Genomic DNA, 144,179 nt, shown 5'->3' on the forward strand with positions numbered 1-144,179 from the left:
TACATGCGGGGGAGGGGACAGGGGGGACTTCGCCCTCAAGTTGTCAAATTGAACCATTAGGCATGAACGTCCCTGTTGGCACCAAAAACAAACGGGCACCGCTCTCTGACACCACTTCTATGGCAGAACAAGAAAGCATCGCCATGCTAGTGTTTAATTGAAATGATGACAAGCAAATGATCGCAACAAAGTGAAGTGCAATTCTATTTTATTAATGCAAAATGAATAACATAAGGCACAAACATGGTGGGTTTCCACATAAGCCGAAGACACACTTAACAACGGCAAACAACAACAACAACGTGCATTTTAAGGCCATTTTCCCTGCTAGAGCGGGGGTTAGCCTTGCGGTCCCCATGACAATCTTCTCCATCTTGCCCTATTTTCTGCATCTCTCCTTGTTAACCCCCTTGCCCGCATTTCTTCTTCCACCATCTTTAGCCAAGTGTTTCTCGGTCTTCCCCGTCCTCTACTTCCTTCTACATTCATTTCCATCACTCTTCTCAACCAGTCACTTTCATCCTTCCTCAACACATGACCAAACCATCTCAACCTGTTCCTCTTCACAGCATTAATCACAGGCTCTATTCCCATCATCTTTCGCAATTCATCATTTGTCTTCCTCTCTCTCAACGATACTCCGCACATCCATCGAACCATTCGCATTTCCACCCTTTCCAACCTTCGTTGCTGCTCTACGTTCATTACCCATGTCTCGCTCCCATAAATCATAACACTTCTCACACATGCAGCATACACCTTTTCCTTCAACTTCAACGACACTCCCCTCCTCATCAGCACGCCACTCAGTTCCCGAAACTTCTTCCATGCACATCTCACTCCAGCAACCGTTGCCGAGTCTGATCCACCTTCTCCATTCAGCATGTCTCCGAGGTAGCAAAATGTTTTCACACCTTCCAGCTTCACGCCGTCTCCAAGATCCAACTCAACATTTTCTCCATCTGCAGGTCCCTCTGTGCACACCTTACATTTGAATGTAGCTGTCACACTGGTTAATGACCCTCTCAAACCACTACATTTTTGATGAACCCACTCAGCGCACATTGTACATGGAATGGAATTCACTCCGACACCCTTCCTGCACACAGCACATGGCCACTTCCCAGTTCTTTCCACCTCACCACATGCTTTACCACTTGCCATCACCTTCGTCTTTCCTATATTCACCTTCAGACCTTTTGTCTCCATACATTCCTTCCACTTGTTCATCTTTTCCTTCAGTCCATCCATACTTTCCGCAATCAACACCAGATCATCTGCATACAACAACTCCCACGGTAAACCCTCCTTTACGTTCTGAGCCAGCACCTCCATCACAGCTACAAATAGTAGTGGACTTCGTACCGACCCCTGATGCACTCCCACCTTCACCTAAAACTCACCACTGTTCCCGTCCTTCGTCCTTACAGCTGTGCGCGCTCTTTTGTACATTGCCATCACTACTCTGATCAACCATTCCTCCACTCCTAACTTCCTCATTGCCCATGTCAATACTTTGCGTGGAACCCTATCGAATGCTTTCTCCAGATCAACAAACCCAAGAAACAACTTCTTCCTCTTCTCCATGTACTTCTCCTGCAACTGCCTCACAATGAAAAGCACGTCTGTCGTTCCTCTTCCTGGCATAAATCCAAACTGCATTTCGTCGATCTTCACTTTCTTCCTTATCCTCCTCTCCAACACCCTTTCCAATACCTTCATTCCATGCTCCAATAACTTTATCGCTCGGTTCGAGCCACACTCCACAGGGTCACCTTTCCCCTTGTATAGAGGGACGAGTGTACTCAGTTCCCAAACCACTGGAATGCGGCCTTCTTTCACCACCAGATTACAGATCTCTGTCATTCTCTTCACACCCCAACTTCCTGCTGCCTTCAACATATCTCCCACAACTCCCGTCGGCCCTCCCGCTTTTCTACTCTTCATTGCTTTTATCGCTTTTATCCCGACGTGGAGATCGGTTTCTGAGATTTGGGACATGGAATGTAGGGACAATGACAGGGAGATCAGGAGAAGTGGTGGAAGTATTAGTCAGAAGAAGAGTGGACATATGTTGTGTGCAGGAGACTAGATGGAAGGGAAGTGGTGTGAGAATGGTGTAGGGCAGGCAGGGACAGAAATACAAGTTTGTGTGGCAAGGGTGCCCGGAGGGCGTGAATGGTGTTGGTGTCCTGTTTTCTGAGGAGTTTGTAGACAGTGTGGTGAGTGTGACTAGAGTGAGTGAAAGGTTGATGATGGTGAAAATGATGATTGGAAAGCTCTTGGTGAACATCATCTCGGGATATGCTCCGCAGGTTGGTCGGAGCGATGAAGAGAAGGACAAGTTCTGATGTGCAATAGAGAAGCTGATGGAAAACGTGAAAGATGAGGAAGTTGTTGTGGTAGGAGGAGACCGAAATGGACATGTGGGAAGGAGTAAGGACGGTTTTGAGGGAGTTCACGGGGGTTACGGATATGGTGTGAGAAATGAAGAAGGTGAAAGGATTTTGGAGTTTGCTGATGGAGCTGATTTGTTGATTTGTAATACTCGAGAAGAGGAAGAAGTTCAAGGAGTGGCAGAAGGCGAAGGGTATGGGGCAGAAAAAGCAGAGCATGAAAGTTATAAGGCAGCCAAGAAGGCTGCAAAGAAAGAGGTAGCAAAGGCACAAGAGGCATGTAGGAAAATGTTCGGAGAGCGCTTGGATTCAGAAGAGGGTCAGAGAGCGGTATTCAGGATTGCAAAGCAGATAGCAAAAGAGAGGTGTGATGTGATGGGGGTGAGTTGCTTGAAGGATGAACTGGGACAAATCGTTGTGGACCCAGATGGAATTAAAGGAAGATGGAAGAGATATACGGAAATACTGTTGAATGCAGAGAATGAATGGGATGGCAACATCGAGAGTAACCCAGTTTTAGGACCGGTAGAGAAGATAACCGAGAAGGAAGTTGAGGAAGCGATAAAAGCAATGAAGAGTAGAAAAGTGGGAGGGCCGACGGAAGTTGTGGGAGATATGTTGAAGGCAGCAGGAAATTGGGGTGTGAAGAGAATGACAGAGATCTGCAATCTGGTGGTGAAAGAAGGCCGCATTCCAGTGGATTGGGAACTGAGTACCCTCGTCCCTCTATACAAGGGGAAAGGTGGCCCTCTGGACTGTGGCTCGTATCGAGCGATAAAGTTATTGGAGCATGGAATGAAGGTATTGGAAAGGGTGTTGGAGAGGAGGATAAGGAAGAAAGTGAAGATTGATGAAATGCAGCTTGGATTTATGCCAGGAAGAGGAACGACAGACGCACTTTTTATTGTGAGGCAGTTGCTGGAGAAGTATATGGAGAAGAGGAAGAAGTTGTTTCTTGGGTTTGTAGATCTGGAGAAAGCATTCGATAGGGTTCCACGTGAAGTAGTGACATGGGCATTGAGGAAGTTAGGAGTGGAGGAATGGTTGATCAGAGTCGTGATGGCAATGTACAAAAGAGCACGCACAGCTGAAAGGACGAAGGACGGGAACAGTGGTGAGTTTGAGGTGAAGGTGGGAGTGCATCAAGGGTCGGTACTAAGTCCACTACTATTTGTAGCTGTGATGGAGGTGCTGGCTCAGAACGTAAAGGAGGGTTTACCGTGGGAGTTGTTGTATGCAGATGATCTGGTGTTGATTGCAGAAAGTATGGATGGACTGAAGGAGAAGAAGAACAAGTGGAAGGAATGTATGGAGACAAAAGGTCTGAAGGTGAATATCGGAAAGACGAAGGTGATGGCAAGTGGTAAAGCATGTGGTGAGGTGGAAAGAACTGGGAAGTGGCCCTGTGCTGTGTGCAGGAAGGGTGTCGTAGTGAACTCCATTCAATGTACAATGTGCGCTGAGTGGGTTCATCAAAAATGTAGTGGTTTGAGAGGGTCATTAACCAGTGTGGCAGCTACATTCAAGTGTAAGGTGTGCACAGAGGGAGCTGCAGATGGAGGAAATGTTGAGTTGGATCTTGGAGACGGCTTGAAGCTGGAAGGTGTGAAAACATTTTGTTACCTTGGAGACATGCTGAATGGAGAAGGTGGATCAGACTCGGCAACGGCTGCTCGATTGAGGTGTGCATGGAAGAAGTTTCGGGAACTGAGTGGCGTGCTGACGAGGAGGGGAGTGTCATTGAAGCTGAAGGGAAAGGTGTATGCTGCATGTGTGAGAAGTGTTATGATTTATGGGAGTGAGACATGGGTAATGAACGTAGAGCAGCAACGAAGCCTGGAAAGGGTGGAAATGCGAATGGTTCGGTGGATGTGTGGAGTATCGTTGAGAGAGAGGAAGACAAATGATGAATTGCGAAAGATGATGGGAATAGAGCCTGTGATGGATACTGTGAAGAGAAACAGGTTGAGATGGTTTGGTCATGTGTTGAGGAAGGATGAAAGTGACTGGTTGAAAAGAGTGATGGGAATGAATGTAGAAGGAAGTAGAGGACGGGGAAGACCGAGAAAGACTTGGCTAAAGATGGTCAAAGAAGAAATGCGGGCAAGGGGGTTAACAAGGGGAGATGCAGAAAATAGGGCAAAATGGAGAACATTGTCATGGGGACCGCAAGGCTAACCCCCGCTCTTGCAGGGAAAATGGCCTTAAAATGCCTGTTGTTGTTGTTGTATTGCTTTTATCGCTTCCTCAACTTCCTTCTCAGTTATCTTCTCTGCCGGTCCTAAAACTGGGTTCCTCTCTATGTTGCCATCCCATTCATTCTCTGTATTCAACAGCATTTCCATACATCTTTTCCATCTTCCTTTAATTCCATCTGGGTCGACAACGATTTGTCCCACTTCATCCTTCAAGCAACTCACCCCCATCACATCACACCTCTCTTTCGCTATCTGCTTTGCAATCCTGAATACTGCTCTCTGACCCTCTTCCGAATCCAAGCGTTCTCCGAACATTTTCCTACATGCCTCCTGCGCCTTCGCTACCTCTTTCTTTGCAGCCTTCTTGGCTGCCTTATAACTTTCATGCTCTGCTGTTTCTGCTCCCATACCCTTCGCCTTCTGCCACTCCTTGAACTTCTTCCTCTTCTCGGCAATCCTCTTTCCAACTTCATCATCCCACCACCATGTTTCCGAGTGCCTCGGTGGTTCTTTTGTCCATCCACATACCTCACCAACGGCTCCAAACAGACTAGCTTTCATTGACATCCAACCACTTTCAAGCTCAACCACATCATCCTCTACCCCACTCAGCCTCTCTTTTAATGCCTCCCTTACTGTCACCTCTTTCAACCTCCACACCTTCATTCTCGGTTGGTACTTCACCCGCCGAGCTCTCCTTGCACCTTTCACCCTTATGTCGCAGACAACCAAGTGGTGCTGTGGAACTGCCTCCTCCCCCGGGATCACCTTTGTGTCCCGGAGGTGCCCCCTATCTCGCCTACGCACCATCAGGTAGTCAACAGTTGTCGTCGACCCACCTGACGTGTATGTAACAAGCTTATTATCCTCTTTCTGGAACTGAGTATTACAAATCAACAAATCAGCTCCATCAGCAAACTCCAAAATCCTTTCACCTTCTCCATTTCTCACACCCATATCCGTAACCCCCATGAACTCCCTCAAAACCATCCATACTCCTTCCCACATGTCCATTTAGGTCTCCTCCTACCACAACAACGTCCTCATCTTTCACGTTTTCCATCAGCTTCTCTATCGCACACCAGAACTTGTCCTTCTCTTCATCGCTCCGACCAACCTGCGGAGCATATCCCGAGATGACGTTCACCAAGAGCTTTCCAATCATCATTTTCACCAGCATCAACCTATCACTCACTCTCGTCACACTCACCACACTGTCTACAAACTCCTCAGAAAACAGGACACCAACACCATTCACGCCCTCCGGGCACCCTTGCCACACAAACTTGTATTTCTGTCCCTGCCTACCCTTCACCATTCTCACACCACTTCCCTTCCATCTCGTCTCTTGCACACAACATATGTCCACTCTTCTTCTGACCAATACTTCCACCACTTCTCCTGATCTCCCTGTCATTGTCCCTACATTCCATGTACCAAACCTCAGAAACCGATCTCCACTTCGGGCTGTACCCTGCCCATACGTAGCTGCAATTGTCATGGTTCTCTTTTTGAGGCAATGTTTTTATGGCCGGATGCCCTTCCTGACGCCAACCGTCTCAGTCGTCTCTTACGAAACGCAGGGATACGGTGTTCCTATTCTAATCCAGGGTATACACTGGGAAACGTTTAAAACATGGAAATTCTGGGGGGGCGGGGGTGGTTGAAAAAAATCAGAAATTTCAGAAATTGAAGGGTTTTTTTTATTTTAAACGATTTATATAAACATCCGTTGAATCATATCACACGCAATTCATCAAATTCTAAACAGTATCTGTAGAATTTCAATAAAAGCCACATCACTGTTCATATTGGTAAATATTATTCCATCGTGTTTGGAAAAATTGGAAAAAAAATTGGAAAAACAGTACAGCCTATTTTACTCCAGGGGGTCTCAGGATTACCCACCCAAAATTTAGTTGCTATCGGTTCAGCCGTTTTTGCGGTACCTGGGAACAGACGGATGGACAGACAGACAGACATTTGGTGAATTATAGTAAGATTTGTTCACACTTAAATACACACACACACACACACACACACACACACACACACACACACACACACACACACACTGCCCTGCATAAGTATTGGAACAGTGAAGTCAAATTTGTTATTATTGGATACATACTCAAGAAATTTGAGATCAAAAGATGAATATGAGGCAAGATTAAAGGTCAGCTTTCATTTCTTGGTATTTTTATGTATATATTGTTACGGATCTGGGACGACGGCGCTCCCCTTGCCAAGGGGGGGTTAACCCCTTGTCCGTTATACTGGCCGTCGCCGATCCTGGGGGTCTGTGACATCACTGGTGGTCAGCCACGACCAGGGTAATCGGGCCAGAGACCCAAAAGAAAGACCCCCTGAATACCTGCTTACCGTGACCTCCCAACCAGCGAGGAGACAGCCCCGCCCGAGTTGCGACGGTAATGGACACGCCGAGCGAAGCGAGTCACGACCCAGGCCGTTAACAATGACTAACCCGATTATAGCGGTTTTAATCGTGCCACGTAGACCAATGGAAAGAAAAGACTAAAGCAACTGGATGAAGACGAAACCAAAGCTTGGAGAAGGAACACACATTTATTTTAACAAACACCAGAGGAAAAGAAAGATCAAAGCTGTACAAAGATAGATGGATGTAAAAAGACACAGGGCAGCCTTATCTATACAGTCTTACTAATACCCAGGACAGAACAAACAAAGACAGACTCACACGGGGATGATGACAGGAATGGCAGGAGAAGGTCCGTCCAGCTGGCAGGAGCGGCCGGTTCGGCTCGTTCAGCCGTCGAGGTTCCGCACCGACCTCGCGCCGTTGGTTTTAAGCGAACCCGACAACCGCTGGAACAAAATGTGGTTGCGTCAACGCCACGACTCTCTCTCTCTCTCTGGGGATAATACTGGGATTTCCCCTCGCAGGCAAGGCACGATCTCTTTTTGCTGCGCGCGCATCGCCTCTGCTGGTCTCAACCCTTCTCTCTTTTTGCGCGATCTTCCAAACGCATATATTAAGCGGGGTCGTGACACGCCCTCGGCCGTTTGGGTCCCGCCCCCGTGCTCGGTTTGTAGCCTTATTAGGCAATGGAGCTGAACAGCTCCGCCCTCGTGGCGAGCCACAGTCACGCCTCTTCTCGGCGACCCCGCCCTTCTTGTTCAAACAGAGCACGGAGCACATGTTCAAAATGGCGGCGAACGCCGCTTTCAAACCCAGGGCAGTTGAGAGGGCATGCACCCCACGCTTGTCGAGCTGCTTTGCAGAGAGAGAGAGAGAGAGAGAGAGAGAGTTTGCTGGGGTATGGAATCATTGAAGGGGAGCTATCCTTATTTGTTAATGCAACGTGGTGTCAATCTAATGGATACAGAGCCTTAATTAAACATAGAATAGGAAATAATTAGCAAGATGATTCTAAGATTGGCTGCGTGTTGCGATGGCCTAGGGTGCGATATTTAATAATTAATAAAAGGGGATTATATTACAAAGGGGGGTATTTACAAGTGAAGGGGGGGGGGGGGGGGTTCCCAAATCTGTAACAATATGTTTTACCATTGTGGAACAATATCACTTTTTATGTTCAGTCAACCCATTTAAGCATAAGTGTTGGAACAGATCACCTTAAAGTAAATTAAAGTAGTTTAATCGTTAGTAGTTGCATATCCCTTGCATGTAACAACTACATCGAGCCTGTGACCCACTGACATCACCAAACTCTTGGTATCTTCCTTTGAGATGCTTTGCCAAGCTTTACTGCAGCCATTTTCAGTTGTTGGTTGATTTGGGTGTTTCTGACTTTCGTCCCCTCTTCAGCAGTGAAATGCATGCTCTGCTGCATTTAAATCAGGGGATTGAGTAGGCCAGTCTAAAACCTTCCACTTTTTCTCCTGATGAACTCCATGGTTGCGTTGGCAGTGTGTTTTGGGTCATTGTCTTGCTGCATCGGCAGACAAAATCTTTTTGTACACTTCTGAATTAATTCTGCTGCTGCCATCATCGGTTTATATCAACAATAAAGATGAGTGAGCCAGCTCCAAAGGTAGCCGTGCAAGCCCAGGTCATGACACTACCTCCACCATGCTTCACAGACGAGGTAGTGTGCTTTGGATCATATGCAGTTCCTTCCTTTCTCCACACGATCGCCTTTCCATCGCTTTGGTAAAGGTTTATTTTGGTCTCATCTCACCATAAAACTTTGTTCCAGAACTCACTGGCAAACCTCTGTACTTCTTGGCAAATTCTATTCTGCCATTTATATTTTGGTGCTGATGAGACGTTTGTATCTTGTGGTTTAGCCTTTGTAATTCTGCTACCGCAGACTTCTGCAAATGGTAGATTGTGATACTTTTACGAAGTCTTCCGCGAATGCTAGATTGTGATACTTCCGCCCCTGCACGCTGGAGGTTGTTGGTGATGTTACTGACAGTTGTTTTAGGGTTTTTCCTCACAGCTCTGATGATTTTTATGCTTCCATCAACGAAGTCGCAGGAGGCATTATGTTTTCAGGTTGTCCGTCCGTCCATCCGTCCGTGATAGGTTGTCGTTAACGCAATAACTTGAGAACGGCTGAAGGGATCTTAGTCAAACCTGGTGCAGGAATGTATAATGAGGTAACAATTAAATTATTAGATTTTGGGGTCATGAGGTCAAAGGCCAAAGGTCATGTTAGGTAAAAATCCTGTTACCGCAATAACTTGTGATGGGATTCTTACCGCGATAACTTGTGATTAACAGTGATGGGATTCTGACCAAATTTGGTACAATTATGTAGAATGATGTAAAGATGAACTCATTCGATTTTGGGGTCAACAGGTCAAAGGTCAAAGTCTGTAATAGGTCGATAACTTGAGAACAGCTGTAGTGATGTAATTCAAACTTGGTAGAGGTAAGTATAATGATGTAAAGATTAACCGATTAAATTTTGGGGTCAAATTTCAAAGGTCAAAGTCTATAATAGGTCTATAACCTGAGAATGGGTGAAGTGATCTAATTCAAACTTGGTACAGGTATGTAAAATGATGTAAAGATTAACTGATTAGAATTTGGGGTCAAGAGGGCAAAGGTCAGAGGTGATGTCAGGTAAAATTGTGATAACTTGTGAACAGGTGAAGGGATTCAAATTAAAACTTGGTACAGACAATTTTGAGATTGCTCGCGAGATCACGGCGAGGTCACGTCTTTTTGAAGCTGCTCCATGCGCTCACGCTTTCGAAGCTAAGTGATATTTCTCAATCGTGTTTTTGTCGAGACTGTATCTGTCTTTCGGTGTATGTACCTATAGCGTATCTTTTGGAAAATTTTCGGTGCTAATTTTTCGTACATGTATACACAATCGTCGGTTAATGGTATCGAGTATTCTGCGGCCTAGTACTCGTAGGCTTGGACTACCGTACCGTCTCCGACCTTGTGGTTTGTTTTTCTCTCAGCGATTCGTCGAATGCGCTGAAATTATTTTCGTTCACTGTTTCGTCCCAGTCGTTCACCCCGTACCTCCTTGTTTAATATCTGTACTCACAAAAAAAAAAAAAACAAAAAAAAAAAAACAAAAAAAAAACTATTTCCTTCCCAGGTCTTATTCGTTTATTTGTTCTTTTTGTTCGTTCGTTCTTCGTTCGCGATCACGCGGTTAGAAATGTATAATCTCTCCCCTGAACAACTATTTTCTCTCATATATTATAACACCCTTTTCTTCTTTTCCTACAAAAGGATGCTTTCGTCTTGCTCACCAAATCTATTCATTCCAAAAAATATATATAATACCATCTCTTACAGTTCCTCCTTTCTACATTCCCTAAACTATCCAGAACTCCATCCCTCCTCCAGTGTCCTCAAACGTATTTTTGACTCGAAGGTCTCAAACTCATTTTGCAAAAAATGTTCGTTTCCCATGAATCGTACACTTTTCAAAATCCAATCTCACCCCTCCCCTCCAAATCCTCCCCATCACCCATCCCTTTCAAATCTCCCCCCTTGCCCCTTCCCTCCCCTCCCTCCTAAACTCCCCCCACACCCCTCCCCTCCGAGGCTCTCCCTCGCTCCTCCCCTCCTAGACTCCCCTCTCACCCCTCCTCCTCAAAGCATCCTCCCTGCTTCTTCCTCCTTCCAACTATCACCTTCATCTCCCCAAACCTTCTGCCTTGCTCTTCCCCCTCCTCAAATAACACCTCACTGTGCCTCACCCAATCTCCATCAAACCTTTTGTCCGCCCCATTCTTCCCTTTCTCCAAGCTATTCTGAAATCTCTGACACACCTTCAACAGCTCTCCCTACCTCTTCCTCCTCTTCCACATCTTACCCTACCCCTCCCCCCCCCCTGTTCTGGACCCGATGCTCCCCCTTCCTCTTCATTAACGGTATGGACCTCAAACATCCGGGGCCTTCGCTCAAACTTGACTGACCTCTCCATACAGGTTGCTTCTGACAAACCAGATGTGATCTGCTTAACAGAAACTTTCCTCCTTCATGATGTCTCTGATGCCTTGGTATCTCTCCCAGGTTACTCCCTCCTCCGGTATGATAGACCTGAGCCTCGTCCTGGAGGTGGGGTTGCTATCTTTATAAAAAACTCTCTTCCTCACTCGCCCTCCACTGCCCTCTCTCCACCTCACCCCCAGGAATACCTTTGGCTACGGCTTCCCCTTCGCTCCCACCTTTTGTTCATATGTGTGTTGTACCGTCCACCAATCAGCGATGACTCCATCTACATCTCACTGTCTGATAATATGGACCAACTTCTATCTACCCATCCCAACTCTCTCTTCCTCATATGTGGTGATTTCAATTGTCACCATGCCAGTTGGCTGGGTGTGGGTACCTCTCTCACCAGCCATGGCTCTTCAGCAAAGGACTTCTGCGACTCACTGGGACTGACACAATCTGTCAATTTCCCGACCCGGATCTCAGTCAACGGAGCATCTTCTCTTCTGGATTTGGTTATGACAAACTTCCCTGAAAATGTCTGCTGCTCTTCTTCTGCTCCAATCGGCTCATCTGATCATGTGCTTGTCAAAGTGGACATCTCTCTGACCATTCTCAGAGAGCCTCCTCAGCGTCGACGAGTCTGGCATTTCACTCAGGCCAACTGGCACGGTCTTCAAGCAGCCATCAATCATCTGGACTGGTCTCCCATCTCTACCGCCTCTGACATCAACTCATCCTGGAAATTCTTTCAAAGTAAATTGCTCTCTCTCATGCACAGATTTATACCATCTCGTCTTCAGTTGTCATACCCTTCCTCCCGTCCATGGTACACGGAATCTTGTGGTGAGGCTGTTGCCCTGAAACAACTTGCTTTCGTCTCCTGGAAAGCAAATCCAACGGAAGGAAATCTCATTTCCTTTCACAAAGCCCGAAACAAGTGTGTGTCCACCCTCAGGAGAGCCAGGAAACAATATCTCACCATTCTCAAGACCGAACTCTCTTATCTGTCTCCCTCTTCCAAATCCTGGTGGCGTCTGGCCAAATCTGTTTCTGGTGTTTGTTCCCCCTCCATCCCCTCCCTCACCTCAAACGGCTTAACGGCTGACTCCGCACGTGAAAAAGCTGAATGCCTCAACTCTGTGTTTGCCTCTAAATCTTGTGTCCCAAACCCATCCCTCTCTGTACCCACCGTACCCAGTCGTACCCAGCTGCTCCTGGACTCTGTGTCCTTTCCTCCTGACAAGGTGGAAAAGTTTCTGGCAACCCTCGACTCTGATTCTGCAACTGGTCCTGACGGCATCAGCCCACGGGTCCTAAAATCATGTTCTTCTGCACTTTCACTCCCTCTTTCTGTTCTCTTCACCCTCTCTTTTGCTCAAGGTCATCTGCCATCTGCTTGGAAATCAGCCAACATCACCGCTTTGCACAAAAAAGGTGCAAAAACAGATCCCAGCAACTACAGACCAATCAGCCTTCTCCCAATTATCAGCAAAGTCATGGAATCCATCATTGCTTCAGATATTAAATCTTTCCTCTTCTCCAATGGCTTGATCTCTGATCATCAATTTGGTTTCAGACCTGGTCACTCTACTCTGGACATGCTGCTTCTGCTTTCTCAACAATGGATGGAGGTCCTCAACGCCAAACAGGAAATTAGAGCTGTCTCCCTTGACATTTCACGTGCCTTCGATACGGTCTGGCACCCTGCTCTGCTCTCCAAACTCTCCTCCTTTGGTATCCATGGAAATCTCCACGCATGGCTGGCGGACTTCCTCTCTGGTCGTAGTCAACGTGTGGCCCTGAATGGATTTCTCTCATCTCCTCTTCCTGTTCAGGCTGGAGTTCCCCAAGGTAGTGTTCTGGGCCCTGTGCTTTTTCTGGTCTTCATCAATGATCTCTCTGACTCTCTTGAAAATCCTCTCTATCTCTTTGCTGACGACTCTACTCTCTGTCGCTCCATTCCTCATCCCTCAGATCGGCAGTCTGCAGCCTCCTCACTCTCTGCAGACCTGGACAAAATCACAGACTGGTCAAACAAGTGGAACATGTCTTTCAATCCTGACAAATCTCACACTCTTACAATGTCTCTCCGAAAGGACCGACTGGACAACCCTCCCATCTACTTTCTCAACAATCCTCTCCAAGAAGTTCTGTCGCTCAAGCTTTTGGGTCTCACTATCTGCCATGATCTTTCTTGGGAAAACCACATTTCCAAGCTGGCCTCCAAAGCCAGTCGCCGACTGGGCATCCTCCGTCGTGCGAAGTCCTTCCTTGGCACACCTGAGCTCCTCACCACATACAAGGCTTTCATCCGCAGCTCAATGGAATACTGTTCCCCCCTTTGGGCTGGTGCTCCTGCCTCACACCTTGCTCGGCTTCACGCTGTTGAGGCCAAAGCTTTCAGAATCATTGGAATCTCCTGCGATGTAGTCAACGCCAAGGGCCTTTCACTCACTCACCGCAGGCAGGTTGGTGGTCTTTCTGTCTTCTCCCGACTCCTCTCCGGCCTTGCTCCCACAGCTCTCTCTGTGCTCTGTCCCCCCAATATTCCTTCAGGTCGCACAAGATATGCCTGCAACCCTCTTCTGGTTAAACTGCCAAAGTCTAGGCTCTCTGCTCACCTTCACTCTTTCATTCCCCTTTTCTCCCGCCTCTGGAACAAACTCCCCCACTCCCTTCAATCCCACTCCTCCCTCCAGGTCTTTAAAACAGCTGTTCACCACCATCTCTTATCTTCCCCCATCGAAAACCTTGATCTTTTCTACCCCCGGTAATTCACCCCAGAGTCCTTGCAGTGTTCATATGTTTTAATCCTCTCCCACCTCCCCCCAAGTCCTCCCGATGTCCCTGCTCTCAAATGTTGTGTTTGTGTCCTTCCCCCTCTCTTTTGTGTCCTTCCCCCTCTCTCCCCATCTTGTCTACCGCTCCCCTTGTTTTTTGTGTTTTGTGTGTCGGTTTGTCTTTTTGTGTGATTAATGTTAGCTCTTTCACGAGCCTCGATCTTGTATACAAAAAAAAAAAAAAAAAAAAAAAAAAAAATACAGCCATGGCCAAAAATATTGGCGCCCCAGCACTTATTTCAAATAATGCACCATTTCTTCCAGGAAATTGTTGAAATTAAAAAATATTTTTGTATCCAAAAATATTTTTGTATCCACCGATGTATTTCTTTTGTTTCCAATGGAACGAAACAAAAAAAAAGCTGACAAAACTACTAAATCTTAGCTTATTCCACACAGAAATCCTAAAATGGCCTGGTGAATATTATTAGCACCTTTTTTTTCTTTTTTTTTGTACACAAGGTCGAGGCTCGTGAAAGAGCGAACATTAATCACACAAAAAGTCAAACCGACACATAAAACACAAAAAATAAGGGGAGTGGAACACAAGATGGGGAGGGAGGGGGAAGGACAGTTAGGATCTTTGGGACATTTGGTGTGCTTGTATTATTATCTGAAGAAGTAACTAGAACGGCACTCAGTAGCGAGCATACCTCCGCCAGGTGAACAGTTTACGTTTTGTATCCCAGAGTCGACCATAAAATCACATTTAATCAAAATCATTCGTCCCCAACTTTTTGAGATATCTTGTTCACAGACATAGGTGAAAACATAGCCTCCATCCACCTATGGTGGCGGAGGTAACTGAGCTACAACCCTTTCCAGACAGGTGTTAACAACACACACCTGTACCTCCACAGGTCATTCTTCATAAAGTGTGTCTGCATATCTTTACATGTTTCTGGCTTGGGTCGTACTTTTCACCAACTTTTTCAGGTAGTTCATACTTTCACATCGATGTGTTTATTGGCCAGATGTAACCAAGAGGTAGGAAATATAATTTGGCCAGGTAACGTCACAAAACGACACAATGGCTACTTTTCCAAAATTGTGGTAACTCTGACGTCCACAAGGGAGAGTTATAGCTGAAGGGACAATTAATCGGCTGTTCACCACCATCTTGGGTTATCCCCAGAAATTAAACTCAAAATACACAGGTTAAAGGTGAGTGTGCTACCTGCGTTCCGCAGGACGTCTATTACGAATCGTCCACTTATACCGTACACGCCAAGTCGTCAGGGGATCGAAATGCTGCGTGCTCATTGGCTGAGGCGTTGCAGCGTGATTCGCGCTCGTCCAATGAGCTCTCGGCTCTGAGTCTGAAGAGATGCGAGGGACGTCAACTGGGGGACGAGCGGCTGATACACGCAGTTTGTACTTCCATTCTGAGGTAACGAAGGTAAGAACATTGGATTTTTTATTATTGTTACAAGTCCATGTTGCTGGTATTCTGTTAAATATATTATTAACCTGTTGTGTTCCATGTTTTGTTTTCCCTAAATGTGCCATAATTGAATAATTCAGATGTTCAGCATCTCTGTGAGGAAAGAAACACTCTTTCTCCTCATGTATTAAATGTTTTCTTGTATAATCAGCATTTTATAATATTTCCGTTTCCTATCTTCTATTTCGCTCCTTTTTAGTTTTACATCTTGGTCCCCACTTCATTGGTCGTTATATGATGACGTCACGATATCGGTAACGGCCCACCTGTCCCCCATCCCTCTCTGCTCCCCTCCTCGTGACGTTCATTTTATAGTCAGCTCACCTGTATAGGTTTATCCCGGCTATCTCTACTACCTACTTTAACTGTCTTGATTTGTCCCACCTTGTGGGGTTTGTGGGGAGAAGTCCTTTAACCTTTTCACAAACAGGATGAGGATGGCCAAGCCTGACATACACTTTAACTTTAAGATGATAGGGATTGGCAATTGTCGTAGTTGATGGGGCCGATGATTACTCGTCTGCTTTTCGTGAAGGACACACTGGAGCTTCCTCCCACCTCCTCAAACCCGCGTATGGAGATAACGACCAACGGGATATTTAACGTCCTCCGTCTAATACAGGTAGACGGGACGGCCAGCTTAACGTCCGTCCGAGGGATGTACGACGCACCTTGTGATGCAACGTCCTACCTGCGACGCACCACGCCGAGTTTATCGTCAGGTCTGAAATTGAACCCAAAATACACGGCTCAAAGGTAAGTGTGCTACCTGTGCACCATTCCGTGGGACGTCTATTAGAAAAGGTCCAGTTATTATTATTATTTTTTTTTTTGTCACGTCGAGCTAACATTGATCACAAAAAAGACAAATTGACACATAAAACGTAAAACGTATGATAAAGGGAGCGGGAGAACAAGATGGAGAGCAGGGACATCGGGAGGTCTGTGGGAGGGAGAGGGCTTGGGGGGCGGAGGCATGGGAGGGGGGGGGGGGGAGAGGTAAAAAAAAACACATGGACACTGCTAGGACTTCCAGAAAAGAAGTTGGTATTTCTGAAAAGTGTATCTGGGGTGAATTATCGGGGGTAGAAGAGATCAAGGTTTTGGATGGGGGAAGATAAGAGATGGTGGTGAACAGCTGTTTTAAAGACCTGGAGGGATGAGTGGGATTGAAGGGAGTGAGGGAGTTTGTTCCAGAGGCGGGAGAAAAGAGGAATGAAGGAGTGAAGGTGAGCAGAGAGCCTAGATTTTGGCAGTTTAACCATCAGAGGGTTGCTGGCAGATCTTGTGCGACCTGCAGGAATATTTGGGGGACAGAGCACAGAGAGAGCTGGGGGGGGGGGGGGGCAAGGCCGGAGAGGAGTCGGCAGAAGACAGAAAGACCACCTACCTGTCTGCGGTGAGTGAGTGAAAGGCTCTCGGAGTTTGTTCACGGACACGTGATCATGCACCGCACAAATGCCCAATACTGACAGCTCGTCTCAAATACCTTTCTTTAAATGAAACGAAATGTTTTAATTATTATGAAGTCGATTTTCCAACACGTCCTTGAACCGACTCGCACGTGAAGATGTGGAATCTTGGTTGTATTACAATTCGTCATTATGGACTTACATTTCATCTTATTAATCCAGATATGATGAACATTTGAAATTCTTTCATGGAATGCTGTCTAAACAAAACCAGTTAATCCTTTGATCTGATATGATGGAGCTGTTTAAGATTGTGACGATGACAGACAAAACCTATACAGAGTGTTTTGGCAGAATGGACAGTGAGAGGAAAAGGGGCCTCAGCGTGACGGTAAAGAAGAAGAACATTTCGGATGGTGATAAGGCAGGGGTCTTTCACTCAAACAGTAGTAAATGCATGGAATCGTCTCCCTGGAAACGGAGTGACAGCAGTAACAGGAGGTGTAAGGTTAGTTTGTTTTGTTGGATAGGTATATATAAGCATTGGGGATAGAGTGGGGGGCAATGGCAGGACTAGTAGTTTGCTGAGTATGGTTCGGTGATTGGATACATTACCAACATCATGACTGGGATATCTGTAAGAGGGTCTTGTCAAAGGCTGAATATGCTGTCGGTGTTTGTTCATTTCTGACTCTATAGCCGTGTCGATTACCCTCCTTCCCTCCCCCACCCCTCGATCCACAAAAACAACAATCAAAACGAGATGGGTCACCTACGACAGTTTACTTTATAACTGCGGGCAGTTATGACCGGGATCCAATCTGCCCCGCTTTTAATGGACACGTGACCCATGACGTACGTCCTCTTTATAAAACTGAATTCAGAATTGGATTTTAAATATTTTTTTAATGTATGAGGGGTCCTTGGGGTCTTTTTGGGGGTTCGGAGTCCTCAGGGTATTTTGTGTCCTCGGGGTGTTTTGGGTCCTCGGGGTGTTTTGGGTCCTCGGGGTGTTTTGGGTCCTCGGGGTGTTTTGGGTCCTCGGGGTGTTTTGGGTCCTCGGGGTGTTTTGGGTCCTCGGGGTGTTTTGGGTCCTCGGGGTGTTTTGGGTCCTCGGGGTGTTTTGGGTCCTCGGGGTGTTTTGGGTCCTCGGGGTGTTTTGGGTCCTCGGGGTGTTTTGGGTCCTCGGGGTGTTTTGGGTCCTCGGGGTGTTTTGGGTCCTCGGGGTGTTTTGGGTCCTCGGGGTGTTTTGGGTCCTCGGGGTGTTTTGGGTCCTCGGGGTGTTTTGGGTCCTCGGGGTGTTTTGGGTCCTCGGGGTGTTTTGGGTCCTCGGGGTGTTTTGGGTCCTCGGGGTGTTTTGGGTCCTCGGGGTGTTTTGGGTCCTCGGGGTGTTTTGGGTCCTCGGGTGTTTTGGGTCCTCGGGTGTTTTGGGTCCTCGGGTGTTTTGGGTCCTCGGGTGTTTTGGGTCCTCGGGTGTTTTGGGTCCTCGGGTGTTTTGGGTCCTCGGGTGTTTTGGGTCCTCGGGTGTTTTGGGTCCTCGGGTGCTTTGGGTCCTCGGGTGTTTTGGGTCCTCGGGTGTTTTGGGTCCTCGGGTGTTTTGGGTCCTCGGGTGTTTTGGGTCCTCGGGTGTTTTGGGTCCTCGGGTGTTTTGGGTCCTCGGGTGTTTTGGGTCCTCGGGTGTTTTGGGTCCTCGGGTGTTTTGGGTCCTCGGGTCTTTTGGGTCCTCGGGTCTTTTGGGTCCTCGGGTCTTTTGGGTCCTCGGGTCTTTTGGGTCCTCGGGTCTTTTGGGTCCTCGGGTGTTTTGGGTCCTCGGGTGTTTTGGGTCCTCGGGTGTTTTGGGTCCTCGGGTGTTTTGGGTCCTCGGGTGTTTTGGGTCCTCGGGTGTTTTGGGTCCTCGGGTGTTTTGGGTCCTCGGGTGTTTTGGGTCCTCGGGTGTTTTGGGTCCTCGGGTGTTTTGGGTCCTCGGGTGTTTTGGGTCCTCGGGTGTTTTGGGTCCTCGGGTGTTTTGGGTCCTCGGGTGTTTTGGGTCCTCGGGTGTTTTGTGTCCTCGGGTGTTTTGTGTCCTCGGGTGTTTTGGGTCCTCGGATGTTTTGGGTCCTCGGATGTTTTGGGTCCTCGGATGTTTTGGGTCCTCGGATGTTTTGGGTCCTCGGAAGTTTTGGGTCCTTTGAAGTTTTGGGTCCTCGGAAGTTTTGGGTCCTCGGAAGTTTTGGGTCCTCGGATGTTTTGGGTCCTCGGATGTTTTGGGTCCTCGGATGTTTTGGGTCCTCTGGGTTTTTTGGGTCCACTGGGTTTTTTGGCTCCTCTGGGTTTTTTTGGGTCCACTGGGTCTTTTGAGTTCTTTGTTTTTTTGGGTCTTTTGGATCTTTTGGATCCAATGTTTTTTTTTCAGTCATTGGGGTCTTTTGTGTCCTTGGGGTCTTTTTGGTATTTTGGATCCTCAGGGGCTTTTGGGTCCTCTGGGTTGTTTAAGTATTTTGAGTCATTTGGGTTTTTTGTGGTCCTCTGTGTCCTTTGAGTGTTTTGGGGCCTTCTCAGTTTTTTGGGGTCATTGAGGTCTTTGAGGTATTGAGCAGTCTTCAAAGGTCTAAGGGGTCTCAGCAATCCAAAGTGTAAAAACTTACATTGCAATAGAACATAATTAATAGGCAGAAGTTGAAACGGTCTGTAACTATAACGGCACTCTGTAGCGAGCATACCTCCGCCAGGCTGAACTGTTTACATTTTGTATCCCACTAATGGGTCAGATCCGACATGAAGCAAAATCTAATCGGCTTGTTTTTGTCACTTACCCAACTCATCCACAACTTTTTTAAATATCATGCCACATATCGTTTTTGGCCCTTATTACTCAATGGTGAAGAATCACTTTAAAAAATTATCTGATGTAGATCCGGATTCAAATCTTCACCAAAATTGAATCAATTCTTCCTTATCACACACCCAACCTGCTGAAGTTTTGTCCGAATCCGTCCACAACTTTTTGAGATATCATGCTGTACCAGCCGAAACCCGTGGAACATCCACGGAAGGGAGGATGTGGTGTATGGATAGAGTACCATTATGGATGGCATAGGGGATTTGCTTGTCCGAGTAAGAGTTAGGAAGAAAGATGAGAATGAAGAGTGCGTATATGAACAACGATCGCCGACACCGGCACAAATGCATGCTCTGGATTGTCCACTCAGTGGATGGCTTGCTTTTGCCTTCGCCTGTCCAATCAGCGGACGGCCTGCTTCGCCTTCGCCCAGCAGACGCCAATACGATGGCGTCGTAAGATGGCGTCGTATCGGCAGTTAATCGGATGCTTTTCGGCCCCAACGTCGGCTAATTCAGATTTTTCAAGTATGTCTGTACGTGATAAACAAAGAGCGCGGTTCGTAGATCGTAAATCCATTTGTGCCGTGGGCATCGGGTCACTGGGTGCGGCGTAAAAGGGATAACAAAGTCGAGTCCTTCCGCTATTATTATATAGATATCGATTTTTGCCCTCTCTCTCAATGGTGAAGTATCATTTTAGAAAATTCTCTGTTCCGGATCCCGATCTTCACCAAAATCTAATAATTTTGTCCTTGTCACATATCGAACTTCTCCAACAAATTTTGGTCGAATCCGTCCACAACATTTTGAAATATCTTGTTCGCAGACAAACAAACAGACGGGTGAAAACATACAGTGCATTCAGAAAGTATTCAGACCCCTTCACTTTTTCCACATTTTGTTATGTTGCAGCAAATTGTTATGTTGTCATGTTGTTATGTTGTTATGACAATTACAATTGATTGTTATGACAATTACAATTGCATGTTGTTATGTTGTCAGCATTTTGTTATGTACAGTAGGATAACAATAATGGGGTCAAGCCTTTCACACATCACATCAGAACACACACACAGAAGGATAACAATAATGGGGTCAGGCCTTTCACACATTACATCGGAACACACACACAGTCGGATAACAATAATGGGGTCAGGCCTTTCACACATCACATCAGAACACACACACAGAAGGATAACAATAATGGGGTCAGGCCTTTCACACATTACATCGGAACACACACACAGTAGGATAACAATAATGGGGTCAGGCCTTTCACACATTACATCGGAACACACACACAGTAGGATAACAATAATGGGGTCAGGCCTTTCACACATTACATCGGAACACACACACAGTCGGATAACAATAATGGGGTCAGGCCTTTCACACATTACATCGGAACACACACACAGTCGGATAACAATAATGGGGTCAGGCCTTTCACACATTACATCGGAACACACACACAGTCGGATAACAATAATGGGGTCAGGCCTTTCACACATTACATCGGAACACACACACAGTCGGATAACAATAATGGGGTCAGGCCTTTCACACATTACATCGGAACACACACACAGAAGGATAACAATAATGGGGTCAGGCCTTTCACACATTACATCGGAACACACACAGTCGGATAACAATAATGGCGTCAGGCCTTTCACACATTACATCATTGCTGATGCTGAAATCGTTTAAATTCATTTTCCCTCATCAATCTACACAATAGGCCCTGGTGTTGGGCTAGCGGCTCGGGTGCCAGCTTAGGATCCAAGGATCCTGGGTTCGAATCCCGGTCGATCGCTGAATTAACGCCAGGGGGGTTGACTCAGCCTGTCATCCTTCCGAGGTCGGCAAATTGAGTACTGGTAATTCCCTGTTTATCGTAAAAAGGCGACAAACAGGGTTGGCGGCAGGAAGGGCATCCGGCCGTAAAACATTGCTTCAAAAAGGGGACCAAAAAAACAACAACAAACACGGTCCCCGAAAAGGCCAACCCTCGCTTTGCGGGGAAAAATGGCCTCTAAACGGTGGTTTTAATCGACACTCAATACCCCATAATGACAAAGAGAAAACAGGATTTTAGAAAGTTTTGCAAATTTATTAAAATGAAAAAACTAAAATATCACATTGACATAAGTATTCAGACCCTTAACTCAGTACTTAGTTGAAGCACCTTTGGCAGCGATTACAGCCTCGAGTCTTCTTGGGTATGACGCGGCAAGCTTTGCACACCTGGATTTGGGGATTTTCTGCCATTTTTCTCTGCAGATCCTCTCAAGCTATGTCAGGTTGAATGGGGACCGTCGGTGGACAGCCATTTTCAGGTCTCTCCAGAGATGTTCGATTGGGTTCAAGTCAGGGCTCTGGCTGGGCCACTCAAGGACCTTCACAGAGTTGTCCCTAAGCCACTCCTGCGTTGTCTTGGCTGTGTGCTTCGGGTCATTTTCCTGTTGGAAGGTGAAACTTCGGCCCAGTCTGAGGTCCTGAGCCCTCTGTTTCAGGTTTTCATGAAGGATATCTGTTTACTTTGCTCCATTCATTGTTCCCTCAACCCTGACCAGTCCTCCAGTCCCTGCTGCTGAAAAACACCCCCACAGCATGATGCTGCCACCACCATGCTTCATCGTTGGGATGGTATTGGGCAGGTGATGAGCGGTGCCTGGTTTCCTCCAGACATGACGCTTAGAACTGAGGCCAAACAGTTCAATCTTAGTTTCATCAGACCACAGAATCTTGTTTCTCACAGTCTGAGAGTCCTTTAGGTGCTTTTTTGCAAACTCAAAGCGGGCTTTCATGTGTCTTTCACTGAGGAGAGGCTTCCGTCTGGCCACTCTGCCATAAAGCCCAGATCGGTGGAGTGTTGCAGTGATGGTTGTCCTTCTGGAAGTTTCTCCCATCTCCACACAGGATCTCTGGAGCTCATCCAGAGTGACCATCGGGTTCTTGGTCACCTCTCTTACCAAGGCCCTTCTCTCCCGATTGCTCAGTTTGGCCGGGCGGCCAGCTCTAGGAAGAGTCCTGGTTGTTCCAAACTTCTTCCATTTAAGAATTATGGAGGCCACTGTGCTCTTGAGAACCTTAAATGCAGCAGAATTTTTTTTGTAGGCTTCCCCAGATCTGTGCCTCGACACAATCCTGTCTCTGAGCTCTGCAGGCAGTTCCTTCGACCTCATGGCTTGGTTTTTGCTCTGATATGCATTGTCAGCTGTGAGACCTTATATAGACAGGTCTGTGCCTTTCCAAATCATGTCCAATCAATTGAACTTACCACAGGTGGACTCCAATCAAGGTGTAGAAACATCTCAAAGATGATCAAGAGAAATGGGAGGCACCTGGGCTAAATTTCAAGTGTCATAGCAAAGGGTCTGAATACTTATGTCAATGTGATATTTCAGTTTTTGCTTTTTAATAAATTAGCAAAACTTTCTAAAATCCTGTTTTCTCTTTGCCATTATGGGGTATTGAGTGTAGATTGATGAGGAAAAAAAATGAATTTAAACGATTTCAGCATAAGGCTGCAATATAACAAAATGTGATAAAAGTGAAGGGGTCTGAATACTTTCTGAATGCACTGTAACCTCCATCCACCTTTGGTGGCGGAGGTAATTAATACACATAGTCATACGGTTGAAGAAGATAAAATGGTACGGTTTCTTCTGCAAGTAATTTTTAACTAGAACAATGCGACTGTGTCGCCAGTATGCCTCCGCATAATCTCACAATAATCCCACGCATAATAATAATAATAATAATTCATTTATTTTGTATAGCGCTTTTCCAGAAGCCCAAAGGCGCTTTGACAGAGTGGAAAACATAATGCATAACAATACATGAAAACAACAATTGCAAAAAGACAAGAATCAAGAAAACAAACAGCAGCGATATACGGCATATATATAAGACAAGAATCAAAAAGACAAGACAAGAATCAATAGGGAAATATTTAAAGCAAAAGGAGGGAGAAGGAGAAGAGATAGTCAGGGGTTAAATGCTGTGGGTTGAATGTTGAATGCAGCGTTGAACAGGTGGGTCTTTAGTGATGTTTTGAATGTGGTGAGTGAGGAGGAGTCTCTGATGGTGTGAGGTAGTGAGTTCCAGAGGGTGGGAGCAGCGATGGAGAAGGCCCTGTCCCCCCAGGATCTGAATTTGGTCCGGATGGAGGGGGTCAGGAGGTTGGTACCAGCAGAGCGGAGGTTGCGGGTGGGAGTGTGTCTGGAGAGGAGGTCAGCCAGGTAGGATGGGGCCAGGTTATGGAGGGCTTTGTATGTCAGGAGGAGGATTTTGTACTGGATTCTCTGGGGGATGGGGAGCCAGTGAAGCTTGTAAAGGACGGGGGTGATGTGGTCACGGGTCCGGGAATGAGTGAGTAGACGGGCAGCGGAGTTCTGAATGTATTGGAGTTTATTGGTGATTTTTGAGGGTGAACCATAGAGGAGGCTATTGCAGTAGTCCAGACGGGAGGTGATGAAGGCGTGGATGAGGGTTTCTGCAGCCGTGGAGGAGAGGGATGAGCGGAGACGGGCAATGTTTTTCAGGTGAAAGAAGGCTGACTTTGTGATCTGTTTAGTGTATTTGTCGAAGGAAAGGGTTTGGTCAAAGATGACGCCAAGATTCCGGATGTGAGGGGAGGTGGATACTGGGATACCGTCGATGTTGAGGGCAAAGTTATGGGTGGATTTTGTGAGCGTTTTTGGGCCAATGATGATTATTTCAGATTTATCACAGTTAAGCTTGAGGAAGTTGATTTGAAGCCAGGATTTTATTTCAGTGATGCAGTTTGTCAGGATAGAGTGGGTGTCGGTGGAGACGGACTTGGTGGAGATGAAAAGCTGGATGTCATCGGCGAAGCAGTGGAATTGGAGACCATGACGGCGGATTAAGTGACCGAGCGGGGACAGGTAAAGGATGAAGAGGAGGGGGCCAAGAACTGAACCTTGGGGGACACCTTGGGGGAGGGGAGCAGTGGGGGATTTGCAGTTATTGATGGAGATGAACTGGCATCTGTCAGAGAGGTATGATTTAATCCAAGAGAGGGCAGTGCCGGTGACGTTAAAGGTGGATTCAAGTCGGGTGAGGAGGATAGTGTGATCGATGGTGTCAAAGGCAGCGCTGAGGTCGAGGAGGACGAGAATGTTGAGGTTGCCAGCGTCAGAGGAGAGGAGAAGGTCGTTGGTGATTTTGAGGAGAGCAGTTTCAGTACTGTGGTTGGAGCGGAATCCGGATTGGAATGTTTCATACAAGTTATTGGCAGAGAGATGATGTTTGAGTTGAGTGGCTACAGCGCGTTCCAAAACTTTTGACAGAAAGGGTAGGTTGGAGATGGGTCTGAAGTTGTTTAGGGTGTCAGGGTTTAGACCAGGTTTTTTTAGAATGGGGGTAACAGCAGCAATTTTGAGGGAAGGTGGGACGATGCCTGTAGACAGGGAGGAGTTTATTGTTGCAATGATAAGTGGAGAGAGAGCAGGGAGGGAGGCTTTGACAAAGCTGGAGGGGATGGGGTCAAGAGTGCAGGTGGCAGTTTTCATTCCTATGAGGAATAATCCCACGTATGAGGAATAATCCCAATAATCCCACGCATAATCCCACGTATCCCATCCTGGAAGGATTGGACCCCTAATACAACATGCATTTTAAGGCCATTTTCCCTGCTAGAGCGGGGGTTAGCCTTGCGGTCCCCATGACGATCTTCTCCATTTTGCCCTATTTTCTGCATCTCTCCTTGTTAACCCCCTTGCCCGCATTTCTTCTTCCACCATCTTTAGCCAAGTCTTTCTCGGTCTTCCCCGTCCTCTACTTCCTTCTACATTCATTTCCATCACTCTTCTCAACCAGTCACTTTCATCCTTCCTCAACACATGACCAAACCATCTCAACCTGTTCCTCTTCACAGCATCAATCACAGGCTCTATTCCCATCATCTTTCACAATTCATCATTTGCCTTCCTCTCTCTCAACGATACTCCGCACATCCACCGAACCATTCGCATTTCCACCCTTTCCAGCCTTCGTTGCTGCTCTACATTCATGACCCATGTCTCGCTCCAATAAATCATAAGACTTCTCACACATGCAGCATACACCTTTCCCTTCAGCTTCAATGACACTCCCCTTCGTTGGAGTGCTTCCTGGGGTGCTTAAGCTGCTTCGCGAGGGCTCTTAATTAATTGGTCACAAGGCTGGGGACGTTTGGGTGTGTTATAACACCCTTTTTGAATTTTATTAACCACCACTTGGTAAACGCTATTCAGGCTGCGTTTGCAAGCCATGGTGTTACAGTAGGCAGAGCTCCCTTTTTTTTTACGTATCCATGTTTTTTATTGACACATTTTTGTGCGATTAAACTAACCCTCCCCCCCTCTCTCCCACCCACTCTGCATCCTCTCTCTCCTCACCGTTCCCAAGTCCGCCGCTCACCCCCCCCCCCCCCCCTTCATACTCTCCTCTCCCCCTTCTCCTTCCCTCCTCTCCTCCCTCCTCTCTTCATATTCCTGTCAGGAAGCGACTCATTGTTACCCAGCAACGCCAGGTACTTTTGCTAGTATCACCTAGTTTGCGCCGATGAAGGGTTGGCACACGAAACGTCCGCTTCTCCTTGCTTCCCACTACGGTTAGCACACCTCGATTAACGTTATGTTGATTACATTCACTGTGCTACCAGTTTGCTGACTCGCTTCGCCAATAGCTTTTACCAGCAAAACTAGTTATCGTTATATTAATGATCCGGAGTTGCTTTTACCCCGCACATGCAAAACAAAACCGGGGTTAAGCAATTGGGTCATATGTCTGTCTCTCTGTCCGTCTTATCAGTTTATGATCGAAGAACAATTTATTTGAATTTGATGTTCTATGTTGAACATCAATCGGAAGATGAATAGGAAGACAAGTCTTTCGTTTTAACCTACTTTGGCTCTGAATTCATCCCGATCGCACACGCACAGCGAGGAAGATAATATCTATACCCTCTCTGCCTATCGGCCAGTCAAACAAAATTGAAAATCACTTCAACAGCACTAAACTTTCAGATTTTTTTCAACAATCCTTAAAATCATTATTTTATTAAAATTGAAGTATGTATTGTATATACTTGAACACTACGTGGGTATCGTGTTCTATGAACTTTCTAGTTAATAAAGTAGTACTACCTTTTTTCTTGTACACTGACAGAAGTGTCATTGTTATTTTGAATTTGTAATCATGAGGTAGTGGTAGATTGTAACCACAGATTTTGTGCACTTCAGACCTGCATTTCTTCGTCAATGCATCGAGCCACTTATAATTCAGCTGGGCATCTTGGGCTGCAAAACCTTTCAAGGACAGCTTCCCTGGCGTTCTCCTTCATCGGCCCTGTGAAGTTCTACAAGTTCCTTTACGATGCTGAAGATCCTAGCAACTTGTACTTGTTAGCAAGTGGGATACGGGTTTTGCAGCACCACGATTGTGCTTTTCCGAGTGTTCATCTTCTTACGGAGGCGGTGCAGCATTACCGTGGCATTTACGGATGTGGTTGCAACTCCCTCATGGCTTTGGTAGCGGCTTGGGCTGACGCTTTCAATGACTGCTTAACCGCAGACGCTGTTCCCGTCAATGTCATTGTCAATGTGGCTCTGAAGGGATTGAGAAGTTGCAAGGACGTGATTATCTCTCGTGCAATCAAATTATCTGACATGTCTTTATTGCCATCGATGATTGAACCGCATGCAGATGTGGGATCTGAACTGGACCAAACAAGGTGCACTTTGTGGGACAGGGGTCTTTATAGGAGCGGACTAGTCATTTGCAAAGCAAATTCACAGACAATGGCACCTTCTCATGAGCGTCCATGGGCTAGTAACAAAACGTTACATTCTATTGCACGTGGTCTTGCTCATGGTGATCCCAATGGCATGGAGCTGGCAATGGAAGTGTACCGCATTCAGGCAGGACGACAACTTAGCTCTAACGAATGTCATTATCCGAACCTCAACTCATCCTGTATTGCTGTTAAGCATTCTCTGGGTCAGGGTGAAAATGAGTCCCATGTTGTCGATGGCTACATCGCCTCTGTCCCATTTGAAAATCTACCTACATGCAGGAAACTAGTTGGTTGTAATGTCAGAGCAATCATGCTATCTGGTGATTTGACTCCACAGCACAGACATTTGGGATTCAAAGAGATGCGGGGTGTCAAATATGTTGTTTTGCACAACACCTCGCCGATGCTTGAGAGTTCTCAGGAATGTGACGAGGGAATTCGAGCATCGACCACAAAACCTTCATTGAAGATGAAAGACGATCAGGAATGGAGCACGAGCACACTGTCTACATTGGTTGCACTTTCCGTAAGCGTTTTATTTGTGGAAGGTACGGTGTTCCCCAGTCTTCTGCTTGACTTCTTCCGTCATGGTATACTTTGTGTGGACAGAATGAGCATGGGTTTGCTGCGTGCCATGTCGGAAGTCTTGTCTGTAAAAGTTTTAGTTTACGTTGTTCAGGCCAAGGAAAGTGATGTTTTTGAAGTTTCACTTGGGTTTGCAGCATCAAGTAATCGGAGGTATATGAAAGTGGAGAACACGGCACAGCACAGTGAAAGTGAGAACCAAATTGATATAATCATCCGAACTGCACGACCAGCTGTGCAGACGGTCGTTCTGTGCTGCCCAGTACCTGTGAAACTTCCAGCACTGGAAGATGCTTTTTGGGCATGTGTGAACCGCCTGGCTTGGGTATTGAAGGAAGGGAAGGCGTTGCCGGGTGCGGGGATTACAGAGATAATGTGCCTTCGTCACCTAGATCAGATGTCTCAAACTCTAGGTACTGTTCAGTACTCTAACTGTCAGGTCTCATATCCTGAGCAGTTCAACTCTGGACAACATGAGTTGGCGCATAATAAAATGGTACTACATGCATTGGCTTTAGGATGGAGGAGGTATCTTGCTGCTGCTGTGGCCAACACTGGAAAGTACAATGGAGGTGCAGAAATCGAAGCCCTTATTGAGAGGAGCATTACAAGCAAGCACAATGAAGCCATTATACAATGTTTTTCTCATCTCTCAACACCTGTGTTTGATGCCTTGACACCCAAGCTGGAAGGCTGGCAGGTTGCACTTGAGCTTGTAATGCTCATGTTGCAAGCAGATGCTGAAATTGTGACCAGAGTCAATGCAAGCAGATGAATGACTAACTAACTAAGATGGTAATGTGCTCTCATATTGTGATGTCTGTTTCAACGTTCGCTCCCGGATGTACTTTGACTAAAATGCTGCTGTGAGGTCATGCTCATGTCCTTACTACCCTCTGAAGTATATTTCACAGATGTTATGTTGTATCTTCATGCAGATATTGTGAGACATTGGAGTGAACATTGTACCATTTGCAATCATGTAGATGTAAAATATCCAAGGGTAGGCCTTTGGGGCATGTCCACATTATCATTTGATTAATTGGTATGTATGTGGTTTAAGTTTTAATGTAGGAGGATGGTTCAAGTTACAGTTTTGTTTTTACCTCTGGATGTTTGTAACACATGTCCCAAACATGATGCTACTTGGTAACTGGATGGCTGTCACAGACAACTGCCTCGAGTTTGACTGTGTTTGGTGACATGGGCAATTCCACATCGTACTTTTGATAAAACAATGTCATGCTCAGAATAAATAAAAAGAATGCAAGTGTTCCTGATTTTGATTGAAACATTACCAACATGAACGGGTATTTTAAATTATTTTTTTAATATATAGTTAGGGTTGGTGGAAGAGCTAGTACTAGTACACTGAACAGATCAGGGTCTAACAAGAGAAAATAAACAGCAGAAAAGGGGGTGGGGGGACACCAACAGCAGAGCCGAAGGCCAAGACAGTGGGGGGAGGAATAGGGGGCTGGAGAGGATGCATGGGGTGGACAAGATTGATACAGAAGGAAACTCTCAGGAGGGAAATTTGGAAGGAGGACGGACAGGGTGAGGGGAGGGGGGGGGGGGGGGTTAACGAGGAGAGAAAAAAATCATGGTTTTGCATCATCATCCGAGATTATGGTGAACATCTGTCTTGAAGACCTGGAGGGAAGAATGAGATTGAATCAGATGTGGAAGATGATTCCACATGCAGGAAAAAAAAGAAGAACAAATGAGTGAAGGTGAGTAGTGATCCTGTGATTAGGGAGTTTGGTGCGGGACACGTTCAACCCCTTGGGTGAGTTTGAATTAAATTGTATTGCAAAATAAAGCCCAGTACAAGGAGTGCTGAGTTTGTGGCCCAAAATGGAAACCACTGTACGGGGCGCCTTGAAAATCTCTTTACCCGTCCCCAGTATATCATTGGTTCTTAAACTCTTTTAATATACAGGTTTTATTGTGCAGTACTTCCAATAATTAATCAGTCATTGTATCTGTGTGTGCTCCATCATTCTCCTGAGTCAGTGTTGCTGCATACTACAGAGGTGAAGGGAGGGTGGAGGTGAAGGGATGGTGGATGGAGGGAGATTTGAGACGTTAAGCATGGGAAAAGCAACTTTCAGGCCACCCTGTGCAATCGCTTTTATTTCACTTTGATGATTATGATGTCGGGTCTCCTCAGGCAATGATGGCGTGTTTGCCATCATATTGCCTTTCTATGCCTGGTACACACGGGTAAGTGTGTGGTATAGATGGGGGTGTTGCCACTCCTCTACGTCCATCTGCTGGCTGTTGGGGAATTCACCCTCTTCCGCCCGTGCTGTTGAAGTGGACTGGACTCTCATCCACCAGATGTGCAGAGCCATCTGCCATTTAAACCGCATGGCTGTGGACCGTTACCCTGGTATGGGGGGGCTGACAGGTACTACACCTTGCCCACAGGTGACCTGGGGTTATGCAAGGCAGGGGCGTCCATCTCACTGAGGTATCAGAAGACACCCATATACCCAAATTTCACTTTATATCTCACTCCATTTCTGCCAATGAATGCACTTCATCGTCAGGAAGGGCACCCGGCCATAAAAACATTGCCTCAAAAAGGGAACCATGACAATTACAACTACATATGGGCAGGGTACAGCCCGAAGTGGAGATCGGTTTCTGAGGTTTGGGACATGGAATGTAGGGACAATGACAGGGAGATCAGGAGAAGTGGTGGAAGTATTGGTCAGAAGAAGAGTGGACATATGTTGTGTGCAGGAGACGAGATGGAAGGGAAGTGGTGTGAGAATGGTGAAGGGTAGGCAGGGACAGAAATACAAGTTTGTGTGGCAAGGGTGCCTGGAGGGCATGAATGGTGTTGGTGTCCTGTTTTCTGAGGAGTTTGTAGACAGTGTGGTGAGTGTGACGAGAGTGAGTGATAGGTTGATGATGGTGAAAATGATGATTGGAAAGCTCTTGGTGAACGTCATCTCGGGATATGCTCCGCAGGTTGGTCGGAGCGATGAAGAGAAGGACAAGTTCTGGTGTGCGATAGAGAAGCTGATGGAAAACGTGAAAGATGAGGAAGTTGTTGTGGTAGGAGGAGACCTAAATGGACATGTGGGAAGGAGTATGGATGGTTTTGAGGGAGTTCATGGGGGTTGCGGATATGGTGTGAGAAATGGAGAAGGTGAAAGGATTTTGGAGTTTGCTGATGGAGCTGATTTGTTGATTTGTAATACTCAGTTCCAGAAAGAGGATAATAAGCTTGTTACAATGTTACATACACCTCAGGTGGGTCGACGACAACCGTTGACTACCTGATGGTGCGTAGGCGAGATAGGGGGCACCTCCGGGACACAAAGGTGATCCCGGGGGAGGAGGCTGTTTCACAGCACCACTTGGTTGTCTGCGGCATAAGGGTGAAAGGTGCGAGGAGAGCTCAGCGGGTGAAGTACCAACCGAGAATGAAGGTGTGGAGGTTGAAAGAGGTGACAGTAAGGGAGGCATTAAAAGAGAGGCTGAGTAGGGTAGAGGATGATGTGGTTGAGCTTGAAAGTGGTTGGATGTCAATGAAAGCTAGTCTGTTGGGAGCCGTTGGTGAGGTATGTGGATGGACAAAAGGACGACCGAGGCACTCGGAAACATGGTGGTGGGATGATGAAGTTGGAAAGAGGATTGACGAGAAGAGGAAGAAGTTCAAGGAGTGGCAGAAGGTGAAGGGTACGGGAGCAGAAACAGCAGATCATGAAAGTTATAAGGCAGCCAAGAAGGCTGCAAAGAAAGAGGTAGCACAGGCGCAGGGGGCATGTAGGAAAATGTTCGGAGAACGCTTGGATTCGGAAGAGGGTCAGAGAGCAGTATTCAGGATTGCAAAGCAGATAGCGAAAGAGAGGTGTGATGCGATGGGGGTGAGTTGCTTGAAGGATGAAGTGGGACAAATCGTTGTGGACTTAGATGGAATTAAAGGAAGATGGAAATGCTGTTGAATACAGAGAATGAATGGGATGGCAACGTAGAGAGTAACCCAGTTTTAGGACCGGCAGAGAAGATAACTGAGAAGGAAGTTGAGGAAGCGATAAAAGCAATGAAGGGTAGAAAAGCGGGAGGGCCGACAGGAGTTGTGGGCGATATGTTGAAGGCAGCAGGAAGTTGGGGAGTGAAGAGAATGACAGAGATCTGTAATCTGGTGGTGAAAGAAGGCCGCATTCCAGTGGATTGGGAACTGAGTACCCTCGTCCCTCTATACAAGGGGAAGGGTGACCCTCTGGAGTGTGGCTCGAACCGAGCGATAAAGTTATTGGAGCATGGAATGAAGGTATTGGAAAGGGTGTTGAGAGGAGGATAAGGAAGAAAGTGAAGATCGACGAAATGCAGTTTGGATTTATGCCAGGAAGAGGAACGACAAACGCGCTTTTTATTGTGAGGCAGTTGCAGGAGAAGTACATGGAGAAGAGGAAGAAGTTGTTTCTTGGGTTTGTTGATCTGGAGAAAGCATTCGATAGGGTTCCACGCAAAGTATTGACATGGGCATTGAGGAAGTTGGGAGTGGAGGAATGGTTGATCAGAGTAGTGATGGCAATGTACAAAAGAGCACGCACAGTTGTAAGGACGAAGGACGGGAACAGTGGTGAGTTTGAGGTGAAGGTGGGAGTGCATCAGGGGTCGGTACTAAGTCCACTACTATTTGTAGCTGTGATGGAGGTGCTGGCTCAGAACGTAAAGGAGGGTTTACCGTGGGAGTTGTTGTTTGCAGATGATCTGGTGTTGATTGCGGAAAGTATGGATGGACTGAAGGAAAAGATGAACAAGTGGAAGGAATGTATGGAGACAAAAGGTCTGATGGTGAATATCGGAAAGACGAAGGTGATGGCAAGTGGTAAAGCATGTGGTGAGGTGGAAAGAACTGGGAAGTGGCCCTGTGCTGTGTGCAGGAAGGGTGTCGGAGTGAACTCCATTCAATGTACAATGTTCGGTGAGTGGGTTCATCAAAAATGTAGTGGTCTGAGAGGGTCATTATCCAGTGTGGCAGCTACATTCAAATGTAAGGTGTGCACAGAGGGAGCTGCAGATGGAGGAAATGTTAAGTTGGATCTTGGAGACGGCGTGAAGCTGGAAGGTGTGAAAACATTTTGCTACCTCGGAGACATGCTGAATGGAGAAGGTGGATCAGACTCGGCAATGGTTGCTGGAGTGAGATGTGCATGGAAGAAGTTTCGGGAACTGAGTGGCGTGCTGATGAGGAGGGGAGTGTCGTTGAAGCTGAAGGGAAAGGTGTATGCTGCATGTGTGAAAAGTGTTATGATTTATGGGAACGAGACATGGGTAATGAACGTTGAGCAGCAACGAAGGTTGGAAAGGGTGGAAATGTGAATGGTTCGATGGATGTGTGGAGTATCGTTGAGAGAGAGGAAGACAAATGATGAATTGCGAAAGATGATGGGAATAGAGCCTGTGATTGATGCTGTGAAGAGGAACAGGTTGAGATGGTTTGGTCATGTGTTGAGGAAGGATGAAAGTAACTGGTTGAAAAGAGTGATGGAAATGAATGTAGAACGAAGTATAGGACGGGGAAGACCGAGAAAGACTTGGCTAAAGATGGTGGAAGAAGAAATGCGGGCAAGGGGTTTAACGAGGAGAGATGCAGAAAATAGGGCAGGATGGAGAAGATTGTCATGGGGACCGCAAGGGTAACCCCCGCTCTAGCAGGGAAAATGGCCTTTAAAATGCATGTTGTTGTTGTTTGTTGAATGCACTTCATCCATCAGCCCTCTAGCTTGGCGATGATCATTCTGTGGAACTTCTTGTCGTGCCCCTCTAGGTAGTCACTTCACTCGACAGCTGCCATCGCAGCATTGTCCTTCTCATATTTCTTCCTCCAGAGATCTTATTTCAGGTGAGGGAACAAATATACACCACATGGCCAAAAGTATGTGGACAACCGAACATCACACCCGTATGTGCTCGTCGAACATCTCATTCCAAAATCATGGGCATTAATATGGAGATGGTTCCCCCCCCAACCCCCTTTGCTGCAATAACAGCCTTCACTCTTCTGGAAAGGCTTTCCGCTAGATGTTGGAACATTGCTGTAGGGATTTGCTTCCATTCAGTCACAAGAGCATTCGTGAGGTCGGGCACTGATGTTGGGCGATTAGGCCTGGCTCGCAGTCGGTGCTCCAATTCATCCCAAATGTGTTCGATGGGGTTGAGGTCAGGGCTCTGTGCAGGCCAGTCAAGTTCTTCCACACCGATCTCGACAAACCATTTCTGTATGGGCTTCGCTTTGTGCACGGGGGCATTGTCATGCTGAAACAGGAAAGGGCCTCCCCAAACTGTTGCCGCAAAGTTGAAAGCATACAATCGTCTAAAATGTCATTGTATGCTGTAGCGTTAAGATTTCCCTTCATTGGAACTAAGGGGCCTAGCCCGAACCATGAAAAAGCCCCAGACCATCATTCCTCCTCCACCAAACTTTACAGTTGGCACTCTGCATTTGGGCAGGTAGTGTTCTCCTGGCATCTGCCAAACCCAGACTCATCCATCAGACTGCCAGATAGTGAAGCGTGATTCATCACTCCAGAGAACGCGTTTCCACTGCTCCAGAGTCCAATTGCGGCGAGCGTTACACCACTCCAGCCGACGCTTGGCATTGTGCATGGTGATTTTAGGCTTGTGTGCAGCTGCTCGGCCATGGAAACCCATTTCATGAAGCTCCCGATGAACAGTTGTTGTGCTGACTTTGCTTCCAGAGGCAGTTTGGAACTCGGGAGTGAGTGTTGCGACCAAGGACAGACGATTTTTACGTGCTTCAGCACTCGGTGGTCCCGTTCTGTGAGCTTGTGTGGCCGAGCATTTTGCGGCTGAGCTGTTGTTGCTCCTAGACGTTTCCACTTCACAATAGCAGCACTTACAGTTGACCGGGGCAGCTCGAGCATGGCAGAAATTTGACGAACTGACTTGTTGGAAAGATTGTATCCTATGACGGTGCCATGTTGAAAGTCACTGAGCTCTTCAGTACGGCCCATTCTACTGCCAATGTGTGTCAATGGAGATTGCATGTCTGTGTGCTTGATTATATATACCTGTCGGCAATGGGTGTGGCTGAAACTGCCGAATCCACTAATTATAAGGGGTGTCCACATACTTTTGGCCATGTAGTGTAAGTTAGATGGAGCTAGATCTGGGGGGTAGGTATGGCCGTAGTTCATACCCACAGTTAGCAGTAGTCGTCATCGGGAGTTGGAAGGTGTGTGGAGCGGTGTCGCCCCCGGAGAAGCAGAACACCTTGGGTCAGTTTCCAATGTGGCATCACACAGCCTGTGCAGTTCATCAGAATAATAATACTCCTTGTTAACAATTTTTCCTTTTTCTAAGAAGTCTACCATTATCACACCATCACAATCCTGAAACACATTGGCCATGACCTTTCTAGCTGATGATGTCCTCTTGAACTTTCAAGCAGCTGGGGACCCTGTGTGTTCCCACTGCATACTCTGTTGCTTTGTCTCAGGATCAGTGGTGAACCCATGTATCGTAAAAAAACAAAAAGGGTGTGACAATCCGCTGGAGGAAGTCGTTTGATTGTCATGAAAACAATCCAATAGCTCATGGAAAATGTCCAGATGACCTCTTTTCTGGTGTGCTGTCAGCATTCAGGGAGCCCACCGTGCTGACACCTTTCCCATACCCAATTTGTGAGGATTCATTGTACCAAACCAAAACTGACACCCAATGTCTTGGCTGCATACCTGATGGTTGCTCATCTATCTTTCATCACTACTTCATGCACCTGGTCCACCATTTCTGGCCTTGCCACCTCAACAGGACAACCAGATTTGTTTATCTTCAGTGCTTGGTCTGCGACGCTTGAACTCGGTTGCCCAGTTCTTTACTGTGGAATATGACGGAGCATCATCCCCTAAGGTCACTACCATATCCACATGTATTTGCTTGGGAGGCAAGTCTTTCTTGTGGAGATACTTTATCACACCCCGATCAATTATCACACGTTATCACACCCCTCACAAAAGTGAGGGAAATTTGAGGGAAATCCTGATGTGAAGTTCCGTACGGTTGGGTGAATACAATTGAATGAATGAATGAATGAATGATCGTTTTAAGGCCATTTTCCCCGCGAGAGCAGGGGTTAGCCTTGCGGGCCCCATGACAATCATGGTTCCCTGTTTGAGGCAATGTTTTTATGGCCGGATGCCCTTCCTGACGCCAACCCTTGGTCACGCTCTTACGATGCGCAGGGATACGGTGTCTTTCCGTCTTCTACCGACTCCTCTCTGGCCTTGCCCCCCCAGCTCTCTCTGGGCTCTGTCCCCCCCAAATATTCCTACAAGTCGCACAAGATCTGCCTGCAACCCTCTTATAGTTAAACTGCCAAAATCAAGACCTTCTGCTCACCTTCACTCCTTCATTCCTCTTTTCTCCCACCTCTGGAACAAACTCCCTCACTCTCTTCAATCCCACTCCACCCTCCAGGTCTTTAAAACAGCTGTTCTCCACCATCTCTTATCTTCCCCCATCCAAAACCTTGACCTTTTCTACCCCCGCTAATTTCGGTCCCCTTGTGTTTTATACCTCTCCCCCCCCGCCCTCCCCCTCCCACGCCTCCTGCCCCCAAGTCCTCTCCCTCCCACACTTCTCCCTGCTCTCAAATGTTGTGGTTGTGTGCTTCCCCTTCTCTCCCCATCTTGTCTTCTGCTCCCTCTTTTTATATATTTTGTTTGTCTGGTTGATTTGTTTGTGAAATAAATGTTAGCTCTTTCACGAGCCTCGATTCAGTATACAAAAAAAAAAAAAAAAAATCACAACCCTGATCTTTGATTTCTCCATTTTGACTGAATTTAGGGGGATTCTCTACTTTGAGTCTCTGAAAGGCCTCTGAAACTTTACTTTGAGGCCTCTGAAAAATCTATAATCAGAAATATGGAGTTTGCAAGACATATAATAGCAAGGATAGATATTTATACTGACACCAAATAGATATTTAACTTTCATCTTACTACTATGTCTACAAATGTGTAGGTCAACAAAAAAAAATAATCACCACTCAACAAAAAAAACGATGTACACTACCGGTCAAAAGTTTTTGAACACCTCAATTTTCCAGTTTTTATTGAAATTTAAGCAATTCAAGTCCAGTGAATAACCTGAAATGGTACAAAGGTAAGCAGTAAACTGCTCAACAAACAAACAACAGGTATTTTAAAGGCCATTTTCCCTGCAAGAGCGGGGGTTAGCCTTGCTGCTTGAGGTAAAAAAAAAAAGAAGAAGTTTAGGTTAGCAAAAACGGGAAAATAATGTAAATTGCACAGTTATATTGTAAAAAAAAAAAAGGCCTTCTTCATGGAACAAGTAATGAGTTAACAACTTACAGCTGTTGTGCAGCAATGTAAGTAAATTAAGCCTTGAAAGTTGATGCAAACAATTCCTGCAGGTGTCCCAACCTCTACTGATTACTTGATTATAAACCCCCTGTCTGTATAAAAGCAGTATTGGAACAGACTGTTATTGCACCCTCTAAAGCATTATTTGGACAATATTACACTGCAGGAAGTAGTATATTGCTATCATAATGGCGAGAAAAAGGCAATTAACAAAGGAAGACAGACAGATCATTATAACCCTTAAAAGTGTAGGTCTTTCCTTTAGAGAAATTGCAAAGAAGTACAGTTTCCGACACCATCAAAAGGCACTTGGAGACTGGAGGAAACTCTGACAGGAAGAGGTCTGGCAGACCCAAAAAAGAAGACTTCGAGCTGCAGGTTTGACAGGTCGAGTGGCAGTAAGAAAGCCATTGCTAATATGGCAAAATAAGAAAAAGAGGCTTGCCTGGGCCATGAAGCACCGCCAGTGGACTACTGAAGACTGGAAGAAGGTCTTATGGACGGATGAATCAAAATTTGAAATCTTTGGTTCATCACGCAGGGTTTTTGTACGCCGTCGAGTAGGCGAAAGGATGGTTCCTCGGTGTGTGACACCAACTGTCAAACATGGAGGAGGAAGCGTGATGATCTGGGGCTCTTTTGCTGGATCCAGAGTCGGCGACTTGCACAGAGTGACTGGCACCCTGAACGAAAAGGGCTACCACAGCATTTTGCAGCGCCATGCAATTTTGCAGCCCCTCTGGTATACGCCCAGTTGCTCAGGGGTTCATCCCACGGCAAGATAATGATGCTAAACACACCTCCAGGCGATGTCAAAACTACCTTTGAGGAAAAGAACAAGATGGTAGGCTTCAAATCATGGAATGGCCAGCACAGTCTCCAGACTTAAACCCCATCGAGCTGGTTTGGGATGAACTGGACAGAAGGGTGAAAGCAAAGCAACCTACAAGTGCAACACATTTGTGGGAACTGCTGCAACAGTGTTGGGAAGAACTTCCCGAACAATATTTGATTTCCATTGCCGAAAGAATGCCACGAGTGTGTTCGGCGGTTATACTTGTAAAAGGTGGCTACTTTGCTGAGTCAAAAAGTTAAATTAAATTTTGTTAAACAAAATGATTCTATGATTTCTTTTTTTTATCTCCAATTGTTTATTTGTTCTATGCTTAATTTCAGAGTACATTGAGACATTAAACTGCGTAAATTTCAATAAGAACTGGAAAAATTGGGATGTTGTAAAACTTTTGACCGGTCGTGTATATGTAAACAAGGTGGACAAAATAGTGAAAAAATATATCGAGAAACTAAAATATTACCATTATTTATTGACAGGATAGTGCAGAGGGATCACGTCTGCCTTTGAGCTGTCTAACCTGGGTTTGAAACTTGGCCTGACTGTAATTTGGTCGGATTGGTGTTTTTCAGGCACGATGTTGCATTCCTCAGATGGACATTAAACTGGGTGCCCTGTCTGCCAGCATGAGTTGGTGGATGCCCACGGTGTCCTTTGCGAGCAGTGGGCAAGTTATCACTGACACCTTGAACAAATTACAAATACAGTACCTGAAAGTCCTGCATCGGAGTGGCGATTCATTCAGGATTGTGACCTGAGTCAAGAAACCACTTTCAATGCAGAACCCGACACTGTATTGGGCATGGCACACAGACAGACAGACTTGAATAGCTGTGTGCTTTGGAATTCCCCCATATTTGAGTTTATTCTGATTTATCCTATGATAAGCAAGATGGCGACTGATGAAAGCCAAGATAGGAAAATGTCCAAGAAGAACACCAAAATACAAAAATGCAGGTTTTGATCAAAGAGGGGTTAATTTCTCAATAATTCATCACAGACTTGCAACATAATTTTGTGCAAAGCCCTTTATACACCTGGTGAGTGGTTTAAATCAGGTTCTGATGTTGTGTAGACATCCAGGTGGTCACGCCTGAAAAGATCAACAGAGGGAGCACCTGTCTCATTATGGACTTGCATGAGTGTGAGAGATCTGCTTTAAGTGCTGGTCCTACTTATACTACTTCGATTACAAAAATGAGTGCGCTATCTCTGCACCATCCTGTCGGACCTTTTGTCGAAGATCTCGACATGAGTATTGGATCATGGAATGTAGTTCAACGTCTCGGTTTCTGTAAAACAACGTAATTGTCTTTAGAACAGCCCTTGTACGTTCGCAACATGGATATAATGAGTTAACGTGAGTTGACCATCTTGATAGACATAAAAGTGCCACTTGTGCATGTAAAGAATAAAAAAAATAAAACGAATCCGGGCACTCGGTAGAGCGCATACCTTCGCCGCAGCTACTGTTCTGTACTTGGCATGGGAGTGTATGCGATGTGAAACTTTATGTGAAATGCGATCGATTTTTAAAAATCAGAATTTGAGCAAATCTGTTTCATTCGTCTGTTAATATGCCTCCCCGATTGACAAATCTGCAATTTGAATTTCATTTGAGGTTGAAATGATTGCGGGAGATCGCGTTATAGTGATGACGTCTTGGATGGACATCCTCTTCTTCAGTCGCTCATAACTTTGAGTGAAATACGATCGAGTTAAAAAGTCAGAATTTGAGCAAATCTGTTTCATTCGTTTGTTAATATGCCTCATCTCTTGACAAATCTGCAATTATAATTTTTTTTGAGGTTGAAATGATCGCGGGAGATCGTGTTATAGTGATGACGTCCTGGATGGACATCTTCTTCTTCAGTCGCTCATAACTTTGAGTGAAATACGATCGAGTTAAAAATAGTCAGAATTTGAGCAAATCTGTTTCCCAAAATCTAATCAAATGTGTCCCGTATAATAACCAATCATCCCACCAAATTTCATGCAATTCGGTTGAATACTTTTTGAGTTATGTGATTAACATACACACACACAGACATACAAATAAATACACAGCGATCAAAACATAACCTTCCGCTTTTGCGAAGGTAACAAATTCCCCTTTGAATACCACCTACCAACGGCGGCTCAAGATCTGTGTACTCTTTACGATTGTGATTTTACACTGAACTCACTAGAACTGTAAAACTGCCTTTGAGTCTGATCAGCACAATGACCCGTTACAGTGGAACCCATATTTTATCATTTGAATCTCACTTGGTTTTTGTTTTATACCTGATCGAGGCTCTTGCTTCAGGCCACTTTCTTCCTCGGAGCCCCTCTAGTTATTGATAATCTAATAACACATGGTAATTCTCTTGACAATTGCTCCATTTCAAGAAACTTAGAATCCAAATCCTTTGAACTGTTACCTTAAGTGTATTTGAAATACAGATTTCCTGGGAGAATTCTAGACTCATGGAGGAGCTAAACGACAGGGGGCAGCAAGTCCACAGACAGAATAGAGGAACAGACTGACAAAAGAAACACATGGGACACTGTATGTGAGTAGGAGAACGGCAGGAAAATGAAGGGGAGGAATGGGGTAAGGAGGAGATGAGGGGATAAACTCGAATAAAATAGATCGGCGGTGGGTATGGGAGAGAGGAGGTGACGACGGGCAGTATTCCACAAAAGCATGAGGGAGGAGCATGATTTGAAAAGCCTCGGACTTGACTACTTCCAGAGGAGCATGATTTGAGGCTGCATCAGCCCAGAGTGGGAAGCCATAGCCAATGATATTTCAGATGAAGATCTTTGCCACCGTAATGACCTGTTCTTGGTTCTGCAGAGAACACCAAGGCACCGGCCAGACTTGTAATCCAGTTTGGAGATATGGTCCGGCCAATCCAGATGATGGCAGATAGTGAGACCAAAGAGCTCCAGGGTCTGCGCTTCTGCCAGGGCTTGGCCAGATAGGTAAATGGGAGTTCAACAGCCAATCTTTAGATGTCCTTCAGGTGGATTTGAACCTCCAACCTCTGGGATGCCAGTCTCGTTTTCTCACCGTAACAGCACTGTGCTCACGATACCGTCATTTTGAAAACACTACATACTGTATACAAAAAAACGTTTATAGCTTTGTTTCATGAAACGATCCGTCATTAACTTCTTTTTTACTCAAGCTGAGCATTAATTTGTGTGTCAGAAGAATGTTTCATGCTGACGGTTTTTGGATTTATTCCCAAATTATCCAAACTAGGGCATTGCCCGTACGTGGGTGCCCGTTCCGTGGCCAAAAAAAAAAAAAAACGCTACCCGTACGCTCTACCCCGCCCGTACGCCCGTAAACAAAAAAAGCAACGCTCTTCGCTTCCGCCCTTCGCTCTGACTGAATTGGGAGAAATAATGCGCATAAGAAATCGAATTACGTACCGTAATGGCGGTCAGCTCGTAACGCGCTCAGCTCCGCTCGTCTCACATCGGCCACGCCTACGCAACAGAGCGTTCTGTGATTGGCTGCCGGAAGATAAGTCGTCACTGTCCGGAAGTTCGCAAATCGCAGTTAGGATGAATCGTTTTAATTTAATCGCAGTTTGAATTCGTTTTAAAACATAGTTTAACGGCAACATAGTTGAAATGCCTTGCCTTGCTGCAAACAGCTGCTGCAAACAACAACAACATGGAAGGCTGCACTGTCCGGAAGTTGGCATATCGCAGTTACGATTATTTTAGTGTTAATGGCCAATTATTCAATTAGCGCCAACGTATTTTGGCTGTTTGCAATTTAATCGCAAGGAAAAGTAGAAAGAGAAGAGGGAAAAAAAGAAAAGCCTTGCATTAACGCATTAACGCTTGCATTGCATTAACGGTTCGGCACACGTGATAGCTCGCTGCTCTCTGATTGGTTGAAGCGTTTTTTGGACATAGCTCGGTAGGTACTTGTCCGATTAATTACAAACCTTGAAAAGGCACATCCTCGGGTCCCCAGCAATATACCTGGCAAGTTTCAAGTATATCGGACCCGTGGTTGTCGAGAAACAGCGGTCACAGACACACAGACACACAGACAGACACACAGAGATTGCTGGAATTATAGATAGATGTCATAATCGGCTAACAGGACTGTGTACCACGTGATGAATTGTAAAAGCGGTTTATTGCACTCGTACCCTGCAAGATACAATATAGGTGATTCTGTTTTTCCTTGTTCACCAGATGAAGGGACCGTGCGTCGTGATTGGTGGATCAGGCTTCCTGGGTCGGCATCTGGTGGAGGGCCTTTTGCAGCGCGACTACGTAGTCCGCGTGTTCGACTTGCGACAAAGTTTCCACGACGAGCGGGTCACTTTCTTCCTCGGAGACCTTTGCGAAAAGCAGGTGCTGGGTCAGGCCCGTAACACGGCGGTGCTGAATGTTGCCTGGCATTTGCCATGACTTTGTCAAAGCAGAGACAGAACTTCATGAAAAAAAATGTGCGGGCATCTTCTGTGTTGTTGGAGGATTGGGGGCAGCAGTCACGAAACACACACTTGTGCTCACATGGACATCGTTTCACGTCTTTCCTTTCTAAACGTGCTTTGCCTTTCTCTCGTATGTGCAGTGCAATTATAGCCAGGTGTTGGCTTCACGGTTAAGGTGGCTGGCTTGAGATCTTAGGGTCCTGAGTTGGAGCCCCTGTCATGCCGTTGAATTAACACAAGATGGGTTGACTCAGCCGGTCATCCTTCCGATGTTGCAAAATGGGTACCAGGAGACTAGTAATGAGGGGAATCGCATCAAGCGGCACAGCTGCACCCCCAGAAAATGTCTTTCGGAAAATAACCGTGATGAAAATTCCTTGTGCTCTATTCCAAGGGTGTTATGACACCTCAATGTGGAAGAGAGCAGGTTACATTTATGGAGCAGCTCGTGCCATGTTTGGCAAGGCCAAACCCAATGAAATCCGTCATTCCGGTATTGTACCGGTAAGGGGTGTTGCATTGCAGAGTACACATCTTTATCACAGGACTTAAATCTGGCTGTGTCTGTCATCATGACGAGGATTACAAGACGAGAAATTCGGGGCTAGTACCGTCTCACATAGACCGTGCCAATTGCTTCGATTGGGGGGGGTTATGATTTATATCACTTGACACCTTTTTGACATTGTCACTTATATTATTACCTGTCACTGTCAATGTCACTTATATTACCTGAGTTTCATGTTGCAAAAGACCTCGGTGGTTTTGCAAACCTGGAATGAAAGTGCAGCCTCTGTTGCAGGATCTGATTGCTGCACTCACGGGGGCCACGTTGGTGTTCCACTGCGCGTCACCACCCCCATCCAGCAACGACCGGAAGCTGTTTTACCGAGTGAACCTCTTGGGTACGAGAACGGTGCTGCAAGCATGCCGGGAATGCGGGGTGCAGGTAAATATCTTCGCAAGTATCTCCCACCTGTGTGCACCAAGACCTTTATTGTAGTGAAACGAGCCTCCATCCAACTCGATAATTCATTGAATTCGTGTTCGTCGGGTAAGACTAATGGGAATGTAAAATTACAATGACATGTAAAGTGCATTGTCAGGAGTTGAAGCAAATGATAGGGACTACCTGTAGATTGCATACACAACTAGAAGGGCACTCGGTAGAGAGCACACCTCCGCCAGGCTGAAGTTTACCTTTTGTATCCACTGATACGTCAGATCTGGATTCGGACCTGAACCAAATTCGAATCGGCTCGTTCTCGTCACCTAACCAACTCGTTCACCCAGATTTGCCATAATCCGTCCATTACTTTTTGAAACATCATGCGAGATATCGCTTTGGGCGGCCCAACCAATCAATGGTGAAGAATCATTTAATAATTTAAAACTTCTCGGATCCGGATTCGGTTCTTCACTCAAATCGAATCAATTCGGCCTCGTCACACGCCCAACATGTCCACCAAATTTGGTCCGAATCCGTCCATAGCTTTTTGTGATATCCTGTTCACAGATAAACAGACAGTTGTGAAAACATAACCTCTGCCCACCTCGTTGGAATTTATTTGGTACACGATCTACTTTAATACCTCAAAATATGGTGGAAATGTATTTTTGTTTATTCAATACCAACTACCAATCACACACATGTCAGAGGTACATGGATAAAGATCTCCAAAATAAAGGCAGTAAATGGTTGGAATAATGGAAATATAAACACGAGCCAAGCCACAAAGCACATTACGGTACGAGAAATGTTTATTCTCGTAAAAAAATTTTTTTTTAACCCCAGAAATGAACAAGCCATTCCACGACTGAACTTCATTCACAGGAGGAGGCCGATGTCATCAAATGGACAGAAATAATATCTACAATATCTATAGTATTCATTTTATAAGAGAGTCGGCAGAAGAGCAGAGGATGACATACAGGTAGCACACTTTACCTACAAGATGTCTGATCTGGATTTGATTCCCGACTCGACTATAAACTGTCACAGTGGAACTTTCTAGGAAAGGCGGAAATGCTCCGTCCCTTGAATGGACGTTAAACGGGCCGGCCCATCTGTCCGCATTAGTTGGTGGAAATGTATTCAATACCAACTTCTGTCCTGGAAGTCCTTGGTGTCCTTGTGTTTTATATTTCTCCCACCCCCCCCCCCCTTCCCACGCCTCCTCCCCCCCAATCCCTCTCCCTCCCATACTTTCCCGATGTCCCTTCTCTCAAATGTTGTTTTTGTGTGCTTCCCCTTCTCTCCCCATCTTGTCTTCCGCTCCCTCTTTTTATATATTTTGTTTGTCTGTTTGATTTGTTTGTGAAATAAATGTTAGCTTTCACGAGCCTCGATTCAGTATGCAAAAAAAAAAAAAATACCTGGCCACCTCCTCCCCTCCACCTCTCAGTGCCCTCTCTCACCCATTGATTTTCCATATACATGTTTACCCTTTCCCTGACTTCCCTCTCTCCTCCCACACTTGATGCCACTCTCTCCCCACTTATCCTACCAGATGAAGGATATGATGCCATCTCTCATTTGTATTTATTTTCAACGTTCTTAATGTTCTCATTTTTTCCTCCCTCCCCCTTCCTACTACTACTATAATGGCCCCAACTCATCCCACCTTTTTGTGGGATCGGCTGGGGAAAGTTTTTGGCCCCAGTCTTTCAGGAACGTGCTGACCAGGACTGCCATTCGACTGAAGGTGACAGGAATTTGTCATTTACTCATGGTGCCGATGATGACTCATCTACGCTACGCGAAGGACACCAAGGGATCTTTAACGTCCACCAACTAATGCGGACAGATGGGCCGGCCAGTTTAACGTCCATTCAAGGGACGGAGCACTTCCGCCTTTCCTAGAAAGTTCCACTGTGACAGTTTATAGTCGAGTCGGGAATCAAATCCAGATCAGACATCTTGTAGGTAAAGTGTGCTTACCTGTATGTCATCCTCTGCTCTTCTGCCGACTCTCTTATAAAATGAATACTCTAGATATTGTAGATATTGTTTCTGTCCATTTGATGACATCGGCCTCCTCCTGTGAATGAAGTTCAGTCGTGGAATGGCTTGTTCATTTCTGGGGTTAAAAATTTTTTTTTTTTACGAGAACAAGTGAATCCTCTTGGATTGCGCTGAGGCCGTAGACGTAGTTAGCGCAGGCCGGCAGAAGCACATGTTGACCAACTTCATGGCGAGCAGGAACAGAACTTTGGGCCGAATCTCGCGCTTCACCAGTGCGCGTGCGCGAATTTACGTCACGTCGGCAGCGAGAAGGGGTTCCCCAACACGAACCAATCAGGAACTGCCACGTCACACTTATATGATCTCAGAATTCCTGTGACAGGAATTCGCGTTACACTGGCTGGAAGTCATTCGCTAGAGGCGCTTCCTCAGCGCTAATAAACATTTCTCGTATCGTAATGTGGTTTGTGGCTTGGCTCGTGTTTATATTTCCATTATTCCTACCATTTACTGCCTTTATTTTGGAGATCTTTATCCATGTACCTCTGACATGTGTGTGACTGCATGTATGAGTACGAGTATCATGTGCTTGGTATGAATTACTGGATGTTGCAATTGCTCTCAGTAAAGGGTACAGGTGATTAGGATGGCATTTTCACCTTTCTACCTCAGTTCATGTTTCCACTCAGGTGCTTGGTATGAATTACTGGATGTTGCAATTGCTCTCAGTAAAGGGTACAGGTGATTAGGATGGCATTTTCACCTTTCTACCTCAGTTCATGTTTCCACTCAGGTGCTTGGTATGAATTACTGGATTTTGCAATTGCTCTCAGTAAAGGGTACAGGTGATTAGGATGGCATTTTCACCTTTCTACCTCAGTTCATGTTTCCACTCATGTGCTTGGTATGAATTACTGGATGTTGCAATTGCTCTCAGTAAAGGGTACAGGTGATTAGGATGGCATTTTCACCTTTCTACCTCAGTTCATGTTTCCACTCAGGTGCTTGGTATGAATTACTGGATGTTGCAATTGCTCTCAGTAAAGGGTACAGGTGATTAGGATGGCATTTTCACCTTTCTACCTCAGTTCATGTTTCCACTCAGGTGCTTGGTATGAATTACTGGATGTTGCAATTGCTCTCAGTAAAGGGTACAGGTGATTAGGATGGCATTTTCACCTTTCTACCTCAGTTCATGTTTCCACTCAGGTGGCTTGATCTGCCATGTTCTTGGCAGATACTACATTTGCTTCTTTTAATTTATTCAGCTTTCAACTACCATTTGAATTGCACAAATGTGCTTTAATACCACAATGTATTACACAGGTTGCCATTGATGGGTTTCAGTAATAATGTGCTCAGAAAAACCTTGTACGTCAAAGAAAATGTTTTCTTAAACAGGAAACGTTATTCCGATTTATTAATGTGAAATTCACGTTCTTGCCATCAGCACCTGGTGCTGACGAGCAGTGCCAGTGTGATTTATGAAGGAAAGGATATCAGAAATGCCTCCGAGGACGCGCCATATGCTAGAAGACCCATGGACTACTACACAGAGACAAAGATTCTACAGGAGAAGGTGTGAATTGGCACATTACCACGTTGCTGTAAGGTTTCAGTAACAATCACACATGATACTTTCTGCCTTTTGAGTGCTGTGTGCAACGGTTAGAAGTATTCACATTAGCAGTGACTAATTTGAATTTTTCGCCTTGTGGTTTTATGCTTGCATGCAGGAAGTGCTTGGCGCAGGCAGATCGAAGGATGGTCCCCTGACGGTAGCGATCCGACCGCACGGAATCTTTGGCCCACGAGACCCGCAGTTGGTACCTGTGCTTGTGCGGGCCGCACAAAAAGGCCAGATGAAGTTCATCATCGGGTCTGTTGCACCGATGTTCACTTCCACCATTATCTTGGGCGAGGAGGTTAGCTTTGAGAGTAGTGCACTTGTGTTTGAACTGTCTGGTGTGGGTTTGATTCCAGGTCTTACCTTAAACTGTCATCCTGGTGTTTTACAGACAGGCCTTGTTTTTATCCTCGCCGAGTTCTACATTCCTTCCTGATTAAGGGGTGTTTCGGGAGCACCCTGCGATGGAGTAGCAGTCTGTCCAAGGTTAACTCTCAGATATGAAACTATCCAATTCTACCGGTGGCCTTTCTTTACACCTTCCAGCTCGAGACGTGTATGATGCTGTTGCACCTGGGTGTTTAAGGCTTGAAATGATAGATGCAAAAATGCAGGAAGCTGATATTTAAGAAAACAAATTAGAAATCGAGGATTGTGATACGTGTTCCAACAAATCGTTGCTTCAAATACAAAGTACATGGCCCACATGGCCTTACATTTGGCTCGAATGAGGAATGCTTTCAGGATTACACTGAACAGGCTCTGATTTGACCAATCAAACGGCATCCAGAGTAGCCACAAAAGAGTACATTCCATAGGAGATGGTCATCGTGGTGTACATTTGTTGGGAAAATCCTGCTGTTGTGAAGATCGCCTACATAGAACCATTTACCGATTTATCCAAGCACAAATTATATCGTGTGTGTGTGTGTGTGTGTGTGTGTGTGTGTGTGTGTGTGTGTGTCTCTCTCTGTTGAGAATACTCGACTTTGTCAAGGCTGGTGTCTATCTGTGTCAATGGACAGTTCAGACGATAGGTTTGATCAAAAGCCTCGATCATGGATTTTTTCCTTTTTTTTTTTGTATACAGAATCGAGGCTCGTGAAAGAGCTAACATTTATCACACAAACAAATCAAACAGACAAGCAAACAAAGTATATAAAAAGGGGAGCGGTAGACAAGATGGGGAGAGAAGGGGAAGCACACAAAAACAACATTTGACAGAAGGGACATCGGGAAAGTATGGGAGGGAGAGGGATTGGGGGGGAGGAGGCGTGGGAAGGGGAGGGGAGGTGGGAGAAATATAAAACACAAGGACACCAAGGACTTCCAGGAAAGAAGTTGGTATTTCAAAAAAGTGGATTTGGGGTGAAATTAGCGGGGGTAGAAAAGATCAAGGTTTTGGATGGGGGCTCGAATACAAGGAGGATACAAGATAAGAGATGGTGGTGAACAGCTGTTTTAAAGACCTGGAGGGAGGAGTGGGATTGAAGGGAGTGGGGGAGTTTGTTTCCGAGGCGGGAGGAAAGAGGAATGAAGGAGTGAAGGTGAGCAGAGAGTCTTGATTTTGGCAGTTTAACCATAAGAGGGTTGCAGGCAGATCTTGTGCGACCTGTAGGAATATTTGCGGGACAGAGCCCAGATAGAGCTGGGGGGGCAAGGCCAGAGAGGAGTCGGAAGAAGACGGAAAGACCACCAACCTGCCTGCGGTGAGTGAGTGAAAGGCCCTCGGAGGTAGCTTCATCGCGGGACATACACATGCAAATACAAGGAGGATACAAGAACATACAAAAAAACTGGAGTTTCATGAAGGTAGGCTAACTGCTGTGGGAAGCAAAGATAAAGCTCAATTTTCTGCCATTAGCCCTTCGTCGGAGGTTACCCCTTTATCTTGCTCAACGAAGGCCTCATGCCAGAAATGTCGGATTTACCTTTGCTTCCCACAAGGTTAGTGCATAAGTAACTGCATAATGCTAACTCCCTGGTTAGTGCCTTTATGAACCTCTAGTTTGTAAAGCCTATTATGTAAGTATCATGTAAGTATTATGTAAGTATCATGTAAGTATGATTTGTGTTCAGTCCCTGTGTTGGGTAAAACCTCCAAGCTTGAAGCGCGTTGTGAAGTAATCAAAGCGTGTGATACATCATGTTTTTAAACAGCACACAGGCATGCTGACTTGGAACACTGTTAACAATGTTTCTTTACATACTGTATCTGATTGCAAAAGTACTTTGCAGTGTTTTATTATGAAGTTGCTAAACCTTAAAATGCTGTGCAATTTGTACAAACCCCATTTTCAGATAAAAAATTTATTTTACAATTTTGTATAAACTGCATATTTATCTTTCAAACTTGTCTCCCTCCTCTAAAACCTGGTGGTGCCTTGTTAAGTCTGCCATGGTGTATGCACTCCTTCCATCCCTTCCCACACTTACAATGACACCACAGCTGCCTCCGCTCGTGAGAAGGCCGAATGCCTTAATTTTGCTTCAAAATCTTGCTTCCCTATCCCGTCTCTCTGTACCCACCTTTCCCAGTCATACCCAACCGTTCCTGGATTCTGTGTCTTTTGCAGCTGAGAAGGTGGAAAGTTTCTGGGAACCCTTGGCTCTGACTCTGCAAATGGACCGGATGGTATCAGCTCATGTGTTCCAAAAACTTGCTCTTTTGCCCTTGCACTTCCTCTCTCTGCCCTTTTCACCCTGTCATTTACCATAGGTCATCTTCCATCTGCTTGCAAATCAGCCAATATCACAGCATTACATAAAAAGGTGCAAAAACGGATCCTCTCAACTGCAGATCAATTAGCTTAATGAGAGCCAGGAAGCACTATCTCTCCACTCTCAAGAATGAACTCTCAAACCTGTCTCCTTCCTCCAAATCCTGGTGGCGTCTGGTCAAATCCGTTTCTGGTGTTTGTTCCCCCTCCATCCCCTCCGTCACCTCAAATGGCTACACAGGTGGCACTGAACGTGACAAAGCCGAATGCCTCAACTTTGTGTTTGCCTCAAAATCTTGTGTCCCAAACCCATCTCTCTCTGTTCCCACCTTTCCCAGTGGAACCCAACTGCTCCTGGACTCTGTGTCCTTCTCTCCTGACAAGATGGAGAAGTTTTTGTCAAACCTCGACTGATTCTGCAACTGGACCAGACGGCATCAGCCCACCGGTCCTAAAATCCGGCTCTGCCACTCTATCTCGCCCTCTTTCTGTTCTCTTTACCCTCTCTTTTGCTCAAGGTCATCTGCCAGCATCTTGGAAATCACCAACATCACCGCTTTACACAAAAAGGTGCAAAAACAGATCCTTGCAACTACAGACCAATCAGCCTGCTCCCGATAATCAGCAAAGTCATGGAATCCATCATTGCTTCGGATATCAAATCCTTCCTCTTCTCCAACAGCCTCATCTTAGATCATCAATTCAGATTCCTACCTTTGTTACTCTACCTTGGACATGCTGCTTCTAATCTCCCAACAATCGATGGAGGCCCTCAATACCAGACATGAGATCAGAGCCATCTCTCGACATATCTCGAGCTTTCGATACACTCTGTCATCCTGCCTTACTTTCCTGCCTATGGAATGCTAGGCCAACTCCACTCGTGGATTACTGACTTCCTCTACTCTCATAGCCAGCGTGTGACTCTCAACGGAACCTTTTCTTCTCCTCTCCCTGTCAAGGCTAGAGTAGATGGTTATGTTTAGCAGTGTTCTCAGGCCCCATCTTCTTCCTAATCTTCATCAATGATCTCTCTGACTCTCTGGAAAATCAGACTCTATATTTTTGCTGATGACTCCTCTATCTGCCATGTCATCCCTCATCCTTCTGACAGACAAGCAGCAGCCTCTTTCCTCTCTTTAGACCTTGATAAAATCACAATTTGGTCAACCACTTGGAATATGCCTTTAAATTCTGAGAAATCCCACACACTCGCACTCTCTCTCTCTCCGATAGAACCGTACGGTAAATCCTCCCATCTACTTTCTCAACAACACTCTCGAAGAGGATCAGTCACTCTCTCGCTTTGGTCTCACACTCAGCCATGATCTCTCTTGAGCAAGCCACATTTAAATGTTGGCCTCCAAATGTAGACGTCGACTGGGAATCCGCTGTCGTGCAAAATCCTTCCTTGGTACACCTGGGCTCCTATCCACCTACAAGGCTTTGACCCGTAACTTGATGGAGTACTGCTCTCCCCTCTGGGCTTGCTCCTTTGCCTCACATCTTGCTTGGTTTGACACTGTGGAAGCGAAGGCTTTCAAGATCATTGGAATCCCTCGTGCTGAAGCTGAATTTATGAGCCTATCACTACGCCATCGACAGGTCCGTGGTTTCGCTGTCTTCTTGCACCTCATTTCTGGTCTTGAACCCTCTGCCCTCTCCGTGTTCTGTCCCCCCATGTATCTGCAGGACGCCGGTCCACCAGCAACCCCCTCCAAGTGAAACTGCCTAAATCCATAATCACTGCTCACCTCCGCTCATTTATTCCTCTTTCCCCGCATGTGGAATCACCTTCTTACCCCTCCCATAACTTTGCTGATGTATCGATCTTGTTCATCCCTTGTTTTCTCCCCATCGTTATCTGCATCACCTGGTTGTCTATCTCCATCGACTTTCTTCCTCTGTCCTGCTGTTAGCGTTTCCTCTTTCGCCAACTGTTCCCTTTCTTATGTTGTGTCCTGATGTACAGTGCATTCAGAAAGTATTCAGACCCCTTCACTTTTTTCACATTTTGTTATGCTGCAGCCTTATGCTGAAATCGTTTAAATTCATTTTTTCCCTCATCAATCTACACTCAATACCTCATAATGACAAAGAGGAAACAGGATTTTAGAAAGTTTTGCAAATTTATTAAAAAGAAAAACTGAAATATCACATTTACATAAGTATTCAGACCCTTTGCTATGACACTTGAAATTTACCTCAGGTGCCTCCCATTTCTCTTGATCATCTTTGAGATGTTTCTACACCTTGATTGTAGTCCACCTGTGGTAAATTCAATTGATTGGACATGATTTGGAAAGGCACACACCTGTCTATATAAGTTCTCACAGCTGACAATGCATATCAGATCAAAACCCAAGCTATGAGGTCGAAGGAACTGCCTGCAGAGCTCAGAGACAGGATTGTGTCGAGGCACAGATCTGGGGAAGCCTACAAAAAAAATCTCTGCTGCATTGAAGGTTCCCAAGATACCAAAAAAATGGAATTACGGGCACATTGTAAACATTTTAATGAAATTTTCATATGCTTTTAACATTCATTTTTTATGAAACTACTTGGCTGCGCCTAGATGGGTTTGATTGTTGTGAAGTAGCGGCTGAAACCTGAATCCTATCCAGGTTCCTCCTGATGACTCCATCTTTGCTCTTTACTTCTTCGGGTTTTTTTCTGAAGACTCCAATGTAGTACTTGGTTTTCCATTTGAATGCAATCAACATTGGAGGATGCATGAAATATGTAACAATTTTTTGGGGATTTTACCCCTAGTTCATGCCCCAGGTGGTGGGGACTTGTGGTCTCAATGGTCAAAACGGAAACTTTTTTAAAACTCAAAATGTGATATTCGGTCATTCCTGGTGGAACGTTTTTGCCATCTTTCAACTTTTCTTTGTTGGAAGCGTGGGAATTTGCGATGGCGCGACATCAACTTGATTCTAGTTACTACTACTTTAATGGCCCAAATATCCCCACCTTCTGGTGGAGTCAGCTAGAGAACGATTTTTCCCCAAAGTCTTTCACGAACTGGCTGGCCAGGTGTGAACGCTTGACTGAAGATGACAGGGATTTGCAATTTGCTCAGGGTGCCGGCAATAGCTCACCTACTCTTCGTGATTGGCACTGTGGGATCTTTAACAACTACCAACTAATGCCAGTAGATTGGATGCCCAGTTTAACGTCAATCTAAGGGATTAGATTGACGTTAAACAGAGCTCGAAGGACTAACACATCAGAGTTCTAAGGACACACATTGATGAATCACCCTGCCTGAGAAACACCCAGGATGACAGTTTATAGCTGTGTTGGGATTCAAACCCAGGCTAGACACCTCAGAGGAGAGTGTGCATACCTCTACATTATCCTGTTCCTGACTGCCAGACTCCTTAATATAATTCAACGCTCATTGTTTACTTGGCAGTTGTTGTCATGGAAACGTTTCCACATCTGTTGATTGTGATTGTCATTTTCTGTAGTGACGGTAAAAACACGGTGGATTTCACATACGTGGATAACGTTGTTCTCGGACATATTCTGGCAGCTGAAACCTTAAAGGAAGGCTCCCCCATTTGTGGCAAGGTAAGCTCATCATGAGAGAAGTCCTACACAAATGAGAGCTTTAGTTCTATTTCTGTTATTCGTGAAATGTATTTCATATGTCATCCCTGATTTTGTACTGGATTCTCTGGGAGATGGGGAGCCAGTGAAGCTTGTAAAGGATGGGGGTGATGTCATGGTCTCCAATTCCACTGCTTCGCCGATGACATCCAGCTTTTCATCTCCACCAAGTCCATCTCCACCGCCACCCACTCTATCCTGACAAACTGCATCACTGAAATAAAATCCTGGCTTCAAATCAACTTCCTCAAACTTAACTATGATAAATCTGAAATAATCATCATTGGCCCAAAAACGCTCACCAAGTCCACCCATAACTTTGCCCTCAACATCGACGGTTTCCCAGTATCCACCTCCCCTCACATCCGGAATCTTGGCATCATCTTTGACCAAACCCTCTCCTTCGACAAATACACTAAACAGATCACAAAGACAGCCTTCTTTCACCTGAAAAACATCGCCCGTCTCCGTCCATCCCTCTCCTCCGTGGCTGCAGAAACCCTCATCCACGCCTTCATCACTTCCCGTCTGGACTACTGCAATAGCCTCCTTTATGGTTCACCCTCAACAATCACCAATAAACTCCAATACATTCAGAACTCCGCTGCCCGTCTACTCACCCATTCCCGGACCCGTGACCACATCACCCCCGTCCTTTACAAGCTTCACTGGCTCCCCATCTCCCAGAGAATCCAGTACAAAATCCTCCTCTTGACCTACAAAGCCCTCCATAACCTGGCCCCATCCTACCTGGCTGACCTCCTCTCCAGACACACTCCCACCCGCAACCTCCGCTCTGCTGGTACCAACCTCCTGACCCCCCCCATCCGGACCAAATTTAGATCCTGGGGGGACAGGGCCTTCTCCATCGCTGCTCCCACCCTCTGGAACTCGCTACCTCACACCATCAGAGACTCCTCCTCACTCACCACATTCAAAACATCACTCAAGACCCACCTGTTCAACACTGCATTCAACATTTAACCCACAGCATTTAGCCCTGACTATCTCCTCTCCTTCTCCCTCCTTTGTGCTTTGAATATTTCCCTATTGATTCTTCTTTTTTTGCAATTGTTTTTATGTTTTACTATGCATTATGTTTTGTACTCTGTCAAAGCGTCTTTGGGCTTCCTGAAAAGCGCTATATAAAATAAATGCATTATTATTATTATTATTATTATTATCCCTTTTACTGTTGAAAAGATCAATTGTACTTCAAGAGTGGATACGGTTTAAGAAAATTTCTACAGTGCCTTCAGGAAGTATTCACATCCCTTTACTTTTTTCACATTTTGTTGTGTTACAGCCTGAATTTAAAATGGATTTAATCCAGATTTATTTGTCACTGATCTACATATAATACCCCATAATGTCAAAGTGGAAATATTTTTTTAGAGATTTTTACAAAATAATTTAAAATGAAACAGAAATATCTAATTTACATAAGTATTCAACCCCCTGAGTCAATACTTCTGAGAAGTGCCTTTGGCAGCGATTACAGCCAGTCCCAAAAAACAAGTCAACTGACTTACAAGTTCATTCCCCCCCCCCCCCCTTTTCCTTTTGGCCCCGTGACAGCCCAACAGCCCTTTCCGCCGTTACCCCACCGGTGAGGGTCTCCACACACCAGGCGTGGGCCATGTTGGCCTCCTGATTCAGCGCAGCTACACGGGTCGCCGGGAGTCTCCCTTACCCTACGGCGCCCAAACAGACCCTCCACCGACGAGCTCCAATTTCCAGATACCACTGACTGCCAGGGGTAATTGCCGCAGAGGGGGGGGGGGGGGGGGGGGGGCGCAGGCATTGTTCCTCAGAGCTTGATCTGCACCTGTGGACACACACACCTTCCCCACCCACAAGATCCCAAAAACACATTTTCTCCCCCGCTGCCAGAACATTTTCCAAACACAATTCCAGAGATAGTACAAAAAGATTTGCCATTGCCTGCCATTGTGAAATCCCCGTTCACAGTTGAATCACATATTTCCAGAAGCACATTTCAAAACTCTCAATAATTACCACTCACTCATCTTTCCAACCTCACGACCACATAAAAACACATAACCTCTACACATGCACAAACACCACCCACAAGACTCTGTGGCACACATTCCATCCCCCCTCACCGACCATGTCATCACTCTCACCCGCCCCCAACTCCAAATTACATGTCCCCAAATTTCCATAAGCAAGTCCTGAAGCCTGGGACAGTAAACATCAAGGCCTTACCTCTACCTTGATGTGCAGGTAATTACCGGTTGGTCATGTCCAAAAGTGCCATCCACCCTTCAAAATCCCAAAATTTATCATTGGGCCTACCAAATTCTTTCAAATTTTACTTTTCTCCCCACTATACTGGCAGGTATGTGGATCCGCATCCAACGGTGAACTGTTCTAAACAACTACCTGTGGCTACGACAGCTCCGCACCTCTACCGTGCAAGGGTCATCGGGACAAGGAGAGCAGTCAAAACGCCAACATGGCCCATGAGTGTCCATAAGGGTGCGACCCACCATCCATCCTTCGACCCCCTGCGAGGAACACAGCTGCACCAGCCCCAGCTGGCCAATGTGGTGAGCACCTGCTGCCAACAAACACTACCATACCCACAACCTCGGCCCTGGGGGAGACGGTCGCTGTGCGTGGCATTCCCCTCACGTCACCAACGCCGCCCTTGTCCCCCAGTCCACACAACTGCAGCCCCTAGTGCTCACCCACACTTGACCACACCAAGGTCCAGTCGACAGCCATGCTCCACCAGGAGACTCACCCAGAAGACATGGTCCACACACCTCGGACACGCACAGCACCACGTTGACCCTCAGACTACCCAACTACATCCCCATGATCCCGCGTCCCAAATATTGGCACAGTCACCCCCGCAACCAGTTGAGAGCTGTGTCCTGCTAACCTGGCAATTTTAATCACAGCCAACAACACTTTGGTCTACACACCTGGTTCAATAATGGTGACACTGCTGTCAGTATCCACCATGACATTTCAAGATTCACCCTTAAATTTGCATCTAACCCTCAGATTACCCATGCCAAACATTTTTCACATTTTACTAAACTCACCAAAGAAGGGTGCTTTGCCATACACATGCCAGCCGAGCATGGCCCATATGCTCGGCACGTTACCAATTCCCATTCTCATCGCCATGGCTCTCTTCCCAAACCGAGAGTCCATAAATCATAACGGAACATCTGTGGAAGGTCACTCTCACACCATCACGTTTCACAGATGCCCCCAATGGTTGTCCGGCAGGCTATAACATTCCCTGTCCATGCGGTTTGACCCGCGTCCATAGACCAGCACAGCATGGCAGGTCACCACATGCTGGCTGTCCCAGAGTCTCAGGGTGAGGGTGCCAGGCCGCATTCCTGGGCGGTCACCACATCAGGCCCAAGTTGGCCGTCCGTGATGCCACCACCAAAGCGCGACCCACAACACCTCCCCCTCGTGGTCCTCAATAAACGCCATCACAGGCTTGAGAATCCACTTGGAGGTCTTAACCACCACCAGGGTCCGGTGACCCTGCCGGCCCGATGGACAAGGGACGCCACACTCCACCAAACCCCCCGTGAGGCCCAGGTCGTAACACGATACCCATGGCTGGACCCCACGTCCAAATCTCGCCAGCACAGCCCCCCAGCTGGCTGGAATTCCCAAATTTAAAAAGGGGCAACTTTTGCCCGAGGCCATCACCAATGACCTCTCCTGGTCCAAATTTCACAGCCTGGGGACCAACTCCCTCTATGGCTGCTCCACATCACATTCCCATTTTAATTTTATTTTAGATTTCCTTTTAAAAAATTTTGGCCCCAGGTGTTCAATCACCGCAGCTGCAGGTAACAACCCCTACCACAGGTTGTTCTGCCCCTCCATGCAGCTGATCCAAATTCCCTACGGGGACCAAATTTTCCGAGGCTCTATCTCCCGATCCTCCAATGTCCAAATCCAGTCTGGAGCCAACACACTCCCCCAACTGGTTGTCCAATTTCGGAGCCTCCGCCACCAAACTGCAGTGCATGGTGAGGGTCCCCTCGGTCACTTCAACCACCTCCTCGGACAGACTCATCTCCTCCCCCAAACTCCTTTGGAACTGGTCAACCTTGTCCTCCATGGGACTGTCGCAGGTCCCCAGCCGCTGGATCACATCATTTACTTTATCACAAATCATTTCTGGCCCCATCAGGCCGTCCCCAATAAATACATGGTCCGGCTCCATTACTCGGACCCCCCCTATTGTTATCCCCTCTTGCTCTGAATCACCGCCCTGGCACAGCAAGGATCCAAATCCATCCCCCTGTTGAGGTGTTGTGGCATCCACCCGGCCCCGATAAACCTCCAGGCCAGCATGTATCAAACATTCCCCATTCTCTTCAATTGCCATTCCCGGTTCCTGAGCCCCGTGCACATCTGCATGGGCCGTACTCTCCACCATTCCCAATTTGAATTCCCCCCGTTCAGATTGAATTTCTGCCACCCTTGGCTCCTCATGGGCCCCGTGTGAATCATTCTTTTGTTCTTTCTTTATTTCATTCGTTTGTTCACATGGGGTTTTCGTTTCTTTAATCTGCACATCCAATCTTTCACCACATCCCCTTATTATATCCGCCTCATTTCCCGCATTTCGTCCTTCATTTCCCTCATGTTGTTATTCATTTTCTCACTGCTATCGTTTATCAATTTCCTCATGAATTTAATTAAGGCCTGGCAGTCTATGGGGGCCGTCCCTACGGCGGGGGGGAGCTCCATTCCTATGCTCAAACCCCCCAACTACTTCCGACTCACTCCCAATGCTCCCCGCATCTTCCAACCTTTCTTCCATATTCCTCACCTCTTCCATCCGTAAAGAAGAGGTCGCTTCCCCGCGCGTATTTTACAACAGGAACCGATTTAATTTTAACTGACGCGCTGTTCACGTCCCGCGCACCGATCGACGATGCAAATGTATCGCCTCCGACGACGAAAATTTTGCGTCCAAATTCTCCACACTCTTGACACCAATTTATAACAGGGTTCAATCCCACTCCTGGATACCAGTTGTCGTGCGAATACCCTCCGGTTAATACCAGGGCTCGCGAATGACCAAACGGCTTTAATTGAGGCGACGACCAAATCGGATTTGGCTATAAACCGAGGGAGGAAGAAGTGAAGAGGAAGAGGCGGAAGCGCTTACCTATAGCGATCCAACTGCAGCTCCGATCCTGCAGGGGAATTAACTCAACAAACACAAGATTTTGAATGGAAAGGGAAAATAATACAAGGGTTTATTTTACAAGAGATAGCGGGACAGAAAAATATGCACCGGTAATAAAATGTCCTAAATCGGGATCCCGCACCCCTCACCTCAGAAACAAGACAAAGGAAAATGAATTGCAAAAATAACTGTCCGCCGTGTAATGGTTCGTGGGTGCGAGCTTATCTGTCCGAAATGTGTCCTTCGTCCAACGCGCCTCCTTCAGTCCTCCTCGCCCACGAGCTCCGCCAGGCCCGAGCGACCCGCCCCACTCCAGGCTCCTCGTCGACCGCCCACGAGGTCCGTTCGCTCCACGGCACGCTTCGCTCCAGCACCAAAAGCAACTGGGCTAGCGATCTCCCCGCGAAGCCGATCTCCATCACGAGGCCGATTTCCACCACGAGGCACAACGAGAGCCAGGAATGGAGAGCGAAGAGCGAAAGACCGGCACGACTCAATACCCAGAGCGAAACGTAGCGTCCAGAATCCCGCCAGCGAGTCCTTTTGTAACTTGGCATGTGATGTCAGTTTTGGCGTGCCACCAACCAGAGCCTCGTAGCTTCCCGCCGTCTGCCGAACCTCCTCGCGCCTTCCGCGCTGATTCGCTCAAGGTTAGCGCCTTCCGCGCCAACCAATGACAGTCCTCCTCGGCGTGGTTCCCAGCCTGCCTGGTGTCTGATGCCCACGCCGATGTTGTACGCGGCCGTTGCCTGTTTGTCTTCCACAGTCTTTGTAAGCGAAGGGAATTTAATTACTGTTGCGCACTAAGGACCTATCTAAGTGTCTATATGAGAATGCGTTGCCATAAAGGACACAGGTTTGACGACAGAGAGGACGACGAACAAAGGAATCTTATCCATAATCCCTGTACTACTTAGCACGCCCCGTCCCTCGTGGCGGGGACATCAATGCAGCTTATACCGATAAACCGGGCGAAACACAGAACTTATTACAGGTAGAATCCATATCACGACAGTCGGATACTGACCAATACAGATCTACCTGGCTCTAGATATTCCTCTACCCAAATTCATAACAATATATATATATATATATATATATATATATATATATATATATATATATATATATATATATATATATATATATATATATATATATATATATATATACACACACACATATATATATACACAGTCATGTGAAAAAGTAAGTACACCCCATGTAAAGTTTTGACTTTTTCAACATATGTCAACATACAGCTATTTGATCTTCATTTCAACAATATTGACAGATAAAGGTGATATAGTACAACAAATATCATGAAACATTTACATTTTGTAGTACATTGTATAATTTAAATAAACATAAATGCAAATTTCGCATGTGGAAAAGGTAAGTACACCCCGACATTTATCACTACTTCAAATACCTAAAATTGGAATCAGGTGCACCATCTCAGGTGCAAATGATTAGAACATCGTCAGAGAGGATCTTGGAGGAACCTGTCTTATTTAAACCTCAGACATTTCGTTTGGTTTGCTCTTTGTTGTTGAAGTGTGTGGCGTCACCATGCCAAGATCAAAAGAGCTCTCTGAGGCCTTCAGAAAGAAGGTTATAGATGCCTACGAGTCTGGGAGGGGATTTAAAAAGATCTCCAAACAATATGAAATCAATCATTCGACTGTCCGCAAGATCATCTACAAGTGGAGAAGATTCCAAACAACTGCCAACTTGTTCAGGCCAGGCCGCCCCAGCAAGTTCAGCCCGAGAGCAGACCGCAAGATGCTGAAAAAGTCTCTAAGAACCCCAGAATGTCATCACGGGACCTACAGGTAGCTCTTCCCACTGTTGATGTCAAAGTGCACGAGTCTACCATTAGAAAGAGGCTGCACAAATTTGATCTACATGGGAGGTGTGCCAGGAGGAAACCTTTGCTGTCCAGAAAGAACATCAGGGCAAGCCTAAAGTTTGCCAATGAACACAGAGGCAAAGACCAGCACTTCTGGAACAATGTGCTCTGGACAGATGAGTCAAACGAAGAGCTATTTGGCCACAGTACCAGAAGACATGTTTGGCGAAAACCAAAGACAGCATTTGACCACAAGAACCTGATATCAACTGGAAAGCATGGTGGTGGAAATATTATGGTTTGGGGCAGCTTTGCTTCATCAGGGCCTGGGCAGCTCACCATCATAGAATCCACGATGAATTCTTCATTGTACCAGAGGGTGCTTGAGGATAATGTGAGGCCATCTGTCAGAAAGTTGAAGCTCAACTGAAGGTGGACCTTGCACCATGACAATGACCCTAAACATACCAGTAAATCCATCAAGGAATGGCTGAAAAGAAAGAAATGGAGGGACTTTCTATTTCACGTGAATAAGTAAGTACGCCGTGTGTAAAGTTTTGACTTTCTCAACATATTTCAACATACAGCTATTTGATCTTCATTTCAACAATATTGATAGATAAAGGTGATATAATATAACAAATATCATGAAACATTTACATTTTGTAGTCCATTGTATAATTTAAATAAACATAAATGCAAATTTACATAAATGCATACATACATACATACATACATACATAGTCATACATACATATATATATATATATATATATATATATATATATATATATATATATATATATATATATATTGTTATGGATTTGAGAATTGTGTTTTTTTTTGTTGTTGTTGTAAAAATATCACCCTCCTTCCTCCATTCAGTGTATAAAGGTCAAAGGTCGTGCCGTAGTTATTCCATATACAATCACGTAGCCAATTATAGATTTCCCTTGTTCAGTAGTTATCTCCTTATTATGTGTATTAGGTTAAGGCTGTGTCGTCCATTAATTAATACTGCATTGCACCGAAGTGGAATAAGGTAGATTCCCTGCACATCCCCCCTTTCGTCAATTGCCAACTGCACTGGGCGGTTTGCTGCATTCCACTGCTGCTGGGGAGTTGTGGTGTTTTCGCTGCAAGACTCCATTAGTCACGAGGTCATCTCGGAGCAGAAGGTGGGAGGAGTCGGCCCAGCGCCGGGGACAAGGCGTGGCCTCGCCAATGCCTCCTCTAAGGGCGGGGTCGGTGAGCCCTCGCGACCAATCAGGGCCGAGGCGAGCTCACCGATGGGCGTGTCCTAGCGGCCGGCGGCTTGATCGCCGTAGGCGTTATAAAAAGCGCGCGTGGAAGCCTTTCACAAGAGAGAGCCGGGAGAGTCAGGGAGTCAGGGAGCCAGGAGAGTCAGAGAGTCCTGCGAGTTGAGAGTCAGAGTCCTGCGAGTTGCGAGGCAGAGAGAGAGAGAACCCGTCACGCCAGACTCCCCCCACCAGCAGCTTTGGCTCCACCAGGCAGCTTCGACCCGTTACCCCGTGGGAACCAGGATCGGTGGCATCGGTGGCCGTCGAGGTCCAGCCCGACGTCCCGTGCGGGATCAAGCTCCAGCCAGCTCCGTGCCTTCCTCTCCCTCCAGCCATCCACCTCCTGCATTCGTTCCTACCATCATTCCCCGTGTAAGTGTGCTCGTTGTCTGTCTTTGTCTTGACCATGGGGTATAGGTTAAGCCTGTTTAGTTAAGCTAGAGTTTCACTGTGTCCTTCTGGTCCGTCCCTCTTTCTGTCTTTATTTTCTTATTCTTCCTTCTCCTTTGGTTTCTTTTAATTGTGTAAATAGTAGTAATAAATAATATTCGTATTTCCACCCTTTTGTCTTCTTCTTCTTCTTCACATCCTTCGTCTTTGTCTTTTCCAAATTGAATACCTGTGGCACGATTTGGCCAACGTTCAGGAATCGGGTCTAGTCATTGTTAATAGTTTGTGCCGCGGTTGCTAAAACCGCTCGGCAATTAACATCTGTCCGCGGTACGAACGGGGCTGTGCCACCGGCTTTTCCGGAGGTCGCTGGGCAGCGTCAGGGACCACGTTGGTCAGTTATAGAAGAGGGGATTAATCCCCCCTCCAAGGGGACCAGAGGCCGACGTTGGGTTCCGTAACATTTGGTGTCGGGAGCGAGATTCGGACCTGAAGCGCTTCGCGTGCTCAAATTACGAGTGGCCCAAAAATTGTATTTTATAACATCCTAAATTTAAAATCGTGCCATGGATGGTCAAGGCGACGGGATGCCGGTGGGGGAAGTAGAGGGTGTCGAGTCGACCCAGGACCTCGGGGAAAAGTATGTGGGAGAAATGGAAGAGGAGAGCAATGAGGATGTGGTTGTGTGGGTATCAGGTGCGCAAGATGGCGCCCTCACGCACGAGGTTTCAGGCGCACAAAATGACTCCTCGCACGAGCGCGCGGTAGCCGCGCCCGCTGCGCCAATGGGGGCGGTCCAGATGCAGGCCCTCATGGAGCAATTTATGGCACAAATGCAGGCGTCTCTCAACCTGCAGGGGGACAAATCAAGGGTGGAAATCAGAGACGGTTTAAGTAATATGGGAAATAAAATCGAGGGTTTAGGCAACAAATTTGAGGGTTTAGACAACAAATTTGAGGGTTTAGACAATAAATTTGAGGGGTTAGACAACGGGATGAAAGAGGTGAAGAATGGGTTAACGGGGTTAGAAAACACTATGGAAGGCAAATTGAGGGAGATAGGGGAGCAATCCGCCAGGGAAATTAAGCAGATGGGAGATCAGATAGAGGAGGTGAAAATCGGGTTGGAAACTAGATTGGATGCTCAGAGGAATGAATTGGAACAGATGAGGGCGGTATCTACTAAAGAAATGGAGGAGATAAGACGAGGTGTGGGCGAGGATGTCTCGGGGGTACGCGAGGAGGTAAAGCGAGGTGAGAAGCGTATGGAGAAAGAGGTGAGAAGTAGTACGGCTAGGTTACAGGGGGTCATAGAAGATCTAACACGGGGAGTAGAGCAGCTGACGGTGGGACAAAAGGAACTAGTGGAGCAAGTGGAAAAGAACACTGCGGTACTAGGAGGGTTGAAAGCGACACAAAAAGAAATCAAAAATGAATTAATAGCGACGAAGAGGGAATGTCGGATGGTACATGAGGGATTGACAAAGCGTTTGGACGAGGTGACAGAGGCAATGGAGACAAAGGACCGGGAGGTGAGGACGCATATAGAAACGGTCAAGGTGGCCTTAGAGGACGAAATTGAGGAGACGCACCGGGAAATAAAAGAGGTGAAGCAAAAGTTAGAGGATGTGGAAGAGGGGGTAAGTGAAATTAAGAAGAGACGGAGGGAAACTAAAAAAGAGATAAGGGAGGAGGTGATGGAATATGTACAAGGTCGGTGCTCAAATCGTGATGGTGTGCTTGCTAACCAAATAAAGAGGTTGCAGGTGGCGGAGGAGGTGCGGAGACGAGGTGCCAAGGTGAGTGGCGATATACGCGGAAATGTATATGGTGTGAGGGGAGATTCAGTTGGCTTGGGGGTTGGTTTGGACCCGGGTGTTCATGAGAGGCCGCTGGTAAAGTGTGCGGCAGGTACGGAGTGTGAAGGAGGAGGTGTGCGAGGATGTCCGACTATGGGGTGTGTAAGGAAAAAGCAAGCGCCGAGGAGGGAGTGTGCTGTTGAGAGTGAGTTGGTCGTAGCGCGTGTGCGGGGGGGCACATGGAAGCGCGGGATGGGGAGTGTTTCAGGGGATGTAACAAAGGAGTGCACACCTGTGGTGAGTGTTACGGAGGGTGTGACGGAAGAGTGTGCGCAAGAGGATGCGCGAAAAAGGTGTGTGACAGGGGAGTGCATGATAACAGAGTGCGCTGACAAGAGTAATGGTGAATGCGCGACCGAGTGTGGTGGTGAGAGTAGTGAGAGTGACACGGGGCGCGAGTTGGTTGTAGCAGGTGAGAGAGGATGTACACCTGGAATGGAAGGATGCGCACCTGGAATGGTCGAGCGCGCGCGGGAATGCACATTTGAGTTAGTAGTAAAGCACGTGATTGGGTGTGCAAGTGAGTGCGCACCTGTGGTTGTCACCGGGGATGTGACCGAGGAGTGGGCGCGAAGAGGTGTGCTGGTGAGGTGTGCGAACGACGAGTGTGTGCGGTGGTCAGGTGTGTGACGAAGTCTGTGAGCGCAAGAAGAAGTGCAATAACGAAGTACGCGGGGTGTACGGGCGGCGTTGGAGCACCGAGCTCGGTGAGGATGAAAGGGGTCACGTATGCATGTGAGCCTGCAGGTGAAGCATCGACGGTAACCGGGTTAGCGGTTAGATCGACCTGTAGCCGAAGCGAGCCCTCGGTGCGTGCCGGGCTTCGTGTGCAGCGGGAACCAGCGAGGATCGTAACCACGGCGGTTTCAAAGGAACCGCCGTACGCGATCCACGCCGGGCCGCGCTCTGAACGGCCGCGTCCGTGCTCCACTAAGCGGAGCGGGCGGCCCGGCTCAAGGACACCGAGGAAGGGTCGTCACGGCAACCCTTTGTGGTTGAGGCGTTCCGGCAGGGCGAGATCGGGCCATCGGACGGCTCCGTGCCGAGATGGTGCGTGGGATCTCGGCCTGAGCGAACCCCCTTCTCTGCACCGAATGCCGGACGGATCCAACCGCCGGCAACGAACCACCCGAATTCATGGCTCGACTTGGCGAAGCCAGGTTCTGAGCATGAATTGGTGCACCGAGAGGCTCAAGTGAGTAGACGTGTGATGATGATAGTGTTTTGGACCCGAAATTGAAAAGCAAAATTTGATGATTGGCAGATTGATGATTGGTAGAATGATTGGCAGATGATTGGCAAATTTTTGATTGGCTGAAATTGGATGGGCCAAATTGGTAGTGAGAGATACCCGATGTGGTGGGATGGCAACTTTGCCATCTCTCACAACGGGGGCAAAGGAGCAATAGCTATGGGGTTTATGGCAGTGTAAGCAAGCGTTACGCCTAGGTCCCCCGTCGGGGAAGTGATGTGAGTTGACAAAGTGGAACACGCAGAAAACATGCTATGATATGATATTTCGCTCACAAGGTTCAGACATACATGGAGGCAGCCATCCTGGATTTTGACGTGGCGACCCAATTTTCAATAGCGTTTTTCCTTATGCCTAGATACACCCACACACCAGAAGGTACTTCGCTTATTTTTCAAGATATTTCGCTCACAAGGTTCAGACATATATATGGTGGCGGCCATCTTGGATTTTGACGTGGCGACCCAATTTTCAATAGCGTTCTTCCTTATGGCGAGATACACCCACACACAAAATTAGAACTTGGTACTTCACTTATTTTTCAAGATATTCATCTCACAAGGTTCGGACATACATGGCGGCGGCCATCTTGGATTTTGACATGGCGACCCAATTTTCAATAGCGTTCTTCCTTATGCCTAGATACACCCACACACCAGATTAGAAGTTGGTCCTTCGCTTATTTTTCAAGATATTTCGCTCACAAGGTTAGACATATATATGGTGGCGGCCATCTTGGATTTTGACGTGACGACCCAATTTTCAATAGCGTTCATCCTTATGCCGAGATACACCCACACACCAAATTAGAAGTTGGTACTTCGCTTATTTTTCAAGATATTCATCTCACAAGGTTCAGACATATATGGCGGCGGCCATCTTGGATTTTGACGTGGCGACCCAATTTTCAATAGCGTTCTTCCTTATGCCTAGATACACCCACACACCAGATTAGAAGTTGGTACTTCACTTATTTTTCAAGATATGCAGGTTACAAGGTTCAGACATACATGGCATCAGACATACATGGCGGCGGCCATCTTGGATTTTGACGTGGCGACCCAATTTTAAACAGCGTTCTTGCTTGTGCCTAGATACACCCACACACCAGATTAGAAGTTGGTACTTCGCTTATTTTTCCAAGATATTTCGCTCACAAGGTTCAGACATATATATGGTGGCGGCCATCTTGGCTTTTGACGTTGCGACCCAATTTTAAACAGCGTTCTTCCTTGTGCCTAGATACACCCACACACCAGATTAGACGTTGGTACTTCGCTTCTTTTTCGAGATATTTCACTCACAAGTTTCAGACATATATATGGTGGCGGCCATCTTGGATTTTGACGTGGCGACCCAATTTTAAACAGCGTTCTTGCTTGTGCCTAGATACACCCACACACCAGATTAGAAGTTGGTACTTCGCTTATTTTTCCAAGATATTTCGCTCACAAGGTTCAGACATATATATGGTGGCGGCCATCTTGGCTTTTGACGTTGCGACCCAATTTTAAACAGCGTTCTTCCTTGTGCCTAGATACACCCACACACCAGATTAGACGTTGGTACTTCGCTTCTTTTTCGAGATATTTCACTCACAAGTTTCAGACATATATATGGTGGCGGCCATCTTGGATTTTGACGTGGTGACCCAATTTTCAATAGCGTTCGTCCTTATGCCGAGATACACCCACACACCAAATTAGAAGTTGGTACTTCGCTTATTTTTCAAGATATTCATCTCACAAGGTTCAGACATACATGGCGGTGGCCATCTTGGATTTTGACGTGGCGACCCAATTTTCAATAGCGTTCTTCCTTATGCCTAGATACACCCACACACCACATTAGAAGTTGGTACTTCGCTTATTTTTCAAGATATGCAGGTTACAAGGTTCAGACATACATGGCATCAGACATACATGGCGGTGGCCATCTTGGATTTTGATGTGGGTTGCACCCACACACCAAATTCGAATGCGGTCCTGCGCTTACGCACGCACGCCCGCACACACGCACGCCCGCACACACGGACGGACGGACGGACGGATGGACACACGGACGGAGGGGAAAGCCATAGTCCCCCTTTCGCTCCGCTGTGCGACGGGGGACAACTAGCCCGGGAGGGTTAGGATAAAATGGTAGGGACCTAGAGATGACCATAGGTAACGGTAAGGTTAGGTAGCAACATTGGACAGGTAGTGGGGACATAGAGAGGGTATTTGAATGATAATGACGAGGGAGCGCAATAGTTTAAAGGGGCGACGGGGAAGCGCGAGTTTTAGCAGGGCACCAGGTAGATTAGGTGATGCCGTGTGAGTGAGTATTGATATCGGTGAAATGAGGAATTGCGGGGCAATGCTCGGGAGAGATGTGTGTGTGAGCGTGGGAAAATGTGGGTGCCTGAGGCAATGGTTTTGAGCGTGGAAGTGCATGGAGCAGTGCACGAGGAACGATTGTGGTTGTGCATTGTATTGAATGATTGAAAGAGCTTTGGAGGAAGGAGGGTGCAGGTGGCACCAGGTGAGATTGCACAGGTGTGCAACTGAACAGGTGTATGGAGCAGTGTATGAGTGAGTGATGGTGATGTGTGTTGTGTTGACCAAATGGTCCAGGGAGGAAGGAGGGTGCAGGAAGCACCAGTAGGAGAGATTGCACAGGTGTGCAACTACAGGTGTGCAAATTATATGGAGAATGGTTGTATGGAGTATATGGAGTATGGAATGGATGGTCGTGGAGTGAGTATGGTGGAAACGGTGGAGTGGAGTGGATGGTGCGAAGGTGTGTATGGGGAGGATGGACCCCATCACGAATACCCGGGGAGGGTAGTTTAAGTTAGGTAGAGGGTACAGGTAAATTGTGGTTGGATATTGGCATCTGTGGTGCGTGGTGGAAGAATGGTGTTTGGATGGGTGCATTAGTGTTGTGGAAATGGCTGGGCGTGTGGCCTGTTAGTGTGTGTAGTTGGTTGAGCACTCCACCACTGCGAGGATGTCGGCCAGGTGAGGCCGCAGGTGGGCTCTGGGAGCCGTTAGAGTTGTGGATGGGGCCCGAGGATCCGGAGGACGGACCCGGGTAGCCCAGTGCCAGAGAGGGCACCGAGTGGGGTAAGCGCCAAGGAGGGCCTTCCCCAGTTAGATAGGTTAGGTTAAGGAGCAGGTAAGCTTGGAGGCAACTGCAATGGTGGAGGTGCGCAGGTGGGTAGACCTGCTGGGAGAGCTACACGACTCAGCCCGGAAATTGTGCAAGGGCACAGGGAGTTGAACCGGGGGAGTGAGACCCCAAATTGATAAGCACCACAGCTTGGTCAATGGGAATTGGTTTTTAGAACCCATAGAGTAAGATTGCCAATGGTTTGGCAGGGAAAGGCCCCGGGTAGTGTAAAGTGTATTAAAGTCATTTAGAGGATAGTTAGGATTGAAATCTCCTCGCACCATCTACATCCACTCACCTGAGGTGACAAAGCTCCACACCATGCCATGGTTTGTTTTTGTTATTTTCTGTGCAAATGTTTGGATTGTGAGACGCATCATGACGTGGGTGTGACATTGTGCTGTTGTTCCATCTCTCCCTCCTTATGAGGATTGATGATGAGTTGGTGATGGCAAATTTTGGTTAGAGGGATTGTGGGGACGAATTTGGTATTAGGGGAAATATGGGGAAGACGTGACGGTAGCGACGAATTTGTAAATGTGTCGATTTTTTTGTACATATGGGGTAAGGGCAAGGGTAGAGTAGGTAACAGGGGGGGGTGACGTACGGTAGGGACGAGCTTTCTCACTTCGCTCTCCGTACGCACCTCGTCTTGCATTGCCTTGTTGATGTGTACCCTTGTGACCTTACCCCTCGCTCACCTGTCTTCTCCCCCCACCTCCCCCCCTCCGTTGTCTCCCACCCGAGGACTGTGCGCCACTGGGCGCCGAGGGGAGCGTGCGGGAGTCCGCCATTGTGTGCCCGAAACTCCCGCAACCAGCTGTCTGCATCGATGCACCACCTTATGGACCACATGTCTGTGGCTGAGCACCACTCATGGACGCTACGGGTTGGGGCATGGCCCCTCTGCTGGAACCGGCCATGATGGCCCGAGATCTTGCTGGCGGACCTTGGTCACAGGGCACTTATGCCACACAGGTGAACCACACATAGTCGGCCCTGTGGGCCAAAAATAAAAAGAACAATGGACACGGTTGTGCACTTTTATTATGTCCAAATAGGCCGCCAGCAAAGAAGAAAGACAACAACTGGAAGAATAACAATGGCCAGCAGAGGGAGCCGAAGAGGAAGACCAGCACCAGGGGTTTGTGTGGTTATTTTTTTATCATAAACTGTTGTGACTGTGCACCGATTGGTGCTTGATGGTGCTTTGGTGCTTTCTGGTGCGTCGATGCAGCACAGGCTGTCTCCCCCCCCAAAAGAACAATCACAGGTCCTGGGTTGCGTTTTGTAAATACAAGTAGCGTCACTGTAAATAATGCTCCCCCATCGTTCATGTTGTAGTTTGAAGACAATTCCGCAATTTGGTTAACTGTGAACGTGAGTCTGTTAGGCAGGGTGCAATGCAGCAGCGGGACATACTTATTTGTGTTTTAAAAGTGTCGCACTCAGGGTCAGGTTAAATGTAGAGGGAACTACACCTACGTGCCACACTAAAGGTAAAAGTTAATAGGCCCGGGACGTGCCTAAGAGGTGGAGGGTGCAGTGTTATGGATTTGAGAATTGTGTTTTTTTGTTGTTGTAAAAATATCACCCTCCTTCCTCCATTCAGTGTATAAAGGTCAAAGGTCGTGCCCGTAGTTATTCCATATACAATCACGTAGCCAATAATAGATTTCCCTTGTTCAGTAGTTATCTCCTTATTATGTGTATTAGGTTAAGGCTGTGTCGTCCATTAATTAATACTGCATTGCACCGAAGTGGAATAAGGTAGATTCCCTGCACATCCCCCCTTTCGTCAATTGCCAACTGCACTGGGCGGTTTGCTGCATTCCACTGCTGCTGGGGGGTTGTGGTGTTTTCGCTGCAAGACTCCATTAGCCACGAGGTCATCTCGGAGCAGAAGGTGGGAGGAGTCGGCCCAGCGCCGGGGACAAGGCGTGGCCTCGCCAACGCCTCCTCTAAGGCTGGGGTCGGTGACCCCTCGCGACCAATCAGGGCCGAGGCGAGCTCACCGATGGGCGTGTCCTAGCGGCCGGCGGCTTGATCGCCGGAGGCGTTATAAAAAGCGCGCGCGGAAGCCTTTCACAAGAGAGAGCCAGAGAGTCCTGCGAGTTGAGAGTTAGAGAGTCCTGTGACTTGCGAGGCAGAGAGAGAGAACCCGTCACGCCAGACTCCCCCCACCAGCAGCTTTGGCTCCACCAGGCAGCTTCGACCCGTTACCCTGCGGGAACCAGGATCGGTGGCATCGGTGGCCATCGAGGTCCAGCCCGACGTCCCGTGCGGGATCAAGCTCCAGCCAGCTCTGTGCCTTCCTCTCCCTCCAGCCATCCACCTCCTGCATTCGTTCCTGCCATCATTCCCCGTGTAAGTGTGCTCGTTGTCTGTCTTTGTCTTGACCATGGGGTATAAGTTAAGCCTGTTTAGTTAAGCTAGAGTTTCACTGTGTCCTTCTGGTCCGTCCCTCTTTCTGTCTTTATTTTCTTATTCTTCCTTCTCCTTTGGTTTCTTTTAATTGTGTAAATAGTAGTAATAAATAATATTCGTATTTCCACCCTTTTGGCTTCTTCTTCTTCTTCTTCTTCACATCCTTCGTCTTTGTCTTTTCCAAATTGAATACCTGTGGCACGATTTGGCCAACGTTCAGGAATCGGGTCTAGTCATTGTTAATAGTTCGTGCCGCGGTTGCTAAAATCGCTCGGCAATTAACATCTGTCCGCGGTTCGAACGGGGCTGTGCCACCGGCCTTTCCGGAGGTCGCTGGGCAGCGTCAGGGACCACGTCGGTCAGTTATAGAAGAGGGGATTAATCCCCCCTCCAAGGGGACCAGAGGCCGACGTTGGGTTGCGTAACAATATATATGTATATATATATATATATATATATATATATATATATATATATATATATATATATATATATATATATATATATATATATATGTTTGTATATTACAAATGTCTGTCTCCCTGCGGGTCTGTTTGTTATGTTTGGCACATCTTTAAGTCTATGAACTCCATACTCTGGGTACAGATACAACTCTGTGCGGGAAGTAACATGCATGAATTATGTGGCCTTGGCTTCATCATCCCTTTTGAGGCCAAAGTTACCAATGTAGCCATTTTTGGCAAATAGGATGACCAATTGGCTGGATATTTTTTGGTAATGTGTGATTTTGAGGGCTAATATTTACGTGACTTCTCCTAATCATTCTGTCCATAATCCAAGATCCTTCAGAGCAGAATGTTTAATTTTTGTTTAAAATGAATGAAAATTGTTGGATCAATACAAACACAGAACAAATTAAGTTCTCTTATTCTTCAGGATATTGTATTTACGATGATCAATGCAGGTTGATATGGCAGACAGCTTGACTTCCTTAAGGAATGTTGTGCCCCGAGATGAGCGTTAATGTAATGTTAATAACAGCTATCATTGTGATTTTCATCATGAAAACTTGTGTTGAACTCATTATAACATGACTGACTTCAAAACTCCAGGGGAAAAACAACATTGCAATTTGTAGCCATCCACAATACAAAAGGTACACACACCGGATATCCCGCTAAGGTACAAAACACGAAAGGATAAACAGATGAAGTTGTGTGGTTGGTTTTGGCACGTAGGCCTCTCCTGTTTATTCTGAATAATCTGCACTAGAGGAAGAGTGGTCCTGCGAAGGAGCTTTGATGCAGGTTGAACTGAGGCCAAGTGTGCAATTAGCCTCCTTTCACTAGCCTCGGCCTGGCTGGCCTTCATGGCAATGATCCAGCAGTGGTATGCAGGCATCACTCTAAACGTTCCACACCAGAGCAAGATATGGAAGGCATGCTTTATATTGACCTTGCAGTGGGATGTGGGGAGGGGGTTATGTAAAGTGTCATGGAAAAGACCTTATGACTGAATACAAGGGCATGGTTGGTTCTCGGAAACAAAATACAAATGTCATGAAAAATTCAGCGGAAAGTGATATGGTGAGTGGGACCTCAGCTCCGATGTTTCCTGGGCGTTCCTTGATGGCACAAACTGTGGGCAACGAGATTGGTGCAAACAATTGTTCTGTTTGTTGCCTTGCACGTCGGGTAAACCCAGGGTTTGTTTGGCCTCGTTGCACTTTCAGATTGGCTCTCATGGTTGTTCACTCAGACCCATGCCACTCTTTTAACACCGAGTTGTACCGCTTGTTCTTATACATGTTAACCCTCCTCTATTGCCTTGTCCACCTTTTTTTTACAGGCATACCATGTGACAAACGATGAACCAATCTGCTTTTGGAAATTCATGGGCCAGATGCTTCAAGGCCTAGGTTACGAGCCTCCTCGGAGACACATCCCCTATCTGTTAGTGTACTCATTTGCTCTGATAATATACTGGCTCTGCGTGTTCCTGAGCCCATTAATCCATCTCTCACCCGGTACCTTCACACCAATGCGCGTGGCTCTCGCAAGTACACACCACTACTACAGCTGTGAAAACGCCAAGCGAGACTTGGGATATAAGCCAATTGTTCCTTTGGATGAAGCTATCACAAAGACCATCAAGAGCTACCCAGAGCTACACCATCGCTCACACTAAACTGCAAAGAAAGAAAGCATATGGGAATGAGTCCGTCCCATTGACCGATCATTCAAATTAGGCAAAATCACTATATATATATACAGTCACGTGAAAAAGTAAGTACACCCCATGTAAAGTTTTGACTTTTTCAACATATTTCAACATACAGCTATTTGATCTTCATTTCAACAATATTGATAGATAAAGGTGATATAATATAACAAATATCATGAAACATTTACATTTTGTAGTCCATTGTATAATTTAAATAAACATAAATGCAAATTTCGCATGTGGAAAAAGTAAGTACACCCCTACATTTATCACTACTTTCAAATACCTAAAATTAGAATCAGGTGCACCAGCTCAGGTGCAAATGATTAGAACATCGTTAGAGAGGATCTTGGAGGAACCTGTCTTATTTAAACCTCAGACATTTAGTTTGGTTTGCTCTTTGTTGTTGAAGTGTGCGGCGTCACCATGCCTAGATCAAAAGAGCTCTCTGATGCCTTCAGAAAGAAGGTTAGAGATGCCTACGAGTCTGGGAAGGGATTTGAAAAGATCTCCAAACAATTTGAAATCAATCATTCGACTGTCCGGAAGATCATCTACAAGTGGAGAAGATTCCAAACAACTGCCAACTTGTTCAGGCCAGGCCGCCCCAGCAAGTTCAGCCCGAGAGCAGACCACAAGATGCTGAAAGAAGTCTCTAAGAACCCCAGAATGTCATCACGGAACCTACAGGTAGCTCTTGCCACTGTTGATGTCAAAGTGCACAAGTCTACCATTAGAAAGAGGCTGCACAAATTTGATCTACATGGGAGGTGTGCCAGGAGGAAACCTTTGCTGTCCAGAAAGAACATCAGGGCAAGACTAAAGTTTGCCAATGAACACCTCGGCAAAGACCAGCACTTCTGGAACAATGTGCTCTGGACAGATGAGTCAAACGAAGAGCTATTTGGCCACAGTACCAGAAGACATGTTTGGCGAAAACCAAAGACAGCATTTGACCACAAGAACCTGATACCAACTGTAAAGCATGGTGGTGGAAATATTATGGTTTGGGGCAGCTTTGCTGCATCAGGGCCTGGGCAGCTCACCGTCATATAATCCACTATGAATTCTTCATTGTACCAGAGGGTGCTTGAGGATAATGTGAGGCCATCTGTCGGAAAAGTTGACGCTCAACTGAAGGTGTACCTTGCAACATGACAATGACCCTGAACATCTATCTATAATTCCAGTAATCTCTGTGTGTATGTTTGTTTGTTTGTTTGTTTGTATGTCTGTGACCGCTGTTTCTCGACAACTACCGGTCCGATATACTTGAAACTTGCCAGGTATATTGCTGGGGACCCGAGGATGTGCCTTTTCAAGGTTTTAAATTAATCGCAGAAGTAGTTACCGAGCTATGTCCAAAAAACGATTCAACCAATCAGAGAGCAGCGAGCTATCACGTGTGCCGAACGTGGCGAACACACTCTGCCTCGGATGGCACATTTGAGAGCGTATTCATTTATTTCCCGTCGGCAAACTATGTTGCCGTTAAACGATGTTTTAAAACTAATTATAAAACTAATTAAAACTAATTTGCGATTCTTTCGCTTTCCTGCGATATGCGACCTTCCGGAGCTCCTGTGAGAGCGTGCGCCATTACGGATAGTACGGGTACGTGCATGCCATATGTTGGCGTTAAACTATGTTTTAAAACTAATTAAAACCATTTCATGTAAATAGAGGGGGGGGGGGGGGGATTGTCACTGTACTCGCAAGCCGTTCGCCGTTCGCTTTGGCGTTGCGAATGGACCAAAACATTTCATGGACCAAACCATTTCATGTAAAGCGTTCGCCGTTCGCTTTGGCGTTGCGAATGGACCAAAACATTTCATGGACCAAACCATTTCATGTAAATAGAGGGGGGGGATATAATTTTAGATATATATATAGTACGGGCATGCCCTAGTACCAGTAAATCCACCAAGGAATGGCTGAAAAGAAAGAAATGGAGGGTTCTGGAATGGCCAAGTCAAAGCCCGGATCTAGATCCCATCGAGATGTTGTGGGGGGATTTGAAACGAGCTGTGCATGCAATAAACCCCTCAAACATCGCACAGCTGAAAGAATTCTGCATGAAGGAGTGGGCAATAATTTCTCCCAGTCGATGTCAGAGACTGGTAGACAGTTATAAGAAACGCCTATTTGAGGTTGTTTCTGCCAATGGGGGCAATACCACCTATTAGAGCCAAGGGTGTACTTACTTTTTCCACATGCGAAATTTGCATTTATGTTTATTTAAATTATACAATGGACTACAAAATGTAAATTAATGTTTCATGATATTTGTTATATTATATCACCTTTATCTATCAATATTGTTGAAATGAAGATCAAATAGCTGTATGTTGAAATATGTTGAAAAAGTCAAAACTTTACATGGGGTGTACTTACTTTTTCACGTGACTGTATATACTAGCTTGGATCGCCTCGCTACGCTCGCCTCACCAAGCGTCGTTACTGATGAATGGGCTTATTTTAGCTGAGGATAATGACTGTACCTGAGTTGCTGTGTTGTCATGATTTTCACCAATCATAATACAAACAATTATTTTGCACAAATGTATTTGTTGTGTTTGTGATATTACATTTTTATAGGCAATTTAGGTTGAATGTTTTTTTTCAAGAAAGAACCCCTCAGCACATACATAGGGGAGGGGTAGGTGCAGACTGGAAATTTGGGACAATTACACCTCACCACCACGTAATTCAAAACACCTCACCACCAAGTAATTCAAAACACTTCATCACCACGTAATTCAAAACACCTCACCACCAAGTAATTCAAAACACCTCACCACCAAGTAATTCAAAACACCTCAACACCAAGTAATTTAAAACACCTCACCACCAAGTAATTCAAAACACCTCACCACCAAGTAATTCAAAACACCTCACCACCAAGTAATTCAAAACACCTCACCACACATAATTTAAAACACCTCACCACCAAGTAATTTAAAACACCTCACCACCACGGAATTGAAAACACCTCACAGCCATAAAACACATAATAAAAACACCTCACCACCACAAAATTAAAAACACCTCACAGCCATAAAACACATAATAAAAACACCTCACAGCCACAAAATTAAAAGCACCTCACCACCACGTCATTTAAAAACACCTCACCACCAAGTAATTCAAAACACCTCAGCACCACGTAATTCCAAACACCACATCACCAACTAATTCAAAACACCTCACCACCACATAATTAAAAACAACTCACCACCACGTAATTATAAATACCTCATGACCACATAATTCAAAACACCTCACCACCACGTAATTCAAAACACCTCACCACCACGTAATTCAAAACACCTCACCACCACGTGATTAAAAACACCTCACCACCAAGTAATTCAAAACACCTCACCACCACGAAATTAAAAATACCTCACCACCACAAAATTGAAAACACCTCACAGCCATAAAACACGTAATAAAAACACCTCGCCACCACGTGATTCAAAATACCTCACCACCACGTGATTCAAAACCACCACAACGTTATTAAAAACACTTCACAACCACGGAAACAAAAGTTTGAGGGAGTCGTTAAGTGACAACACAGACACTGCCCAGATGTGTAGATCTATAGATAAATGACTACTCGAGTTGCCGTTTTGTCATGGTTTAAACCAATCATAATTCAAACAATTATTTTGCACAAATGTATTTGTAATATACGTGATATCACATTTTATTAACAATTTAGGTTGAAAAAAAATTTTTCCCCCAAAAAATTCCAAAAAATAATAATAATAATAATTGGAAAATTTTTCAAAAAAAATACCGTTAGGACATACCGACGGGAGAGATATGTGCATACCAGAAGTTTGGTACGATTTCACAAAAGTTTGAGAAAGTAGTTCAGTCACAACACAACACAACACAGGACAGGACAGACGCTGCACAGATATATATATATATACACACACAAATATATACAAACACACACGTACACGTATATGTATACATGCATTTATTGATGTACAGGTACTTCCAAGTATTTGCTTTAGAGATTTTTGCTTTAGGAAAACATTGTTTAAATCAAACTTCAAAATCCCATTGACTATTAAAGGGGAATGCGTTCCTGACAGAAAAAGAAATTGAGTGAGAATTTTTCGAAGTTGCTTTACTCACCCTAGTCCATTACTTTACTCACCCCAACCCTCTTGTTTTGTTAATCGTTCGTTCCTTTCATTCGATCTTCAATTTAATTGATGTCTTCCTAACTCCGGAGATTCCCCACAGAAAACCCAGCCGTGGCCTTTGCAGTGACCCAGGTGGTTAATTATTATCATTGCATTCAATGAAACCAGTTCAATGAAGCTAGTTCATTTTGGCACATTCCTTAATCCTTTTTTAACTCAATATAATTATCTGAACAGTAAAAAAGTTAAGTTCAATGCTTTGGCAATTTCACATTTTCTTGTGTAAATATGGAGAAGGGATCAGAGCCTTGCTTGCTTAAAGTAAATAGGTATATATGCTTAGTTAACTTCGTTAACTTCTTCAGGTTGTCAGATTTCACTCCAGATTTCGACACTTAATTAGTTAACATGCTCCGATCCTCAAATCCGAAATAATTTATTTTTATTATTAACTTTAATTTTTCCATGAGAGGAGATCGTGTTTCCAAGGCAAGGCATGGCAATTCTTTTTGTTTCACTCAATGAAACCAGCTCAGTGAAGCTGTTTAACCTCTGCTTCCGGTTCCTCCGGTGAAAAAGCATCCTTCAAGCTCTTCACGTCATCAAAGTTTAAATATTTCCCCATTTGTGTCTGTCAAATCTCCACTGGTTATTTTATTGTGCATGTGTTACTGTGTTTCTAGTTAGTCTTGGTTTGTAGTTCGTGCAAACTTGTTGTTAGGGTTGATAGGGTACCCTGTCGGTATTTTGTAAATTTAAGTTCTTTCCTTTGCTGTATTGCTTTTTTCTTTGATTTTCTTTTCTCCCCTGACCTTCCCTCACAGCTGTCTAACGTTTCAAATACCAAAAAAAAAAAAATACTTTTTTATTTCCTTCTCTCCTCACGGTCTCCACTCACGACCACCTGCTTGTTGTCTCAACCCGCCCCCTTTATCTCCTTTTTCTTCGACCTCTCCAGCCGATACTCACTTTTCCAACTCCAGTTTCCACCATACTCAATCAACCCTTTCTCCTTCTTTCTCAGATCCACGCCCTCGCTTCAGGGACTTTTCCCAGATTGTTTTTCACTGTTTTGTTGAAATATTATTTAAATATGTTTAAACTTTCCCCTGCAGTGTTTTATTCAGTGGTTAATTACAACACGCTGTTTTTCTTACTATTTAAAAGGCTTTTTTCAATTTCCTCATCAAATCTTTCCACGTCAAAAAAAATCAATCTCTCACAGTTCTTCCTTTCTACATTCTCTAAACTCACCTTCATTCCATCCCTCCTCTGTCGTTTTCAAATGGATCTCTGACTTGAAAATCACAATAAACCCAGTTTGTAATGAATGTTCGTTTGTCATTAATCGTCCAATTTCTAAACCTCTCCTCACCCCTCCCCTCCGAAACTCCCTCGTCACCCCCTCCTGCTAAACTCCCCCCTCACCCCGCCCCTCCTAAACTCCCCCCTCACCCCTCCCCTCCAAAACTCCCCCCTCACCACTATCTTTCAATTCTCCCCCCTCGCCTCTCCCCTCATAAACTCCCCCCTCTTCCCTCTCCCCCTAAACTCCCCTCCCCCGCCCCTTCCCTCCAAATCTCCCCCATTCCCTTTCCCTTCAAAGCTCCCTCCTCCCCTTCAAAACTTCCACCACCTCTCCCCTTCAAAATTCGCCCCTCACCTCTCCACTCCAAAACCCGCCTCACCCCACCCTTTCAATTCTCCCCCTCGCCCCTCCCCTACTATACTCTCCCCTCGCCCCTCCCCTCAGAAACTCCCCCCTGGCCCCTCCCCTTCAAAACGTTCCCCAACCCTCCCCTTCAAATCTCCCCCCCCCCCTACCATCTTTCTCCAATTTTCCACCCTCCCCCTCCTCAAAGCTGCCTCCTCCCCACTTCCTCTCTCTTCCATCTCATACCTCCACCTCCTCCAACCTTCTACTTTGCTCTGCTCCTCCTCAAACAACCCCTCACTGTGCCTCATCCCATCACCATAAAACCTTTTGTCCTCCTCATCCTTCCCTTTCTCCGAGCTCTTCTGCAATCTCCGACACACTATCAACAGCTCTCCCTACCTCCCCCTCTCACCCCTCATCTTACCATACCCCTCCCCTCCCCTGTCCTGTACCCGATGCTCCCCCTTCCCTCTTCCTTAACGGTATGGACCTCAAACATCCGGGGCCTTCGCTCAAACCTGATTGGTCTCTGCATACAGGTTGCTTCTGACAAACCAGACTTAATCTGCTTAACAGAAACTTTCCTCCTTCAAGATGTCTCTAATTCCTTAATATCTCTTCCTGGTTACTCCGTCCTCCGGTATGATAGACCTGAGCCTCGTCCTGGTGGTGGGGTTGCTATCTTTATCAAAAATTATCTTCCTCACTCTCCTTGCACTGCCCTATCTCCACCCCACCACCAGGAGTACCTCTGGCTACGGCTTCCTCTTCGCTCCCACCTTTTGTTCATATGTGTTCTGTACCGTCCTCCAAACAGTGATGACTCCATTTACATATCACTGTCTAACAACATGGACCAACTTTTATCCACTCATTCCAACTCTCTCTTCCTCATATGTGACGACTTCAGCTGTCATCATGCCAGCTGGCTGGGTGTGTGTTCCTCTCTCACCAGCCATGGCATCTCAGCAAAGGACTTCTGCGACTCATTGGGACTGACACAATCTGTCAATTTCCCGACCTGGATCTCAGTCAACGGAGCTTCTTCTCTTCGAGACCTGGTTATGACAACTTCCTTGAAAATGTATGCTGCTCTTTTTCTGCTACAATCGGTTCTTCTGATCATTTGCTTGGTAAAGTGGACATCTCTCTGGCCATTCTCAGAGAGCCTCCTCAGCGTCGACGAGTCTGGTATTTCACTCAGGCCGACTGGCATGATCTTCAAGCAGCCATCAATCATCTGGACTGATCTCCCATCTCCACTGCCTCTGACATCAACTCTTCCTGGGAATTATTCTTCCAAAGAGATTTGCTTTCTCTCATGCACAGATTTATCCCATCTTGTCTTCAGTTGTCATGCCCTTCATCCCGTCCATGGTACACTGAATCTTGTGGTGAGACAGTTGCCCTGAAACAACTTTCCTTTGCCTCCGGAAGGCAAATCCAACTGAAGGCAATCTCAGTTCCTTCCACCAAGCTCGGGACAAGTGTGTGTCTACCCTCAGGAGAGCCAGGAAGCACTATCTCTCTACTTTCAAGACTGAACTCTCAAACCTGTCTCCTTCCTCCAAATCCTGGTGGCATCTGGTCAAATCCGTTTTTGGTGTTTGTTCCCCCTCCATCCCCTCCCTTACCTCAAATGGCTACACAGCTGACTCTGCACGTGACAAAGCCGAATGCCTCAACTCTGTGTTTGCCTCAAAATCTTGTGTCCCAAACCCATTCCTCTCTGTACCCACCTTACCCAGTCGAACCCAACTGCTCCTGGACTCTGTGTCCTTTTCTCCTGACAAGGTGGAGAAGTCTTTGTCAAACCTCGACTGATTCTGCAACTGGACCAGACGGCATCAGCCCACAGGTCCTAAAATCCTGCTCTGCCGCTCTATCTCACCCTCTCTCTGTTTTCTAAACCCTCTCTTTTGCTCAAGGTCATCTGCCATCAGCTTGGAAATCAGCCAACATTAACGCTTTTCAAAAGAAAGGTGCAAAACAGATCCATGCAACTACAGACCAATCAGTCTGCTCCCAATAATCAGCAAGGTCATGGAATCAATCATCGCTTCTGACATCAAATCCTTCCTCTTCTCCAATGGCTTGATCTCGGATCATCAATTTGGATTCAGACCAGGTCACTCTACTCTGGACATTATGCTTCTGCTGTATCAACAATGGATGGAGGCTCTCAATGCCAAACAGGAAATCAGAGCTGTCTCCCTTGACATATCTCGTGCCTTCGATACGGTCTGGCACCCAGTTCTGCTCACCAAACTCTCCTCCTATGGTATCCATGGAAACCTCCACGCATGGCTTGCGGACTTCCTCTCTGGTCGTAGTCAACGTGTGGCCCTAAATGGAATTCTCCCATCTCTTATTCTCTCATCTTCCTGTTCAGCCTGGAGTTCCCCAAGGCAGTGTTCTGGGCCCTGTGCTTTTTCTGGTTTTCATTAATGATCTCTCCGACCTTCTGGAAAATCCTCTCCATCTCTTTGCTGATGACTCCACTCTCGGCCGCTCCTTATCTCAACCCTCAGATTGGCAGGCAGCAGCCTATTCACTCTCTGCAGACCTGGACAATATCACAAACTGGTTAAACAAGCGGAACATGTCTTTCAATCCTGACAAATCTCACACTCTCACTTTGTCTCTCTGAAAAGACTGCCTGGATAACCCTCCCATCTACTTTCTGAACAATCCTTTTGAAGAAGTTCGGTCACTCAAGCTTTTGGGTCTCACTATCTGCCATGATCTTTCCTGGGAAAACCACATTTCCAAGCTGGCCCCCGAAGCCAGTCACCGACTGGGCATTCTCCATCGTACGAAGTCCTTTCTGGGCACCTCTGAGCTCCTCACCACATACAAAGCTTTCATCCACAGCTCAATGGAGTACTGCTCTCCCCTTTGGGCTGGTGCTCCTGCCTCACACCTAGCTCGGCTTCACGCTGTTGAAGCCAAAGCTTTCAGAATCATTGCAATCTCCCGTGATGAAGCTGATTCTGAGGGCCTTTTTCTCTCTCACCGCAGGCTTTCTGTCTTCTACCGACTCCTCTCTGGCCTAGCTCCCCCAACTCTCTCTGTGCTCTGTCCCCCAAATATTCCTGCGTGCACAAGATCTGCCAGCAACCCTTTTCTCGTGAAACTGCCTAAATCAAGACTCTCTGTTCACCTTCACTCTTTCATTCCTCTTTTTTCCCGCCTCTGGAACAAACTCCCCACACTCTCTTCAATCCCACTCCTCCCTCCGGGTCTTTAAAACAGCTGTTCACCACCATCTCTTATCTTCCCCCATCCAAGCCTTGATCTTTTCTACCCCCGTTAAAATACCCCAAATCCACCTCTTTCAATCCCCAACTTCTTTCCTGAAATTCCTAGAAGTGCTCATTTGCTTTATACCGTGTACCTCTCCCTCCTCCCTAGCCCTCCCCCTTCCACAGATCTACCGACATCCCTGTTCACTACTGTTGTTGTGCTTATGTGCTTCCCTCTCTCTCCCCCTCTTGTCTCCCGCTCCCTTCATTGTATGTTTTTATGTGTCTGTGCATGTTTTCATGTTCAATGTGTTTACTCTTACACGAGCCTTGATTCTGTTTTCAAAAAATATATTTATAATATAATATATTAAATAAAAACACCTAATTAGTCCATATGCTCCAATTATCAAATGTAAAATAATATTTTGATTATATATTGCAATTAGTCTGTGTGAGTCTATTGTGTTTTCAAGGCAAGGCACGTTCGCATAGGCCGAAACAAAATGGCGGCTTAAGAACCCAGCGATGTGCCAAGGGGCTGACCAAGATGGCGCACCGCTATTTTTGTAAGGCTTATTTTGTTTTGTTTTTGTGATGAGCACGAACCTAAATTGGCTTCAGAAGGGGGTTTAAACACACCCTAACACCCAGCTGTCATTCATGCACTCTGTGAGAGTTTGAGAAGTATGCATGCAAAGTTTGGGGCCATTAGGTTCCATGGTTTTGGAGTTATGGAGGACACACACACACTAACTGACTGACTGACGGACACACCCTGGTGTTGTTCTCCTCTTCTTCCCTGTATTGGCTGTATCAGGGGTGATGTTTCAGATTTCGTTTTCAGATTTCTGTTTAAGCTCAGATTTCACCACACGTGCAAAAAACCCTGAAGCAGAAGTCCAGAGAGGAGGCCGTAGAAGGCAGAGACCATGTCGGTGATGGCGAAGTGATAGGCCCATAGACCGTTTCATTGTGAGAGATTCCAATGATTTTAAAGGCCTTGGAGTCAGAGATCCTTATTGAAGATTAGGAATCTGAGATGAGGTTGTTGGAGAAAAGGAATGATTTTATATCACCTGCAACGATGGATTCCACGACCTTGCTGCTGATTGGAAGTAAGCTGATAGGTGCTGAGTTGAGGGTTAATGTTTTCATTTTAATTGGTGATTATATATTAGTCAAATTCAAATTCATGGAACATTATTTTCAAGTGGAACACATAAGATTAGATCTGATAATACTTCATTACCGGCCTCAATTATTCCCACATTATGGCATCGGCTGGTGGACCTTTTCCTCCCAAGTCTTTCACGAACTGCCTGGCCAGGCCTGCCGTTCGGCTGAAGGTGACAGGTATTTGTAATTAGTTAATGGTGACTGCGATAACCCACCTACTCCGTGGCACATTTAATGTCTGCCAGATAATGATGGCAGATGGGACACCTGGCTTAATGTTCATCCGAGGGACGACACACCTTGCGATGCGTAACACGCAGCCTGCGAAGCTGTAATCAGACAGGTTAAAGTCGGTTCGGGAATGGAACCCAGACCAGGTATCTCGCAAAGGTAAGAGCACTATTTGCTCAGCATCCTATCATAATCATCGTATTGAAAGCAGGTTGTGTTCTCGACCGTTACATTCCACAGAAGGCGGTGCACGAACAGCTCGTCCAAACATAAAAAGGGCGAGTTCGCTTGTGGGGGGATAAAGGGGTGAGGGCTGTCCTCTCCTCTCTCTCAGCCCCCGTCGTGCCTCACCGAGCTCGGACGCGAAGCAGAGCCAGAGAGCGGCCTCACTCTGGGCCCGCTCGGACCGGCCATTTGTTGGACCGCCGGGCGCCATGGACGTTGGCAGCATCACCACACTGCCGCCCTCTGGGGGTTTCCCACTGTCCGGGAACTACAAGGACCCCAAGAGGCTCTATTGCCGCAGCGGAGGGCACCTCCTGCAGCTGTTCCCCGACGGCTCGGTGCGCGGCACGCAGGACCGTGGAGACCCTCATGGTGCGCACCGCAAGCTCTCCCGCTCCGGCGGCCAGATCGCTCTGGTTTTCATGTGGTATGGCGGGCGAGTTCCCGCTCGTGTGACCCTGACATCACCCTCTTACTAACCCACCTGACCCTGACGCTTTCCCCGGTACTGGTGTGTGCGGACTCACCTCCAAGTCATCCCTTGTCAAACTGTTTGTATCTGTCTAACCGCAAGCATGACTGTTGTATTTGTGATTACAGTACAAGCACGTCTGACCTACAAAGTGATCTTATAATGACGTACCGTACCTTACCTGTAAACTATAATCCCGTATGACGAGCTGAAAGCTGAAACAACCTGAAAACCAGATCCAGGGCTTGAAATCTCAATTTAAATTTCACTCCAAGCACCGGAGGTACCGGAAGCACCAGAGGCACCGGAAGGAGGTAACGGTACCTCCCACGTGTTCACTTTCACAGTACAGTCGTGCTTTCACTGTGACGTAAGTGTGCATGTGCTTTCTCCGCAGTATCGGCGCGTCACGCTCTGTGGTGTGAACGCTCGAACCAACCATGTTTAAAGAGTGAGCTGGATAAAAAGTGAGCCAGTGAGCTGGATAAAAAAGTGAACCAGTGAGCTGGATAAAAAAGTGAACCAATGAGCTGGATAGAAAGTGAGACAGTGGGCTGGATAAAAAAGTGAACCAGTGAGCTGGATAGAAAGTGAGACAGTGGGCTGGATAAAAAAGTGAACCAGTGAGCTGGATAGAAAGTGAACCAATGAGCTGGATAAAAAAAGTGAACCAGTGAGCCTGATAAAAAGTGAGCCAGTGAGCCCGATAAAAAGTGAGCCAGTGAGCTGGATAAAAAAGTGAACCAGTGAGCTGGATAGAAAGTGAACCAATGAGCTGGATAAAAAAAGTGAACCAGTGAGCCTGATAAAAAGTGAGCCAGTGAGCCCGATAAAAAGTGAACCAGTGAGCTGGATAAAAAAGTGAACCAGTGAGCTGGATAAAAAGTGAGCCAGTGAGCCCGATAAAAAGTGAACCAGTGAGCTGGATAAAAAAGTGAACCAGTGAGCTGGATAAAAAAGTGAACCAGTGAGCTGGATAAAAAGTAAGCCAGTGAGCTGGATAAAAAAGTGAACCAGCGAGCTGGATAGAAAGTGACGGTGAGCTGGATAAAAAAGTGAGCCAGTGAGCTGGATAAAATTGAGCCAGTGAGCTGGATACAGAGAGCCAGTGAGCTGGATAAAAAGTGTGCCAGTGAGCTGGATAAAAAGTGAGCCAGTGAGCTGGATCAAAAAGTGAACCAGTGAGCTGGATAAAAAGTGAGCCAGTGAGCTGGATAAAAAGTGAGCCAGTGAGCTGGATAAAAAGTGTCAGTGAGCTGGATAAAAAGTGCGCCAGTGAGCTGGATAAAAAAGTGAACCAGTGAGCTGGATAAAAAAGTGAGCCAGTGAGCTGGATAAAAAGTAAGCCAGTGAGCTGGATAAAAAAAGTACGACAGTGAGCTGGATAAAAAAGTGAACCAGTGAGCTGGATAGAAAGTGAGACAGTGGGCTGGATAAAAAAAGTGAACCAGTGAGCTGGATAAAAAAGTGAACCAGTGAGCTGGATAAAAAGTAAGCCAGTGAGCTAGATAAAAAAGTGAACCCGTGAGCTGGATAGAAAGTGAGACAGTGGGCTGGATAAAAAAGTGAGCCAGTGAGCTGGATAAAAAGGTGAGCCAGTGAGCTGGATAAAAAGTGAGCCAGTGAGCTGGATAAAACGTGAGCAAGTGAGCTGGATAAAAAGTGCGCCAGTGAGCTGGATAAAAAGTGAGCCAGTGAGCTGGATAAAAAAGTGAACCAGTGAGCTGGATAAAAAGTGAGCCAGTGAGCTGGATAAAAAGTGAGCTAGTGAGCTGGATAAAAAGTGAGCTGGATAAAAAGTGAGTCCGTGAGCTGGATAAAAAGTGCGCCAGTGAGCTGGATAAAAAAGTGAACCAGTGAGCTGGATAAAAAAGTGAGCAAGTGAGCTGGATAAAAAGTAAGCCAGTGAGCTGGATAAAAAAGTAAGACAGTCAGCTGGATAAAAAAGTGAACCAGTGAACTGGATAGAAAGTGAGCCAGTGGGCTGGATACAAAAGTGAGCCAGTGAGCTGGATAAAAAGAGCCAGTGAGCTGGATAAAAAGTGAGCTGGATAAAAAAAGTGAACCAGTGGGCTGGATAATAAAGTGAGCCAGTGAGCTGGATAAAAAAGTGCACCAGTGAGCTGGATAAAAAGTGAGCCAGTGAGCTGGATAAAAAGTGAACCAGTGAGCTGGATAAAAAGTGAACCAGTGAGCTGGATGAAAAGTGAGCCAGTGAGCTGGATAAAAAAGTGAGCCAGTGAGCTGGATAAAAAAGTGAACCAGCGAGCTGGATAAAAAGTGAGCCAGTAAGCTGGGTAAAAAACTGAGCCAGTGAGCTGGATAAAAAAGTGAACCAGTGAGGTTGATAAAAAGTGAGCCAGTGAGCTGGATACAAAAGTGAACCAGTGAGCCGGATAAAAAGTGAGCTGGGCAAAAAGTGAGCCAGTGGGCTGGATAAAAAGTGAACCAGTGAGCTGGATAAAAAGTGAACCAGTGAGCTGGATAAAAAGTGAGCCAGCGAGCTGGATAAAAAGTGAACAAGTGACCTGGATAAAAAGTGAACCAGTGAGCTGGATAAAAAGTGAATGAGTGAGCTGGATAAAAAGTGAGCCAGTGAGCCGGATAAAAAGTGAGCCAGTGAGCCAGATAAAAAGTGAACAAGTGAGCTGGATAAAAAGTGAACCAGTGAGCTGGATAAAAAGTGAACGAGGGAGCTGGATAAAAAGTGAACCACTGAGCTGGATAAAAAGTGAATCAGTGAACTGGATAAAAAGTGAGCCAGTGAGCTGGAAGGACAACACTACCAAATGGGCCCCATCTTCTGTTTCTTCAAGGGTCTATTTACACAGGGGAAATGAGGGGTAGGATGAAGGGGGTTGTGACTTGTGGGGTAAATTTGAGAAGAGATATGCAAGGTGGTTGTGAGGTTAGTGAAGTGTAGTTTGATAATGTATAGCGTATATAATAAAAGGTAGTTTGGAGGTTATTGAAGTCTAGTTTGATAATGTATAGCGTATATAATTAAAGGTAGTTTGGAGGTTATTGAAGTCTAGTTTGATAATGTATAGCGTATATAATTAAAGGTAGTTTGGAGGTTATTGAAGTCTAGTTTGATAATGTATAGCGTATATAATTAAAGGTAGTTTGGAGGTTATTGAAGTCCAGTTTGATAATGTATAGCGTATATAATTAAAGGTAGTTTGGAGGTTATTGAAGTCTAGTTTGATAATGTATAGCGTATATAATTAAAGGTAGTTTGGAGGTTATTGAAGTCTAGTTTGATAATGTATAGCGTATATAATTAAAGGTAGTTTGGAGGTTATTGAAGTCTAGTTTGATAATGTATAGCGTATATAATTAAAGGTAGTTTGGAGGTTATTGAAGTCTAGTTTGATAATGTATAGCGTATATGATTAAAGGTAGTTTGGAGGTTATTGAAGTCTAGTTTGATAATGTATAGCGTATATAATTAAAGGTAGTTTGGAGGTTATTGAAGTCCAGTTTGATAATGTATAGCGTATATAATTAAAGGTAGTTTGGAGGTTATTGAAGTCTAGTTTGATAATGTAAAGAGTATATAATTAAAGGTAGTTTGGAGGTTATTGAAGTCTAGTTTGATAATGTATAGCGTATATAATTAAAGGTAGTTTGGAGGTTATTGAAGTCTAGTTTGATAATGTATAGCGTATATAATTAAAGGTAGTTTGGAGGTTATTGAAGTCTAGTTTGATAATGTATAGCGTATATAATTAAAGGTAGTTTGGAGGTTATTGAAGTCTAGTTTGATAATGTATAGCGTATATAATTAAAGGTAGTTTGGAGGTTATTGAAGTCTAGTTTGATAATTATGTATAGCGTATATAATTAAAGGTAGTTTGGAGGTTATTGAAGTCTAGTTTGATAATGTATAGCGTATATAATTAAAGGTAGTTTGGAGGTTATTGAAGTCTAGTTTGATAATGTATAGCGTATATAATTAAAGGTAGTTTGGAGGTTATTGAAGTCTAGTTTGATAATGTATAGCGTATATGATTAAAGGTAGTTTGGAGGTTATTGAAGTCTAGTTTGATAATGTATAGCGTATATAATTAAAGGTAGTTTGGAGGTTATTGAAGTCTAGTTTGATAATGTAAAGCGTATATAATTAAAGGTCGTTTGGAGGTTATTGAAGTGTAGTTTGATAATGTAAAGAGTATATAAACTGTAGTTTGCCCTTCCGTAGCCCTACTGAAACTGCAAGCTGTGCGTCCAGGTGTCGTGTTCATTCGAGGAGTCAGCACAGGCTTGTACCTGGCCATGAACGAATCTGGGAAGCTGCATGGCGTGGTGAGCACAACATCGGCAAGATTTCTTATGTCTTCGAGTTGTGTTGTATTCACAAACCTCCTTCTTGTTTTATATGCTGGGAATGTATGACTCATGGATAATGAACCAGATAGTTATTTGATGTCAACAAGCCTGACCATTCTTGGATAATGGCGTTCAGTGCACATGAGACTGCATGTTTTGGGATGCAGACAAACGCCCTGGGTTGTTTATCGTCTTATAAACAAAGACCTTTCTGCTAACGGCCTCTTCAATGTCCATCAACGATTGAGTTCCGATATAACTATATCCCCGAAGGTCGATCGAGGATTTTGGAAAGGAAAGGTTGGTTGGGGATTCCAAATCCCTCCAGAACCCTTTTTGGAATGAGGACGAAGGTACACGATCTGGGGTAGGAGGGAGAAGGTAAGGATTCCTTACACACAATCTGGGGGAGTAGGGAGAAGGTAAAGATTCCTTACACACAATCTGGGGTAGGAGGGAGAAGGTAAGGATTCCTCATACAGAATCTGGCGTAGGGACGAGAACGTAAAGATTCCTTACACACAATCTGAGGTAGGAGGGAGAAGGTAAAGATTCCTTACACACAATCTGGGTAGGAGCGAGAAGGTAAAGATTCCTTATACACTATCTGGGGTAGGAGGGAGAAGGCAAAGATTATTTACACACAATCTGGGGTAGGAGCGAGAAGGTAAAGATTCCTTACACACAATCTGGGTAGGAGCGAGAAGGTAAAGATTCCTTATACACTACCTGGGGTAGGAGGTAGAAGGTAAAGATTCCTTATACACAATCTGGGGGAGTAGGGAGAAGGTAAAGAATCCTTTTACACAATCTGGGGTAGGAGGGAGAAGGTAAGGATTCCTCATACAGAATCTGGCGTAGGGACGAGAACGTAAAGATTCCTTACACACAATCTGGGTAGGAGCGAGAAGGTAAAGATTCCTTATACACTATCTGGGGTAGGAGGGAGAAGGCAAAGATTCCTTACACACAATCTGAGGTAGGAGGGAGAAGGTAAAGATTCCTTACACACAATCTGGGGTAGGAGCGAGAAGGTATAGATTCCTTATACACTACCTGGGGTAGGAGGGAGAAGGTAAAGATTCCTTATACACAATCTGGGGGAGTAGGGAGAAGGTAAAGAATCCTTTTACACAATCTGGGGTAGGAGGGAGAAGGTAAAGATTCCTTATACACTATCTGGGGTAGGAGGGAGAAGGCAAAGATTCCTTACACACAATCTGAGGTAGGAGGGAGAAGGTAAAGATTCCTTACACACAATCTGGGGTAGGAGCGAGAAGGTATAGATTCCTTATACACTACCTGGGGTAGGAGGGAGAAGGTAAAGATTCCTTATACACAATCTGGGGGAGTAGGGAGAAGGTAAAGAATCCTTTTACACAATCTGGGGTAGGAGGGAGAAGGCAAAGATTATTTACACACAATCTGGGGTAGGAGCGAGAAGGTATAGATTCCTTATACACTACCTGGGGTAGGAGGGAGAAGGTAAATATTCCTTATACACAATCTGGGGGAGTAGGGAGAAGGTAAAGATTCCTTATACACAATCTGGGGTAGGAGGGAGAAGGTAAAGATTCCTTACACACAATCTGGGGTAGGAGCGAGAAGGTAAAGATTCCTTATACACTACCTGGGGTAGGAGGGAGAAGGTAAAGATTCCTTATACACAATCTGGGGGAGTAGGGAGAAGGTAAAGATTCCTTACACACAATCTGGGGTAGGAGCGAGAAGGTATACATTCCTCACACACAATCTGGGGTAGGAGCGAGAAGGTAAAGATTCCTTACACACATTCTGGGTCGGAGTGAGAAGGTAAAGCTTCCTCATACACCATCTGGAGTGTGAGTGAGAAGGTAAAGATTCCTTATACACTATCTGGGGTAGTAGGAAGAAGGTAAAGATTCCTTACACATAATCTGGGGTAGTAGGGAGAAGGTAAAGATTCCTTACACACAATCTGGGGTAGTAGGGACAAAGTAAAGATTCCTTACACACAATCTGGGTAGGGGTGAGAAGGCATGGATTCCTAACACACAATCTGGCATAGTAGGGACAACGTAAAGATTCCTTACTCACAATCTGGGTAGGAGGGAGAAGGTAAAGATTCCTTACTCACAATCTGGGTAGGAGGGAGAAGGTAAAGATTCCTTGCACACAATCTGGGGTAGTAGGGAGAAGGTAAAGAGTCTTTATACACTATCTGGGGAAGTAGGGAGAAGGTAAAGATTCCTTACACACAATCTGGGGTCGGAGGGAGAAGGTAAAGATTCCTTACACACAATCTGGGGGAGTAGGGAGAAGGTAAAGATTCCTTATACACAATCTGGGGAAGTAGGGAGAAGGTAAAGATTCCTTATACACTATCTGGGGTAGGAGGGAGAAGGTAAAGATTCCTTTCACACAATCTGGGGTCGGAGGGAGAAGGTAAAGATTCCTTACATACAATCTGGGGGAGTAGGGAGAAGGTAAAGATTCCTTACACACAATCTGGGGTAGGAGGGAGAAGGTAAGGATTCCTCATACAGAATCTGGCGTAGGGACGAGAACGTAAAGATTCCTTACACACAATCTGAGGTAGGAGGGAGAAGGTAAAGATTCCTTACACACAATCTGGGTAGGAGCGAGAAGGTAAAGATTCCTTATACACTATCTGGGGTAGGAGGGAGAAGGCAAAGATTATTTACACACAATCTGGGGTAGGAGCGAGAAGGTAAAGATTCCTTACACACAATCTGGGTAGGAGCGAGAAGGTAAAGATTCCTTATACACTACCTGGGGTAGGAGGTAGAAGGTAAAGATTCCTTATACACAATCTGGGGGAGTAGGGAGAAGGTAAAGAATCCTTTTACACAATCTGGGGTAGGAGGGAGAAGGTAAGGATTCCTCATACAGAATCTGGCGTAGGGACGAGAACGTAAAGATTCCTTACACACAATCTGGGTAGGAGCGAGAAGGTAAAGATTCCTTATACACTATCTGGGGTAGGAGGGAGAAGGCAAAGATTCCTTACACACAATCTGAGGTAGGAGGGAGAAGGTAAAGATTCCTTACACACAATCTGGGGTAGGAGCGAGAAGGTATAGATTCCTTATACACTACCTGGGGTAGGAGGGAGAAGGTAAAGATTCCTTATACACAATCTGGGGGAGTAGGGAGAAGGTAAAGAATCCTTTTACACAATCTGGGGTAGGAGGGAGAAGGTAAAGATTCCTTATACACTATCTGGGGTAGGAGGGAGAAGGCAAAGATTCCTTACACACAATCTGAGGTAGGAGGGAGAAGGTAAAGATTCCTTACACACAATCTGGGGTAGGAGCGAGAAGGTATAGATTCCTTATACACTACCTGGGGTAGGAGGGAGAAGGTAAAGATTCCTTATACACAATCTGGGGGAGTAGGGAGAAGGTAAAGAATCCTTTTACACAATCTGGGGTAGGAGGGAGAAGGCAAAGATTATTTACACACAATCTGGGGTAGGAGCGAGAAGGTATAGATTCCTTATACACTACCTGGGGTAGGAGGGAGAAGGTAAATATTCCTTATACACAATCTGGGGGAGTAGGGAGAAGGTAAAGATTCCTTATACACAATCTGGGGTAGGAGGGAGAAGGTAAAGATTCCTTACACACAATCTGGGGTAGGAGCGAGAAGGTAAAGATTCCTTATACACTACCTGGGGTAGGAGGGAGAAGGTAAAGATTCCTTATACACAATCTGGGGGAGTAGGGAGAAGGTAAAGATTCCTTACACACAATCTGGGGTAGGAGCGAGAAGGTATACATTCCTCACACACAATCTGGGGTAGGAGCGAGAAGGTAAAGATTCCTTACACACATTCTGGGTCGGAGTGAGAAGGTAAAGCTTCCTCATACACCATCTGGAGTGTGAGTGAGAAGGTAAAGATTCCTTATACACTATCTGGGGTAGTAGGAAGAAGGTAAAGATTCCTTACACATAATCTGGGGTAGTAGGGAGAAGGTAAAGATTCCTTACACACAATCTGGGGTAGTAGGGACAAAGTAAAGATTCCTTACACACAATCTGGGTAGGGGTGAGAAGGCATGGATTCCTAACACACAATCTGGCATAGTAGGGACAACGTAAAGATTCCTTACTCACAATCTGGGTAGGAGGGAGAAGGTAAAGATTCCTTACTCACAATCTGGGTAGGAGGGAGAAGGTAAAGATTCCTTGCACACAATCTGGGGTAGTAGGGAGAAGGTAAAGAGTCTTTATACACTATCTGGGGAAGTAGGGAGAAGGTAAAGATTCCTTACACACAATCTGGGGTCGGAGGGAGAAGGTAAAGATTCCTTACACACAATCTGGGGGAGTAGGGAGAAGGTAAAGATTCCTTATACACAATCTGGGGAAGTAGGGAGAAGGTAAAGATTCCTTATACACTATCTGGGGTAGGAGGGAGAAGGTAAAGATTCCTTTCACACAATCTGGGGTCGGAGGGAGAAGGTAAAGATTCCTTACACACAATCTGGGGGAGTAGGGAGAAGGTAAAGATTCCTTATACACAATCTGGGGAAGTAGGGAGAAGGTAAAGATTCCTTATACACTATCTGGGGTAGGAGGGAGAAGGTAAAGATTCCTTTCACACAATCTGGGGTCGGAGGGAGAAGGTAAAGATTCCTTACACACAATCTGGGGGAGTAGGGAGAAGGTAAAGATTCCTTATACACAATCTGGGGAAGTAGGGAGAAGGTAAAGATTCCTTATACACAATCTGGGGGAGTAGGGAGAAGGTAAAGATTCCTTATACACAATCTGGGGTAGTGGGGAGAAGGTAAACATTCCTTACACACAATCTGGGGTAGGAGGGAGAAGGTAAAGATTCATTCCACACAATTTAGGGCAGTAGGGAGAAGGTAAAGATTCCTTATACACAATCTGGGGGAGTAGGGAGAAGGTAAAGATTCCTTATACACTATCTGGGGTCGGAGGGAAAAGGTAAAGATTCCTTATACACAATCTGGGGGAGTAGGGAGAAGGTAAAGATTCCTTATACACAATCTGGGGGAGTAGGGAGAAGGTAAAGATTCCTTATACACAATCTGGGGAAGTAGGGAGAAGGTAAAGATTCCTTATACACTATCTGGGGTAGGAGGGAGAAGGTAAAGATTCCTTTCACACAATCTGGGGTCGGAGGGAGAAGGTAAAGATTCCTTACACACAATCTGGGGGAGTAGGGAGAAGGTAAAGATTCCTTATACACAATCTGGGGAAGTAGGGAGAAGGTAAAGATTCCTTATACACAATCTGGGGGAGTAGGGAGAAGGTAAAGATTCCTTATACACAATCTGGGGTAGTGGGGAGAAGGTAAACATTCCTTACACACAATCTGGGGTAGGAGGGAGAAGGTAAAGATTCATTCCACACAATTTAGGGCAGTAGGGAGAAGGTAAAGATTCCTTATACACAATCTGGGGGAGTAGGGAGAAGGTAAAGATTCCTTATACACAATCTGGGGTAGAAGGGAAAAGGTAAAGATTCTTTATACACAATCTGGGTAGGAGGGAGAAGGTAAAGATTCCTTATACACAATCTGGGGGAGTAGGGAGAAGGTAAAGATTCCTTATACACAATCTGGGGGAGTAGGGAGAAGGTAAAGATTCCTTATACACAATCTGGGGTAGAAGGGAAAAGGTAAAGATCCTTTATACACAATCTGGGTAGGAGGGAGAAGGTAAAGATTCCTTATACACAATCTGGGTAGGAGGGAGAAGGTAAAGATTCCTTATACACAATCTGGGGTAGTAGGGAGAAGGTGAAGATTCCTCACACACATTCTGGGGTAGTGGGGAGAAGGTAAACATTCCTTACACACAATCTGGGGTAGGAGGGAGAAGGTAAAGATTCATTCCACACAATTTAGGGCAGTAGGGAGAAGGTAAAGATTCCTTACACACAATCTGGGGTCGTAGGTAGAAGGTAAAGATTCCTTACACACCATCTGGGGCAGTAGGGAGAAGGTAAAGATTCCTTACACACCATCTGGGGTAGGAGGGAGAAGGTAAAGATTCCTTACACACAATCTGGGGTCGGAGGGAGAAGGTAAAGATTCCTTACACACCATCTGGGGCAGTAGGGAGAAGGTAAAGATTCCTTACACACAATCTGGGGTCGTAGGGAGAAGGTAAAGATTCCTTACACACCATCTGGGGCAGTCGGGAGAAGGTAATGATTCCTTACACACCATCTGGGGCAGTAGGGAGAAGGTAAAGATTCCTTACACACCATCTGGGGTAGGAGGGAGAAGGTAAAGATTCCTTACACACCATCTGGGGTTGGAGGGAGAAGGTAAAGATTCATTACACACCATCTGGGGTTGGAGGGAGAAGGTAAAGATTCCTTACACACCATCTGGGGTTGGAGGGAGAAGGTACACACACTGTCTGCACCCAGAGGGTATAATTTGTATTTTATTTAAATATATTCCCGATCAAAGGAGTTAGATATGCTCAGTTTGTTTTGGTGAACAAAGTCATAACACGTGGAAGAGCAAGAACCCCAGAACACAGAAGGGATTCGGGCTGAACAGAACAAACTGCACAGCAGAAAGAGAGGAGGGAAACGCCAAGAGCGGGGCCGAGTGACATGAGACAGACAAAGAAGGGATGCTGGTAAAATGAGGGGTGAGGGAACACGGAATACGCACGGGATGGATCACATGGATACAGAAGGAACTCTCAGGAAGGAAAAGTTGGAAATTTGGCAGTGGGGTTTGGGTAGAGGGTGATTTAACAGTGGGAGAAAAGATCATGATTTTACATGGGGGATGATCCGAGATGGTGATGAACAGATCTGGGTGGACGAATGAGATTGAAGAGAAGGTGGAGGTTCGTTCCACAGACGTGAAAAAAAGATTTTAGGGAGTTGCACCAGCAGGGGATTTGCAGGTGGACCACATGTGGCCTCCAGAAACCTGGGTGGGAGAGGACGGCAACAGAGAGGGCAGAGGTTGCAAGACCAGAAAGAAGGTGGGGAGGGGGGAGAGAGAGAGAGAGAGAGAGAGAGAGAGAGAGAGAGAGAAAGAGAGAGAGAGAGAGAGAGAGAGAGAGAGAGAGAGAGAGAGAGAGAGAGAGAGAGAGAGAGAGAGAGAGAGAGAACGAGAGAAAGAAGAGAGAAGAGAGAAGAGAGAAGACACCAACGATAGAGTTGAAGGCCAAGGTAGAGGCAAGCTTGGTAACTCTGTCCCCTCCTCATCCTCTCCCCTCAATCTCGAACGAACCAATCTGTCCTTGATGAGGAAGTGATAGGCCCAAATACTCGGCTTAATCGTGGGAGATTACAATCATGAAGGCCTTGGTTTGCATGACGTCAAGGTGAGCAAGGTGTGAGGCAGGGGATCCAGCCCATAGCGGACAGCAGTCGTCCATCAAGCTGCGGATGAAGGTCTTCCTTGTAAGTGGGTAACAGTTCAGGTGTGCCAATCCTGGTGTCTTGTTTCTAATCTCTGATAGGAAAGTCAGTTTTATTTATCATGGACATCTTGTCAAACAAAAAACAAGCAAACTGAAAGTATTTGTAATTTTGCCTCTGGTTCCACAATATGACCCGGTACCACTACAGCCCCAATTATTCCCACCTACGCTGGTCCAAGTCTTTCACGAACCAGCTGGCTTGGCCTACTGTTCGACTAAAGGTAGGTTGAATTAGTGATATGTTCAGAGAGCCGGTGATAACTCACCTACTCTTTGTGAAAGACACAGAGGGATATGTCATGTCCACCAACGATGAGAGCTGGTAGTGAGACATCCGGGTTGGCATCCATCCGAGTGACGTCACACACATTATTGCCTCGCCCTGTGCACGAAACACCAGGATTACAGTTTATAGCTCGGTCGGGATGCAAACTCAGCCTATAGACAGGTCACAGGTGAGTGTGTGTACCTCTAGAGTCTCGGCCATCCTGTCGCTATTCCCACCATATGGCAAAACCTTTGTCGAAACATCAAACAGGTGAACACAATTAAAATATCGTTAAACAGTCATTAAAGCAGCTGAAGCGAAGCATCGAAACAAACTAGAACAGCACACTAGAGCGCACACCTCCACCTGGCTGAACAGTTTATGTTTTGTATCCACTGAAAGGCCACATCTGGATTCGGACCTGAACCAAAAGCTTATCGGCTTCTTCTTATCACACACCAAATCTGTCACCAGGTTTCATCCGAATCCGTCCACAACCTTTCTGAGATATTGTAATATATATATATATATATATATATATATATATATATATATCTGTGTTTTAGCCCGATCACTCAATGGTGAAGAATCACTTTGTGTGAGAATCACTCCGGTACCTTTAACCTATTGCAGCGTTTTGAGATTTGTGGACTATCTGCTGAAGGCTGTTCTTCCTGGTCCAGTGCTGTTCTTCTTTCTCTTCGACATTTTTCATTTGCCTTTGAATTTTTTTGGGGAATTAATTAATTAAACCGGAAGCTGTATGTGTGTGTGTGTATGTGTGTGTTTGTGTGTGTATACAAGTTGTTTTTCCCTTCTATCCCCACACGTGGGTGGGCCTCAGGAGATGGAGCGTAGGCCTACCAGGTCTCAAAGAATCCACCTCTGTTTGTTTGTGTGTGTGTGTGTGTGTGTGTGTGTGTGTGTGTGTGTGTGTGTGTTTGCGCATGTATGGATATGTCCACGTGTATGTATGTATGTATGTATGTATGTATGTATGTATGTGTGTGTGACTGTGTGTTTGTGTGTCAATATGTCATGCACAAGACATGTGCACACTACACAGCACTGCACAACATATCACACACATGTCTGTACACAATTCAACATATGCACAATATGTATATATGTATATAACACATAAAAATAATGTGTGCAAAGCAAAAACAAAACCAAAGTCAAACATGTATCTATCTATATCTATATCTATCTATCTATCTATATAATTATAAAATTGAAATCTTGCGTGTTTGTATGTAACATTCGATCGGTCCGGGGGCGTGGCTTACCCCTTTGAGAGAGTAGTAATATCCACCATTTTATTAACTCGCATAGCTTTGAGGCCTGTTTTGTAGGCCCGTGGTGTCTTGCTCTCTCTCTCAGTTTTATTTAAAATCAAATTCGATATATCATTTCATTTTTCACAGTCGCTAACATAGTTTTAGACTCGGTTGAAAAAAAACGGGAAGAAAATCCGATGAAAGTTTCCGTTTATAGAACGAAATGAATTCTGAAAGGCTTGTATCTTCAAGGCCATCGAGTCTGTCTCACGCCTTTATCTTCAATCTAAGTCGCCATCTGATTTCATTTTTATCGATGGTTTTAGACTCGGTAAAAGAAATAATTGAGAACATTCACGCACACACGGGAAATTGCAGAGATATATTTTAAAAATCGCGCCACGTTGATATACGAAAATACACCGCCTAAAATAACAGGCATACAGTATATATCTTCGTCATTTCATTCAACATTATTACCCGGAAGTAAAATATGTTTCAGGAAATTACCGAGAGATATTTCTTCGATTTTTTTTATTATTTATATGCGCATACACTTTAAATAGGTTTATTTGAAATCTTTAATTTTCACAATGTAATTTATTTGTCATTTGATGATCGGCAAAACGAGAGCACAAACACAATACTATTTGCAGGAAGAATGTCGTATCAACCCTCCGACGGCGCTACGGACGCGGACAACGAATCACACCTCACGTCTATGGACGTGAATAGCAACATCCGCACGAATCAGTCATCAATGATTTTCATTGACGCGCCTGGAGGCACAGGGAAGACGTTTCTTATGAACCTGATTCTCTCTAAAGTGAGAGCGAGTGGAGAAGTTGCCCCCTGCGGTGGCCTCATCTGGCATAGCTGCTACCCTCATGCCTGGTGGAAGAACAGCGCACTCAAGGTTCCAAATCCCTCTGACACCGAGGGAAGATGGCGTATGCAACATCGATAAAAATTCCACTATCGCAGACCTCTTTCGAAGTACAAAACTCATCGTGTGGGATGAGTGTCCTATGATCAGGAGAGAGAGTTTCGAGGCTGTGGATCGCACGTTGCGTGATGTATGTGACAAAGACGAGCCTTTTGGAGGGATCTTGACGATATGCTGTGGTGATTTCCGTCAACGTGATCGGAGATAAGGGCCGAAATCACGTGTCACAGGTATGTGATTTAGAACGCTGGTGAGGTGAGCCTTATGGCTTGCTGGCCCAAATAATCTCCCTGATGATGTCCAGCGTTCGCTTTAGTTCTATTCTCATATCTATTCAAACTGACATTGACCCAACGGGTCATGGGTCGTCTAGGGGTAGCATCATCATCATCATTGGCTGAGGGGTAGCATCATTGGCTGAGGCGTAGCATCATTGGCTGAGGGGTAGCATCATTGGCTGAGGGGTAGCATCATTGGCTGAGGGGTAGCATCATTGGCTGAGGGGTAGCATCATTGGCTGAGGGGTAGCATCATTGGCTGAGGTGTAGCATCATTGGCTGAGGGGCGACATCATTGGCTGAGGGGTAGCATCATTGGCTGAGGGGTAGCATCATTGGCTGAGGGGTAGCATCATTGGCTGAGGGGTAGCATCATTGGCTGAGGTGTAGCATCATTGGCTGAGGGGTCACATCATTGGCTGAGGGGTAGCATCATTGGCTGAGGGGTGGCATCATTGCCTGAGGGGTAGCATCATTGGCTGAGGGGTAGCATCATTGGCTGAGGGGTAGCATCATTGGCTGAGGGGTAGCATCATTGGCTGAGGGGTAGCATCATTGGCTGAGGTGTAGCATCATTGGCTGAGGGGTGACATCATTGGCTGAGGGGCGACATCATTGGCTGAGGGGCGACATCATTGGCTGAGGGGCAGCATCATTGGCTGAGGGGCGACATCATTGGCTGAGGGGTAGCATCATTGGCTGAGGGGTAGCATCATTGGCTGAGGGGTAGCATCATTGGCTGAGGAGTAGCATCATTGGCTGAGGGGTAGCATCATTGGCTGAGGTGTAGCATCATTGGCTGAGGGGTCACATCATTGGCTGAGGGGTAGCATCATTGGCTGAGGGGTGGCATCATTGGCTGAGGGGTAGCATCATTGGCTGAGGGGTAGCATCATTGGCTGAGGGGTAGCATCATTGGCTGAGGGGTAGCATCATTGGCTGAGGGGTAGCATCATTGGCTGAGGGGTAGCATCATTGGCTGATGTGTAGCATCATTGGCTGAGGGGTGACATCATTGGCTGAGGGGTGACATCATTGGCTGAGGGGCGACATCATTGGCTGAGGGGCGGCATCATTGGCTGAGGGGCGGCATCATTGGCTGAGGGGCGACATCATTGGCTGAGGGGCGACATCATTGGCTGAGGGGCGACATCATTGGCTGAGGGGCGACATCATTGGCTGAGGGGCGACATCATTGGCTGAGGGGAGGCATCATTGGCTGAGGGGCGACATCATTGGCTGAGGGGCGACATCATTGGCTGAGGGGCGACATCATTGGCTGAGGGGCGACATCATTGGCTGAGGGGCGACATCATTGGCTGAGGGGCGACATCATTGGCTGAGGGGCGACATCATTGGCTGAGGGGTGGCATCATTGGCTGAGATCCGACATCATTGGCTGAGGGGCGGCATCATTGGCTGAGGGGCGACATCATTGGCTGAGGGCGGCATCATTGGCTGAGGGGCGGCATCATTGGCTGAGGGGCGGCATCATTGGCTGAGGGGCGGCATCATTGGCTGAGGGGCGGCATCATTGGCTGAGGGGCGGCATCATTGGCTGAGGGGCGGCATCATTGGCTGAGGGGCGACATCATTGGCTGAGGGGCGGCATCATTGGCTGAGGGGCGGCATCATTGGCTGAGGGGCGGCATCATTGGCTGAGGGGCGGCATCATTGGCTGAGGGGCGGCATCATTGGCTGAGGGGCGGCATCATTGGCTGAGGTGCGGCATAATTGGCTGAGGGGCGGCATCATTGGCTGAGGGGCGGCATCATTGGCTGAGGGGCGGCATCATTGGCTGAGGGGCGACATCATTGGCTGAGGGGCGACATCATTGGCTGAGGGGCGACATCATTGGCTGAGGGGCGACATCATTGGCTGAGGGGCGACATCATTGGCTGAGGGGCGACATCATTGGCTGAGGGGCGACATCATTGGCTGAGGGGCGACATCATTGGCTGAGGGTCGACATCATTGGCTGAGGGTCGACATCATTGGCTGAGGGGTGACATCATTGGCTGAGGGGCGACATCATTGGCTGAGGGGCGACATCATTGGCTGAGGGGCGACATCATTGGCTGAGGGGCGACATCATTGGCTGAGGGGCGACATCATTGGCTGAGGGGCGACATCATTGGCTGAGGGGCGACATCATTGGCTGAGGGTCGACATCATTGGCTGAGGGTCGACATCATTGGCTGAGGGGTGACATCATTGGCTGAGGGGTGACATCATTGGCTGAAGGGTGGCATCATTGGCTGAGGGGTGGCATCATTGGATGCGGGGTGGCATCATTGGATGCGGGGTGGCATCATTGGATGCGGGGTGGCATCATTGGATGCGGGGTGGCATCATTGGCTGAGGGGCGACATCATTGGCTGAGGGGTAGCATCATTGGCTGAGGGGTGGCATCATTGGCTGCGGTGTAGCATCATTGGCTGAGTGGTAGCATCATTGGCTGCGGGGTGGCATCATTGGCTGAGGGGTCTTCTCCTCACTGCTCATTACTAAAAACTGCTCTTCTATGTGAGGATTGATAAATAAAAGCAATTAGAACCAGTAAATTTAGTTATATATGGCATTTTGCCTCTCTATTAGAAAGTGTGAGAAAATGATATATCTTCGCCATAGGTTGACCTTTGACCCCCACTGTAACCATGGTAACCCCTTAATTATATATAATAACATTGACCCAACGGGTCATGGGTCGTCTAGTAATCCATAATCGTGCATGTGTACATGCAAATCACAATCCCTGCACGTGTGTGTGTGCGTGTGAGCATGCATGCATGCATCATGCCATCGGTCTTCATTTTTCTCAGGCCCTCCTTCCACTTGGGTCCGCCAAATCTCAGGTCCCCCTTCCAATCAGGTTCTCCAAATCTCAGGTCCCCCTTTCACTCCAGTCTGCCAAATCTCAGGCCCCCCTTCCGCTCGGGTCCTCCAAATCTTAGGTCCCCCTTCCACTACAGTCTGCTAAATCTCAGGCCCCCCTTCCACGAGGGTCCGCCAAATCTCAGGTCCCCCTTCCAATCGGGTCCTCCAAATCTCAGGTCCGCCTTCCGCTCGGGTCCGCCAAATCTCAGGTCCCCCTTCCACTACAGTCTGCCAAATCTCAGGCACCCCTTCCGCTCGGGTCCTCCAAATCTTAGGTCCGCCTTCCACTCCGGTCCGCCAAATCTCAGGTCCCCCTTTCACTCGGGTCCACCAAATCTCAGGCCCAACCTCCACTCAGGTCCGCCAAATCTCAGGTCCTATTTCCACTCGGTTCCACCAAATCTTAGGCCCCCCTTCCACTCCAGTCTGCCAAATCTTAGGCCCCGCTTCCGCTCGGGTCCTCCAAATCTCAGGCCCTCCTTCCACTCGGGTCTGCCAAATCTCAGGTACCCCTTCCAATCGGGTCTTCCAAATCTCAGGTCCGCCTTCCACTCGGGTCAGCCAAATCTCAGGTCCCCCTTCGATTTGGGTCTACCAAATCTCAGGCCCCCTTCCCTTGCGTGTGCATGTAGTCCTCAATGGGCCAGAGATGGCTAAACCTATCAAGCCACGGGCGCCTTCCCTCCCCCACCAAAACCGCTCACGAAGCTGTTGTATTCGGCATATTACTGGGTCTCACAGGAGCTTGGTTGCCTGCAGGCATGACATGGCATATAGGGAGTCGCCAAATCCCGCACGCTCACTCCCAGCATGACAAAGTCGGAGAAACCCAGCAAGCCGCCAGGCCAGGTCGTGTCCAAGATGATCCACGCGACTCTGAAGTCGCTGCACACGGCACGAATCCTCGATCTCACCTTTTTCTTTCTCTCTCCTCTCCTCTCTCCTCTCCTCTCTCCTCTCTCCTCTCTCTCCTCTCTCTCCTCTCTCTCCTCTCTCTCCTCTCTCCCCTCTCTCTCTCCTCTCTCTCCTCTCTCTCTCCTCTCTCCCCTCTCTCTCTCCTCTCTCCCCTCTCTCTCTCCTCTCTCCCCTCTCTCTCTCCTCTCTCTTTCCTCTCTCTCCTCTCTCTCTCCTCTCTCTCCTCTCTCTCCTCTCTCTCCTCGCTCTCCTCTCTCCTCTCTCCTCTCCTCTCTCCTCTCTCTCCTCTCTCTCCTCTCTCTCTCCTCTCTCTCCTCTCTCTCTCCTCTCTCTCCTCTCTCTCCTCTCTCTCCTCCCTCTCCTCCCTCTCCTCTCTCTCCTCTCTCTCTCTCCTCTCTCTCCTCTCCTCTCTCTCCTCTCTCTCTCTCTCCTCTCTCCCCTCTCTCTCTCCTCTCTCTCTCCTCTCTCTCCTCTCTCTCTCCTCTCTCTCCTCTCTCTCCTCTCTCTCCTCTCTCTCCTCCCTCTCCTCTCTCCTCTCTCCTCTCCTCTCTCCTCTCTCCTCTCTCTCTCCTCTCTCTCCTCTCTCTCTCCTCTCTCTCCTCTCTCTCCTCTCTCTCCTCCCTCTCCTCTCTCTCTCTCCTCTCTCTCCTCTCTCTCCTCTCCTCTCTCTCCTCTCTCTCTCTCTCCTCTCTCTCTCTCTCTCTCTCTCTCCTCTCTCTCTCTTCTCTCTCTCTCTCTCTCTCTCTCTCTCTCTCTCTCTCCTCTCTCCACCAAAGCCCGGGCCTTTCCACCCGGCAGCACATTTCCTCTCACGTCACGTGTCACGTTTCGTCAGCATGGGCTCAAAAGACCCACCAAGCTCCAGAGCCAGGCCACCCAAACGCACGCCGAACGGAACCACACCGACCATCATTCCGCCCCACCAAAACCGCCGTTCTCAGGATTTGTGTGTTTATTTGTTCTCCATCTCTCCTTTTTTTCCTTCTTGTTTTTAGCCGCGTCGCAGACGCTGCTCATAGAGTGCCCTCTGCTGTTGTTGTTGTTGTTCTTCTTGTTCTTGTTCTTGCAGAGAAGACAAAACCTCAAAGCTCCACCCATTCTGGGAACCATAGCTACACCCATTCTGGGAGAGCCTTCATATAAACAAATATCCACCATTTTATTAACTCGCATAGCTTTGAGGCCTGTTTTGTAGGCCCGTGGTGTCTTCCTCTCTCACACAGTTTTATTTCAAATCAAATTCGATATATCATTTCATTTTTCACAGTCGCTAACATAGTTTTAGACTCGGTTGAAAAAAAAACGGGAAGAAAATCCGATGAAAGTTGCCCTTTATAGAACGAAATGAATTCTCAAAGGCCTGTAACTTCAAGTCCATTGAGATATATATTTTTTAAATCGCGGCATGGTCAGTCATACACCGCCCGAAATAAGAGACGGGAAAATGCCGAGATATATATATTTTGTTTAAATCGCGGCATGGTCAGTCATACACCGCCCGAAATAACAGACGGGAAAATGCCGAGATATATTAAAAATTCGTCCATTTGATGACAATCGTCACGATGAAATATTTAATTTATACGTCGTCACAATAATGTGGAGAGAGGAGCATAGCTTCGTTCACGTGTCGCTACACACGAGAAATGGCCGAGATATATATACAGTATTTTTAAATGGTCAGTCATACACCGCCACCTTGGATACACCGCCTTGGATATCTTGGATACACCGCCGCATGGTCAGTCATACACCGCCTGAAATAACAGACGGGAAAATGCCGAGATATATTAAAAATTCGTCCATTTGATGACAATCGTCACGATGAAATATTTAATTTATATGTCATCACAATAATGTGGAGAGAGGAGCATAGCTTCGTTCACGTGTCGCCACACACGGGGAATTGCCGAGATATATATTTTTTAAATCGCGGCATGGTCAGTCATACACCGCCTGAAATAACAGACGGGAAAATGCCGAGATATATTAAAAATTCGTCGCCACACACGGGAAATTGCCGAGATATATTTTCACTTTGCACAAAAATAACATCAAGTAATCGAATCAATAGGAATGTCCTGTGCCTATAACATCGACGTTATAGGCACAGCTGCATCTAGGCATTGTGTAACATCGACGCGGCTTTTGTTTTAATTAAAACTTTTTGTACTTGTTTGTCTATGGAGGGGTGAATCTTGCAAATAGTTTTTGTCGGGTTCACCTGACTGTGCCTGGAAGGGATTGGGGGTAGTTTTTCACAGTTTTTTTTTTATTCTGCCCCCGAAGGTGGCCGGAGGCGTTATGTTTTTTCGGTTTGTCCGTCCATAGTCCGTAAGTCCATCCGTCCGTCTGTACAGGCTAAACCTCGTTTTTCTCAGTAACCATATGTCCAATTGAGACGAAACCTTCATGGTAGGAGTGACACCCATGCAGAATGTTTTTATGATAATTGTGATGTCATAGGTGACGTGGTATGGCAGCCATCTTGGATTAAATGAAAAAAATATTTCTCGGAAACCCACTGAATGGAAAAATTTGAAACTTGGCACATTGTCAAGTACTTCCAATAGGGAACAAAAGCATGATGATGACATCATAGGTGAAGTGGTATACCAGCCATATTGGATTTAACCTAAAACCCTAAAAAAAAATCCCCTCCCAAACCACCAAATCGATTGACTCGAAACTTTGTGTCATTGACTTGGTATGGCGATTAAAAGATGATCACAAAAACATAATTGGTCAAATGGTGTGGCAGCCATATTGGATGGAAGGAAAATATTAAATAATTATATCTGAAACCACGTATCCTAGCGATGGGAAATTTTACAAATATCGTCTAACACCATTGTTGCATATAGTTTGAAAATGATGTCATTGTAGGTCACGTGGTTTGGCAGCCATCTTGGATAGCAAGAAGAACCTTATCCGATCAACATGAAACTTCACAAACGTGATCCCCTACCCATACATATGCAGAGCGTACATTTTAAAGGTCATATGTCACATGGAATGGCAGCCATATTTGCTTGAAAGCCGATATTTAAAAAAATCCCATCTCTAAAACAGCTTCACCGATCGATGTGAAACCTGTCATGTCTGGTGCGAATGTGATACTTGAAAACAGCTGAAGGGATTAAAATCAAACTTGTTTATTTTTAGTACAGTGAACGAGGGCATCTACTTGTTGTGGGACTTTGCGGAAGCATATTGGCGACACAGTCACATTGCTCTCGTTACATCTAGCTTTTGTTATCTCATCTATTTATTTGTATATCTATCTTTTGATACCTTCCTTTTTATGGGGATATTGGGATATAATTTTTTCCTCCTCTTTATGATGTCAAGCTTTTAATTAATATCATGTCTTTAGATGTCTAGCTTTTGTTGCCTCGGTTTTGATATTTCACTTTTGACATGATCCATTTTTTCTTTCATTTCCTCTCTTTTTTATACATGACTTTAGATATATTTAGATATATAACTTCTGATATTTAGCTTTGTCATTAAAAAAAAAAGAAGATATTTAGCTTTTTTGATTTGAACTTTGAATTTGAACTTTGAACTTTTGCTTTTGCCTTGTCCATGAATTCTGTGCATCTACCCAGATCATAATACTCTTTCCTTGTCCCTTTTGTCCTCTTTGTAGGAACATGTTTCCGATGAATGTTATTTTCAGGAGACTCTTGAGGAAAATCATTACAGCTCGTATCGATCAGAAAAGTTCACAGAGCGTGGCTGGTATGTCGGACTCAAACGTAATGGCAAAGTCAAGCCTGGCCCAAAGACCGCCTGGGGACAGAAGGCGGTCCTGTTCCTGCCTCTTCACATGTCCTGAGCAACGCATGAAATGATGAACCTTCCCGAATGCAGGCTGCAGACACCTGTTTGGATTAGGTTACCTCATCACCTGCAGAGACCAAAAAGATTATTCTCCTCGACAGAACGGCAGTTTGCAAGAATGACACTTTCACTCTTGTAGGAACAAGTATATGTGCTCGTTACATTTCATTCGGCCTGTCATTATTGGTTTTCAATGGAATAACTCCTTACAGTATACTATACTTACACATACATCGATGTATTATTGTGAACCAAGTCCGACTGCGGTTGAACAGATATTCTTACCTGTAGAAAACTGTGTGCTGTGCAGTTTTTTCAAACTAACAATTACATTTTTCAGATTGTATGACAAATTCATCATAGTTTGTTTTTCTTTGTGTGCAATTGAGATTGTGGAGTCGTGGTCATGCAGGCACACCAGGTAATTGATATCACATTGTCCTCCAGGTGATTTTATCAACTGGAAGTTGACAAAGGTATGCTAACCATCATGGGAAGCATACCTTTGTCAACCTTCAGTTGATACAACCTATCATTTGAACTACCTGCCACCATAGACCGACATGAGCCTTCATGAGGTCTGATATTCCTCACTCCCCTTCGTAGTTGAGGAGGTATTATTGTTCAAGATGAAATCTTGCATCTCGGCTAGCAAAGCTAGCTCACTGTTTAGTTTTCCGTTCTGTTTGCCTCTTATTCACAAACACAGCTCAGCCTCCATGTTTTTTTTTCATTCCATTTGAATCTCCTCTTTGCTCTGTGAGTGAATATAGCAAGCTCTCTTAGCATTCATGAAATCTCCTATTTCTGCTTTCCTGCACGGAAACCCGCCTTACTAATGCATGCACAGACTCTGCCTGTTTACCTTTCAGCAGCCAAAGCTCACTTATGTAAGATATTTTCTCTTTCCACTGAACCGATGGAAACATGGCGTGTAAGACAAGAGCGCAAACTCAACTGATCTGTAACATTTATCCACATCATCATTTGCCTTAATCCTTTTACTTATTCAACTTATGGGATATTTAAATGGATTTTTGAATTATGCCATGTGTTCTGTCCACTTTTTGTTTTCTGAGCATATAAATTAAAAGTTCCGCGTTTAACCACCGAACACCGACTCCTTATGAAATGCCATGAACCTTTATATTTGGTGGTGTGCCAGAGTGTTCTGTAACCCTGCCATGGATCCTGTGAGGCGCCTTTGCTGCTGTTTATGGTTTAATCTGTGCAGTTTGGGGGGCAAAAAGGGGGCGGGGTTTAAAAAAATCAAAATCTTATTTGAAGGCAAGCCCTTCACATCTGTGGTGGTTTACCTGGAGCGCAAATGTATTGCTGTACTGCACGCAATGAAGACAGGAAATTGAAGTTTATATAATTGTGTTCATCTAATGGATGTCAAATGTCAAGCCACCAAGCTTAAAACCGCACATGTGTTGACAATTGTACAAATTTGAGCACATATGAACAGGTGTTAGTACTTTTACCTTCTGTGGATATTTTGAACAGGGTAAGACCTTTGGCTCTGCTGCTCCAGGTGATGTTCAAATACGCCGTTCTTTCCTGACCTTCAGAAAAATACACTGTCAAATATCTCCAGATGATGTTCAAATACATCATGGAGATATATACTAGTAAAAGGCATCCACAACCATCCTTGACCATGTTGTGGAACGTCGGGCGAGGTCCTCACTTTTTCATCTTTATTAGCCCGTTCCCTACCAAACGGGAGACAGGGGTTTGCAATGACGTGTGTGTGTGTGTGTGTGTGTGTAATATATTAAATATAAATTTTCCTTATTGGATGTAAGTAGGGGTGTGCCATAACTTTTTTTTACCGTTTAAGTTTTGTCATCCAATTTTCAACAAAGCTTTATTATGAGGACTAGCGTAACTCGGCGCGCTCCACGCACCTCACCACACTTCGTTGTGGAGGGATAGGCATTTTGACCATTTCGGTGTCTTTTGGGTCTTCATGGTGTTTTGGGTCTTCAGGGACTTTTGGATCCTCTGGGCCTTTAAGGGTATTTTAGGTCTTTGGGGTGTTTTGGATCTTCGGTGTCTTCGGGGGCTTTTTGGTCTTAAGGGTCTTTTCTTTCCTCTGAGTCTTTAAGAGTCTTTGGGGTGTTTTGGTTCTTTGGGGGTATTTAAAAGTATTTTGGACCTAAAAGGTCTTTAAGGGTCTTCAGGATGTTTTGGGTCTTCAGGGTGGTCTGGGTCTTTGGGGTCTTTTGGGTGTTTGGGGTCTTTTGGGTCTTCCAGGTCTTTTGGTACTTCGGGGTCTTCGGTGTCTTTTGGGTCTCAGGGTCTTTGGGATATTTTGGGTCTTTGGGATGTTTTGGGTCTTTGGGGTATTTTGGGTCTTCGGGGCGTTTTGGGTCTTTTGGGTCTTCGGTTCCTTTTGGATCTTCAGGGTCTTTTGGATCATCTGTGCCTTTTAGGGTATTTTGGGTCTTTGGGTTCTTTAGGGTATTTGGGTCTTCGGGGTCTTTGGGGTCTTCAGGGTGTTTTGGGTCTTTTGGATCTTCAGTGTCTTCAGGGGTTTTTTGGTCTTAAAGGTCTTTTGTTTCCTCTGAGTCTTCAAATGTCTTTGGGATATTTGGGGTATTTGGGGTATTTTGGCTCTTTTGGGTCTTCAGGGTGTTTTGGGTCTTCAGTGCCATTTGGATATTCAGGGTCTTTGGATCATCTGTGCTTTTAAGGGTATTTTGGGTATTTGTGGTCTTCAGGGTGTTTGGGTCTTCAGGCTGTTTTGGGTCTTTTGGGTTTTCGGGGTGTTTTGGGTCTTTGGGGTGTTTTGGGTCTTTGGGGTGTTTTGGGTCTTCGGGGTGTTTTGGGTCTTCAGGGTGTTTTGGGTCTTCAGGGTGTTTTGGGTCTTTGGGGTGGCTTGGGTCTTCATGGTGTTTTGGGTCTTTGGGGTGTTATGGGTCTTTGGGGTGTCTTGGGTCTTCCGGGTGTTTTGGGTCTTTTGGGTATTTTTGGGTTTTCGGGGTGTTTTGGGTCTTTGCGGTGTTTTAGGTCTTCGGGATGTTTTGGGTCTTCGGGGCATTTTGGGTCTTCAGGGTGCTTTGGGTCTTCGGGGTCTTTGGGGTGTTTTGGGTGTTTTGGGTCTTCGGGGTATTTGGGGTGTTTTGGGTCTTCGTGGTGTTTTGGGTCTCCAGGGTCTTTAAGGGTATTTGTGGTCTTCGGTTATTTTAGGTGTTCAGGATCTTGTGGGTATTTTAGGTCTTCGGGGTGTTTTGGGTCTTGGGGTGTCTTGGGCCTTCGGGTGTTTTGGGTCTTCGTGGTGTTTTGGGTATTTCAGGGTCTTTGTGGTATTCAGGGTGTTTTGGGTCTTCAGGGTATTTTGGGTCTTCCGGGTCTTTTGGGTCGTCGGGGTGTTTTGGGTCTTTGGGGTCTTTTGGATCTTCGGGGTCTTTGGGGCATTTTGGGTCTTCAGGGTGTTTGGGTCTTTGGGATGTTTTGGGTCTTTGGGGTGTTTTGGGTCTTCAGTGTGTTTTGGGTCTTTGGGGTGTTTTGGGTCTTCCGGGTTTTGTGGGTCTTCGGGGTCTTGTGGGTATTTTGGGTCTTCAGGGTGTTTTGGGTCTTCGGGGTGTTTTGGGTCCCCGGGGTGTTTTGGGTCCCCGGGGTGTTTTGGGTCTTCAGGGTATTTTGGGTCTTCGGGGGTGTTTTGGGTATCTGGGGTGTTTTTGGTCTTTAGTGTGTTTTGGGTCTTCGGGGTATTTTGTATATTTTTGAGTCTTCGGGGTCTTTTGGGTCTTCGGTGTGTTTTGTGTCTTTGGGGTGTTTTGGGTCTTCAGGGTTTTGTGGGTCTTCGGGTCTTTTGGATCATCGGGGCCATTTGGGTCTTCAGGGTCTTTTGGAGCCTCAGGGTATTTTGGGTCTTTGGGGTGTTTTGGGTCTTCAGGGTTTTGTGGGTCGTCAGTGTCTTGTGGGTATTTTGGGTCTTCGGGGTGTTTTGGGTCTTCGGGGTGTTTTGGGTCTTCGGGGTGTTTTGGGTCTTTGGGGTGTTTTGGGTCTTCAGGGTGTTTTGGGTCTTCGGGGTCTTTTGGATATTTTTGGGTCTTTGGGGTGTTTTGGGTCTTCAGGGTCTTTTGGATATTTTTGGGTGTTTGGGGTGCTTTGGGTCTTCGGGGTGGTTTGGGTCTTTGGGGTGTTTTGGATCTTTGGGGTGTTTTGGGTCTTCAGGGTGCTTGGGGTCTTTGGGGTGTTTTGGGTCTTTGGGGTGTTTTGGGTCTTTGGGGTGTTTTGGGTCTTCAGAGTGTTTTGGGTCTTCGTGGTGTTTTGGGTCTTCAGGGTCTTTGTGGTCTTCAGGGTATTTTGGGTCTTCAGGGTCTTGTGGGTATTTTCGGTCTTCGGGGTGTTTTGGGTCTTGGGGTGTTTTTGGTCTTGGGGTGTTTTGGGTATTTAAGGGTCTTTGTGGTATTCAGGGTATTTTGGGTCTTCGGGGTGTTTTGGGTCTTCGGGGTGTTTTGGGTCTTCGGGGTGTTTTGGATCTTCGGGGTGTTTTGGGTATTCGGGGTGTTTTGGGTCTTCGGGGTGTTTTGGGTCTTCGGGGCGTTTTGAGTCTTTGGGGTGTTTTGGGTCTTAGGGGTGTTTTGGGTCTTTGGGTCTTCGGGGTGTTTTGGGTCTTCAGGGTCTTTTGGATCTTCGGGTCTTTTGGATCTTCAGGGCCATTTGGGTCTTCAGGGTATTTTGGCGCCTCAGGGCCTTCAAGGGTATTTTGGGGCTTTGGGGTGTTTTGGGTCTTCAGTGTCGTTAGGGGTAATTTGGGTCTTCAGGGTTCTTGGTGGTTTTAAAGGTCTAGGGGGAATTTAAAGGGTCGTCAAAGGTCTGAGGGGTCTCTGCAGTCTGAACGTAATTAAGAGGGTGTTAATTTTTAATTGAAGAAGAAGAAGCCGTTTTCGTCGCATGTAAACATAACGACATAACCAAATACGTTTGCTCTTTTATAATAAGATTCTAATAAGATATGGAGAAGACAAATGAATAATTTGGTCAAAATCACATAAAATCATCAGTTTTCATGTAAATGACTTGAAATTTCAATTTACCATTTGAGGTTTGTCATTAAATTTTCAACAAAGCTTTATTATTAGTATCCCTAACTTAAGGTTCATCTGTGAAAAAATTTAAAAGAAGCTAATTTCAACTGATTTGGGTAGGTATGGGTATGGACAACTACCAAAAAAAAGTAAGGAGGGATAGGGGTTGGGGAAACCTTTTTATTAGAGGTCAAAGGTCATTGACCTCTGCCTAAATCATATAAAATTGTATTTCAGCAACAAAATATGGTATATAGATGATCTTGGTGTCAAAATGCACAGGATTACGAAAGAAGATGACATAGAATAATGACTGACCCATGGAACCAATTACTGACCTCCGAAAATGAGGTCAAAGGTCAAAAAAGCTGTTTTATCACTAAAATGTCATATTTATAACAGGAAAATTACCATATTATATAAAAATTGTCTGGTCAGAAAATTGTCCAGAAAATTGCTCATCGCTGTAGCGTGTTGTGTGATTCCCCTCCATGAAAGCTTCATACACCTGCAAGTGAAAAGAACATCCTTAAAATTTATTTCACCTCTAGGGAGTAGTATGGAAACATAAGAAGACTAAAATATGTAGATATGTGCAATGAGAGATGATGCCAGCTCAAACATGGAAAGAGGGCAAGAGGACAGCCACCTCACTAAATACTACTTCGAACTCAAAAGAGAATATACAGGATTAAGTTGGCCAGATTTACGACAAATTAAAGGTGGACAGACAGATTTGAAATGCTTTTGCTGAAGTCCGACATTCATGAAAACACGTCATGCTTCCAGATAATAAATGTATTTACAATAAGATCGCATTGAGTTTACATATACTAACCTGAGGATAATCTTCTGGAAGTCTAAGCATCTCTTGCAAGTACATGCGTCCAAATTTGGCGTACTGCCCATGTCCAGCTGTGGCAAATATACCAATCATGCTAGAAACGGCATTCAGATGTCCATGCCAATCATGGAGTCTTTCTGCCAATATGAAATCTTGTGCTGTTCTTACAAGTTGGTGGTACAGAACCCACAGCTTTGCAGTTCTTGACATTTCCTGCAAGTCCTCGAGTCTCTCATCCAGACTTTGGCCGTGACTTTCACCCATCATGTGTTTCACCAGCGCGGCATCTGTTAAGAAGTGTGATCTCTGAGCCTTTGAGTATGCTGCACCTTTCAGGATGTACTGGACTGTATTAGGTCCATAGATGACTTGCATGGCTTCTGCCAAACCACTGCCTTCCATGATGTAGCCAATGCAGCCGAGGTAACTCTTCAGGAAGTGAAATCCTCCAAGTCTTACAACAACTTCTAACTTCTGATCCTTAACAATTTGAGATGCCTTGATGAACAGAGGCAAATCAAAGGTTATTATTGCTGGGGATTTGTATGTTCCTTTGATAGCTCTCATGATGGTGGTGTATATTGTCTGCATGTCATTAGGATTCGCATTGATGATTCGCAGAAACTCAATAGAAGATTTCAATGCTAGTCCGTTGTATTTCTGATGCATGAACCCCATGAAGTTGGGATGAACGGTTCTTCCTTCTACCCATCCATGGTACCAGTCTATGACAGATGCATCTGTACGAATGGATCTTTCTGGTATTTTGTGCTGAAGCTCTTCATACTTGATGAGTTTTGTGTCCAGTAGGGCATTCGTTCGTTGAGGCACGTAGTTTTGCAGACCTTCCATATTTGACAGAGTATCACTCTTCACGATTGGCTTTCTCTGCAACTTCCTATTCTCATCAACTTCAATTTGATTGGCATTTTCTGGAGTGGTAACTTTGATCTGCCCCATGGCATGAAAACCTGACTTTCCATCTAATGTAATCAAATCATGATCCATGTTGTCACCAATGTGTTGCTCAAGCTGATTCTCAAGGACTGCCATTGATGCTGCATTTGTGTTATTAGTCGAGTCAATGTACGTGTACTTGTAGTTCACGGTCTCTTTTTGACTTTCACATACGCCCAGCCTGTGCATGACATCAATCAGCTTATCTGAACCAAACTTGTGATCAAGATATAAGCTCATACCAAGCTGGAAAGGCATCTTAGATGATCTTGGGCGTCGTGAAGATATGATATTCTGCCCTGCAACATTTCGTCGAACGGATGAATGAGGCATTAAGCATGTTAACATCAGTTCAAGAGAATCTGGCAGCTCATACATTGACGTCATTTCTTTGAGTGAAGGAAAGTCATCTTTGCTGAAATTAAGGCACTTGACGTCATTGATTAATGAATGAACCCGCTGTTTTGATGATGGCTCTTTTCTTTGCGTCTTCATCATCAGTTTTCATCTCATGGTAGTCTCGGATGATGCTTGCTGTACAGCTTCTAAAGCAGACAACATCCTTCCTACGTTCTTGATTAGTAATGAACATACTATCACCATAGTACCTTTCAAGTGCTTCTTTGAAGTATCTCTCATGATAAACTGGAATGTCATCACCTACTATTGTCTTCATCTGTTCATGCAGTTGACCTACTGTATACACACCACTCTCCATTTCACTGTCAAGCCATCCGCAAAGCTGGTGGAAGGCATTTTCCTTGCAACTATGTACAGGCCTGCCTGGTTTCTGAAGAAAAATAGAAACATTCATTGTCATGATAGATTGAAAAGAAACAAAGTACGTCATTTTATTAAATAATTATAAAGAAATAGTGCGATGGAGAAGGAAAAAGATATTAACAGTATGAAGAAACTGCAAGGACGAACGTACAAAAAACTAGCTTGTTTCATCAAACAAATTTTCTTCAAAATGACTTGTTTAAATGTGTGTAGGACTGCGTTTATTTCAAAATGACCCGCTTATAAGCCTCGACCAACTGTTTATTTCAAAATGACCCGCTTATAGGCCTCGACCAATGTGTGTAGGACTGCGTTTATTTCAAAATGACCCGCTTATAAGCCTCGACCAACTGTTTATTTCAAAATGACCTGCTTATAGGCCTCGACCAATGTGTGTAGGACTGCGTTTATTTCAAAATGACCCGGTTATAAGCCTTGACCAACTGTTTATTTCAAAATGACCCGCTTATAGGCCTCGACCAACTGTTTATTTCAAAATTACCCGCTTATAGGCCTCGACCAACTGTTTATTTCAAAATGACCCGCTTATAGGCCTCGACCAACTGTTTATTTCAAAATGACCCGCTTATAAGCCTTGACCAACTGTTTATTTCAAAATGACCCGCTTATAGGCCTCGACCAACTGTTTATTTCAAAATGACCCGGTTATAAGCCTCGACCAACTGTTTATTTCAAAATGACCCGCTTATAGGCCTCGACCAATGTGTGTAGGACTGCGTTTATTTCAAAATGACCCGGTTATAAGCCTTGACCAACTGTTTATTTCAAAATGACCCGCTTATAGGCCTCGACCAACTGTTTATTTCAAAATGACCCGCTTATAGGCCTCGACCAACTGTTTATTTCAAAATGACCCGCTTATAAGCCTCGACCAACTTTTTATTTCAAAATGACCCGGGTATAGGCCTCGACCAACTGTTTATTTCAAAATGACCCGGTTATAGGCCTCGACCAACTGTTTATTTCAAAATGACCCGCTTATAGGCCTCGACCAACTGTTTATTTCAAAATGACCCGCTTATAAGCCTCGACCAACTGTTTATTTCAAAATGACCCGGTTATAGGCCTTGACCAACTGTTTATTTCAAAATGACCCGCTTATAGGCCTCGACCAACTGTTTATTTCAAAATGACCCGGTTATAAGCCTTGACCAACTGTTTATTTCAAAATGACCCGCTTATAGGCCTCGACCAACTGTTTATTTCAAAATTACCCGCTTATAGGCCTCGACCAACTGTTTATTTCAAAATGACCCGCTTATAGGCCTCGACCAACTGTTTATTTCAAAATGACCCGCTTATAAGCCTTGACCAACTGTTTATTTCAAAATGACCCGCTTATAGGCCTCGACCAACTGTTTATTTCAAAATGACCCGGTTATAAGCCTCGACCAACTGTTTATTTCAAAATGACCCGCTTATAGGCCTCGACCAATGTGTGTAGGACTGCGTTTATTTCAAAATGACCCGGTTATAAGCCTTGACCAACTGTTTATTTCAAAATGACCCGCTTATAGGCCTCGACCAACTGTTTATTTCAAAATGACCCGCTTATAGGCCTCGACCAACTGTTTATTTCAAAATGACCCGCTTATAAGCCTCGACCAACTTTTTATTTCAAAATGACCCGGGTATAGGCCTCGACCAACTGTTTATTTCAAAATGACCCGGTTATAGGCCTCGACCAACTGTTTATTTCAAAATGACCCGCTTATAGGCCTCGACCAACTGTTTATTTCAAAATGACCCGCTTATAAGCCTCGACCAACTGTTTATTTCAAAATGACCCGGTTATAGGCCTTGACCAACTGTTTATTTCAAAATGACCCGCTTATAGGCCTCGACCAACTGTTTATTTCAAAATGACCCGGTTATAAGCCTTGACCAACTGTTTATTTCAAAATGACCCGCTTATAGGCCTCGACCAACTGTTTATTTCAAAATGACCCGCTTATAGGCCTCGACCAACTGTTTATTTCAAAATGACCCGCTTATAAGCCTCGACCAACTGTTTATTTCAAAATGACCCGCTTATAGGCCTCGACCAACTGTTTATTTCAAAATGACCCGCTTATAGGCCTCGACCAACTGTTTATTTCAAAATGACCCGCTTATAGGCCTCGACCAACTGTTTATTTCAAAATGACCCGCTTATAGGCCTCGACCAACTGTTTATTTCAAAATGACCCGGTTATAAGCCTTGACCAACTGTTTATTTCAAAATGACCCGCTTATAGGCCTCGACCAACTGTTTATTTCAAAATGACCCGCTTATAGGCCTCGACCAACTGTTTATTTCAAAATGACCCGCTTATAGGCCTCGACCAACTGTTTATTTCAAAATGACCCGCTTATAGGCCTCGACCAACTGTTTATTTCAAAATGACCCGCTTATAGGCCTCGACCAACTGTTTATTTCAAAATGACCCGCTTATAGGCCTCGACCAACTGTTTATTTCAAAATGACCCGCTTATAGGCCTCGACCAACTGTTTATTTCAAAATGACCCGCTTATAGGCCTCGACCAACTGTTTATTTCAAAATGACCCGCTTATAAGCCTCGACCAACTGTTGAATTCCTCTTTTGAAATGTGAATATTTGAATGTATTTCACATTGTGACATACTTTACTATTCCGCAGTACCCCATATTACAAGGAACTTAACAAATTATGTACATGTATGTATATTGTATTAATATACTTACATTGCATTGTCCTGGAACATTGTACATGGAACAGTAGCATTTATTATGATAGACAGCCTCTTCCGCTACAAGATCTGCCATTCCTTCCAAGCGTCCTTTCACAGCTATCTTTTCTTTCACTTGCGATTCTCAGAAGTGATTTCTTTAGCGTCATAGTTGATGCTCGATGTATGGTCTGCTGTCTATCAGGATGTCTTTCATCAAAATGGATGTCCTCATTGCATATGAAACATCTTTCACTGTACGAAAATCGAGTAGAACCCTGGCCTGAAAACATTACATGAAAACATGGACAAAGTTAGTTGCCATCCCATGTAAATCACCATACTAACTTCAAACATTCAAAATTCAAACAAAATAACATAAAACAGGTATGGGCTTGGAATCTTAATGAAATTTAAATGAATCAAGTAAAGAATTACTTTATCTTACCATCAACTTTGTCATCATTTACTGCTTGAGACACCTTTTATCGCTTTGGTCTTGGCGCATGCTCTTGCTCCTCAACATCTGGCTCCTTTTGCATGAAAAGGGTTCGGCATCTACGATGGACTGTCATAGGAGTGTTGCTACTCCATTTTTGTTCCAATCGCTCCAATAATGAAGAGTTGTTGATAAGTCTACACTGCTCTATTAGATTCTCATATCCCTTTCTGTACAACCTCTGTAGCTTTCCTGCTTCTGAAAAGTCCTCACTACATATTTCACATATATCCATCCTGGTAATTTTGTTATTTTACAGTATTGTTCCAAAGGCCTCAGGGAACTTTTGGGACATCTCACTGCACTGGGGTAGTCAAGGTACATGTAGGCTAGCTAGGTTTTCTCAGTAATCACTCCTGAAACAAAGACAAAACAAAGACTTCATTCATGCAATATATAGTGTTTTAGTCTAGGGTCAATGACATTTGATCCCAAGAAAGGTAATTTCCCCCTCCCCCTCTGCTCTTGGAATAAATAATAACCCCCATATCCACCATGTAAGTTGAAATTAACCTCTTCGGTTTTTTTTTTGCTCATTTTTATATAATATGGTAATTTTCCTGTTATAAATATGACATTTTAGTGATAAAACAGCTTTTTTGACCTTTGACCTCATTTTCAGAGGTCAGGATTTGGTCCCAAGGGTCAATAATTATCTTATGTCATCTTCTTTCGTAATCCTGTGCATTTTTACACCAAGATCATCTATAAACCATATTTTGTTGCTGAAATACAATTTTATATGATTTAGGCAGAGGTCAATGACCTTTGACCTCTAATAAAAAGGTTTCCCCAACCCCTATCCCTCCTTACTTTTTTTTGGAAGTTGTCCATACCCATACCCACTAAAATCAGTTGAAACTAGCTTCTTTTAAATTTTTTCACAGATTGGCTAATATATGGCTAATTTAGGGTTACTACATGAGAATATGGAGAAAACAAATTAATAACAAGAAAAAGAGCAACCAGAGATTGCAAACCCTCGCCAGGATGTATTTTCAGTGGTTTTTAAGGCTTTTGTGTTAAAACAAATATGGCCGAAACGAACCACGTGACAGATGACGTCATCATAAAAAAAAAAAATTCTCCACCAGTTTATTGCGACATGACGCTCAATAAATTTCATCTTCATCGGATGAAGTTTTGTACTTATCGAATTATGACGTCATAATGGAGGCACCTATGATATCATCAAACAGACAAACAAACAAACAGACAAATGAAAAATCGATCAGAGGCCGAGGACTTGCCGGAATGTACTTTTTTTTATCGACCATTTTGGATCAAAATGGTGGGAAATCTACACGGTGTGTGCGGCCTTGTAGCCTCAGGCTTCCCCGGTCCCCCGTCGAAGTTTGTTCACTTAAGTTTCGTCCTTCGCTGTTTTTGTTTGGTTCTTAGATTTTTCCCTAATCCCCCGAAATTCCCCGAACATCTACTCTTTGTCTAACGTTTTAACTCCCCCCCCCCCCCCAAAAAAAAACCAAAAAAAAAACATTTACTTCCCTTTCTCCACGTGTCTCATCGTGTGCTTCTCATCGTGTGTGCTTTTGTCTCATTGTGTGCTTCTGTCTACGTGCGCTGTCTCGCCCCGCCCCCATTATCTCCTTGCCTTCCACCTTTTGCCCTGTTCACACGACTCATAGTTGTCCTTCTAGGCTCCCTCTCCCCGTTGGTATTTTTGTGAATATAAGATTGTTCTTCGCGGTTCTGTTTAAATATGCTTAACCTTTCCCCTGCAGTGTTTTATTCAGTGGTTTATTACAACACGCTGTTTTTCTTCCTATTTAAAAGGCTCTTTTCAATTTCCTCTTCAACTCATTCCACTTCTAAAAAAAATTCAATATCTTATAATTCTTTCTCACGACATGCTCTAAATTCTCATTCATTCCACCCCTCCTCCATCGTTCTCAAACAGATCGCTAACTTGAAAATCACAATAAACCCAATTTGTTATAAATGTTCGTCTTTCATTAATCATCCACTTTCTAAACTCCCCCTTGCTCCTCCCCTCCAAATCTCCCCCCTTGCCCCTCCCCTCCTAAACTCCCCCCTTGCCCCTCCCCTCCTAAACTCCCCCCAACCCCCCCCATTCAAATCTCCCCCCATACCATTCCTCTCCAATTCTCCCTCCTCCCCCTTCCTCCTCTCAAAGCTGCCTCCCCCCCACTTCGTCTCCCTTCTATCTCATACCTCCAAACATTCTACTTTCCTCTGCCCCCCCCTGAAACAACCCCTCACTGTGCCTCATCCCCATCACCATCAAACCTTTCGTCCTCCTCATTCTTCCCTTTCTTGTAACTCTTCTGTAATCTCTGACACACTATCAACTGCTCTCCCTACCTCCCCCTCTCATACTTCATCTGACCCTACCCCTCCCCTCCCCTGTCCTACACCCGATGCTCCTCCTCTCTCATTAACCGTATGGACGTCAAACATCCGGGGCCTTCACGCAACCCTGATTGATCTCTCCATTCAGGTTGCTTCTGACAATCCAGACTTGATCTGCTTAACAGAAACGTTCCTCCTTCAAGATGTCTCTGATTCCTTAATATCTCTTCCTGGTTACTCCCTCCTCCAATATGATAGACCTGAGCCTCGTCCTGGTGGTGGGGTTGCAATCTTTATCAAAAACTCTCTTCCTCACTCTCCTTGCACTGCCCTCTCTCCACCCCACCCCCAGGAGTACCTCTGGATACGGCTTCCTCTCCGCTCCCACCTTTTGTTCATATGTGTTCTGTTCCGCCCTCCAAACAGTGATGACTCCATTTACATTTCGCTGTCTGACAACATGGACCAACTTCTATCTACTCATCCCAACTCTCTCTTCCTCATATGTGGCGACTTCAATTGTCATCATGCCAGCTGGCTGGGTGTGGGTGCCTCTCTCACCAGCCATGGCACCTCAGCAAAGGGCTTTTGCGACTCATTGGGACTGACACAATCTGTCAATTTCCCGACCCGGATCTCATTCAATGGAGTACCTTCTCTTCTAGACTTGGTTTTGACAAACTTCCCTGCAAATGTCTGCTGCTCTTCTTTTGCTCCAATCGGTTCTTCTGATCATGTGCTTGTTAAAGTGGACATCTCTCTGGCCATTCTCAGAGAGCCTCCTCAGCGCCGACGAGTCTGGCATTTCACTCAGGCCGACTGGCACGGTCTGCAAGCAGCCATCAATCATCTGGACTGGTCTCCCATCTCTACTGCCTCTGACGTCAATTCTTCCTGGGAATTCTTCCAAAGCAAACTGCTCTCTCTCTTGCACAGATTTATCCCATCTCGTCTTCAGTTGTCTTACCCTTCCTCCCGTCCATGGTACACTGAGTCTTGTGGTGAGGCAGTTGCCCTGAAACAACTTGCCTTCGCCTCTTGGAAGGCACATCCAACTGAAGGCAATCTCAGTTCCTTCCACCAAGATTAGAACAAGTGTGTGTCTACCCTCAGGAGTGCCAGGAAGCAATATCTCTCCACCCTCAAGAATGAACTCTCAAACCTGTCTCCTTCCTCCAAATCCTGGTGGCGTCTGGTCAAATCCGTTTCTGGTGTTTGTTCCCCCTCCATCCCATACCTTACCTCAAATGGCAACACAGTTGACACCGCACGTGACAAAGCTGAATGCCTCAACTCTGTGTTTGCCTCAAAATCTTGTCTCCCAAACCCATCTCTCTCTGTTCCCACCTTACCCAGTCGAACCAAATTGCTCCTGGACTCTGTGTCCTGACAAGGTGGAGAAGTTTTTGTCAAACCTCGACTCTGATTCTGCAACTAGACCAGACGGCATCAGCCCATGGGTCCTAAAATCCTGCTCTGCCGCTCTATCTCATCCTCTCTCTGTTCTTCTCACCCTCTCTTTTGCTCAACGTCATCTGCCAGCATCTTGGAAATCAGCAAACATTACCACTTTACACAAAAAATGTGCAAAAACAGATCCTTGCAACTACAGACCAATCAGCCTGCTCCCAATTATCAGCAAAGTCATAGAATCCATCATTGCTTCGGATATCAAATCCTTCCTCTTCTCCAATGGCTTGATCTCCGATCATCAATTTGGATTCAGACCAGGTCATTCTACTCTGGACGTGTTGCTTCTGCTGTCTCAACAATGGATGGAGGTCCTCAATGCCAAACAGGAAATCAGAACTGTCTCCCTTGACATATCACGTGCCTTCGATACGGTCTGGCTCCCCGCTCTGCTCACCAAACTCTCCTCCTATGGTATCCATGGAAATCTCCACTCATGGCTTGCGGACTTCCTCTCTGGTCGAAGGCAACGTGTGGCCCTGAATGGATTTCTCTCATCTCCCCTTTCTGTTCTGGCTGGAGTTCCCCAAGGTAGTGTTCTGGGCCCTGTGCTATTGCTGGTCTTCATCAATGATCTCTCCGACTCTATGGAAAATCCTCTCTATCTCTTTGCTGATGACTCCACTCTCTGCCGCTCCATTCCTCATCCCTCAGATCGGCAGTCTGCAGCCTCATCACTCTCTGCAGACCTGGACAAAATCACAGACTGGTCAAACAAGTGGAACATGTCTTTCAATCCTGCCAAATCTCACACTCTTACTATGTCTCTCCGAAAAGACCGACTGGAAAACCCCCCCATACACTTTCTCAACAATCCTCTCCAACAAGTTCTGTCGCTCAAGCTTTTGGGTCTCACTATCTGCCATGATCTTTCTTCGGAAAACCACATTTCCAAGCTGGCCTCCAAAGCCAGTCGCCGTCTGGGCATCCTCCGTCGTGCGAAGTCCTTCCTAGGCACACCTGAGCTCCTCACCACATACAAGGCTTTCATCCGCAGCTCAATGGAATACTGTTCTCCCCTCTGAGCCGGTGCTCCTGCCTCACACCTAGCTCGGCTTCACGCTGTTGAAACCAAAGCTTTCAGAATCTTTGGAATCTCCTGCGATGAAGCTAACTCCGAGGGCCTTTCACTCACTCACCGCAGGCAGGTTGGTGGCCTTTCTGTCTTCTACCGACTCCTCTCTGGCCTTGCTCCCCCAGCTCTCTCTGTGCTCTGTCCCCCAAATATTCCTACAGGTCGCACAAGATCTGCCAGCAACCCTCTTATGGTTAAACTGCCATAATCAAGGCTCTCTGCTCACCTTCACTCTTTCATTCCCCTTTTCTACTGCTTCTGGAACAAACTCCCCCACTCCCTTCATTCCCACCCCTCCCTCCAGGTCTTTAAAACAACTGTTCACCACCATCTCTTATCTTCCCCCATCCAAAACCTCGATCTTTTCTACCTCTGCTAATTTTCACCCCAGATACACTTTTTTGAAATTCAAACTTCTTTCCTGGAAGTCCTTGCAGTGTCCATATGTTTTATACCTCTACCACCTCCCCCCAAGCCCTCTCCCTCACACAGATCTCTCGATGTCCCTGCTTTCAAATGTTGTGTTTGTGTCCTACCCCCTCTCTCCCCATCTTGTCTACCGCTCTCCTTATTTTGTGTTTTGTGTGTCGGTTTGACTTTTTGTGTGATTAATGTTAGCTCTTTCACGAGCCTCGATGTTGTATTAAGAAAAAAATATTTTTTGCCCCCTGACCTTTGACCCCAAAAATTTCATTAAAACTAAGCATTTTTGACCATTTTATGCCACGCGTTATTTTTCGGGAATTGAATAATGAACATTTTGGTGTTGGTTCGAAGCAAATCGGGTAATTTTTTTACAGAGTTATTAGTAAAAAAAACAATTTTTGACCTTGAAATTAATTTTTTGGGGAATTTTTTTTGACCTTGAAAGATTTTTGACCTTTCAGGGTCACTCAAGGTCAAAGGTCATGGTGCCAAATGAAATGTCATATGTGACTTTGTAGCGGCTGCCGCTGGGGTTTCACAATCGCCTTGCACCTATCAAGGACGCGGAGCGATCACCATGCCGGGCTCGTCCAGGACGCCCGGGCAGGCTCGCCCTCAACTTGCCAGGCCGCAGCCAGGACGCTGGGCCACGCCCCCTGGCGCCGGGCCTGGGCAAACCCCCTGGGTTAATAGATATATATTGCTGACCGATAAACGGGTTTTCAGAGTGCCTGAGTGTTTGATTTCAATAAAGCAACTCAGATGAATTCCAGCTTTTTGTCGCGTCCATTCTTCTGATCGACGTGGGAGCCCCAGCTCCTTCATTGGTGACCTATCGACATGGACACGGCAGTCGCCCTTAAACTGCCTACCTTCTGGGAGGCTCACGCGGCGGTTTGGTTCGCACAGGCGGAGTCCCTGTTCGCCCTGCGAGGCATCACGGCCGACGACACCCGCTTCCACCATGTGGTAGCTGCGCTCGGGTCGGCTACAGCGGCCCGCGCCCTGAGCCTCCTCGAAAGCCCGCCAGCCGCTGACAAATACGGCGCGATTAAAAAGCTTCTCCTCGATGCTTTCGCCCTCCCATCGGCGGAACGCGCACGGCGCCTGCTCGACCTGCCCGAGCTCGGCGACACGCGCCCTTCCGAGCGCATGGACTACATGCTTTCACTGCTCGGCGAGCACTCTCCGGCATTCCTGTTCCGGGAGCTGTTCCTCCGTCAGCTGCCTAACCCGGTACGCCTCGCCCTGGCAAGCACGACGATCACAGATCCCCGGGCCCTTGCCAGAGAAGCCGACAAGATCTCCGCTGCAGGACGGCGCATCGCAGCGGCGACATGGGACCCACCGCCGTCCGACGCAACAACCATGGCGCCCGAGCACCCGGCACGGTCGACGGCCGAACTGCCGACGCAATTGGCGGCCGCTCTACCGTGCCGACCACCTCCACCCGACCAAGCGTGGTGTTACTATCATGCCAGGTTCGGACAAAAGGCCCGGACATGCCGACCCCCGTGCACCTTCGGCAGGCCGGGAAACGGCCGGGCCGGCGTTCATTACCAGCCATGAGCGCCGGCCATACGGGCAACTTACTGTTCATCACGGATAAAGCGTCCGGACGGCGCTTCCTGTGCGACACCGGCGCCCAACTGAGCGTCATACCCGCCTCTGACCAGGACAGGCAATCCGCGGTTTGCGGCCCCTCCTTAGTTGCGGCCAACGGATCGACTATCCGCACCTTCGGCCCGCGCAACGTCACCCTCTGCTTCGGCGGCCAACGCTTTGCTTGGACGTTTGTAACCGCCAACGTGCCCGTGGCTCTGCTAGGCGCCGACTTCCTCTGCGCACACGGACTGCTGGTGGACGTCCAACGGCGTCGTTTAATCAACGCTGAAACCTTCAGCTCCCTGGTATGCACATTGAGCAGCTCCGCGCCGACCGAGCTGGCATGCACCGTCCCGTCGGCGAATGAGTTTGCTCGCCTGCTCACGGAGTTCCCGGCCCTCACGCGGCCGACGTTTTCGGCCGTCGCAGTACGGCATGGGATCGAGCACCACATACCAACCACGGGCCCGCCGGTCTACGCCAGGGCCCGCCGCCTCGACCCAGCCAAGCTCGCCGTAGCGAAGGCCGAATTCGACGCGTTGGAGCACCTCGGCATCGTGCGGCGCTCCGATAGCGCGTGGGCCTCGCCACTGCACATCGTGCCAAAGCCGGGGGGTGGATGGCGCCCGTGTGGCGACTACCGCCGTCTGAATGACGCTACCACCCCCGACAGGTACCCGATCCCGCATATCCAAGACTTCTCCGCCCGTCTGGCGGGACGGGTCATTTTTTCGAAAATTGATCTCATACGGGGATATCACCAGGTACCTGTCAGGGCGGCCGACGTCCCTAAAACGGCAGTCATCACGCCGTTCGGCTTATTCGAATTCTTGCGGATGCCGTTTGGTCTCAAGAACGCGGCTCAGGCGTTCCAGCGCTTGATGGACGGCGTGCTGCGTGACCTGCCGTTCCTTTTCGTTTACCTGGACGACATCCTCGTCGCCAGCACGTCCCGGGCCGAGCACCTCCTCCACCTCCGAACACTGTTCGAGCGCCTCAGCGAGCACGGCCTCATCGTCAACCCGGCCAAATGCCACTTCGGCACGACGGCCGTTGATTTTTTGGGCCACCACATCACCAAGAACGGGGCCGTGCCGCTGCCAACCAAGGTCGAGGCCATCACCACGTTCCCGCGTCCCCGCACCATAAAGGCCCTGCAGGAATTCCTGGGAATGGTGAATTTTTATCACCGCTTCGTGCCCCGCGCTGCTCACCTCATGCGGCCCCTCTACGACGCCCTCCGGGGCAAGCCGGCCAAGCACGACATCGCCTGGTCCGCAGCAATGGATGCGGCCTTCCAACGCTCAAAGCGGGCCCTCGCCGACGCAACACTGCTCGCTCACCCGGTGCTCAACGCTCCCATCGCCCTCACCACGGATGCCTCCGACTACGCGGTGGGCGCCGTACATGAGCAATGGGTGAACGGGGTTTGGCAGCCACTCGCTTTTTTCAGCCGGCAGCTCCGGCCGAACGAGCTCAAATACAGCACGTTTGACCGGGAGCTCCTCGGTCTACACCTGGCCGTCCGCCATTTCCGCCACCTCCTGGAGGGCCGACCTTTCACGGCGTTCGTCGACCACAAGCCGTTGATTTACGCCATGGCCAAGGTCACGGAGCCATGGTCGGCCCGCCAACAGCGCCACCTCTCCGCCGTGTCGGAGTTTACCACGGACATCCGGCACGTCGCCGGCAAAAACAACGCCGTGGCCGACTGTCTTTCCCGGGCCAGCGCGAACGCGGTCCACCTGGGCGTGGATTTTGCGCTTATGGCGGCGGACCAAACCACCGACTCCACGGTGCAAGCCCTCCGGGCGGCGGACACGGGCCTCCGCCTGGCCGACATCCCCTGCGCGGACACTGTCCTGCTCTGCGACGTCTCCCAAGGCCAGCCTCGCCCCATCGTGCCCGTCACCTGGCAACGCCGCATCTTCGCCTCCCTCCACGGCCTTTCCCACCCGGGCCGGAAAGCTTCCCAGAAGCTGGTGTCGGCGCGTTTCGTCTGGCACGGCCTTCGTCGGGACGTCCGCGATTGGACCAGCGCCTGTACGGCCTGCCAATGGGCCAAGGTCCACCGACACACCCAGGCCCCGCTGGCACCTTTCACCGTGCCCGAACGACGTTTCGACCACGTCAACGTGGATCTGGTGGGCCCCCTCCCCCCGTCACGGGGGTTCACACACCTGCTCACCATGGTGGACAGGACCACCAGGTGGCCGGAGGCCGTTCCCCTCGTCTCCACCACCACCGCCGACGTGGCGCAGGCTTTCATCGCCACCTGGGTCGCCCGCTTCGGCGCACCGGCGGACATCTCGTCAGACCGCGGACCACAGTTCACCTCCGAGCTGTGGGGCGCGGTCGCCCGCAACCTGGGGGTCAAGCTCCACCGTACTACGGCCTACCACCCCCAAGCAAACGGGTTGTGCGAGCGATTCCACCGCTCCATGAAGGCCGCGCTCATGGCCGGCCTTCAAGACGGCGGTTGGGCCGACCGGCTGCCGTGGGTCCTTTTGGGCCTTCGCACGGCCCCCAAGGAGGACCTCCAGGCATCCACCGCCGAGCTGGTCTATGGCCAGGTGCTACGCGTCCCGGGCGAATTCGTGCCCGACGCTACCAGTCCCTGGTCCGCAGCTCACCAGCGCTTGGACCTCCAGGAGGCCGCCCGACGGTTTGCCCCCGTGCCGACATCCCACCACGGTGACTCCCAGTCCTACGTCCCCCCAGCACTCCGCACAGCGGAGTATGTTTTTGTGCGTCACGACGCACATCGGTGGCCACTCCAGCCGCCGTACGACGGGCCCTTCCGGGTGCTACGACGGGACGACAAGTCGTTCGTCATCGACATCGGCGGCAGGTCGGACCGGATTACAGTGGACCGCCTCAAGCCGGCGCACGTGGACGTCGACCACCCACCACGGGTGGCCCTTCCGCCGCGGCGAGGCCGCCCCCCGTCCACGGGGCCCCCCACTCGACCGCCCACCACCTCACCGGACCCCCTCCCACGACCCGCCAGGGGTCGCTTCAGCCGGGTCATCAGGACCCCCCTCAAGTTGACCCTGCCGGTGCAAGTCGATTCTGGGGGGACGTGTGTAGCGGCTGCCGCTGGGGTTTCACAATCGCCTTGCACCTATCAAGGACGCGGAGCGATCACCATGCCGGGCTCGTCCAGGACGCCCGGGCAGGCCCGCGCTCAACTTGCCAGGCCTCGGTCGGGACGCCCGGGCATGCCCGGGCATGCCCGGGCAGGCTCGCCCTCAACTTGCCAGGCCGCAGCCAGGACGCTGGGCCACGCCCCCTGGCGCCGGGCCTGGGCAAACCCCCTGGGTTAATAGATATATATTGCTGACCGATAAACGGGTTTTCAGAGTGCCTGAGTGTTTGATTTCAATAAAGCAACTCAGATGAGTTCCAGCTTTTTGTCGCGTCCATTCTTCTGATCGACGTGGGAGCCCCAGCTCCTTCAACTTCATATATGTCAGTAACAGTAAGTGTATGCATATCTCTTGTAATTTTAGAGTTAAAGTGGTTTGAAATATCTTTTAAATGAAAACTCGACCCCCCCCCCCCCCCCCTGATTTCACGTTTGGGTGACCTTGACAATAAGGATAACAAGAAAAAGAGCAATCAGAGATTGCAAACCCTCGCCAGGATGTATTATCAGTGGTTTTTAAGGCATTTGTGTTCAAACAAATATGGCGGCCGAACCACGTGACCGATGACGTCATCATTATTTGTTTTCTAAACAAATTTATTCCTAGATAATGCTCAAGAGATTTTCTCTTGATCGGATGAAGTTTTGTACTTGTCGAATTATGATGTCATAATGGAGGCACCTTTGACATCATCATTAACATATTTTATTCCTCATGGAGAATTCTTTACAATGACCCATGTCTCAATTTTTTCTGTTCAGCACTTTCGGAGATATAGAGGTGCAAAGTTTTTCGGTTTTTCCAAGATGGCGGCCGAACCATGTGACCGATGACGTCATCATTTTTTTTTAATCCACCAGTTTATGCCGACATGGTGCTCAAGAAATTGCATCTTGATTGGATGAAGTTTTGATCTTGTCGAATTATCGAATTATGACGTCATAATGGAAGCCTTGGGCCGAGAGAACTAAAAATTGGGCACAGTCTATTCCAGGGCAAGACAAATATGTGTGCAAAGTATGGCGATGCTATGTGCAACGGTGTAGACGTAGTGCTGCGCACAAACAAACACAGACAGACAGACGAACCAACCAACATACTTGCCGGAATCTTTTCCGGCAAGTAACAAACGGACTCAAATGCAATACCCTCTCCTCAGGTGAGAGTAATTAGGTCAAAAGGTCAAAATCACGTAAAACCATAATATTTCATGCACTTGACCAGAAATTTTAAGAACTTGCATATTGTTATGCATAATTGGTTGACTAATCAAAAGCTAGAAACCGATTGTTTTTTGTAGATCATAAGATGAAAGTTCAAAGGTCAAGGTTGCATATAATTGCCAATTTTCATCCAAATGACCAGAAATTTTAAGAATTTGCCTATTGTGACGCATAATTGGTTGACTAATCAAAAGCTAGAAACCGATTGTTTTTTTTAGATCAAAAGATAAAAGGTCAAACGTCAAGGTTGCATTAAATTGCCAATTTTCATCCAATTGACCAGAAATTTTAAGAACTTGCATATTGTGACGCATAATTGGTTGACTAATCAAAAGCTGGAAGCCAATTGTTTTTGTTTAGATCAAAAGATGAAAGGTCAAGGTTGCATTAAATTGCCGATTTTCATCCAAATGACCAGAAATTTTAAGAATTTGCATATTGTGGTGCATAATTGGTTGACTAATCAAAAGCTATAAGCCAATTGTTTTTTTTTTAGTTCAAAAGATGAAAGGTCAAAGGTCATGGTTGCATTAAATTGCCAATTTTCATCCAATTGACCAGAAATTTTAAGAACTTGCATATTGTGATGCATAATTGGTTGACTAATCAAAAGCTATAAGCCAATTGTTTTTGTTTAGATCAAAAGATGCAAGGTCAAACGTCAAGGTTGCATTAAATTGCCAATTTTCATCCAATTGACCAGAAATTTTAAGAACTTGCATATTGTGACGCATAATTGGTTGACTAATCAAAAGCTAGAAACCGATTGTTTTTTTTAGATCAAAAGATAAAAGGTCTAACGTCAAGGTTGCATTAAATTGCCAATTTTCATCCAATTGACCAGAAATTTTAAGAACTTGCATATTGTGACGCATAATTGGTTGACTAATCAAAAGCTGGAAGCCAATTGTTTTTGTTTAGATCAAAAGATGAAAGGTCAAAGGTCAAGGTTGCATTAAATTGCCGATTTTCATCCAAATGACCAGAAATTTTAAGAATTTGCATATTGGGGTGCATAATTGGTTGACTAATCAAAAGCTATAAGCCAATTGTTTTTTTTTTAGTTCAAAAGATGAAAGGTCAAAGGTCATGGTTGCATTAAATTGCCAATTTTCATCCAATTGACCAGAAATTTTAAGAATTTGCATATTGGGATGCATAATTGGTTGACTAATCAAAAGCCAGAAGCCAATTGTTTTTTTTTAGTTTAAAAGATGAAAGGTCAAGGTTGCATAGAAACGTCAATTTCCATCTTGTATATTTTAACTGTTTTCGTCATGTTTAGCATATAGAAGAAGAAGAAGAAGACATGTGAATACATTTTCATTTTCAGATGCTTTCTAATTCGCTTTTAAATTTGTTTTCTCCGCAACCGCTACAGCGATTGACACAAAACTTTCACATGGGAGTGCAATAGTGCATACCAATGGAGTGTTGCTTTGCCTTTATTCTCGACGTTTTTTTTTTACCTGGAGATAGCTTTGCGAAGTTAGAGTTAGAATCGATTTGTTTTATGTATATTTAAACCTAACGGACCCTGCTCCCAATCCACAGTATCATACACATCACCAAACTTGTCCAAAACTTGCCATTGTTTTGGCTTTTGTTCCAGGTTTTTCCATTTCACCATCGTCGCCCCATCATTAGCATCTCTTCTACCACAGTTGATGCCACATTGTAGACCAGTCATATAGAACGCCATTTTCAGGTTTGCTACATTTTGGTTTGATTTCATCTGATTCAGAGGCATTCTCATGCTCACCAACAGAACGTGACATTTTGCGTTCCGACCTAGCAAGCTTGAACACAGCGAGTATCTCTGACATCATAAATACATGCAAAAAATTGTCTGTTGGGTCTGTACGCTATTTAGCAACCCGAATGTTCATGTAACTGTGGCATACAGACCAGACGTTCATTTGCACAACGACGGAGTTTCCGGGAATGTGAGCGCCACTTGAAGATGATGCCAGAACATCAACCTGAGAAGCAGAGAACATGCATTTCATTGAATACCTGTTTGCATAAATGTTTATTACGAGACATGAATCATTATGCTTTGGCCTTTCAACCATATTGGAAGGGCTCATCACGCCGCTTCATTTGGTTCATAAACAACGTATAATACTGATATATATATATTTTTTGCAATTTCCTACATCTTACCAACTTCCAATTACTCACCTTGGAGTTTATGCTACTCCAAGATATACTGCAGTGGACTCCTCAACAGTTGCAGCATATAGATGGAGACAAACAAATCTGGAAGCAAATTAATTTTATTTAAATCTTATTTAGCATTTTTTGGGCAGCTCTTATGCATTTTCACCTTTATTTATAACCTTGAAACATAAAAATGAGTCTTCCATTGAATTTCGCGTCCTCAAATCATGACAAAATGACCCATCAAACGTGTTTCTATGTCTATTGGTTCAAAATTTGGACCATATTCAACTTTTTACTGATGTGGGCAGTGCCCATCTTGGATGTGGCCCTCTAGCAGAGTTTCGCCACATTTTTGCAAGAGACATGAGGCTTATTTTTTCTGAGTACTCCAAGGAATCAAAATCCACCATCAAACTTTCCTGTGTCCTGAGTGGTCACGGGAAGTCAATACATCGCCCTACTATTACTCTACCGAGCCACATCAAGTTATTAAGCCTCACACTTTAACATAGCGGAAGGCTTATTGCTGTTGTAGGGTTTGTTTATTTACAATTGATGCCTCCAATTTTTTATGGTACCACATAATTTCTTAGATCCTTAGGAGTACTAAACCACCATGTAGAATATATATATATATATTAATTCTTCTTCTTCCTGCACTCTCAACATTCCCAATTTCCCAAACTGTATCAATTTCCGAGCTGTATCTCGTAGCCAGTTGGGACCTTTGGAATTAAATTTTGCATCAATAATGTGAATACGGAGTATGTGGGGTTGAGCTAATTTTTTTGACCTTGACCTAATTTTAAGGTCATGACCCAATTAAAGACATTTTAACATTTATCACCAAAATTTGACTAAAGGATTTGTTATCAAGAACAAAATTGCTTTCTCTAGATAGCCTAGGGCATGGCACATTTATGCTTCATTTACATCATACCCCTCTAGGTTAATAGTCAAGGTCAAATGGCGGTCTGAAAAAAAAAACACGTTTCTTGTCATCGCTCAATTTTGCCAATGCAGAATTTCAAAGACCGCTTGGCCTTCCAAGATGTTCTTGCATCATAACAGTGGACCTGCACTGAAGTTGTGTACTTGATATTTGTTTTGTGTCCTTGACCTACTTTTTTCAGATTGTGACTGACGTATACTGGAATGTTCAGGGATTGACATACCAGGGGGTGGAGCATGTGCATGTGCAATACACCACCTTGGTTATGGTTTCCCTCAAGTCTGGATTGTGGCTATATTTCCTCGGCCTGGAATACTTGGTATATTGGACTGGAATACTTGGTATATTGGCCTCTCCACGATACAACAAATTGGTGATGAGGATGGGATGTGATGTGATGGGAAAAGACCAACAAGTTACTGGTGTTGGTGGGAGCGGAGACGTTTAAAATGGTGAAGAACTTATGCTGTCCAGATGCTCCATGAACAAAGTCTTATGAAAAGTTTAAGGGTCTGTTCACAGAACACCACTCCTAAACCCATCGTGATTACCGAGCGACACAAATTGTAGATGGCTATTCAAGATGAGTACAAGTCCATGGCTGACTTCGTAATACATGTGAAACGGCTGACGTCAACGTGTTCATTTAGAGGATTTCTACATGAAGTTCTCAGCAACAGACTTGTGTCCAGACTTCACCCAAAAATGGGCAGAACGAAAACAAATTTGTTATCGAAGGCAAAATGTTTGTTGGATGAATTAGCTGGAAAAATTAACAAGGAGCACATGGGCAGCAAAGCAGCAAGAACTGAGGACGGAGTGACGGACTGACTTCAGCAGGGGAGGAGATCCATGCCAGCCGGGCAAGCGGCGAGAGCGCCATTTTGTGCACTGGTTGGGAGGATGGCGGGAGTGCTATTTTATGGACCGTTGGGACATACATCTACATGAAGTAGCTGTGGATCATTGGGACATCTGTGCAAGAGCTGTGGATTGTTGGAATGTCAGTTCAAGTGCTATGGATCATCGGGAAGTCCGTGCAAGAGCTGTGGATCACCGGGAAGTCCGTGCAAGAGCTGTGGATTATTGGGACATCCGTTCAAGTGCTGTGGATCATCGGGAAGTCTGTGCAAGAGCTGTGGATCATTGGCACGTCGGTTCAAAAGCTGTGGATCGTTGGGACGTCCATGTAAGAGCTGTGGATTGTTGGGACCTCCATGCAAGAGCTCTGTATCGTTGGAATGTCAGTTCAAGTGCTGTCGATCGTCAGGACGTCCATGCAAGGCCTGTGGATCATTGGGACCTCCATTCAAGAGCTGTGGATCGTTGGGGGCATCCGTACAAGAGCTGTGGGTCATTGTGACGTCAGTTCAAGAGCTGTGGATTGCCAGGACGCCCATGCAAGAGCTTTGGATCGTTGAGACGTCAATTTAAGAGCTGTGGATCATTGGTACATCTGTTTAAGAGCTGTGATACATTGGGACGTTAGTTCAAGAGCTGTGGATCGTTGGGGCGTCAGTTCAAGAGCTGTGGATCGTTGGGGCGTCAGTTCAAAAGCTGTTGATTGTTGTGGCGTCAGTTCAAGAGCTGTTGATTGTTGGGACGTTTGTTCAAGAGCTGTTGATTGTTGAGATGTCGGTTCAAGAGCTGTGGATTGTTGGGACGTCGGTTCAAGAGCTGTGGATCATTGGGACGTTGGTTCAAGAGGTGTGGATCGTTGGGATGTCAGTTCAAGAGCTGTGGGTCGTTGGGATGTCAGTTCAAGAGCTGTGGATCATTGGGACGTTGGATCAAGAGCTGTGGATCGTTGGGATGTCAGTTCAAGAGCTGTGGATCGTTGGGACATCGGTTCAAGAGCTGTGGATCATTGGGACGTTGGATCAAGAGCTGTGGATCGTTGGGGCGTCGGTTCAAGAGCTGTGGATCGTTGGGACCTCTGTTCAAGTGATGTGGATGAAATCATTGCCCTGAGAAGTGTCGGATTCGAGATGTGACCTGTTACAGGTGCCATAAAATGGGACATGTGTGAAAATTGTGCCCCATGAACAGTTCGACTAAATCTATGGATTCGTTGGTGAACAACAACACCGATTTGGATAGTGGTCAGGGAAACGATCATGAAGCATCTGGTTTGGACTGAACAGTACAACAACCAGTAAGGTGAAGCTATTAAGGCTCAATGTGATGGTAGGTCACACAGACATTGTAAGGCACAATGTGATGGTAGGTCACACGGATATTGTAAGGCTCAATGTGAGGGTAGGTCACACAGACATTGTAAGGCTCAATGTGATGGTAGGTCACACAGACATTGTAAGGCTCAATGTGATGGTAGGTCACACAGACATTGTACGGCTCAATGTGATGGTATGTCACACAGACATTGTAAGGCTCAATGTGAGGGTAGGTCACACAGACATTGTAAGGCTCAATGTAATGGTAGGTCACACAGACATTGTAAGCCTCAATGTGATGGTAGGTCACACAGACATTGTAAGGGTCAATGTGATGGTAGGTCACACAGACATTGTAAGGCTCAATGTGACAGTAGGTCACAGACATTGTAAGGCTCAATGTGAGGGTAGGTCAAACAGACATTGTAATGCTCAATGTGAGGGTAGGTCAAACAGACATTGTAAGGCTCAATGTGAGGGTAGGTCAAACAGACATTGTAAGGCTCAATGTAACAATAGGTCACACAGACATTGTAAGGCTCAATGTGACAGTAGGTCACAGACATTGTAAGGGTCAATGTGATGGTAGGTCACACAGACATTGTAAGGCTCAATGTGACAGTAGGTCACAGACATTGTAATGCTCAATGCGAGGGTAGGTCAAACAGACATTGTAAGGCTCAATGTAACAATAGGTCACACAGACATTGTAAGGCTCAATGTGACGGTAGGTCACACAGACATTGTAAGACTCAATGTGATGGTAGGTCACACAGACATTGTAAGGCTCAATGTGAGGGTAGGTCACACAGACATTGTAAGGCTCAATGTGATGGTAGGTCACACAGACATTGTAAGGCTCAATGTGATGGTAGGTCACACAGACATTGTAAGGCTCAATGTGAGGGTAGGTCACACAGACATTGTAAGGCTCAATGTAACAATAGGTCACACAGACATTGAAAGGCTCAATGTGATGGTAGGTCACACAGACAGTCTAAGGCTCAATGTGAGGGTAGGTCACACAGACATTGTAAGGCTCAATGTGATGGTAGGTCACACAGACAGTGTAAAGCTCTATGTGAGGGTAGGTCACACAGACAGTGTAAGGCTCAATGTGATGGTCGGTCACACAGACATTGTAAGGCTCAATGTGAGGGTAGGTCACACAGACATTGTAAGGCTCAATGTGATGGTCGGTCACACAGACATTGTAAGGCTCAATGTGAGGGTAGGTCACACAGACATTGTAAGGCTCAATGTAACAATAGGTCACACAGACATTGTAAGGCTCAATGTGAGGGTAGGTCACACAGACATTGTAAGGCTCAATGTGAGGGTAGGTCACACAGACATTGTAAGGCTCAATGTGAGGGTAGGTCACACAGACATTGTAAGGCTCAATGTGATGGTCGGTCACACAGACATTGTAAGGCTCAATGTGAGGGTAGGTCACACAGACATTGTAAGGCTCAATGTGATGGTCGGTCACACAGACATTCTAAGGCTCAATGTGAGGGTCGGTCACACAGACATTGTAAGGCTCAATGTGATGGTCGGTCACACAGACATTGTTAGGCTCAATGTAAAAATAGGTCACACAGACATTGTAAGGCTCAATGTAACAATAGGTCACACAGACATTGTAAGGCTCAATGTGAGGGTAGGTCACACAGACATTGTAAGGCTCAATGTAACAATAGATCACACAGACATTGTAAGGCTCAATGTGATGGTCGGTCACACAGACATTTTTTTTTTTTTTTTTTTTTTTTTTTTGTATACAAGATCGAGGCTCGTGAATGAGCGAACATTAATCACACAGAAAGACAAACCGACACATAAAACATATAACATCGGGAGCGGTAGACAAGATGGGGAGAGAGGGGGAAGGACACAAACACAACATTTGAGAGCAGGGACCGAGATACATGGAGACATCGAGAGAACTGTGGGAGGGAGAGGGCTTTGGGGGGAGGCATGGGAAGGGGGGGGGGGGGGGGGTTGGGAGAGGTATAAAACATATGGACACTGCCAAGACTTCCAGGAAAGAAGTTGGAATTTCAAACAAGGTGGATCTGGGATGAATTAGTGGGGGTAGAAAAGATCAAGGTTTTGGATGGGGGAAGATAAGAGATGGTGGTGAACAGCTGTTTTAAAGACCTGGAGGGAGGAGTGGGATTGAAGGGAGTGTGGGAGTTTGTTCCAGAGGCGGGAGAAAAGAGGAATGAAAGAGTGAAGGTGAGCAGAGAGCCGAGATTTCGGCAGTTTAACCATCAGAGGGTGGCTGGCAGATCTTGTGCGACCTGTAGGAATATTTGGGGGACAGAGCACAGAGAGAGCTGGGGGAGCAAGGCCGGAGAGGAGTCGGTAGAAGACAGAAAGACCACCTACCTGCCTGTGGTGAGTGAGTGAAAGGCCCTCGGAGTTAGCTTCATCGCGGGAGATTCCAATAATTCTGAAAGCTTTGGTTTCAACAGCGTGAAGCCGAGCTAGGTGTGAGGCAGGAGCACCAGCCCATAGGGGAGAACAGTATTCCATTGAGCTGCGGATGAAAGCCTTGTATGTGGTGAGGAGCTCAGGTGTGCCTAGGAAGGACTTCGCACGACGGAGGATGCCCAGTCGGCGACTGGCTTTGGAGGCCAGCTTGGAAATGTGGTTTTCCCAAGAAAGATCATGGCAGAAAGATCATTACATTGTAAGGTTCAATGTAACAATAGGTCACACAGACATTGTAAGGCTCAATGTAACAATAGGTCACACAGACATTGTAAGGCTCAATGTGAGGGTAGGTCACACAGACATTGTCATGGAACTTGACATGTGAGCGTCATGCTCAGCTGTTTCAGAAACTGTATATTATGACAAGTTGTCTGAATTTCCATTGTACAACAAGAATAAAACTTTAGGTAGTTACACGGGGGAAATGGTTCCTATTGTTGGGTGTACCAAGGTACCAGTACAGCATGGGGGTAACGAAGAGGTCATGTTCGAAGTTGTTGCTGTGAAAGGGAATCGTCCATCCTTGCTTGGGAGGAATTGGCTGAGTAAGATAAAACCAGATTGGGAAGGGATCTTCTGGATTACAAGGATTACAGAGCCCAAGGTTTCTGTCCCTCAATTCAATTCCCACCAGAGTTTAACAAGCAGTTAAATCAGGATATCTCATTGTTCTCTAGTGAGGGTTTGGGAATAAAATGGTTTACTGTGTCTCTCAAACTAAAGCCTGATACAAAACCAGTGTTTCAGAAAGACAATGCATATCAGGGCAAAAACCACGCCATGAGGTCGAAGGACCTGTCTGCAGAGCTCAGAGACAGGATTGTGTCGAGGCACAGATCTGGGGAAGCCTACAAAAAAAATCTCTGCTGCATTGAAGGTTCTCAAGGGCACAGTGGCCTCCATAATTCTTAAATGGAAGAAGTTTGGAACAACCAGGACTCTTCCTAGAGTTGGCCGCCCGGCCAAACTGAGCAATCGGGGGAGAAGGACCTTGGTAAGAGAGGTGACCAAGAACCCGATGGTCACTCTGGCTGAGCTCCAGAGATCCTGTGTGGAGATGGGAGAAACTTCCAGAAGGACAACCATCCCTGCAACACTCCACCGATCTGGGCTTTATGGCAGAGTGACCAGACGGAAGAGATAGAGAGGATTTTCCAGAGAGTCAGAGAGATCATTGATGAAGACCAGAAAAAGCACAGGGCCCAGAACACTGCCTTGGGGAACTCCAGCCAGAACAGGAAGAGGAGATGAGAGAAACCCATTCAGGGCCACACGTTGACTACGACTAGAGAGGAGGTCCGCAAGCCGTGCGAGGAGATTTCCATGGATACCAAAGGAGGAGAGTTTGGTGAGCAGAGCGGGGTGCCAGACCATATCGAAGGCACATAATATGTCAAGGGAGACAGCTCTGATTTCCTGTTTGGCATTGAGGACCTCCATCCATTGTTGAGACAGCAGAAGCAGCATGTCCAGAGTAGAATGACCTGGTCTGAAACCAAATTGATGATCAGAGATCAAGCCATTGGAGAAGAGGAAGGATTTGATATCCGAAGCAATGATGGATTCCATGACTTTGCTGATGATTGGGAGCAGGCTGATTGGTCTGTAGTTGCTGGGATCTGTTTTTGCCCCTTTTTGTGTAAAGCGGTGATGTTTGCTGATTTCCAAGATGCTGGCAGATGACCTTGAGCAAAAGAGAGGGTGAAAGGAACAGAGAGAGGGTGTGATAGAGCGGAAGTGCAGTTCCAATATCAATTGCAGTTTCATCCTCGGGCTCGTCAGGAACATCTTCTGAGCATGGTAATGGAGAAGGTGAAGATGGTACGGACGTATCAGGTTTGGGGTGGTGTCTGTTTCTTTTAAGACCTTTGTCACCAATGTGTATACCATACGAGCGAGGAGTTTTAGGTGTCGGGATGGAATAAATAGTACCCAACTGTTCCCATGTCGATTGATCACCTGTTCTTACTCTAACTTTTTCATCGACCTGAAGTTCAGGGAGAATCTGAGGGGAATGCCTCCGATTGTAGTAGTAAGCGCCACTTTCCTTGGCCTTGTCATCGTTGCTCTTCACGATATCAGGGTCGATCTGGTCTGTGTTTGGTAGAAGATTTTGGGACGAGGTCGGCATAGTTGTCTTCAACCTCCGACCCAGCATCACCTGTGCAGGGCTAAAACCTGTAGGCTCAATAGGAGTATTACGGTAAGACATCAGCCCAAGATACGGATCAGGTTGGCGCAGGATCATCTTCGCAATGTGTACACCTTTTTCAGCACATCCGTTGGCCTGTGGATACCTTGCGCTTGCGGTCACTTGTTCAAAGCCATATCTTTCAGCAAATTTTGCAAATTCCTTGGACGTGAATTGACTTCTATTGATGAGAGTATCAAGAATGCCGCAACGAGCAAAGGTTGACTTCATCTTATGAATGAGCATTTCACCTGTGAGAGACGGTAAGTATATGAGCTCGTGGAATCTGGAGTAATCTGGACTAATGATGGAACTACTTTATTGTATATACAACACAGCAATACGTCATCAGTCCCTCATTAGCATATGTATGAGCTGGACCTCCACAACAGTCTCCCTCTATTTTGTCCCTCAACCCCACTGTTGGTGTTCTCGCTCTCTTTCTGCTGTTCCTTTCGTTCTGTTATGTCCTCGTCCGTTCTATGCTCCTACATGAGCCTCGACATTGTGTACTGTTTATTCAGTTATTAGCAATCAATAAAACGTAATATTTCTTATTTGTGGTGTTTAGTTGGTGGATGCTGTAGTGTTTACAGTTGTTGGTGGAGTGTGCACGCACATCTACTGTGACTTTCCGCAGTGCCCTTATTAGTGGTGGTTTCACGACCACAACCAACTACCATGTCTGTTTCATTGCCCATTTGAGTAGTTTTAGGGTGGTTTCCAGCCTGTTCATCTTCCCAGCCAATTATATAAACATCTCACCTGTCCTCTCCTGAAATTATTTATAGAGATGTCCAATTATTTATACCGTTACACACACCCCTGTGTTTCTCATCAGTTTTTTGGAGACAGTGCCCCCATTCGCGCTCCTCCCTCGTTTCCCCACCTGTTCCCGGTTCGAAATCCCTGCTCAGTCTTTGTTCTATTGGAATGGAGGTACCAGAGGTATGGTACCTACAAGCTGGATATTTAACGTGCATGTAACACAATGGACATTAGGGGGTGCGCAGTCCACATTGAAAGGTCGAACAGATGTCAAATAGAAGGCCTCCAATAAAAGTTTTTGGTCAAGTGACGAATATTTGTTAAAGATTTCTTCATCAATCGGTGACAAGTTTCAATCTGTAACTGGACGAGCCGGCCGAAGGACACTCTTGCACTTCCTCTCTCTTGTTTTACTTGTTTATTGATTATATTTATTTAATGAAATCACTTTTGTACATTCCTAAATATATATATATATATATATATCAGATTATAATTTAAGTTCTCCAGCCTAATGAGTGTTCTTGAACAAGAACTAAATTTACGTTCTTGCACTTCTTCTTTGCCTGCCAAGCTCCGGAAGACCCATCCGACTGCGTAATTTAGATCTTAGTTCAGATACTGTCATAAATGCACACAAAAACTCACAGTTACTGACCTGGTTTCGCCCTTGTTGATGACTGATATATATATATATATATATATACAGACTTGGCATTTAATATGGAATATTTTTTTTGTGGGGGTGAACTTACTTTTCAAGATGTCTTAGAACCATAATTTCATTGGAATTATGTTGAAATTATTCTCGATCTTGTTAATGTGACCTTTAAAAGAAACAAAAACCACATTTGACATTTCGAAACAAATAAATTGATCCTTGAAAGTGATGTAAACTGATACCGAACTCAATTCATGGACAGCACTGTGTTAAACTTCTGTACGTTTTAGAAGTATCTCTTTATTTTGTACATTAGCCAAAAAAAATTTTGAACAAAAACAAAAGTTAAATTACAACTGGGATTACGGACAGTAAAATTACAGTTCAGTACTTCGTGTAACCCCCACGAGCATTCAGGAGAGCACGCACACGGTGAGGCATGCTGTTCACGACATTTGCCAAGGTTTGGACAGGAATTGCTTGCCATGCAGTGACAATAGCCTGCTGCAATTCACGCACAGAGGTCGGCTGCTGGTCCAAGTGGTCGATTTGACGCGTTAATTCTGCCCACAAGTTCTCTATCGGATTCATATCCGGGGACATGGCAGGCCACTCCATATGCTCCACACCACGGTCAGCAAGAAAGTGTTGGATCATGCGAGCACGATGAGGCCGTGCATTGTCATCTTGGAAGACAAAGTTTCCTCGAAAGGCTGCACGAGCAAATGGAAGCAATGTTTCTTCCAGAATGGCCCTGTACTTGAACTGGTTCAGGTTTCCATTCAGAACAACCAGGTCAGTTTTGCCCCCTGCATGAAAAGCAGCCCAAACGGTCACCCCACCACCTCCAGCTTGGACTCTTGGCACTATACAATCTCTGTTGTAGGCTTCATGCACTTGTCTGCGCACTCGGACACGCCATCTTGACGATAGACCAGAAATCTAGACTCGTCACTGAAGATCACGTGATTCCAGTGTCCTGGCTGCCATTGACGGTGCTCTCTGGCCCACTGCAATCGGCGCTGGCGGTGTTGTCTGGTCAGGCGTGGCTTTCTCAGGGGACACCTGGCACGATAGCCTGCTTGAACCAGTCGTTGGTTGACTAGCCTTCTGGATACAGGCACATTTGTCAGTTGCTGCTACTCAGCCCTAAGCCGATTAGCTGACTTGGTACGGCCATTGCGGACTAACCGGTGCAGCTGGCGATCATCCCTCCTTGTGGTTCTGCGGGGACGTCCTGGCCTCGGTATTGGAGTATGGACACCCCTCTGAGCATTTCGTTTCAGGATCTTTGACACCTGATCTTGAGTGATGCCACACTGCCGTGCAATAGCTTGCTGTTTCATGCCGTAATTTCGTAAAGCCACCACTCCATGACAAACAGCATTGTCCAGTTGACGGACCATCTCCAGAGGAAGCGGCAATAACATTTGGAGATGTGCAGCAGTTGTTTTCCACAAATACAGAACGCAACAACCCTTGTATACCTGACTGTGAAGCCAATCATCAAATGCACCTGTCCGTACATTTTGTCACGCCACCTGTGATATAATCCTGTTGTTGACTTCTTGCTGCGACAGACAATCAGTGACATGGTTCTTTTAACAAATAAATCACCAAAGTGTAAAAGAAACTCACCAGATTGATATACTGAGTTAAGAAAGTAAACCCAAGTCAAGAAAAAAAAAATTCCATATTAAATGCCAAGTCTGTATATATATGTATATTTATATTGTTACGGCCCGCGGATAAGGATGTTGGTTTGCCGAGCGGATGGCACCGCGGCCTAACAGTTACCCCGATTAACCCGATCCCCGAACGTTGGCCGGATCGCGCCACAGCTATTCAATATGGAAAAGACAAAAGCGACACGGATGTGAAGAAGAAGAAGAAGAAGACGAAAAAAAGGTTGAAATACTACTAAATTTATTCCTACTATATACAGGCTCAAAATAACCAAGGAAGAAGGAAAGATAAGAAAATAATTTACAGAAGATTTTAGACACAGTGCAACCTAGCTTATACGAACTTAATTAAATACCCAGGACAGAACAAACAGAACAAACTCACGTACACAGGAAGGATGGAAAGGCAGGAGGTGGATGGCTGGAGGGAGAGGTAAGTCCAAGGGGTCCTGCAGCACGATCGGCACGTTTAGCAGCCGCCGTTCCTTCGCGGCCCTGCTCAAAACCGCCGTCCAGGCCCCAAGCGGCTGTTGAGTGTTGTTGCTGCTGTGGCCGCCGCTGCTGCTGCTGCTGTGGACGTCGCGTGCTTTGCCAGGACTACAACAGGCTTTGTGCTTCCCTGGATGATGATCTCCTTAATGTTCTCTATGTTCTTTGGTTCACATGCCAGCCTCGGACTCTGTTCGGAAAAGCACCAGCTCAGGAACAAACATCGGCCCACTTGATCAGCCGTTGCTGTGTACAAAGCTTTCTTGGGTGATCTCAATGTACTCTCTCAGTTGGTTCTCTCACGCAGTACCTTGCGCGCGCGCTTTTATAATGCCTCCGGCGATCAAGCCGCCGGCCTTCAGGACACGCCCATCGGTGTGCTCACCTCGGCCCTGGTTGGTCGCGCGACCCTCTGGCTCCGCCCTTGATGACGACGGGCGGGCACGCCTTTCTTCCCCGACCCGAGCACATGTTCAATGGTGGTTTTGGAGGGGATGTAATCGGCAATCGAGGCTTGGCAATGATGAAAGGGGAAAGTGAAAGGAAGGGGATCTACTCTTATTTAATGCAGTGCAATGGAGTGTCATCTTAATGGAAGACAAGGCCTTACCCTAATACACATAATAAGATATAACTATCAACCATGGGGAAATCTATGATTGGCTGACGTGTATGCTTTATGGAATTCACTATGGGAACACCCTTTGACCTTTATACAACACTGGAGGCAGGAGGGTCCAGAATAAAGCATAATTCACAACAATTTACGATATAATACAACACAATAAAAAAACACAATCCTCATTTCCACAACAATATGTATATGTACATGTATATGTGTATGTATATGTATATGTATATTGTATATGTATATATATGTATGTGTATGTGTATGTATATATGTATATGTTGGTGCCCCAAAAACGGACTTGTTGGAAAGGTGGCATACTATGACGGTGCCACGTAGAAAGTCACTGAGTTATTCAGCAAGGCCCATACTACTGCCTATGTTTGTCTATGGAGATTGCATGGCTGTGTGCTCGATTACATATACCTGTATCTATATATATATATATATATATATATATATATATATATATATATATATATATATATATATCTATATATATATTGTTGCGGATCTCTCGAAGCCCGTCGACGTACAGAGGGGTGGTTAAACCCCTTTTACCCCTCGGGTCTTCGAGTCCACGAGGCCGAGTCGCCACCCCCGTAGTGAGCGTGCGGAAGGGTATCGGGTCGACTCCACACGTACCTTCGGTATCCACGCAACCACGAGAAAGGGGACTGGACCTCACACCAGCCACGCTAATCGAATACGCCGAGTGGTTTGCGTATCACGTGACTCGTGCCGTTACTTTTATTGAACCCAATTCGAGCGGTTTTATTCCTGCGATGCTAGGCCAATAGATGGAAATGACGGGAACGATCAAATAGAAGGAAGAACACATGTTTATTTACAGCTATACAAGGCAAAGAGACACAGAGCAGGCACTTAGTCAGTCTTAACTAATTACCCAGACAAGGGCCCACTCACTCACGCAGGGGAAAAGAAGGAAGAACAAGTTCGCGCGCCTATCACGCCTTGACGCCGGTCGCTCCCGGACAGCCCGCCGGGCGTGGCCCCCGGGTGTTTACGGCAAGTATGCTGGGAGCGCAGCCAGGGAGATCGTGCATCTGTGGCTCTGGAATGGATCGTCTCCACAAGCGCGATTAACACAGCCGCAGAGCGCAGGGCACAGGGATAGTTCGTGTCAAGAGGGCTATAACAAGCAAGGGACTTCACTCGTGCTGCGACAATGTCTCTTTCTCACTGCGCTCACAATGCTCTCAAACCATGAACTCGGGCACGAACCAACTCTCAAGCTCTGTCTGTTGCTCTGACTCTGACGAGGGGGGCTTACATGGCCCCTCCCCAGCCTTACCCGAATGTTCCAAGCCCCTCCTCCC

General features: G+C 46.1%; 2 protein-coding genes across 13 annotated transcripts; both read left to right on the forward strand.

The window, feature by feature from the left end:
* Positions 1–14,431: 14,431 nt before the first annotated feature.
* LOC137425723 (sterol-4-alpha-carboxylate 3-dehydrogenase, decarboxylating) lies at positions 14,432–74,828 on the forward strand. Of its 12 annotated transcripts, none has more exons than XM_078777003.1 (7): positions 14,432–15,251; positions 42,357–42,518; positions 43,392–43,550; positions 47,017–47,145; positions 47,303–47,445; positions 53,390–53,492; positions 72,781–74,828. In XM_078777003.1, the coding sequence occupies exons 1-7, from the start codon at positions 15,180–15,182 to the stop codon at positions 73,117–73,119; spliced, it is 1,107 nt and encodes a 368-aa protein (XP_078633129.1). In that variant the 5' UTR covers positions 14,432–15,179; the 3' UTR covers positions 73,120–74,828. The 12 variants fall into 12 exon arrangements, with proteins under 12 accessions (XP_078633129.1, XP_067970558.2, XP_078633130.1 ...); XM_068114457.2 differs by having other exon boundaries at positions 43,404–43,550; XM_078777004.1 differs by having other exon boundaries at positions 14,432–15,242.
* Positions 74,829–83,683: 8,855 nt separating this feature from the next.
* LOC137425724 (fibroblast growth factor 1) lies at positions 83,684–107,619 on the forward strand. The gene is made up of 3 exons (XM_068114459.2): positions 83,684–84,230; positions 88,535–88,638; positions 106,312–107,619. Exons 1-3 carry the CDS (start codon positions 84,068–84,070, stop codon positions 106,498–106,500), a joined length of 456 nt encoding a protein of 151 aa, XP_067970560.1. The 5' UTR covers positions 83,684–84,067; the 3' UTR covers positions 106,501–107,619.
* Positions 107,620–144,179: the final 36,560 nt, after the last annotated feature.

The sequence above is a fragment of the Myxine glutinosa genome, chromosome 4 (assembly GCF_964187855.1).
Source record: "Myxine glutinosa chromosome 4, kmMyxGlut1.1, whole genome shotgun sequence".
Lineage (NCBI taxonomy): Eukaryota > Metazoa > Chordata > Myxini > Myxiniformes > Myxinidae > Myxine > Myxine glutinosa.

What these genes read in the sequence shown, in the direction of transcription:
- LOC137425723 (XM_068114454.2), top strand. Translation starts at nt 15,180, where the DNA reads ATGCGAGGGACGTCAACTGGGGGACGAGCGGCTGATACACGCAGTTTG. An exon ending in TCCATTCTGAGGTAACGAAG is followed by an intron (nt 15,252 to 26,781) that starts GTAAGAACATTG and finishes TGTGCACTTCAG; the next exon opens with ACCTGCATTTCTTCGTCAAT.
- LOC137425724 (XM_068114459.2), top strand. Translation starts at nt 84,068, where the DNA reads ATGGACGTTGGCAGCATCACCACACTGCCGCCCTCTGGGGGTTTCCCA. An exon ending in GGACCGTGGAGACCCTCATG is followed by an intron (nt 84,231 to 88,534) that starts GTGCGCACCGCA and finishes GCCCTTCCGTAG; the next exon opens with CCCTACTGAAACTGCAAGCT. An exon ending in CTGGGAAGCTGCATGGCGTG is followed by an intron (nt 88,639 to 106,311) that starts GTGAGCACAACA and finishes TCCTCTTTGTAG; the next exon opens with GAACATGTTTCCGATGAATG.